Source organism: Chanos chanos, chromosome 5 (genome assembly GCF_902362185.1).
Source record: "Chanos chanos chromosome 5, fChaCha1.1, whole genome shotgun sequence".
Taxonomy (NCBI): Eukaryota; Metazoa; Chordata; class Actinopteri; order Gonorynchiformes; family Chanidae; genus Chanos; species Chanos chanos.
The window spans coordinates 28,195,367-28,339,545 of record NC_044499.1 but is presented as its reverse complement, the minus strand read 5'-3'; the positions used below and the strand labels follow the sequence as shown (position 1 = coordinate 28,339,545).

General features: G+C 41.9%; 2 protein-coding genes across 2 annotated transcripts; both read right to left on the bottom strand.

Moving 5' to 3' along the window:
- Positions 1-60,579: 60,579 nt before the first annotated feature.
- Positions 60,580-77,556, bottom strand: hs3st3b1b (heparan sulfate (glucosamine) 3-O-sulfotransferase 3B1b). Its single transcript, XM_030773853.1, has 2 exons — positions 76,655-77,556; positions 60,580-61,237 (listed from the first exon to the last, which is right to left on the bottom strand). The coding sequence occupies exons 1-2, from the start codon at positions 77,224-77,226 to the stop codon at positions 60,619-60,621; spliced, it is 1,191 nt and encodes a 396-aa protein (XP_030629713.1). The 5' UTR covers positions 77,227-77,556; the 3' UTR covers positions 60,580-60,618.
- Positions 77,557-81,988: 4,432 nt separating this feature from the next.
- On the bottom strand, positions 81,989-124,601 carry cox10 (cytochrome c oxidase assembly factor heme A:farnesyltransferase COX10). Its single transcript, XM_030774567.1, has 7 exons — positions 124,535-124,601; positions 123,861-124,003; positions 120,559-120,850; positions 118,883-119,007; positions 88,665-88,735; positions 84,197-84,429; positions 81,989-83,076 (listed from the first exon to the last, which is right to left on the bottom strand). The coding sequence occupies exons 1-7, from the start codon at positions 124,563-124,565 to the stop codon at positions 82,646-82,648; spliced, it is 1,326 nt and encodes a 441-aa protein (XP_030630427.1). The 5' UTR covers positions 124,566-124,601; the 3' UTR covers positions 81,989-82,645.
- Positions 124,602-144,179: the final 19,578 nt, after the last annotated feature.

Sequence of the window (144,179 nt, the reverse complement as noted above, 5' to 3'; positions counted from 1 at the left end):
GTGGTTGTGTGATTTGTGCATAGTGTTTTGACAAAATGAGCCCTGTTTTCAACATTGTGCTTAAGCAATCATAAAAAACTGTAAACTGTTCCTTGTTGCCGTTGGGTGTGAGTATTGCGGGCACATGAGGACTTCTGCTCTCCAGAAAAACACTTTAAAGAAGGCTGTTTGGATAATCCATAAAATTATAAAATATATAGCACTCCCGGGGAAACATAAGCCAGTGCCGCTTTCTCCGTCAGACCTGCGCTGACATTATAAAGAGGACAGGAGTCTGTTTTCATATGGAAATATGGGAAATTTGTCTCCAGTTTAATTTGGTCTTTGTCTATATTTGTTTTTGATGTCCAGGACATTGTATCATGTGCCTGATCAAATAGTTTGTCATTTAATAATTTTCATTAGATCAAATACAAAAGACAACAGCCACTGCAGTTAAAAACTGACTTCTCAGACTGGGAAAACACTGAGGATGAGGAATTATTGGTGAAAACTGGTTTTCAGCTCAGGAGATATGATGATATGTGTGTATCTGTCAACTTTTGGGTCAGGGCAGAGGACAATGCTTGAATGAATGAATGAATGAATGAATGAATGAATGAATGAATGAATGGATGGATGGATGGATGGATGGATGGATGGGTGGATGGATGGATAGATGAGTGAATGAACTGGTGCAGAGCTTACAAAAATAATCATTTTCAGCAATATGTAACAGTTTAGTAATGTACCAGCACAGTAAAATACCAGTATAGTTATGCACCACTTTGGTAATGTAACAGTATGGTAATAAAATTGTATAGTAATGTAACAGTAGGGTGATGTAACTGTATGGTAATGTAAGTTTAAAGCACATTAATGTGCCTCTAATTTATGACCAAATATTAATAATTTATTAGGCTCTCAAAAGAATTATTTTCTCCCTCTTCTGTTGTGTTTACTTTTCAAAGTTGCCATTAGAATCCCATTAAGCTACGAAAATACAACAATTTCTTTGTTTTCCCAGGATGAGAACTGAAATGAGCTATGTGAACAGAAAGTTCGTCTGTCTTGCTCTATCCCTATAAATCCTGCTGGGGTAAATTTGCATCCACTGTGAACTGAAATTATCCAAACACATCTGAGTTCATATACTGAAATGCAGAGGCCCTGAATCAGCCTTTAGGACAGGTCATTTTTTTTTCCTCTGTTGATTTTGAGGGAAAAACTTCATGCCTCAGTGTATGTTGATGTTGCTGGGTTTTCTGTCTCAGATGAGCACAGTTCAGGCAGTTTTCTCCCTCCCCATCACCACCACACACACAATCTCACCAAAAAAATTTGAGCTCTGAGTGGAATTTCATACCAGCTATTATTAGGAGTCTATTAATTCTGACAGGTAAAGATTAAAGACAAATTAAAAGTACGTGGTTTTGTGACTAACCCAGATTAAGTAGTAAACCTCCAAATAGAAGAGACCTATGGCTTTGTTTTGCTAGCAGAATGAAGCCATAGGGCTCTTCTATTATGAGGTTTACTACTTACTCTGAGTTAACTTATCTGAGTTAGTCACTAAACCATGTACTTGGAACACCCCCCTGGTCTACTGTAGTTTCACACACTCCTGCCTAGTGTAACAGATTTATAACTATAAGGGTTTAAGACAAAGCTGTGTGTCCTTTGTACTGGTTCATACATTTAAAAACTGGACAGTCAAAGGCATATTTATTTGACAGTACCATCAACATGTGATGACCTGTTTTAAAAAAACAAAAGCAAAAAAACCAAAAAACAAAAAAAAAAAAACAAAAGCAAACAGACAAACAAACAAAAAAAGCAACTAAGAAAAACAACGCCAACAATGCAGACATTTTGATCTGCTGTGATGCCGTACAGTCCACAGCAGTGGGCAGTTTGCCAGACACACATGGTTACAGGCCTTTGACTTATGGATCCCAAGGGACAACTTGCTACTGAAGGAATTTAACGTTAAAGTTAAGAGAAGCAGAAGACAGACACAGAGAGAAGAAACAGAAGAAGATTCTGTGTGTGTGTGCTTGTGTGTGTGTGTGTGTGTATGTGTGTTTTAGAGTGAAAGAATATCGGAATCTGAACTCTTGACACGGTCTGCTCATCCATCGGTCTGTTATTGCTCAGCTCGTCCATCTTTGCCCAGCGCCAGATGACAGCACTCAGATACAATCAGCCATTCAGTAAGACAGGATGATGGCTACGCCAGACAGAGACACGGTCAGTGCCTGTCTAGCATTTCACTCAACAGCTAAAGATTTCACACACCTCATGGAAAAGGGCTGCACTGAGTCTGAGATCACAGGAAATTTGCCAGAAAATCAGTAACATTACACTTTAGTGTTCATAAGAGGAGCCATTTCTGCTCTACAGTTACTACAGGGAACAGCTATGACATAAGACCCAGATAGACAATACACAGGCGAGGGAAAGGAAACAGTCCACAACAATAGAATAAGCCTCAGAAGTTCTTTTCTGAACCAGCAGCCCTGGAGCAAAGTTATTGTCTATAGCTACACCAAAATCACCACTGACATAATTATTATTCTATGTCAGTATCAATTAATACTCCCAACAGTCTTCCACAGCAGCCACACAACACAGAAAAAACTGACTGAGTAAAGTATAATTAAAATAATACTTTAGTTGAGAAAGGCATGATTAAAATAATACTATAACTGAATAAAGCATGATTAAAATATTTCTGTCTCTGAGTAAAGTATGATTAAAATATTACTGTCTCTGAGTAAAGCATGATTAAAATATTACTGTAACTGAGTAAAGTATGATTAAAATATTACTGTCTCTGAGTAAAGCATGATTAAAATATTACTGTAACTGAGTAAAGTATGATTAAAATATTACTGTCTCTGAGTAAAGCATGATTAAAATATTACTGTAACTGAGTAAAGTATGATTAAAATATTACTGTCTCTGAGTAAAGTGCGCTTAATGTATTACTGCAACTGAGTAAAGTGTGATCAAAATACTACTGTAATTGAGTAAAGCATGATTAAAATATTGCTGTAACTCAGTAAAGTATGATCAAAATATTACTGTCTCTGAATAAAGCATTATTAAAATATTGCTGTAACTGAGTAAAGTATGATTAAAATATTACTGTCTCTGAATAAAACATTATTAAAATATTACTGTAACTGAGTAAAGTATGATTAAAATGTTACTGTCTCTGAATAAAGCATGATTAAAATATTACTTTCTCTGAGTAAAGTTGCATGATGATTATTAGAAGTACAGTGAAGAATTTACTTTAGTGAGATAGAAAACTCTCACCTGAGGGTAGGGTAAAGTGGGGTTTTCCCTTAACATGTGTCCCAGGTATGAATGCATCAATCAAACCTTTCACATGTCATATTCTTCTCAAAATGTCCTTTCATTCTCTCTCTCTCTCTCTCTCTCTCTCTCTCCATTTGTGAATGATTGAATGATTAATCATTACATGTAGCACTGGTAGTTTCTGATTCTATTCCAACCCAGATCCTTTAAATGTGTCATGTTTTCTTTACTCCTTTGCCAGTATCTGATACAAAATTTTTATCAGTTGCTCTTGATTTAAGATGAGGATGAAAAATATTGTGCAGATGCTGACTCATAAATCTGTGGCAGAAATCAGAGGGTGGGGAGTATTCACATAAATCTCATTATGAACAGAAACATCCAGAACATGTCCAACCACCACCATACAGTCATAACATTTCATCCAGAACATGTCCAACCACCACACAGTCATGAAATCTCATCCAGAACATGTCCAACCACCACACAGTCATCACATCTCATCCAGAACATGTCCAACCAACACAGAGTCATCACATCTCATCCAGAACATGTCCAACCACCACACAGTCATCACATCTCATCCAGAACATGTCCAACCACCACACAGTCATCACATCTCCTCCAGAACATGTCCAACCACCACACAGTCATCACATCTCCTCCAGAACATGTCCAACCACCACATAGTCATCACATCTCATCCAGAACATGTCCAACCACTGCCACTCAGTCATAACATCTCATCCAGAACATGTCCAGCCACCACACAGTCATCATATCTCATCCAGAACATGTCCACATCCACGACTGCCACACAGTCGTCACATCTCATCCAGAACATGTCCAAACACCACCACACAGTCATCACATCTCATCCAGAACATGCCCACATCCACTACTGCCACACAATCGTGACATCTCATCCAGAACATGTCCAACCACCACACAGTCATCACATCTCATCCAGAACATGTCCGACCACCACACAGTCATCACATCTCATCCAGAACATGTCCAACCACCACACAGTCATCACATCTCATCCAGAACATGTCCAACCACCACACAGTCATCACATCTCATCCAGAACATGTCCAACCACCACACAGTCATCACATCTCATCCAGAACATGTCCAACCACCACACAGTCATCACATCTCAGCCAGAACATGTCCAACCACCACACAGTCATCACATCTCCTCCAGAACATGTCCAACCACCACATAGTCATCACATCTCATCCAGAACATGTCCAACCACTGCCACTCAGTCATAACATCTCATCCAGAACATGTCCAGCCACCACACAGTCATCATATCTCATCCAGAACATGTCCACATCCACGACTGCCACACAGTCGTCACATCTCATCCAGAACATGTCCAAACACCACCACACAGTCATCACATCTCATCCAGAACATGCCCACATCCACTACTGCCACACAATCGTGACATCTCATCCAGAACATGTCCAACCACCACACAGTCATCACATCTCCTCCAGAACATGTCCGACCACCACACAGTCATCACATCTCATCCAGAACATGTCCAACCACCACACAGTCATCACATCTCATCCAGAACATGTCCAACCACCACACAGTCATCACATCTCATCCAGAACATGTCCAACCACAACACAGTCATCACATCTCATCCAGAACATGTCCAACCACCACACAGTCATCACATCTCAGCCAGAACATGTCCAACCACCACACAGTCATCACATCTCCTCCAGAACATGTCCAACCACCACATAGTCATCACATCTCATCCAGAACATGTCCAACCACTGCCACTCAGTCATAACATCTCATCCAGAACATGTCCAGCCACCACACAGTCATCATATCTCATCCAGAACATGTCCACATCCACTACTGCCACACAGTCGTCACATCTCATCCAGAACATGTCCAAACACCACCACAGTCATCACATCTCATCCAGAACATGCCCACATCCACTACTGCCACACAATCGTGACATCTCATCCAGAACATGTCCAACCACCACACAGTCACCACATCTCATCCAGAACATGTCCAACCACCACATAGTCGTCACATCTCATCCAGAACATGTCCAACCACCACACAGTCATCACATCTCATCCAGAACATGTTCAACCACCACGCAGTCATCACATCTCATCCAGAACATGTCCAACCACCACCACGTAGTCATCACATCTCATCCAGAACATGTCCAACCACCACACAGTCATCACATCTCCTCCAGAACATGTCCAACCACCACATAGTCATCACATCTCATCCAGAACATGTCCACATCCACCACTGCCACACAGTCATCACATCTCAGCCAGAACATGTCTATAACCACCACACAGTCATCACATTGTAATGGTTGCCTAAAAGTCTACCTTTGTGTATGGCATGTCGTGATAAGAGAATGTTTTTGTTTTTTTAATTTTTATCACTTATTTTAAATGCTGTACGTTTCAGTTTCCTATTTTTAACAAGGCTTTTGGGGACAGACTTTTATGTGTGCAGCTTTATGTTTAAATGTGGAGGAACGGAGATGACATGTTACCTGTTGTCTGAGCACGCGAACAGGAGAGCTAGTCAGTGTTTGGAGGTCTCGGAGACGTGGAACTACCAGGAGTTTGACAAACAGTTGATCTACCTTTCTGGTTATAGATTATACTTTTAAGAAAAATCACTGGAATACTGCAAGATGAGGACCTTATTTTCTAAACGGGACGCTCTGGTGGGATTGCGTGGTTTTTTTTGCTTGTTTATAGTCCACAGCGTCTCATTATATTCAAGCCCAATATTGGAGGATTCTGTTTTCGTTTGGAACTTTATTCATGTAGGGGAATATACACTTGTTGTATGAACTGTGGGACTGGTTGGACTTTGGGTGTGGGTATTATCTTGTAACATCGTATTCTGCTCAATTTTTTTGTGTTAAGCGCTTGCTCCTTGTAGTGCTCGTCCAAATCGGACGCAATCTAATTTGATTCATATTAATATATGTAATCTGCACGGCAAGCAGAGTCTCTTATGTACTGTTTTACCAGGATCACGGTGAACAAAGGGAGAGATTTTCGGTTGCTGCTTATTGCTTCCAGTCATTTTTGTAGGCCCAGCGGGTAGCATCTGTAGGCAGCAGATATCAGATCCGCCCGTACCTTAATTTTGCGTTGTGCTGTTCTCCTGAAATTTTAAGTAAGGCGAATTGTTACAACATCTCATCCAGAACATGTCTATAACCACCACACAGTCATCACATCTCATCCAGAACATGTTCAACCACCACCACAGAGTCATCACATCTGACCACTCCCCACTGCCACAAGCCACAGACGCAACAGACAGAAAAGAAAGACAAAGAAAGAACAAAAATGGTAGGGTGGAGAATAGTTAAAATGTTTTTAAAGATTTCCAAACTCCAGTAAGCTTTACATATATGTCACACACAAGTGCGCGCACACACACACACACACGTGCACACACACACAAAAACACGTACACACTTACACACAAATTTAACAGTTCTGTGAAATGGAATGACAGAGTGATTGGTGTGATGGTGCAGTGAGAAAGCTTTACATGTTAGACTGGAAACTTAGCTTCAGGCCCTGCTCAGTTAATCAACTGATATTTTTTTCTTTTTTCTTTTTTTAAAGTGGTACATTAAGGTGAAGAAAAAAGAAAGGAATATGAAAAGTTAGAAGAAAAGGCTTTGATTTTCATTAAGGGCCTATCTTTACCCGTGGGAGGAGAGGAGAGGGATATGACTTTTAAGAGGAGGATATCCAGGAAACAAGAGCATCTGAAGGAGAATCACTTTCAAACAGGGTGGACTGAAACCTGGGATAACAGGGTGGACCCACACCTGTGATAACAGAGAGAGACAAACAGACAGGGACGGACAGACCTTCAGATAAACTTTGTTATACTGTTAGACCTTTCTTACCAGGGTTTTCGCTACTGATTAAAAAAAAGAATTAAAAAAAGAAAAAGTGTGTGTGTGCGTGCATATATGGACATGCACGTGCATGTGCGTGTGTGTGTGAGTGTGTGCCTGAGTGTGTTTGTGCATGTGGATGTGTGCATATGTGTGCAGTGTGTGTGTGTGTGTGTGTGTGTGTGATGTGTGTGTTGTGTGTATGTGTTTAGATAAGTACAGAACTTCACAGTGAGAACACTGTCACTGTGAGAGACAGAGAGACAGAGACAACTGTTATGACAGCTGTCATAATAATTTTTGCAACGTTACAGATCTCCAGATGGACACTTCTGCGTAAAGACGTTTCATCTCTTTCTTTCTGTCTCTGACTCTTTATCTATCTCTGACTCTTTCCCTTTCTCTTTCCCCTTGTCTCTCTCGCTCTCTTGTCCCTTCTTTCTTTTTCCCTTTCCTTCTGTTCAACCCCCCCCCTCACACACACACACATACACACACACACACACACACACACACACACACAGACACACACACACTGGACGCACTCGTCTCCTTACCTTTTATTGATACAGGAATCTCTCCTGTGTGTCCATTACAGCTGTAGTCGGTGGCCGAGGCCAGGTCTCTGTGAGCTAATGACATCTCCATCCTTCAGGGCATGCAGGGGCCAGACCTTCCTGTTCCTCTTATCTGGCTGATAAAGGCCACTGCTGCTGTGCCCTGGAACTGAGGCATGGAGAGAGATGACTGCAGGCTGCCACACTTCTCCTGTCTCCTCCCTTATCTCTCACTCAGCTCACTCCCAGGGCTAGACCTGAGCTCAAGGCCAGGCAGGTGGACTCACAAGCCCACACACACACACACATGCACATGCGTGCGCGCACACACACACACACACACACACACAGATGTAACAGTTCTGTGGAACAGAGTAGGAGAGTGATAGCAGGTGTGACAATGCAGTGAGACAGAATAGGAGAGCTGGGAGACCAGACCAGTGTGCTAACAGGCTGCAGCTCCTTGTGTTTGATCTCTGGCCCATAGGGGGGTAATTATCATTGAAAAGATCAGTATGTGATGTGTACTGATTACGTTACACACTTAAGGGCATAAAATACTGTGAGAGAGTCAGCTCATTACTAGGGGAAAGGAAACCTGTATCTAACCTTGCAACCTTGCAAACATAACTCAGAGAGAGAGAAAGAGAGAGAGAGAGAGAGAGAGAGAGAAGCAGGGAGTAATATATATCTATATATCTATATCTATATCTATACATATATCTGTATCTATATCTATATATATATACACACACATATATACATACATACATACACACACACACACACACACACACACACACACACACACACACACATATATATATATATATATATATATATGTGTGTGTGTGTGTGTGTGTGTGTGTGTGTGTGTGTGTGTGTACATACACACACACACAAATTAATATACACATATTCATATAGATGAATGTACATATACATTCAGTTGTAACAAAAGGCCATGGAGTAGAATTGTGCGGTTGACTTGAGATATATGGCCAATCTGAGTCTGCATGCTCTCAACTAATTTTCCCCAGACCTAACCCTAAACACAAGCATTTGGCCAAAAACCTCAAACTCAGCCTGGCTGCCTCTCTGTATGTGCAACGTTTTCTCACCCACAGTCAGATAGAGAGGTTTGACATTTCAGCCACAAGTTTTCCCTGTTCATACTCAACCTCTCTCTCTCTCTCTCTCTCTCTCTGACGAACACACACACACACACAAAGTCATACCTTATGGGGTTGGGTCTTGCTAAACCTATCAAACAGAGTTAAATACAAAAATGTGTCCATCTCAGTGAGACCTACTGTTGTTTTAACAAATGTTTACATTACTGTTGATCACATTACTGCCTGGCTGCTGCTCTAAAACACAGTGTTCCACAGAGCTGTTTAAAGTTATGGGACATGACAGCCTGACCAGCTATTGAAAATAGTGACGTTACACACAGTCTGTAGCATTTTAAACCTCTGTGTTTTCAGCTGAGCAATTCTGAGCAATGTAAATGAGCAAATTAAATTACTGACCCACCAGATCCTAAAACAGTGGTTCTTTACCTTTTTGGGTCTCAGACTCCTTTAAGAATTCCCTTTATTAAACTGCTTGTTCATTGTTCTCCACATCCTGAGCCTCTGTCACTCCAAAATCCCAAATGACAAGGCAACAGAAAGGAAATAAAAAAAAGACTTTTTTTCCCCTGTGCAGTTCACCTGTTCCTGAGGCTTTCTCAGGTGGCAAGATAAGATACCTCACAGCCACAGAGTTTTTTCTGTCTTTTTTCTTTTCTTTCTTTTGTCTGTTTTTTTCTGTTGTGGCATAAATGAATTAATTATTCTAATGCAAATGCCTCAGCACGACCATTCAGTGAGAAAAAATAATTTTGAAAGTAGAGAGGTTAGAGGAGTTGGAAAGTAATAATAATAATAATAATAATAATAATAATAATAATAATAATAATAATGTAATGTTCTGACTGTGTGTGTGTGATGTGTGAAGTCTGTGTGTGTGTGTGGACTGTGTAATGTGTGTGATGTGTGTGGACAGTGTGGACTATGTGGACAGTTTGATTTGATTGGACAGTTTGATGTGACTGGACAGTTTGATGTGACTGGACAGTTTGTGCATGGGCTGGTTGCTGCTGAGGGCTGTAGCATGCCTGACTCTCTTACCAGGAAGACTGACACTGTTTCACAAGTGAAGCAGACATTCATGGCTTAGTGTTTTCATTCAGAAACAAATCCAGTGCTCTCTACTGGCAATTATATGCTGGTGGTGTGGCTTACTAGTAGGTGATATGAGTTTATTCATAACATAAGAAGAGTAATGGGGCAAAATGAGAGAGGAGTATCATGTGAAATGAAGTGATTCATTTTCCTTTGCATTTGTAGCATGGACTTACATTTGTTATTGTCTGTGACAGAGTGTGAATTCATCATGAGACATCCAAATCTTAATTGAATTCATCCAGAGACATCAAATCATCATGAATTCATCATGAAACATCCAAATCTTAATTGAATTCATCCAGAGACATCCAAGTCCTCCTGAATTTATCATGAGACATCCAAATCTTAACTGAATTCATCCAACCACATCCAAATCTTAACTGAATTCATCCAGAGACATCCAAAGCTCTACTGAATTTACTGTTGTAAGCAATGTTGCCTTAACTCATTTAGAGTATTGAAATTTCTTAAGAGGCTTTTTCTCGGGTGTGTGAAGATTTTTTTGGTTGTCACATTATCTCCCTGCATAAAGGTGAAAGAGGTAGGGAGAGAGACAGAGAGAGATGGTGTATATGACACATTCCTACAGTCTGTCCTTAGTTTGCTGATCAGGTTAACATTTCTAACAGAACAAATAATTCAAGTGCGCAAAACCCCTTAAGCCACACACTGTGCTCCAAACTGCACACTGCACTAAGCCTAAATCCAGTGAAACTTTAACCAAATCTACATCACCACCTCCGTCCAAAGCCACACACAGCTGGAACACATAGAGGTGGGGTGGCTGAAACATGTATTAGCCACAGTTTAGATAAGAAGGTGTTTGGCTCAGTATAGAACCTCAAATATGTGGCGTGCGTTTGCCGGGAATGGTGGTGTTGGCTGCTGGCCCCTTCCCTGACCGCTGAGGCTGTCGAGGAAAGCAAGTCCCAGGGAGACTCTCCTATTCCTGCTAAAACTCAGACTGTTTACACAGCCAATAATAAAACAACGCCTTGACTGCATTAAACCTGGTGAGAGGGACACTGTTAGTGATATGAAAGGGAGTTTGATCAGCATGTGGCCACAGGGTGTGTTTGGGTCGCACTCTGGCTCTTACTCAAAACGCCTGCAGCAAGTCCAAACAATTTTCTCCCAAGTTACAGTGTTTTAAGGGTGGTATGGAAATGTAAGAGTGTTTAAATTTCATTTAACCCCAAAATAGGTGGCTTAATTCATTTTGAGCTCTATAGTTCTATAGGCCAGTTTGTGTCGTAAGACATTTAAAGATGATAAAAGCTGTGTCTGTCTCTCACTGGATTTAAGAGCAGTTTTGCAGTCCTGTAATTGGCACCTCTGACCTCAGGAGTCAAAAGCAGATTATGCCCATCTGTCTGCAGAGGCCAGACCAAATGTGTTAAGTGTATTACATGAGGCTATTACTCTATTACTGCAGTCTGCCAGGCCTACAATTCTCTATCTCTGGTTCTGTCTCATTGGGTTTGGGCTGGCTAAAGGCCAGTTTAATTGATCTGTCGGTGAAGTACTGCTGTCTTAGGTATGGTCAGAGGTTTTGATTAACTAATATCGTTTTCCTGTGTTTACTTTTATTTCAACACACAGCATTGACCACTGAACTGCAAATATTTTAACAAGTCTGTGACTGCAGTACAGGTTTTTATGTGAGGGGTTCAGGGGAGGGCTGCACAGTGAAATCTCACAGGAGGCAGATGGCACCACTGGTGACTGAAGGAGCCACACAATTTCACGGTGAATTATCTGCAGATGTGTCGCTGTAGCTAAAGCAAAGGGACAGTGACAGCAGTGATTGATGTCCCACTGTGAGGGCTTCCAAACAAATCACATGTCCTCTACGCCCTGGCCCAACCTGGCCGCCACAGTTTCCTTTCACTAACCTTATTCCACTAGTACATCTCCACCCTCACACACTCCACCCTTATTACATTCTACTCTTATTACACTCCATCCGTATTATACTCCACCCTTACACACTCCACCCTTACACACTCCACCCTTATACACTCCACCCTTACACACTCCACCCTTATACACTCCAGCCTCACACACTCCACCCTTATTACATTCTACTCTTATTACACTCCATCCGTATTACACTCCACCCTTACACACTCCACCCTTATACACTCCACCCTCACACACTCCACCCTTATTACATTACCTTACACACTCCACCCTTACACACTCCACCCTTATACACTCCACCCTTACACACTCCACCCTTATACACTCCACCCTCACACACTCCACCCTTATTACATTCTACTCTTATTACACTCCATCCGTATTACACTCCACCCTTACACACCCCACGCTTACACACTGCACTCTTATTACACTCCACCCTTACACACTCCACCCTTACACACTCCACCCTTATACACTCCCTACATATCCAACCCAAACAACCCAACAAGAAACTCAGGACTAGCAAACACCAAAGTTTTCTCTTTCATTGAGTGTGTGGAGCCAAGAGAACAGTGCTGTCAGTGAATGTGTGTAGTGAGAATGTGTATGTGATTCAGGGGATGAGAACTGGTTGATTTTGAAGATCAGGGGTTGTAGATCCCAGTAATGTAATAATTTACCAACAATGTAATAAAAATCTCCACCTAACTCCATCAAAAATGTCATTAAACCGGATAATGTCATAACTTCCCAATAATGTAATAAAATGCCTAAACCAATAATGTAATAATATATGTATCAATAATGTAATAAATTATTACATTAACAGGAGGTTATTACATTATTGGGTCAACCTTATTTTTGCAGAGCCCAATAATGTAATAATTTCCCAATATTGTAATAACTTGGCCAATGTTGTAGTAACATGCCACCAATAATGTGTTAATGTTTTGGGAATGCATTGTTTTTGTCATTATTTTCAAACAGGAAACTCTATAACCATGTGTAATAATGTAATGGTACTAATCATGTGTAATAAAATAATGGTTTTTAATTTTTTATTTGTGAATATTACACAGTGCTGCACTGCCAGTGGTCTATGGTAGATGAAAAGAGAGCTGAAAAGCTAAATACATTTTTATCTACTCCTGTATCTCTGTATGACAGTACATGTCTTACTACACATCCTTATTCTGTGTAGAGGATTATGTATAGAGTATTATGATGGAAAACCCAAGAAATCAGGTGGACATATCAGTGTATAGATGTGTATTGGACATAACAGAGTATAGATGTGGGATTGTGGGATGTGGGATTATAGATCTATCCAAGTCCTCTGATAAGCCCTAAGTTAAGTTCATTTTGTCTGATATAGGCCTACCCATCCCAGACACACTGTCTCTTGCACTTTTCACAGATCAAGTCCAAGTATTCTGCACCACACTGTAAAAGTCTAAGCTCATCCCTCTTGAATGAGGCAGTCTAATTGTCTCTGACTAGAAATGCCTCTGTCATTTCAAACCACATAATACTCCACACAGAATAAGGATGTATAGTAAGACATGTACTGTCATACGGAGATACAGGAGTAGATGAAAAAGACTGATTTATTTGGCTTTTCAGCTCTCTCATCCAATTATCCACACAATATCACCATTTATAGTCTACATTTATGTCTACAACAAAGTCAAATCAAAATTGTATTATCCATAAGTTAGGAGAAATAGATAAGTCTCTAGTTTAGTTTTAAAGGTATGAAGTGGGTTTGCCTCCCTAATTTCTGCAGGTAAACCATTCTAGAGGAAAGGAGAGCGGTAGGAAAACACTTGGTAGTCAGCGGACTTCATTTTAACTCTTGGAACAATTATACAATAATCAAGAATCTTGAGAGCGCAGGGTGTGAGTGGGGTTATAGGTTGTAATTAAGTCAGATAGGTAGACCGGCACAAGCCCATGCAGAATTTTATATGTCAATAAGACCACTTTGAAATCTGCCCTTGCATGAATTGGGAGCCAGTGAAGGGAAGCCAGGACAGGGCTAATGTGGTCAAACGTCTTTGTTCTGGTCAAGATTCTGGGAGCAGCATTCTGGACCAGCTGAAGACATTTGGTAATAGAGGCAGGCAGGCCAGAGTAGAGAACATTGCAGTAATCGAGGCAAGATGTGACAAATGCCTGAACAATGGTTTCTGCATCAGCCATACTGAGAAAGGGCCTAATTTTAGCGATAAAAGGCAATTTTGGTTGTGTTTTTGGTATGAGTGACTAGGGAGAGACCAGAGTCAAATTTTACACCAAAGTTTTCAGCTGAAGAGTTTTTGAGAGATGATGCAGTTGTCAAAAATTAGGGTAAGGTCACTAAAAAGATGCTTATGCGTAGAGGGACCAATGACCAGCATTTCAGTCTTGCCTGCATTAAGCATTAGGAAATTTGAAGACATCGAACCCGTAATAGCACAAAGACACACCTCAAGGTTAGCCAATTCAGAGCAGTCATTGATAGACAATCTGAGTATCGTCAGCATAACAACGGAAGTTAATGTTGTAACTACAAATAATGTTACCCAAAGGGAGCATGTAAATGGAGAACAGGAGAAGGCCAAGGACCGTTGAAGAAAAATCCAAGCAGCCCCCATAAACCATTGCATGACACCTGTGCAGTTATGGGTGAGTTAGCACTACTCTGCTGGGCCACGTCCATTTCTTAACAGTGGAGCTGGTATCCTGCTGACTGCGCCAAAAATAAAATGTCACACAATAGTGTTAGCTTCTTAATATACCAGCAACAAAAACCATCATATTATTACACGGGATTAGTACCATCATATTATTACACATAATTATAGCATTGCTTGTTAGAAAATAATGACTAACTTACAAAAACAATGCATTCCCAAAACATTAACACATTATTGATGGCATATTACTACATTATTGGCCGTTACTACAATATTAGGAAATTATTTCATTATTGGGTTCTACAGAAATATGGTTAACCCAATAATGTAATAACCTGTTTTACATTATTGGTTTAGACATTTTATTACATTATTGGGAAGTTATGACATTATCAGGTTTTATTACATTTTTGATGGAGTTAGGTGGAGATTTTTATTACATTATGGGGAAATTATAACATTATTGGATTCTACAGGGCTGGCTGCCTGACTGAACCAATGAGACGACTCTGCTGAGACATATCTGCCAGCACAAGCCTGTGCTAACAGCACTGCACTCAAAAGGTACCCTAGTGCTTTTGACAGCCCATAAATTAATGAATTAATCAATCAGTCACATTATTAATAGGATCTTAATTAGACTCGCTAGTCTGTAAGGAGCAGGCAGTGAAACTTAATGGTGTTAAAAAAGACATACAAAAGACTTAACTCAATAATTAAGAGACATTTACAAAGAGAGTAAGTCTAAAGCTTTGTTAATCAACTTAGTCAGAGCATTAGACAATTCATGTGAATTACTGAAATGACTAAACCCCAGCTTAATGTATGTTGACACTAATAATGAGATAATTCTGTTTGGTACGTGCCCAGTCCCTAAAGGAAACAGCATATTCATCCACTTCAGCCTTGCTACTGTACGCTTATTTCACCATTTATTTACTATGCCCATTTCCACTTAAATACACCACTGACTAACTAGCGGACTGCTCTTTATTATAGCTCGCATTATGGAAAGATGTTTCATGTGCAACATTTTAGCAGGACTGCGTTTCCTCAGTGTAAGTGTGTGTGTGTGTGTGTGTGTGCGTGTGTGTTTGTTTGTGTGTGTGTGTGTGTGTGTGTGTGTGTGTGTGTGTGAGGGGGTGGAGGGGTTCAAAGGCAGGGAGCTGCAGATGAAGGCTTTTCCATCAGGTTGATTCACCAAGTCTGTTCCCAAACAGCCAATCACAGCCTCCTGTTGTATGACTGGCGTGATTCATTGGCTGCTGAAAATAAGACTGAAGTTTGGTTTCTGGAGTCTTTGTCTTTCTCCACGCCTCCAAGCCATGCCAGAGCCGCATCCTGAATCTGGTGAGATGAAATTGTGGGAGAATTATTTCTGAAGGTTTTTCCATGAATCTCAGGAAGGAAGCTATGGCAACGACATAAACTCTACAGAAGTTTCTAGTCATCATTTCCGTTACACTCTGATAAGTCATTTGGTTAGACGGTTTTGGTGGATGTACATCTAGGAATTAGACATGTATGAATAATTTGATAAGACTGTTTCTGCCCAAAAAGAAAAAAGAGAACTTTCCACAAACCTGAGGGGTTCCATCTGCCATTTTCCCTATCCTTTGACAGGATCTGAAGGGAACACAGACCCCCAGCAGAAAGGAAGTCTGGAATCCCCCACATTCTGGGACCCACCTCTTCCCTTCCTTGCATGATGACTGACTGCCCCCCCCCCTCGCCCCCTAGCAGCCCTCACTCCCTAATCATGCCCCTCTCAGACCACATACACATCCAAAGCAAACCCAGGATACATGGTTAAACATGATGTCTAAAAATGCCATGTTTAAGTCATGAAAAACATACAGGTAGGATGTGTCCAAACATCAGTGATACAGCATCTCTGCAATGTTTTGAATACAGGTGGAGTCAAATCAGTGAATCATAAAAGAAAAAAAAATCTGAATTAATCTTTAATGTCCAACCCAGCAGGTCTGATTGGTCTCAGCATTTAATGGTCATATTTTATCTTGATGGACCCCTTGGGAGGAACAGTTGGTTCGGCTAGCGCTGTGTTGTTACAGCTTGCTTACTAATTGTCACATGCTTTTCTGAGTGCTAACATCAGTGTGGGTGTGATGCAAAAGCGGACTTGGCCCTGAGATCACTGGCACCTGGTCAATTGAAAGAGCCTGTGTGGAGTGTAGAGCCATAACCTTTAAAGACATACCACAGAAACACATCGGCTGCCTCTTTTAAAACCATTAACGGACTGCCATGGGTAAATACAGCTGGCTGCCAGCCTTGGCATCTAAGAGGGGATAAAGGGGGAGAAATTACATTACTGCACCCTTCCATCACCCCCCTCCAACTCTGTCCATACTCCTCTCAAAAGCTCTAGTCGGGGGTGGGGGGGGGGGGGGGGGGGGGGTTTGGTTATTGTGCGTTTGTGTACGTGTGTAAGAGAGACAAACAGAGAAGAAATGAGAAGGGTAAATACCAACTTTCAAAACACGATGAGAGAGAATTAAAGTATATAAAACATCCAACTCCACCACAAACCATAGTCAACAGGTAGACCACATCACAGCCACAAGTGAGAGGAGTCTTACGTGTGTGCGTGCTTGTACAGCCATCCTTGTTTGAGTTTTAGACCTTGGGAATGAGAACACTTTGGCAAAGTGAGGACATTTTGGCTGGTCCTCACATCTTCAAAGGGCTGTTTGAGGGTTAAGACTTGGTTTTACGGTTCGGGTTAGAATTAGGTTTAGGTTAGTGTTAGGGTAAGGGTTGGGGTTAGGCATTTAGTTGTGATGGTTAGGGAGATGTGTGCTAAGAGATTAAGAGAAAGGGGGCATGTGTCCATCTGCCTGTCAGTGTCTCCGTGTGTTCTCTCTGCATAGCAGGGAGGGGGTGACAGGGTGTGTGAAGGCATGTGTGACTGACTACACTCTGGTTCAGTATGTCTGTGTGCTTCGTGCTCCTTTAGCAGAACTGTTACTGGGTACTGCTTCAGTACTCATGGGGAACATGAATTGGACAGCACTGGCAGGTCTGTGTAGACACAACCACAGGCTGACAGTTACATTAATGCATAATGTTGGTGCTCATATCTTTGTGTGTGTGTGTGTGTGTGCGTGTGTGTGTGTGTGTGTGTGTGTGTGTGTGTATGTCCAGGTCTCCAAAGATGGCCCCCAAAATCCTGCAGGATCTGTATAGGAGGGGAAGTCACTGTCTTTGGCCAGGAAGAGTACACTGTCACCACAGCCCTCTCTGTGCCTGTTGTGAGCCTGGGAGCCCCAACTCAATCCGGGGCTCAGAAAGACTTTCTCCTCCTGCTTTGCATCATCGTTCTTTCTTCAATTACAAACCGTTTGCAACCTTATTTGACTCTCATCGCAGGAAATGATAAATCCAAAAGAAAAAAAAAAACAAAAAAGGAAAGAAACACAATGAAATGTCCAAAACAAAGATGCAAAACAGGGCTGATGTGAACAACTGTAAACGGCTGAGCTGCTGCATTTTTCCACTCAGTAGTGATGTCACCGACAGCTTTCAATAAACAGCCAATGAAATGGTGGAGTGATAGTGATACTGATCTTCTGGCCAGAACATGAAGGTTAGCAGTGTAAACACAAATGCAATCTTGACCACATTGAACGTGATAGATTACATTAGTAACACAATTTGACGCATTTCCTTTGAAAATGTTCCAGATTTCATGCCGTTACATATTTCATACGACACCTGTCAAAAACGACAAGGCATCTTGTCTTTGCAAACGGAAGTGATGTAGGCCACGTTTATTTGCATATAGAGCAGGGAAGTGAGATCTGATCACAAGTGGTCACACGGATTCTAAAGCCAGGTGTAAACGAGTGATATGTCGTTCATGAATGATTTGTTCATTTTGAACTAATCTTTTGTATGACTAGGGAGCAACAAGTCGTCTAAGTGAATGATTTGTTCATTTTTTCCCAAGGCCGCGCATACATGTCTTCCATTCACTTGTCACATGGCCATTGCACAGGCTCAGTGAATGACTGAGTTGTTCACAACAACAAGTCTTCAGGTCAGTGAGTCTCTCGTTCAGTTGTCACATGACTGGTGTGTATTCTCAGTGTGGGAACGACTGCTTCACGACTACAGGTCTTTGAGCCTGAGTCTTTTGCTCATTATTTACATGGTTACAGCAGTAATATGACCAATGCTATTATTACTGGTGAGGAGAGCTTGCTAACGTTAGCTGGTCAACCAGAACATTCCTGCAGTTAGCTAGCCGTGTGTAATGTAGATACTGAATGGATGTTTAATTTGTCTTTCTGTTAGAACGAGTTTATATACTATGGGTCTTCAGTGACCAAGTAGGTTAAAGTGAATAGCTATCATAGATTTGAATAGAATGATTTTTTATTGATAAGTGCAGCACTCTTGTACGGGCAACTGAAATGATTGTACATAGTGTTGTTGTCACAAATTGGGAGGGGGTGTACACTAGAGGTACAGTACAGTTGCACCTATCCCCACTAGGTTTGTGCATCTCCGAGACAACAGCCAGAGCAAGACCCAGATACAGAGAATAAAATGTTGCTTTTATTACAAGTAAAAAGTTATAAAATATACATATAAAATGTATAAAACATAATTACTAAAGATAAAACAATGGGCCGAAATGGTTGGGGCCTAAGGGCGTTGCCTCCGCGGCGTAAAATCATATAGAGCAAACCTCTAACAACGCTAAGTCAATCAATGACTGAAAACCGAATAAGTAAAACAAACAGAGCGTTGGCACAGCAATACATAACCAAATTGCAGTCAGTTCATGACCCGTGCGCAAAATCATAAGAAAAGAAAAGCCAACCCACACCACAGTGAACACACTATTAAATACTTTTATTCGACTGACTGCACTATACACAAAACGCAATGCAAACTAGAGGTATTTTACCCGCTGGATGAGCAGAACCGAATCTAAAACAGCCCAAGAAAACTATAAAACAGACGCCAAACAAGTAAAATTGAAAGACATCAAATAGGCAAAACCCTACTCTCGTTATCACCAACTGCAGTGTACAAACGTCCTTCGTTTAAAAGTTAGTCTTAGATAGCAATCGGTGTAGGATCCCTTCGTAAACGGAGGGAGCCTACTTACTCAGGGTCTTACTCGGGTGAGCGAGCCGGCGGCTGGCCGTGTTCCGTCTTCGTAGCGTGTTCGTTCCAGTCCGCAAGCTACTTCAGCTTCAGGTGCAGGACTGCAAGAACAAGCGCGTGTAAGTATCGGGTAACGTCGGTTTAAACCCACTCACGCCAGCAGTATAAGGAGTTCGTACGTTCCTTTGGTAACAGAATTGCAAACGTCGGGTAAAGCTGTTCATCACTGCAGGTGCCAGCCAGTGCGGAGTCGGAGGGAGAAGAGAGCGGGCGCTATCTTGGACCATCACCCTTTTTATAGCCTGGTCCCACCCGTCGCTAGGGTTACAAATTGTTTCGAATGGGCTGGAACAGGAGTAGGGAGTAGAGTGAGAGAGCGACAGCGAGGGTGAGAGAGAGAAAGCGAGAGAGAGAGCAATCCAAAAGGACCCAATCGAGCATCGGGGCCGCGCTTTTCCACTGACAAAATACTGGTGCCGGTGCCAAAAAGCTGGCACCGGCACGGCACCACAGAATTGCTGGTCCCAGGAGTTGGAACCGCTGACGTCAGAGGCTATGCAAATAAAAACCACGCGAGAACCAATCAGTTCAGCGTTTGATACGTGACGTTCTCTAGAGAGGCGGGAGTAACAAAAAACGTCTGACCAAGTAGCGGTAGGCTACAGGATATTTGTGGCATGAAAATATGTATATGATTAAAAGACATATGAGCAACAATTTGTGTCTACATCAATACGGGCTGTTGTTTACATGTTACATGAACGTAGTCGGACCCAGAGTGGTAGAAAAAGACACTCTCTCTCGGCTCTGGCTGGTGCAATTAAACCACTGCATGCAGACCTTCATTTAAACACTCGTTTTAACTTTTGAGCTAGGTGACAGGCTTACTATTTTCATGAATTTTGCCCCCAGAGCGAAAAGTTATGGGACGCTGTGTGGAAGCCTAGCGTAAAAGTAAATTAGCAAGCAGATGCGTTCTGTCCGACATTATTTTTTCCCCACGGAAATTACCCAGACTTTCGCTATGTAGCGTTCGGTTCCCAAACCAGTGGAAATGCGGGCCGGTTCTCAAAAGGCACCAAGAGAAGACCCAGCGGCATTCAACATTACAATAAAACATAAAACATCCCCCAGTTAGTCTTAAAACTGTCCGTTTTTGACATTCTTTGGATATTTTTACATATTTTCATTGTTTTCTTTTACCTCTAATTTCTTATACCTCGTGTTTATTTGATAAACCATGTTAAGAGTGAAAGGCAAAGTAAGAATTTCATTGTATGGGGAAACTTGCTTTGAATTTGACTTTTGAATTGAGGCAGCCAATCATTTCAACTGAATAGCTCAGTAGGATATGGTCCAAAAGGTTGCTTAAGAGCATAACAAAAGTGAACTTGTGTATTATACTTTACCAAGTGAAGCAAACCATGTTGCTTTTAGTGTTTGAGAACCTTGCTCTAGCAATTTCTGTCATCACTCAGAAGACAGCTAGTGTGGGATCATTTTGAGCAGTGGTGGCTTGGGGGGGGTACTTGTTTTGTTTGGTGGGAGGGTGGGGGGAGACCAAACTGAAGCATTTCATAGCTCAGCAAAAATAAAAAAAAAAATTAAAAAAATCTAAATACAACACAACACACTGTAATGTTGCCTCAACACTGGCCAGTAGTATTGCTTGAACATAAATTTTGCTCTCCTTTCCTTCTGGCCTGCAAATTTCTCAATGCTTAAAGTCAGTCATCTCAGTCACAGTCACCAGTCTCTTTTCCATTGACAGCATGGCCAATGCATTCAGCCTCTCCTGGGTCATGGTGTTTCTAAGAAAAGTTTTAATTCTTTTCAAGCTCTCACTCTCATTATGTCCAGGTAAGGCCAACTCAAAGGCTCCACAAAATTTTACAGTGTATTACTCCCAGTCTCAACGGAATCATTTTTACGTGAACCAAGGAATCTGCTAAATATAGTACCAAGAACAGGTGAGATTTTTTAGATTAACCGTAACATTTCCTTTGGACACACGCAGGTGTAAATGCATAGGCTTAATAGTGAAAGGCACTGGCGGAGCAAATTCAACGACTTCAAGCGGAATTTCCCTGAGCCACGTCCAGTATTTCCGTATCTGAACAGTTCGTCAACCCTCATCGACAATCACCGAACTAACACACCACCACGATTTACCGAGGTAACAAAATATATTGTCTGCTTCTCTTAAAAGGCCATTCGGAGCTTGTTTGTTACTAAGCATTTGCATGCCAGTTTGCCACACCGCGACTCGAAGCTGAGTTTGCCCACATCTCGTCCAGTGTTTTCACTTCGGGACAGCTCGTCAACCGTTATCCCTGACTTAATCACCAAATTAACACAACACCACAATTTAAAGAGCTATTTTTACTCAGCATGCGAAAAGCATGCTTTCCGACATCGATAAATTAGCAACACCGCTAACGCGCTCTACACACATAAGCAAAAACATACAGTATTTCTCTTAATGACACGATCGAGTTGCTCCGAGTTGAGCTAACATTACCCATGTTAACCTTCAATATGACAAGACTGCTGGCTACCCCGTTGATCCCTATACTATGTTAGGTATGACGAAAGCACGTCAGTGCAAGCCCTCCCGGAAAAAAATACACACTGAAAAAAAAATAAAATAAAATGTTACATCTACTTAATTTAATTGTGAAAAGTTTTTCCACGAAAATAAATCATGTAGGCTACATTCAAAGTTAAGTAATTTTGTTGATCTAACAAAATTAAGACAGGTTAAATGGATGTAATTTACTGCAGTAACTTCAATCTGATGAGATCAAGTTAGATGAACTTGATTTATTTGAGTAGGTAGCACTAATTGCATCCATGTTGTCCCAACTTCTTTTACAAGGCTTTATTTGACTTGTTGAAGTAACTTAATGTAACTTAACTCAGTGGTGCGACTTTGTTACTACAGCTGCCTGTGATCTAATTTGATTATGTGGATTTCAGAAATAAATGCAATCTAGCATTAACTCATAAATGCTACAACTGAACACTTAACTGAAACCATTTACAATACACTTGGTTAGGAAAGCACTTGACAACCAGTGTTGGCAACAAAAAAGTTGTATTTTCAAAAATCACAGAATAAATGGACACACACATTCAAATGGAAAACATTTTCTGTAAACATGGAATTTTAAACATTTTAAAGTTTAAAATGTCAGACTAAATCTCAGTCTGCTTCACATTAAATTAAACAAAGTACATTGCATGCCCTTCAATATTCCACAGAATAAAATGCAGATATATTTGGAAAGTGTCTCTCTTACATATTAATACATCAATATTCCACAATGTTACAAGCTTCTGAAGTGAAAAAAAAAAAATCACTTCCCCCTGATATTTGAGCTAAACTGAGAATGATGATGTTGGAATGACATAATATAAAACAGAAAAATTGCATGGTCATTGCCGTAGTGTTTCAGTGTGCCTATAACTAAAGTGACTGCCAGGAAATCCTGTTTTTTATTAGTGTTTGTACTTTTGCCAATAGTTTTTTGTCATCTATTTGTATAACAACCTTTTGAAGAGCTTCAAAAGTGCATCTGTGCTCTAATGGGTAGCTCAGGTTAAGTGTATATGTGAGACCAAGCAACATGGCTACTGCCAAAGGCATGCTGCGCAAGACACTAAGGACCTCCATCCCCTCTATGAAGATTCCAGTGTTTCCTGGGTTATCTCTGGGCTCCACACCCTCATGTGTAATGACAAAAATGGCCATGGCCATTTCTGCCATCTCCCCTGGAAAGTCCTCTTCACCAGTAGCCTGCGGCAAAAGATTGTTATTTTGTTTAATGTATGTGACCAATCAAATACAGCTTTTAGCAACACTTGGACAATTCAGTGGACTTGAATATTTAGTAAATATCACCAAATAATATAGCTCTCCTTATTTTCTACCAACTGACTATTTGAGACTCCCACAATTCTTCCCTTGATACAGGAAACTCTATTTCTACAAAGACCATTGCATGATTGCATCCTGGATTGCATGTTAGATTTTATGAAGAAAATGACATCCACTGTAACATGAAAATGGTTACATTATTGTGGTAACACAAAGGGAAACAGATGCATTAAATTAGAGAATTACTTAAAATAAATTTGGTGAACACACCTTGTATTCTTTCACAAGATGTTCTGAATCCTTGTTCAAGTAAACACAAAGACCACGGAGGACACATTCTCATTTGATATTAATGGTCTCATTCTAGGAAAGAGCAGTGCAAAGACAACATGAAACAAACATCAGGTCAAGCAAGTCAACAACTGGTTTCATCTCACAATATTCCAAATGCTTTTTACAAACACAAGATTCTGATATCAGGGCAGAACGATTTGAGCAGACGCATCTTTGGATTTTCATTTCAACTTCTCCAGTTTATAAGATTCAGTTAGATAAAAACCAACATAACCAGGGGTAATCCAGTAAAATCCTCCAGCAAACTTGCTGAACTTAATCAAAAACACCAGTGTTCTGTAATGTACAGCAACCAACTATGCACAATATCATGATCGGGATCAGCAATAACATCTTTGACTTTTTTTTTTACTTAATTTCAATTGGATAATTTCTCATGTTCTCAGTCACTGTTTCTTTAACCAAACACAAGGAAAATGTTAGTTTAGTTTTGCAACTGTTTCATAGCCATACCTGGGTCACGCATGCCAATGGGTCTTATTTTTCTTCTGCCAACACCACCTTTCTTAGCGTACACCCTTATCGGGTTGTCGGCAAGCAAATCCAGCCTTGAAAAGAACTAGGACTGCAGATGAATTATGGTTATTTGTTTGAACTTTGTCTCCACCTACAAGCACAAGCAAAGAAGGACAATTACACAAAATGTATTTTGATTCAATCTTTTTCAGTAATTAAAAACATGGGATGGTCCTATACTTAAGTTCCACTGACCTCATTCACTTGAAATAGAGCTGGCCACTTTAACTTCAAATCTGCAATCATAGGCGAGTCTTGAACAATCTTTCATCTTCTCAGAGCAAAAGTCTTGCCCATCATTTTTTTTGACATTCTCTTCATTGTGTCTTTTCTTCACTTCTGCAAGCAGAAGCACTCTCATCTGCTCCAGTGTCTCCATTGTTTCACCTGACGGGTAATTGGGGCAGTAATTGACTTCACCCCCTCTTGTTTTTTTAATTCTGTAGGCAGGACTGTGTTTGCCATCAGGTTTGTTTTTGAGGGCATTGACAGTAACCTCTGGAGCTTCAAGCTCCCGAAGTTGCCGCCTGAAGTTTCCACGCTTCCACTTTAGGCTCACCTTCCATCCATCATAACCATTGACTGTCCCTGGCTCTCTTAAACAATGATGGGCTTTTACAAGGGCTGAGGCAACATCAGCACAGTCAGAGGCATCAGGGTATATTTTATACTTTATGATCTCCTCTTTTAAGCCATCAAGGCTGGCACATTTAAATTTATGCCTAGGATTAAGCAATGTACTGTACGTACAATAGCAATCCTAACACGGGGGCACCAAAAGATGTAGGTGCAATAGGGTTAATAAATCAGTCTCATAAAAATCAGTCTCATATAAATCAGTCTCATAAAGTCATTAACCATTAATTTGGGTGTTCAATATTTTATAATTAAACAACTAAGATTAATGGAATAAGCTAGCAGTAACACTGTGCTACAGTCTTAGAGAGTATTGCAGTACTAATCTATTACAATTACACTACCAAAGCCATAACACTCATGAACAACCAGGCTGATAAAGGTAATTGGGAGTACTTTGATTGCAGAAGTTGGCATTCAGTGAATATTGCAGCAGAAACAGACAGGACAACAGTTTGTTTCAAAGATACTATTTATTAACATAATCAGTACTACTTGGCAAACTAATACTGATATGGTACAATTAATAATCAGCAGCAAATATAATGATTGAGGCGTAAATGGTAATATGTTGGTAATGAGGCTATGTACAAGTATTCAGTGTAAGACTGAATGCGTGTAAGAGCAGAGATGCGTGCATTTGTGTGTGTGTGTGTGTGTGTGTGTGTGTGTGTGTGTGTGTGTGTGAGTGAGAGAGAGAGAGAGCGTGTGTGTATGTGGGTGTGTGCCCAGCTGCGCACTGAAGAGAGAAGGAGGAGTGAGGGAGAGAGTTTGTGTGCAGGCGCACAGGCAAGGGGTATGTGTGGTATGAGGATGTAGTGCGCATGTGTGTGTGCTAGGCACCAACGACAGTGCGGATGGGCAACAAGAAGCACGTATGAGGTAGAGAAACAAAAGATCTCTAACTTGAGAGCTAGTCTCAAGTAAGCCCTAAACCCAACAACTCTATCCAACCCTTAACTCGCACTGTAATCCCAATGTTGGAGGTGCGCAATCAGACAAGGGAGTTAGAGAGAAGGAAAGAACCATGCAAGATCTATCCTTCATAAGTCGTAACCAAAAGAAAATAACAAGCGGCTAAAAACCGCATTGTGCATGGAATACAGTGTGTACATTTAAATCATAAAAGAATTCAAATAACAACACTTCCTTCACATTAATTACATACAACATTAAAACTACAGTGTGCCCAGATGCCAGCCTTACTTTGAAATGCTCATTGCGTGGTGACCGAAGATGTGTCTTTGTCGGCCTGATGAGCAGTACCAGGTCCAGGGAGAAGTTCTTTTCCTTGTCACTTGAAGATCTTCGGGGCTCCGTCGCTCGTCTGATGATCTTGAAGGGTTCTTGATTTAGTTCATCGACGTTTTAAGAAATAAAACTTTTCTTCAGTCAAATACTGCGTGCGTTACAATGTAATTAGCCGGTTGAAGTTAAAGTCACAACTGCATGAGAGAAAGTACATTAAACTTTGGCCGTACAGATATCTCGCTTCGTTGTTTCTTTGTTCTTTTCTTTGGCAGAGAAACGGTGTCTCTTTATCCAGGTAGGATTGCTCACCCGAGAGATCCAATATCAGGGAGTAACGGGGGAAAGTGAGCCGCTGCCAGAGAGAGTTCGTGAATTGGAGAGAGGGAGTTTGGATTTTTCCACAGTTTTATGGCGAAAATTGCGTCATCAGTGTATCTGGTAACTGGGTTCATTGCTGTATTCAATACTGTTACACTGAAAGCTGAGAGGATTCAGATTGCCCATGGGGTCAAGCAGGGAATTATGGGTAGTATGGTCTACGGGTGACCCCTACAGTACCATCCTTTAGGAAAGCAACATTTGCCTTTTCCAGCTCTGTATCATAAGAAAACCTTGGCACTGGGAAGAAACTAGGCCATCCTGTGGACCTTGAGGAAGTGGAGCCTGATGACGTGGTGGATTCAGGAAAACACAGTATATCTGTGTCACACTCAGATACTGATGGGGAGATGTTCAAAGAATGGAATGTGGTGCTTGCTTTGGAAGGAGGTAACAGGGACTCATCAGGCTCTCCAACTGCAACAGGACTCTCAGAGCTGGTGGTAGAAGTCAGGATTACTTTAAGGGTCTCCCTGTCCTGCACATCTTATGTTGGGAGCAAGTAGATGAGTTCATTCCTGAAATCAGCATCCATATATTGAAGCCGGAAGTCCCCATCTACTCTACACTGTTTCCTTACTTCGTCTGAAAGTTCACCTACAGACTACAGGGCATCCCATTGGGAATGACCAATTTGTCTGGTTGTCTGGTCCCAGAATCACCCTGAGCTTCACTGGAGCAGCCATTTTATAATGGGTGTGTCTGTGAACATGAAGTAGATGGTGTAATACAGCAAGGTGCAATGGAAAAATTGAAAAATGAAATTATTCACGACAATGTCAAAGTAGAACTTGAGCACTAAATTAGTGCTAGTCTAAAAAGTCAATCAGAATACAGAATGCCAAATCACCATGTTCAATTAAAATTGTTTCCCTAGTCGTGCATGTCCTTAGCTCAAAAGCTCAGAAATGCTCTCAGTACCACCCACATAATCTTTTCACTATGAAACACAATTCCTCCTGTACTATACAAATCTGAACAATTTGTTTGAAGTCAGGCAGTCCACCTGTAGATCTGTGGGTAACTATCATTCCCTCTCTGTACTGTACACCATTGCTTGATACACATTTAGTGAGGTGAACTTCAGTTACACCAGGGAATTTCTCAGATACCATGTTTCAAGTTTCAAGTTTATTTAGAGCCCAATATCACTGTTTACAGTCTCAAAGGGCTTTACAGGCCACAACAATCAAAATCAAAACAGGACGGCACCCCCTGACTTAATCCTCATGGTGGGCAAGAAAAAACTCCCCAAAAACCCCAAAGGGAAATGGGAAAATGGGAGAAATCTTGAGAAGGACCACAAAGAGAGGAGACCCCTCCTTGGCCAGACAGGTGTGCAATAGGTGCCGACCCAGTGGGCAGTTACAATTGCAAGTAAAATGGAGCATGAACAAAGGGGATGGCGATGCTGACAGGAGGCTGACAGGGGGATGAAAGATGATAACACCAGGATGGATCGGTCCACAGGGCAGGAGGAGTCAGGATCACTGGTATCTCAGGAGTAGCATGTGTAGCGAGTAGCATGTGTGGCTCGACAGAGAGAGAGAGAGAGAGAGAGAGAGAGAGAGACGTTATTAGATGTTCATTTCCACATAAAGGGAAAATATACATCGTGTGCCGAGTGCAGGCAGAGACTCCAGCAAGACTAGCTATTACAGCATAGCTAAAAGAGAAAGCTAGAAGGTAATACAGACATTATGGCACTCTGGGACACAAAGCGTCAGCAAACCTGAGTGAACATGTTAGAGTAGGGGGGCAGCATCCAAACATACCAGTTCACCAAACATTCTATGCCCGAGAACCCTCCAGATCTGCTCCTTTGCCTAGTAAAGAGCTGTTAGCAAAAGGCTTGGCTAAACAGGTACGTTTTCAGCCTTGACTTAAACATAGAGACTGTGTCTGAGTCTCGAACATTAATTGGGAGGCTGTTCCATAACTGTGGGGCTTTGTAAGAGAAGGCTTTGCCCCCTGCTGTAGCCATCACAACTCGAGGTACCAACAGATAGCCTGCACCTTTTGATCTAAGTAGGCTTGGTGGGTCATAAAAGACCAGGAGTTCGCGCAGGTACTGTGGCGCAAGACCATTTAGTGCTCTATAGGCTAATAGTAAGATTTTATAATCAATACGAGATTTGACTGGGAGCCAGTGCAGTGTGGATAGGATAGGAGTGATGTGGTCATATCTTTTGGTTCTAGTAAGAACTCTGGCTGCTGCATTCTGAACTAACTGTAGCTTATTTATACACCTATTAGAACATCCAGACAGTAAGGCATTACAATAGTTTAACCTAGAGGTAATGAAAGCATGAACCAATTTTTCAGCATCTTGAAATGACAATGCATTTCTTATCCTGTTAATATTTCTAAGATGAAAGAAGGCTATCCTGGTAATGTTATCTACATCTGAGCGATTTGCTCATTCAAAACTACAACAGGGACTGTCGAGACATTTGTTGTAGTCAAGCAAGAGTTTACAAGGGTAGACAGCAAATGATATGAAATCATAAGCTGATGCTTCTTTGCTAATGTCAGGGGCACATTTTAAAGCATCTGGAGTGTCTTACAACTTGCTTAAAAAAAACAATGCTTAGCCTCAAAACACATAGTCCAGACACCTACAAGAGGACCAAAGAACCTAATCTTTGCAGGGTAATGTGCCAAATGTGCCTTCTGTTTGGGCAGAAGTTTTACTCCTGGAAATAGATCTTGATAGATCTGTCTATGCTCTGAATTTTTTTTTCTCAAGATCGGCAATAGACTCATCAGTGTGTGTCTGAGCAAACACAAGCTCAACAATGTCCTTCAAGACCAGCACCACCTGCCATGCCATTTCTCCCTCAGGAACTATGTGCCCATTTATAAGTGGAAGTGATCTTAAGAGAGCCCAGTTTTCATGGGCATTCCCACCAATTGTTTTCTTGGTTGAAAATATCCGAGGGATTATGTTGGGCTTATTTGTCTGGTCTCCCCACTTATAAGGGAAATTCAGAATTGCATTATTGAGACATTGAAGAGAGAAATATTTCTCTATCAGCAATTCCAAACAACGGGCAAGCTCAACTGGCACAATGCCCTCAGACAGATCATGTCTATGTCTGGGGGAAAGCCAGTGCAAACACTGAAATGAGCAAGGTTTTTGGTGAAAATACACTGTCTCTTCACCCCACAACAGCTTTCACCTCTTTCTATTGCAGTTTTAACATGACACTCATGTTGTTCTATTGCCCTGACATTAAAAACAACTGACCTAACCTCCTTTGTCTGATTTTGTCTGATTTTGTTGCTGTACAAAATCAACAAATGTATTCGCTAGAAAAGCCCTCAATGAAACCTAGAGAGCTAGAATCTTTTTAACCCTTAATTTATCATCTATTCATCTATTTATCATCTATTTATCCTATTATAAGTATTATTGAGTATTATAATATCAACTATTTAGGGTTGTTAATTAAGAGTTAGGATGACTGATAACCATTTTCAGACAGTTTTAAAGATAAATGACTAACACATTCAGGTTCAATAAGGCCAGACTGCTTCTGGATCAGGGAAAAACCATCACACATGCTAAAAGCTCATCCCTTCACTCATCCCTACACTCATCTCTACACTCATCCCTTCATTCATCCCTACACTCATCCCTTCACTCATCCCTACGCTCATCCCTACACTCATCTCTATACTCATCTCTACACTCATCTCTACACTCATCCCTACACTCATCCCTTCACTCATCCCTTTACTCATCCCTACACTCATCCCGTCACTCATCTCTATACTCATCTCTACACTCATCTCTACACTCATCCCTTCACTCATCTCTACACTCATCCCTACACTCATCTCTTTACTCATCCCTTCACTCATCCCTACACTCATCCCTTCACTCATCTCTACACTCATCCCTTCACTCATCCCTTCATTCATCCCTACACTCATCCCTTCACTCATCCCTACACTCATCCCTTCACTCATCCCTACACTCATCCCTACACTCATCCCTTCACTCATCCCTTTACTCATCCCTACACTCATCCCTTCACTCATCTCTACACTCATCCCTTCACTCATCCCTTCACTCATCCCTACACTCATCCCTTCACTCATCCCTACACTCATCTCTACACTCATCCCTACACTCATCTGCGTTTCTTTGCTCCTCTCTGTCTCTGTCTCTGTCAGACTCCTCTTGTGCTGTGTTTTGGGGAGCTGTTTTTCTTTTCTTTGTCACCACATGGAGCCCCCAGGGAGCACAAACTCAAGTGTGGAGCAAGTGTGTGTGACTCCTTAGAATAGCAAGTGTTTTCATCACAACACTCCTCTTCGCTCTTTTCGCTGCCACCTTCTCTTCCACTGTCAAGAGCAGAAAACTCAAAGGGAATAAATAAGTAAGTAAGCATGGTCTTTTTTGGGTTTGCTCTGTTCCAGGTCAATAGTAGGTTTTTCCTTTAAAAAATAAAATATTTTTATCATCCTCTGAGGTCTTGGGCTTTGATACTCAGTTTGGTTGCCTGAGGGGACAGTAGTGATCTGTTGACCATGGCTTGGGGGCTAAAGCCTGTCAACAGATCTCTGAGGGACAGACTGTTGGTCAGCTGTGCTACTTGACACCTTTCACCTCCCCTCACCTCCTCATGCTGTCCTCCTCCTCCAGATGCTCTGCATTCAGCAATGGGTGAACCGTGCCGTGGAACTATCAACCTTGTGTAATTTTTTATACATAAACATCAAATGTAGAGCCGAGTATGATGTTATTGTTCAGACAAGGTGGATATTTTGTCTTTGGCATCCCAGTGAGGCTCAAAAGTAGGGGTCACATTCAGAATCCGACCTCCTGACACCCTCACAGGATGACTGTCAGAGTAGCCATAATCCTCGGGCCTGTGTGTCTTTCTTCGCTTTGTTTCCCAGATCATACGCAATTACAATTACAATTACAATTACAATTTACAATTAAAATTTAGCATTTAGCAGATGCTTTTAGCCAAAGCGACTTACAATCAGTGCATCAGTCGGATTCCTAATACCTCATAAGCATACATCGCTAAAAAGACTGAGCGTCAATTTACTCCTTCATATTGCGCCCTGGAATTCTTAGACAAACATAGATACAAGACAAGGTTTTTTTTTTTTTTTTTAAGGAAGGGGGGTTAGGCTTAGGGGGATAGGTGGGTTCTGAAGAGGTGGGTTTTCAGTTTCTTGCAGAAGATGGTGAGGGATTCTAATGATGAATCATCTATTGATTGGCCATTTGTCTTCCAAGCTGTTTGAGGTCTGAAGGGGGCACCAACTGAACTGGGGGAACTGGGATGTGTGTCTGTGTGTGTGTGCACGTGTGTGTGTGTGTGTGTGTGTGTGTGTGTTTGAGCCAGCGTTTAAGGGACAGTGTGGGTTTAAAAATCAGGGGTATGTAAACGTAGGGGTATAATAATCAAATGAGGATAAAAGTATTTTTGATTAATTGAGTGGATCTTGGACTCATTTGTGGATTCATTTGAGAGTGTGAGGGTGGAATTTCCCATCATGGTGTGTGATTGTCATTTAGAGTCATGACATGCAAAAACACATTCCATTTATAGAACAATCATGTCTATCACATGCAAATCAGCAAATGAATAAAACACTCCTCTCTACACACACACAAACACACACATGCATGCACACGCGCACACACACACACACACACACACACACACAAATGAGTGTCATCTGACTTGTTCTGCTCCCTTAATGTGTCAGAACGCCTCTGACATATTGTGGGGTGCTGTCAGATGGAAAAAAAAAACAAACAAACAAAAGACAGAAAATGAATCTCATCCTCTGTGAAATTACATTTCCATGGAAACAATAAAAAAGAAAATATACACACAAACACAGACAAATGGGGGGGGGATCTATAATTGTGGTACATCTCTGTGTGGAGACACGCTGGTGGTCACCAGAGCAGATGGAGGAAACATAGACACATATGTGCATATCCCCAGACAGTGAACCCATGGGCCACAGTCACACCATCACTCATTATAATTCCATTCAGTCCAAACCCACTGATTAGTAAAGGCCACGGCCTGTAGGACTCATTAAGGGGGACGGTGTTTTGACTCACACAGAAATCTTCCTCTGTAACAGTGTGTTTATGAGGGCTGAACCAGCAAAGGCCATGAGATCAGCTCTAGTGTGTCCACATTCACACTACTTCTGCATGCCCACACTGCTCACTCACACTACTACTGTACACACACGCTACTACTGAACATTCACACCACTACTGAACACTCACACTACTATTCACACTACCACTGAACACACTCACATTAGTACTGTACACACTCACACCACTACGGAACACCTAAACTACTACTATACATTCACACTACTACTGTTCATTTACACTACTGACACACACTCATGCTACCACTGAACACACTCACACTACTACTGTACTACTGTACATTCACACTGTTACTGCATATCCACAGTGCCGTTGCATACTCACACTACGTAGAAGCACTGAATATTAATGGGCTGTAAACACAAATGTGCTTGAAAGAAGAACAAAGAAGCAATTGTTTGTGTGTGTGTGTGTGTGTGTGTGTGTGTGTGTGTATATGTGTGAGCACCTGTTACTCCACATGACTGGGGCCAGTTTTCCACAGGGAGAAAAGTAATGGGTTTCCTGTAGAGCCTGGAAAGACCCTCTGGAACATCAAATCCTAAATGACAGCACAGTCTGTGTCGACATTCCCACGCACATTTTTAAAGGGTGTGGAAAAGTGTGTGTGGGGCTGGGTGTGTCTATGTGCACGCACTCACCTGGTTTGGGATGTTGGCTAAGGTTGAAGCCAAATTTGAGTCAAATATTTGTTTAGCTGTTGAAGCATTCTGTGGAGCTTTAATTGACTCACCTGTTGGATGACTGTACAGAGCCGGTGCCAGACTGTACTCCTAAAGGAATGAGGAAAATCTAACCTAATGTCTGCCTTCCTAAAATAAAACAGCCCTGCATTACCGACAGAGTCATAATAAGATGTACATCTCAGCACTCTCCTGCTCAGAGTCATTCACAGTATGTCTGCATTCCTTTCAAAGTCATTTAATTTTCATTTCATTTGTTACTTTATTCTATGATGGTCATCAACATCTGCTGCTGCCCCATCTCCTCAAAGACCAATTCTGCTCTCTTCTGTTGTTTTGTGAATTTTAATCTATTCAAAATGAGGCAAGACTCATAGAGTAATCTCTGTTATACTTCCTCAGCAATTCAGGAAATGATTCACAGAGTCATCTCTGTTACACATGCACAGTGATTCAGAAAATGATTCACAGAATCATCTCTGTTACACTCACTCTCTGATTCAGAAAGTGATTCACAGAGTCATCTCTGTTACACATGCTCATTGATTCAGGAAATGATTCACATACTCACCTCTGCTTCACATGCTCTGTGATTCAGGAAAAGACTCACGGAGTCATCTCTGTTATATTCACTCAGTGATTTTGAAAATGAGGCCTTTTTATTTCCTTACCCTGTATTATACCAACCCATCTGTTTGTTTATGTCTTTCTTCCCAGACTGGCCCTCTCTCTCTGTCTCTCTCTCTCTCTCTCTCTCACACTGTTTGGGCACTAAGGGATCTTAGCCTCAGCTCAATTATTCATGTATGTTCATGGTTGTGCTCTAATCCTAACTGACAGTGAAAGTCTGGCTAGATTTAGCCCCATGAAATTTTCATCGCTAAATGTAGGGCTCTCTCCTTTCGCCATCCTTCATCTCCCTCTCTCTTTCTCCTTTTCTCTCAGTGTGTGTCTTCTTGGGAAGAAGTGTGTATGGGCTGACTTGTTTCAATATTTCACCTCTCTCTCTCTCTCTCTCTCTCTCTCTCTCTCTCTCTCCATCCTTTTTCCCTCACACTTTGCTCTCACTGTTGGACAGAACCCACAGCCCTCAGGCAAAAAAGGCAACTTACTGTGGCACATTTAGTTACTCCTGAGCAAGCCAACATCGCTATCAGAGAGAGAGAGGGAGAAGGACAGAGAGAGCTCTCCACACAGAACACATGAGGTAGAGGTGTCACTTGTACCACGCTCTTGTGAAATGACATACAGCACCTGTTTTGTTCTGCTCCCCTTAGCGGCTCCTTCGAGGGCGGAGGTATCACAGGGGAGGCACCTCTCTTTCTCTGTGTGGATGCTGTGTCCCCCTGCCAAGTTCCAGTTTGGCCTTCACTGCTAAACCGCGCTGTGGTCTATAGTGGCTGCAGCACTGTTTTGGTCCAGGTATTTGATGCTCTTTAACAGTGACATTATGAAGCAGATATACAAGCAAACAACAGAGATTTCTGCATAAATATGTGTATAAAAGAATCAGTAAAACTGTTTGCCTCACAGAGTTCAGAAAATGCTTCAGTAAATCTTCTCATGACCTTTCTCCAAATGTAGACTTAAGCCATCAACCTGGGAGTTGATTTACATCCACTACATTCACCTCCACTATACTCACCTCCCAGTGCACTCACCTCCTACACATTCACCTCCCACTACACTCTCCACCTGCAAACTCACCTCCTGCACACTCACCTCCACAGCTCTTACCTCAACTAAACCCACATCATGCACATTCACCTCCACTACACTTACTTCCTGTAAAGCTGACTCCAAACCCAGACCCTAGTATCACGGTAACCGATTCATCATGAGCCACAACCATGCTGATCCTGGTCTGGAGAATGAGACACCAAAGACACATTGTCTTATTTATCAGTCTGTACCAGTTTATCAGTCTTTCCCAATCTATCAGTCTCTCCTGCTCAAACAACCATTAAGTTGCTCTCAGATGTTGTTGTTTTGTGAATAGCTAAAAGGTTTTCTGGTTTACTGTTTTTTATTGATTCATTGATTTTGAAGCCATGAGAATAATTCATACCCCAGGTCTCTGTCTTCCCCCAAGTTCTCTGCACTGCTTCACTGGGTGGTAAATCAAAACAAGCTGCTGTCATGTGTCTGTTTTTGAAAGGAAGAAAGTCCCTGGTGTCTGTTAGTAACCGGGGGAGAAGAGACGGCTACTGTAGCCTTTATAACCACCACCTTATCTCTGTGCATGCACAGTTAAGTGCAGAGGACAACTAGATTTTAATTGGCAGTCAGAGTAATTTTACTCCATGGCTCCTGTGAACAAACGTCCAGGGAACAGGGGAACAGGCAGAGATGGACAGATAACCTGGGTACAGTATTTCTAATTAAATGGACAGCCTACACATGCACTGCTTTTCTCTCTTTCCTCACCTCATCCTTCTCTTAATCTTCCTTTGTTTTATTTTTTTATTTTATTTTTTTTCCAAAATAGCCCCAGTCTCCCAGCAGATCCTCTGCGGTTGGTTGCTCAGTCTCCTCCTGGAATGCCATCTCAGTTCATGCAGGAATGACAATGTGGGCTGTAACAGATCCAATATGTCATGAACCTGTTAGAACACAAGTGTGACTAGCTGTGAAATGATGACATTTTTTGGGTTGTTATTGCTAATATAAAAGATTAGATATGAAATGGGTTTATACACCGATATAATATAATTGAAACATTAGAAGAGAATTAAAAGTAATAAAGCACCTGCTCCAAAATGATGAGTTCAACAAAGTGTTGCTTTTAAATACATTATTGTTCATTTTCTTGAGATTTTTCACAAATGCACATGGATGTTTCTGGAACAGCACTAAAATGAGAACAGCCTACGTGACTCTTCAAAAGAGAGATCTGTAAGGCTGTATGGAAACAGTGGAGAAATCATCTATTGCATCTCACAAAAAGGAAGAACTACACCCACTCTTGTTTTTTTAAATGGACATCGCAAAGCAAAACTTGCATAACTGATCTACAAAAACACCCCTTATCCAGTGTCACTATCATGACATCAGATCTTGCCCTTCCATGAGATCTGGCAGCTAGCGCCTTTAGATTACAGCGTTAATTTACAGATCATATGGGTCTGTTGCCACAGCGCAGGTCCTGTGCTGTTCCTGGGCCTGTCCACAGTCTCTGTGTGTTCAGCGTTCCGGTGGAAGTGTGCCGAAAGGTCTGGAAATTCTCAGGCATCAGTGTGTTGTTTGTTCCTTTTTTTAATGTTTTTCTTATAGTTTGGGTTCTAGTTTGACCAATATGATCAGTGCCTTAGACTACACACATGCACATTACAGCAGCACATTAAAATAAATTCAGGAAAACATAGAGAAAGAGCTATTGAATCAGTCTTCAGCTAATCTTGGATGCGAAGTGTGTGCGCACAGCCTGGTGGGACTCAGAGTTGCTCAGCTGCCGCATTTTGGAAAACAGGGCAATGACAGATGGCAGGCTCATTGATAAGCATCACACTGATAAAACTGTTAACATCTAGTTTAGACCAGAGAATATAGGCTTCACCCTTGTATCCAACCAGGGTTATACGCTGATGCCTTGGCCCCTCAGGAACTGGCCTGTAATGACACACATGCAGCTATTCTCTCTGCTAATGAACACACTTATGTCAGCTTCACCCCTTCACAGTGTACAGAACTAAACAAAACACGTGTATTTTTCAAAGGACTAAACTGCTGGTAATAAAACATCAGTTTGCGATATGCACTGCTTTGGGGTCTCCACACAACACCAAACATTCTGTTCTTTTAATCCCACCCTCTCTTTCCCAGTGTCAATCACACAGAAAAAAAACTGTATTTTATCATGACAAAAATACTCCCCATGGCAGTCCCTCCCTCTCTGTTTCAGCTGCTGAAACACTCACTCATTCATTTTCAATCTGCATTCTAGAGAGTACATCCACCTCACTTCTCAGCAAATCACAAATCATCCAGAACTTTGTTAGCCATCTTCTTACCCAGTGCCACACCAGAGAGCACATCAGTCTTGTACTTCTGACCAGAGATCACATTACTCCTGTACTTCAGATCCTCCACTAGCAAAGAATCCAGTTCAAACTCTTTCTCACCATTAATATAGTCTTCTTCAACCTCAGACTACTCACTGCTAATGCTAACCACCCATTACCATGACCACATTACTGACAGGGCTCTCTCCAGCTCTAATTTCTCCATCAGGATCTCTCTCCCCCAGCCAGTGCTCAGCCTCCCCTTGCACACAGGTCTTCGCAGGTCTCACTTTCTCCATAGTGCTTGCATGTATCTTAAAAAGCTCCACACAAAGAAGGGTATTAATATTCATCCATATTTGTTATGGGGGAGAGAGCTGCAGTCCATAAAAAGCAGTCACAGGCATCATTCTGAAGTCTATTCAGCAAATTGACTTTATTTTCACAGGAGGAGCTCTGAACACTTTTAAATTCTGTTCCAGGATTATACACCAGAAAGATCTGTTGTCTCTTAAACTCAACACATTTGGTTTCCCAAGCCAGATATGGCTCTGTTAGAGGACAGGTTGTCACTTATGGGACAGGTTGTTGGTTAGGGACAGGTTGTCTGTTAGAGAACAGCTTGTCTGTTAGAAGTCAGTTTTTTGTTAGGGACCAGATTGCTTGTTATGAGACAGGTTGTCTTAGAGGACAGGTTGTCTGTTATGGACAGGTTGTTTGTTAGAGGACAGATTTTCTGTTAGAGGACAGGTCTGTTAGGGGGGAGGTTGTCTATTAGAGGAGAGGTTGTCTGTCATGGGACAGGTGGTTTGTTAGAGAACAGGTTGTCTGTTAGAGGATAGGTTGTTTGTTAGGGGACTGATTGTTTGCTTGAAGACAAGTTGTTTGTTAGACGACAGATTATCTGTTATGGGACAGGTTGTTGGTTAAAGGACAGGTTGTCTGTTAGGGACAGGTTGTCTGTTAAAGGACAGGTTGTCTCTTAGGGACAGGTTGTCTGTTAGGGACAGATTGTCTGTTATGGGACAGGTTGTCTGTTAGGGACAGATTGTCTGTTATGGGACAGGTTGTCTTTGAAGAAGCTGTTGAGTCTGTGAAATCCAATCACTTGTAAACACTGCAGAGTGTTGTTATATGAGCACATCCAGCACATCTGATTTTAAGAGCATTTTTACAGAAGGACCGGTTTTACGGGGATGCCCAACACTGTGTTCTCTGACACCCATGAAATCAGCAACCCCTTCTCTCTTGTTCTCTCCTTCAGCTTTCTCAGACACATTTAAGGGTGATTAGTTTTCCAACAGAAGAATCAACTCTCCAAGGTGTCTCAGGATTCCACTGCTGTTGTGCTGGCAATGCTTTCATGTCTTTTTCGGGCCCAATATTTGTTGTTTTAATAATTATTATCTGTCAGAACATGTGTATATGCCAGCTACAATCATAAGGAAAGCTACAGTGGAAATATTTATTACAAGTGATGATGACAACACCAGATGATAGACATGAAGTGTCAGGATCAACCTAAAGTTTTCATCTCTGCAGAACACAGTGGATGTGTGCCACACCACAGTAAAGGAAAAAATCATATGAAATGAGAACCACAACAATGGGTCCACCAGTGTTACCTCTCACCTCTGATCAGTGGAACATACCAGCCAGTGTTACTCTGATCCAGTTAAAACAAAATTTCTCTCTATTTCCTTTCCTTTATCAGTGTCCTCTTTTATTCTCAGCATGAAACAATGAAACAGTGTCTGTGTGGGTGAATCATCTGAAATAGCTGTTTGAATCATCAGTAAAGCACATGTTACATTAATGTGGTCTTGAGGTTTATGTAATGACACATGATAGAACCTGTCATGGTTGGGTATTGTCCTTTCACATTTGCTATCACAGTAAGGCAATGCTGAGCTGAAAATGCAATTTTGCCATTCTCCAGTCTGGTTTCATTTTGATAGGTAGAAGAAGTAAAGGTAAAATCAGTGATGTTCTATGACCCTGAGCAATATATTCATCCCAGTCGGTCATTTCGGGCGTCTCAGTGGCACACCGTCACATTGTGTCTCTGGTGTGGGGCCGGGTGGGGGGGGCTGCAGGTCTGGGTCCCTCATTTGCAGGTAATAATTTTCTGCTTGACAATCTCAGCACACAGATTCTAGTGCCTTATTAAAGAAGATGGTGACATCCCCCTAGACACAAGACAGTCTATGAATAAATTTATTACTCTAAAGCACTGACCTAAAACTGTATAAGTGACATTCAAATGTCCGTGTGGGGCAACCCGGTGATATCATAGGTGTATGTGTGTAAATGAGAGAGACAGACAGGCACACAGGGTGATAGATGGCTGGGGTTATACAGGGAAAAAATGCTCTGTTTAAAGTCCAACTCTTCACCATTTCTATGAGAATAACTTTTTTCCACTGTGAGCACAAGGCAAGTGAATTTCCAGCAGTGTGCACATGTCAGGAGGAAGGAAGAACCCGGTTCCAGTACTAAACCACCTCAAACAGACCCCAGGGCCAGCCCTCTGAGCGCTGGGACTGAATCTGCTCTTCCTGCACTGGGAATGAGCCAAGTCTGACACAACTCAGACTGGCCTTGTCTATAATACTTTTCAGACTTGGGGGGTTGAGTGTGTGTGCATGTGTGTGTGTGTGTGTGTGTGTGTGTGCGTGTGTGTGTGTGTGTGTGTGTGTATGTGTGCGTGCACGTGTGTCTTTCACTTTTACTAGTTTTCCAATCCCAAACTCGCATACACTCTCAGACAACAGTGAGTAAACCAGTGCAAGTAAGTACTTGGAGTTATGATGTTAAAATCCTGTGGCAGATTGGACTTTAGTTAACATTAGTGAGGAGAGACAAAACCAACAGAGTGCCTTTCTCCAGAGAGCCAGTGAGGCTTAACTTCCTCTTTTCCTTTTTGCTACTTTTTAATTATTGTTATGAAGTCACAATGTAGTGACAGGAAAGGAAGCATTAGACAGACATGAAGCCTCCTGCAAAGTCCAAATGAAATTACAAATGATAATAATGATAATAATATTAGTAACAGATGTCTGGATGTCTGAAATAGAAGCAACCCCCCAACCCATCAACACACAGAGATGTACACACACACACGCACACATACACATAGCAGGAGATATCTAGTAGATTGTGTTGTATCAATATGAATGTCAGAGGACCTCTTAGCAGTGACCAGACGGTTTAATATCCATAATTACACAGTGAATCAGCTCTCCCTCTGTCACACACACACACACACACTCACCAGTGCAGGGATCCCTCCCTCATCTGCATTATTGATGGTCATCAGTCAGCATGCTCAATGCACGCGTAAGCAGCTCAACAGGGAGTCCCCTCGCGATCAAAACACACACACACACACACACACACACACACACACGGACACAGACACGGACACACGCACAGTCACTTGTAAACACACAGCATGTATGTCCAATGTGCAGAGCTGTTCGCTGGGCCTTTTGTTCAGCTGTCTTCACCAGCAGAGACCTGGGATATTTCCATTTCCTATTCACATACAATCCCCCTGGAAAGACACAGCACTTTAATCCAATAAAAGGATTGTAACATACACACACAAACATATATGCTGATCCCATACTGAGGATGGCCACAGTAGGATGAGCCAAGAGTCTCTCTGAAGGTCAGCTCTGATCCTGTCTCACACAGGGGGCTCGTGTGTGTTTGTGTTTGTGTGTGTGTGTTTCTTAAGACTGAAGCAGACTGAATGTGTGTGTGTGTGTGTGTGTGTGTGTCTCTGTATGTCTGTGTGTGAGAGTGTGTGTTTTCTTTGTTCCATTGTCATCACCTGCCTCTGTCTGTGCTTCCATTTCTCTCTGTTTGCCTGATCCAAAGGCTTCCACACCATTCAAAACACACATGCAAGATCTAGAGAGCATTTTTCCTGTAACTTAAGTGTATTCTGTCAGCATCATTCCAGTATCTTCTGCTCACCTGCGCCAACAGGTCCACTCCACTATGACACATTTAAAATGACAAAAAATACAGACACTTTTCCCATTCTAAATGTAACCAGTCTTATGTAAATGCAAATCTCTGTGATCACACACACACACACACACACACACACCGTGAACAGTGAGCAGTGAATTTGTCACTTATACACAGGTCACTGCTGAACCAACCCCAGACCTGCTGTTAGATGACCTTGGTGTTCCTAAAATAGTTTAGTCAAGGACACACTCAGTGTACTGATTAAAATAACACACACTCCTACAAATCACACATACACATACACACACACACACCACACCACACTCTCTAACCTATCAACACTCAAACCAGTGCCTTGCAGTGATGTGTCAATGCCAAGGCTATGTTTCCACAGCTTAAACAAGATTGATGGCCTGAGACTGAAGACAGGACAAGACACTGGGTCTTTAAAAAAAAAAATGACGTTACAAACCTGAGAGAAAAAGGCAAGCAGGAACCTGTAACTAGCTGAAGACAGGGTGTAATTTAATGTAAGAGAGTAGACAACAGAATGCTTGACACTGTGTGTATGTGTGTGTTAATTAAACCCATTAACCTTGGCTCAATCAGTCATTATCTGGGCTAACCTACTGGACAATCTTTTCAGATGTGGTGTGTAATCTGTCTTTAAGCCTGTGGCAACAAGACCACGTCCTCAGAGTGTCTGACATTGACTGACCTGGCAATTACACTGACGTCGCTGAGCAGACAGATTAGAGACAGATAGAGAGATGTACACTGACAGAGATGTTGTTGGCTCGGTGCTAACAGAGTCTGACCTGAGATCAGAATATAGTCCATGTAGCACAAAACTTTTTTTCAGAGAGCTTAGCTCAAAAAGTGACCATAAGGTACTGTTTAGCTCTTTTCAGATTCATCCTATAATGGTGGATACCTGATACTAGTGAATTCTTAAATGGTCAAACACCAGAGATTTCTCTCTCTATCTCTATCTCTGTCTTTGTCTCCCTCTCTCTCTCTCTCTCTCCCTCTCTCTCTCTCTCTCTCTCTCTCTCACTCTCTCTCTCTTGCTGGAAATGGTAATGTAATGTAATGCAGTTTGTTGTGGAAATGGTGTGAGAGAAGACACTGACCCTCTGATAATTTGCAAGCTATCCAACTTCTCATTGTCTCTGTGTTCTCTGAGGATGGTATGGATCAGGGATCTAAATGATTCATATCATCCCTCTGGTCCTGACAGCACTGTTCCCCTGTCACAAAGCTGTTTGGATTTCGGCAGTGTGAGTGCGGTAATGGTGCGGAAGGAGTGTCAGATCAGAAACACTGCATACGAATGTGGCGCACCGAGAGAGGAGAGGAGAGGAGAGGAGAGAGAAAACAGGGTCAGAGGGAAGGGAATTCACGTGTGAAAGACTGTCAGGTGTCTGCACTCGTCCTACCCTGTCACCCCACCCCCAACCATGCCCTTTCCCAAAACAATGGCCACTATACCCACAACAGCCCAGGGGTGTCAATAATGACAGCACCCCTCAGTCAAGAAAAAGCAATTACCTTAGCGAGGTTTCAAGCCAAGGCCTAACTGTGGTTGGGGAGATGAACAAACCTCCTCCACAGTGTTCTGGCCATGTGCCTGTATGTGTGCAAAGCGGCGAGGAGTGTTTTGTCTCCAGTCACCTGTGTTCAGGTTAATCAGACTGATGGTCTGTATGGGTGGTGCTGACGTATGGCTGCCTAGGACGTGTGCCAGTTCCCCGAGACCAGGTGCGCATTCACTGTAAGACCATATCCTCAACAAACCACTCATCAACATGACTCTTATCTTTCCCTCTTTTAGTGTCTTCCAGCACAACCACTTGAGGTGAGTGGTTATTCACTTCCAGACATGTCGGTGTTAGTGGTAAGATTGTTGAGAGACAAACACATGATCCATGATGATGCTGTCTGGGAAACTGGCACATTCTCCCTCTCCCTCTGTCATGACTGGCTCCCAGTCTGACATTATGTGTATATCTCATTTTTATGAACCATCTAATGAAAACTATTTCGTCTGCAAACCTGGCTATTGTGTAACTATGTGTAGTTTGACTGCATTTTTGAATTTCACGGCAGAACTTACTGGCTCTAGTACCAAGAGTGAAGATTGACTGTACAGCAGTCACCATAACTATCTGTACAACACTGTTAGGAGACTTAGTACACTGGCTGAAAAATCTCGAATGAAGAAGAATCGGTTTCAGATTGTGAGTCAGTCCACCACTGAATGACAGTATTAATGCATAGATCTTGTCAGGCCTTAAACTGCTCACTGTCAAAATATCCCCATGTCAAAACATGCATCATTAGCAGCATCCGTGTTTTAACACAAAGCACTAACACTAATGTCAAAGCATTACAGCTTGGAAAAAATAAGAAGTAAAAAAGGGAGAACAAATGAAACTTAAACACAACAAATAACCTTACTCCTAACCCCACAGGATAAAAACTACCAACAGAGACTTTAAAACAGCTTTCTTCGTTTCATATTACACAGAAAGCGTTTATCACTGACATGGCAGCTTTTTTTTACTTGAACACAGGCGTTTACTGACAGAATTGACGTATATGAGACAAAATAATACATTTTCTTGTACTGTCGAGTCATTTGATCAGTATTTTACTGTAATGTTCTCAGTAATGTTCTCAGAGACAGAGTGATATTTCAGGAGGAGGATGTGAGAAGTGACAAAATCAACTGGATTTCTCAGGTACCAGCCACTCAGTCTGCTTCAGTCTTATAGAGCACACACACACACACACATTCAGTCTGCTTCAGTCTTATAGAGCACACACACACACACACACACACGCACATTCAGTCTGCTTCAGTCTTATAGAGCACACACACACACACACACACACATTCAGTCTGCTTCAGTCTTATAGAGCACACACACACACACACACGCACGCACATTCAGTCTGCTTCAGTCGTATAGAGCAGGCGCACACACACACACACACACACGCACGCACATTCAGTCTGCTTCAGTCTTATAGAGCAGGCGCACACACACACACACACACACACACACACACACACGCACACACATTCAGTCTGCTTCAGTCTTATAGAGCGTGCACACACACACACACACACACACACACACACACACACACATTCAGTCCGCTTCAGTCTTATAGAGCATACACACACACACACACACACACACACACACACACACATTCAGTCTGCTTCAGTCTTATAGAGCACACACACACACACACAGGCACACGCACATACATTCAGTCTTCTTCAGTCTTAAAAAACACACAGGCACACGCACACACACACGCACACACACACATTCAGTCTGTTTCAGTCTTATAGAGTATACACACACACACACACACACACACACATTATAGAGCATACAGTATATAGAGCACACACACACATTTAGTCTGCGTCAGTCTTAAAGAGCACACACGCATTCAAATTCTGCCCTTCATAAACACAGATAAACTGATAAACTCAGGAACTGTGGACACTGACGTAGACATTGATCAACTGGTTTCCAGTTTGTTCCTGTGCGACTCTGCTGCTGCTCTACGAATGAACTGCCTAATTTAAATACCAACACCTAATTTGATACCAATCAAATCTCCGACTAAGGTACGTGAAACACTCACTATGGCAAATACTCAGCTTGTTCAGTATGTTGAGTGCAGGATGTTTAGCCATTCTTCCTCCATCATTAATAACAGCTCTGTTTGTGCTAAATGTACATTAGTTAGCTCCCTGACAGAGAAGATTGTAGCATTAGAGATGCGCATCCAGATGCTAGAGAGGCTTAGTGAGAGTGAGAATAGCCTAGTTCCTATGAGGGAAAATCTGGATGGCTCAGGAAGAGTTAGCAACTCCCCAACTCCAGCACTAGTGCCCTCACAGTGGGGCGAATGGGTGAGGACTCGGTGGCATAAGCGCAAAGCCAAAGGTAACGCTAAGGCTAGCCCACGAGAGAAACACCCCTCCCTGCTTCACGTGTCAAACAGGTTTGCCCTCAGTGAAACTCCTGCTGAGAAACCTGAAAGAGCTCTGGTTATGGGAGATTCCATTGTACGGCACGTGAAACTAGCTAGACCTTTAGGGGCACCAGCAGCCTTAGTTAGCTGTATACCGGGAGCCAGGGCACTGGACATAGCAAGTAATCTTAAAATGTTAAGTAAGCATAGGTTTTCAAAGATAGTTTTTCATGTAGGAGCTAACGATATACGCCTTTGTCAATCAGAGATTACTAAAAGTAATATCGTAGAGGTGTGTGAATTAGTGAAGGCGATGTCCGATGCAGTAATATGCTCTGGCCCCATCCCAATCCGGCAAGGCGATGTAGCTTACAGCAGGTTATGGTCGCTGAACTGCTGGATGTCCAGGTGGTGCTCTGACAATAATGTGGGCTTTATAGACAACTGGAATAGGTTTGAGGGCAAGGCTGGCCTTTTAGGGCAGGAAGGTGCTGCTCTCATTTCTTGTAACATAGTGCATAGTCTCAGAACAGTTAATCTGTGACAATCCAGAGCCAATGCCAGGGAGCAGACAAGCAGGCAAAACCAACCGTCTGCTAGCTGCACAGTCGTCACCCAGGTTAAACTGTATTGAGACTGTGTCTGTTCCCTGACCTATACGAAAATGTGGAACCACTCAGAGAATTTGTTTTAGTAACCTAATTAACATAGATTTAAATCATACTGAATGTACCGTATGTAGCCACAAAAATAAGTCTACCCAGTCTATTACACTAATTATTATTTATAGACCCCCCAGGCCGTACTCTGAATTCCTCTGTGAATTTGCAGATTTCATCTCAAACCTCGTTATTTCTTTAGACAAAGCTGTAATTGTCGGAGACTTTAACATTCATTTTGATAACCCAGAAGATCCTCTGAGAACAGCGTTCGTGTCCATTCTAGATTCAATAGGGATTAATCAGATGGTCATAGGACCCACTCATAATGGTGGCCACACCCTTGATCTTATACTAACACTCAGATTAAATGTAGGAAGTATAGTCACATTTCCACAATCTGAAGCCATCTCAGATCATTATCTTATCTCATTCAAAATGCTTCTTAGTAATAATATATGCACCCTGTCACGCTATCGTAATAAACGTATATTTACGTCAACAGCTACGCAGAACTTTATCAATAATTTTCCAGAGTTATCAACTTTGACTGGATCACTGTCACACCCCACAGAACTTGATCAGGCAACTGAATCCTTAGAGTCAGCGTTCCGCAACACCTTAGATAATGTGGCCCCAATAATCAGAGAGAAAAAACCAGCTCCGTGGTATAATGAGCACACACACACCTTAAAACTTACCTCTCAAAAATTAGAATGTAAATGGCGGCAAACTAAATTGGTAGTATTCCAGTTAGCATGGAAGGAGAGCCTCCTGAGCTATAGAAAAACTCTTAGTGCCGCTAGATCAATGTATCTTTCCACCCTAATAGAAGACAACAAAAATAATCCTAGAGTTTTATTAAATATTGTATCGAAACTAACTGGGAATAAGAGCACCTCGGAAACAGGCACACCATCAATATACAGTGGCGACGCCTTCATGAATTTTTTCAATAGCAAAATTGGAAATATCAGGAAAACAATTCAGACTATAAAACCAGATAATTTGATAACTAACACTGTAGATAACAATATAACTATATCAGATCAGCGATTAGAATGTTTTACTCCCCTTCAAGCGACCGCATTAACCTCACTAATTTCTTCATCAAAATCACCAGTGTATTAGATCCCTTACCTACACGTTTCCTCAAACAGGTACTACCAGTAGTCATCCAACCTCTTCTAAAAATAGTCAATTCCTCCCACTGCGTGAAAAGAGGTGTATTCGGCCTGGAATACATCTGTATATTCCCGGATACTCCACAGATTATCGGCTGTATCCGGCAGTTTGCAGCTCTGTTACGCGGCATGGAATACTCCTGAATATGTACCGTGTTTTGGGGTCTGCCTACAGCCCTTAGTTGCCATGGTGAATAATCCCTTGGGGTGCTTGGAAGGGAACATTTGCACTTCACACCTTGGACCACCAGGTATCCTGCAATTGGTCAAAAGTCTTTCTTTGGATTGGTGGAGCAATGTCTTGCCCCTCCTCTAAAACCCTTCCCCATTGGTCCATTGTGGGTCCCCAAACATGAATTCATATGGTTTATATAATAATAATAATAATAATTATTATTATTATTATTATTATTAATATTATTATTATTGGTGGTGGTGTTGTTTTATGTTCATAGGTAGATTGTATAGATAGTCTGGCAAACAAAAATGAATTACACAAATTTTATTATAAATAAAGCAAATACAGTATAATATAAGGCATATAAATTGACAATTTTATATATATATATCTCTATATATATATATATATCTCAATGTACAATATATAACAGAATAGAATACATTAGAACAGAATATACTGTAATATCATAGTATATAATACAAATGCTTTTGGGAGCATAAATGAAACTCTAAATGTTGAGCATTCCCAAGAACAACCCAGCTTCCGTGGTCTCTATTCTGTAGCACCCCACACAGTGCAGACAACTCTGTGCTAGGCGGGAGGACCCACGCTGGCCTTCCATCCAAGATGGCGGCGTCCTCTTCAGAAATTCTATCTACTGATGCGGTCCTCCATATGGCAGCCTCTTCCTCAGTTTAAAGAACACTAGCTCTGGCCTTGAGCAGATGCAAAACACAATGAAAAGAGAAATTAGATCACTGAAAATAGCAAAGGGAGAAAAAGTCTAAGAACTACTAGGGAAATGATGTTTTGACTTACTCTTCTCCTCCTTTGCCTCGTTCGAGTGGCGATCCTGCCCCCCTCTTTGTTCTCTGGATTCACCCGGTAACTCTTTCGAATAGTCTCAGTAGGTCTTTCAGGATGCTAGAGAGAAAAAAAACGGAGGAGAAAGGAAGATTGATTAAAAGTTCGTTTAGAATTCCAAGCACTGCTATGAAACAATCGCGACGATATAGTCTACCAACAAAACACGCTGTCCTACCTTGTCCGTGGATCATATCTGTGCGTGTTGTTTTCAGCATTATGCATTATCCGCACAGCTTCCTGTAGAAGCAAAATTAATACAAGAGTTAAATTCAACCACATTAAGGGATAAAGCAGATAAAGAAATGTGAACGTATCAGAATGCGCGGCAGTCAAAGACGAAAGCCAGAAGGCTACAGAAATAAACTTACCGAAACAGAGTTATTTCCCACTCGTCTTCTTTTCTCGGGCAGACTCCTCTTGCGCCTCTTTGATGGGACTCCATCCTGTCCAACCGCCGAATAACATTCTCCATGAACGTTTACTGCTGTTCAGACATCTTCTTAAAAATGCATTTAACGGGGACACCAGTTGTTTGTTTTCGTTTGGACTCGCCGTTGGAAAAATTGGATATTCCCGGCGCACGCTGTTCGTTCGAAAACTTAAGTGTTCTTTTGCAAGCCATCTCCAAAATGCACACTATCGACAGAATACGGAGTAAAACTTCTGTAATCCTTCAGTGACTCGCTTCTCCTTACCTTACCACAGGTAACCCCTTCCCCAAAGCAAATTTCGCGCTGCAGTTGCACACAATGCTATTGGTTCCTGTCACCCTACACCATGCACGCACAGAAAACTGATTGGACAGGACTCAACCTTAGGTTCTAAGTGGGTGGTTTGAAAACGGGGCGCGTCCTCATACTGAGGAGAAACATTCCGAACAAACAAGCGAGAATCAACAACAAAAACTCCTATGCCCTGTAAACTTTTTTTTTTTTTTTTAAAGTCCTGTATCCTTTGTCCCGCATCCCTCATACTGAGATAATGTCCCGCATTTTCGCTGGTCGTTTGGTTTTTAACTGTCAGAAATAAAAAATATATGGATCCATTATTTTACCCGCCCGCACATGAGCATAGTTTCTAATCTATTTAATAGCGCTATGTCAAAAGCAGTAAAAATGCAACATAGGCGAGTTTATTTAAAAGCCTTGCTTTCACCAAATGGCTGAGAGGAGAGCGTTGAGGGCGGTCATCAAGAGTCTGTGGCGACCGTCAATCAAACTGTGCAGCTGTGGGGCCGACGAATTTCTTTGCTACGTCACAGAAACCAAACTTAGTGAAACTTTACAGATATGAAGATAAACGCTGTCAGCCGACGTCATGGTCAAAAAGTTCTTTTATCCCTTCTGACCATGCTTCTCATCCAATAGAGATTTTGGCTTGATATAAAGATTTGCATTGAAATTGTTTTATTTTATGTAATATTTTATTTTGAGCCTTATTTATTCTTATAGTTGAATTTGGTCAGGGGTTTAACTTGAAAGACTTGAGCTGTATGATGCCTGCTGCTTTGCTTAAGTACAGTTGCCTTTGATGGGCCTGTAATGGCCAATGCATGTTGGATGTCTATCAATACAAGTGTATACAAGTGTTTCTTATACAGTTAGACTGACATTATATCTAAGTTTTACATCATCTCTCAGCATTAGTAACATGTCCCTCATTGTCCCACACAAACTTACTACTTGTCCCCCATTTGGTCTGTTTGCATCTGGTCACCCTGTATCTTTGACCCCAAGTAAAGGACAGTTGCATAACCATCAAATATGTAATTAATGAACCTCTCATTTAGACTTTTTTTAAATTATGTTTTCAGTGTGTTTTTGTATGCTCCATTTGAAGTGTCCATTGTAATTTAGCTGCACGACAGAGCAATGACATTAAAGGCTACATGGGCCTACCACTGCTGTATTATACACCATGCAACACCAAAGAAGTTTGTGAGGTTATCAAAATATCAGCTAAATATTACATATAGGCTAACTGATAGAAAGTTACAGCGAGGAAGGGGGGCAGGCTTCTATACCCAGTCCCCCCTAGACCATTGACTGTTATTAGCATTTGAAAGGCCAAGCCATCAGCTAACGACTGTGGTCACGCGGATGCCTGAAAACTGCCGTCTAACAGCTGTATTCAGACATTTGCGGGAGTTTTCAGGTCCGCGTGACAAAGTTCTGCGGGCATCCGAATACCTCCGGAAAACAGCAGGTTTAGCGGAAGTTTACTTTGTCCGGATATTTCCCGAATACACCACTTTTCACGCAGTGTCCCTTAGCACTGGCTATGTACCTAAATCCTTTAAACTAGCAGTTATCAAACCCCTAATTAAAAAACCTGACCTTGATCCCTGTTCGTTGTCCAACTACAGGCCAATATCTAACCTCCCCTTTTTCTCCAAGATCCCAGGAAAGGCTGTAGCACAGCAGTTCTGCTCATACTTACATAGGAATAACATTCATGAAATGTATCAGTCAGGATTTAGGCCTCATCATAGCACAGAGACAGCACTGGTTAAAGTTGCAAATGACCTATTACTGGCCTCTGATCAGGGTTGTGTCTCCTTGCTTGTGTTGCTTGACCTCAGTGCAGCCTTTGACACCATCGATCATACTTTTCTCCTTGATAGACTAGAAAATATTGTTGGAGTTAAGGGAACGGCCCTCTTATGGCTTAGGTCCTACTTGACTGATCGTTATCAGTTTGTTGATGTGAATGGTGACTTCTCTACACATACTGAGGTAAAGTTTGGAGTTCCGCAAGGTTCTGTTTTAGGCCCACTGCTTTTTTCTTTATATATGCTACCTCTAGGTAATATTATTCGTAAACACGGTATTAGCTTCCACTGCTATGCTGATGACACACAGTTGTATGTCTCAGCGAAGCCAGACAAGAGACACCAGCTTAACAAAATTGAGGAATGTGTAAAGGATATTAGGCACTGGATGCTTACTAACTTCCTCTCACTTAACTCTGAAAAGACTAGCAGCTAGGAGTAAGCTTTCCGATCACACAGTAACTCTGGATGGCCTTTCCCTTTCATCATGTGCAGCAGTAAAAGACCTTGGTGTAATTATTGACTCCAGTCTTTCTTTTGAAGCTCATGTAGATAACATTACCAGGATAGCCTTCTTTCATCTTAGAAATATTAACAGGATAAGAAATGCATTGTCATTTCAAGATGCTGAAAAATTGGTTCATGCTTTCATTACCTCTAGGTGATGAATATAATGATGTCCACATTGTTATCTAGTAAATGACAATAAAACTTGAAACTTATCCACACTGCACTGGCTCCCAGTCAAATCTCGTATTGATTATAAAATCTTACTATTAACCTATAGAGCACTGAATGGTTTTGCGCCACAGTACCTGCGCGAACTCCTGGTCTTTTATGATCTGCCACACCTACTTAGATCAAAAGGTGCAGGCCATTTTTTTGTACCTCGAGTTGTGACAGCTACAGCAGGGGGCAGAGCCTTGTCTTACAGAGCCCCACAGTTATGGAACTGCCTCCCAATTAATGTTCGAGACTCAGACACAGTCTCTATGTTTAAGTCAAGGCTGAAAACTTACCTGTTTAACCAAGCCCCCCCCCTCCCCCCCCCCAACACCACCACTCTAACATGTTCACTCAGGTTTGTTGACGGTGGAGTGGGTGGCCCTTTGAGACTGTAAACAGTGATACTGGGCCCTAAATAAACTTGAAACTTGATGTCAGTGCTTCCTCAGTCCACAGCCAGCTGTGGAGGGGAGTGGTTGTTTTCAGAGAGGGCTCTACCAGTTTTACTCATGTAATTTAGTACATCTACGTGAGCCTCAAGAGTGGATACCATTAACAAAAAACAAAAAAAAAAAGAAAGGAAAAATCTAAGGGAGTTGTGCATACTTACAGGTCACACGGTTGATACTGCTAAATGTCTACAATTGCCATTTATGCACTTTCTGTGGTGGAAAATGTAAACAACCCTAGAAAACTAAGGCAATATTCCCATTTTATTTCTGAAATTTTGCAGAAAACGGCTGCATTTCCCCCCTGCCCAGAAAAAAAAGACAAATTTCTTGTTTTTGAATTTGGAATTCAGAAATGAAAAACAAATTAATGCAAAGTAAACTGTCTTGATGCCAAACACGTCTTGCCACGCAAAAGCTGAAAGTACAAATTTCCATTCAGTTATGAACTTCAATCATTTCTGCATCTCTTTGTAATCTTTGTAAAGAATTAAAGAGAAAATAGAAATTTCCCTGTGTCTGAATTCAGTTCAGTATCTTGGGTTGAAAGTTTAACCTCTCATTTGTTTCTTTTGGACAAAGAAACAAGTCAAAACTCTTTTCAAAGAAATATTTGAAAATACTGCCACATGTAGTTTTAAGGTGAATCAATGTGTAGATGGCCTCCTGAGATGCCTGTCCCCAGGGATGATGGATGAGGGATGATGGATGTGATGTGAGTGTATATGATAATGCGCAGTACCTCTATATACAGCAGAAACACACAGGGCCCGAACTGGTGGATTTTCGGCCTTGTTTTGAATGTTTGGCCCTGGTTTTGCCCTGCTGGGTGTCAGATGCAGCCCTCTTGTTTACAAGGAAACCATATGTCTGACAGATCCGCACCTCATTCTCCAGGGGGCTCTGTGCTCCCTGTTGGAGACAGGATTCACCCCTGGGGCCTGGCATTCTCCTTCTCAGGCCACCAGCTCTGAGGCTTGGGTAGAACACCTCCCCACAGGATATCTCCTCCCAGAGCCAGCCATGTTTTCAACTGGCTCCATCTCCTCAGAGTTTCACACTTTATACTCAGAATGGAAAAAAAAACTGCACCTCTGACATTCCTGGCAACAGTCACCTTGGTATTGGGGGGAACAAAAACTGAGGCTTTTTGTTTTGTATTTCATAGCTCCCCAGCAATAAATAGAGGTGTGTGGAGTGAGAATGTTGCTGTTTTTGGAGAACAGTTTCAGGTCAGTATGAGTTGATTAATGAGGGTGCAGAAACCTTAAATAACTGTAAATGTCAGAGTTTATGAGGTGATCTGGAGTGATTCAGAGACTTCAGTGCTTTCCAGTGTGATTTAATAAATCCACAATGTTTTTCAAACATATCACATAACACAGCAATGCATGTACACAAGTCTGTAACTCGTACTGGACTGTGGGATATATGGGGCTTTATGCAAAAGCCTTGCTCCGTTTGAAAAGATATTCTTTTATTCATCATTTCACACAAGCCCTTAGGCTCTTCCCTGCTTTAGTCTAGCTGAGCTGCTGAGACCAACTACTCAGAGGAAAATAACCAGGGTGCCAACTGTAATCAGAAACATAGTCCTCCACGGCTTTCCAGTCAGGGACTATCCTGGAGACGTGGACATTCTTTATTTAGCATTAATCTAACCACAGTGGGACCAGTAAGCAGCCTTGTTCTTTCTGAAGGCCATCACAGTGGGCTGAGTGCAGAGCATTGGGAGAGACAATGGCCTGGATTGGGGAGCAGAGGGAAACCATATAATGTTATATACAACAGCCTTGTTTACTTGCCTTACTCATGGTATCAAAGGGAACAGGAAGACAAGAGACATTAGAACCAACAGCATGAACTTCTCTGTCTTAGATCTGAACCAGAAATCTCCAGACAACTTCCCAACAACCTCCCAGTAACCTCCAAAAACCTCCCAACAACATCCCTTTAAGACCAACTTTACAGTGGCTGAGAGCGATTAGCTTTGAATTTTATAATCAACACGAAACCTAACAGGTAGTCAATGTGGATGGGATAATATTGGAGTAATATTTTCACACTTCCTGGTTCTTGCAAGAACCATATGAGTTCGCAACAGCAGGTACGCACACATACAGTAGTCTATTGCGCATCAGTACTGGCAGAGATGTATGCTACAGCGTAACAGTGTGTTGCTGAACTAGAGCATCAATCCCTTTTTCAAATGTGTGAAAATGAAATGCAATTAGTTACACACTTGACTACATTTGAGAAATATAGACATAATTCGCTTTGCAAAACAGTTGGCTAATACCAGCTAAAATTAGTAGCCATCCCTCAATCCAGTTGTTTAGCCTTTTGGCTCGCTAGCTAGTCGTGACGTGTGATAGCATAGCATCCTATTTTTCATTCATTCATTTTCTAAGCTGCTTATCCTAATGAGGGTCACAGGGGGGTGCTGGAGCCTATCCCAGCACTTACTGGGCAAAAGGCAGGGAGACACCCTGGACAGGCTGCCTCTCCTAATGAGGGTCACAGGGGGGTGCTGGACCCTATCCCAGCACTTACTGGGCAAAAGGCAGGGAGACACCCTGGACAGGCTGCCTCTCCATCACAAGACAGACACACAGACAACTGCATTCAAGCACACATTCACACCTATAGCATCCTATAGCATGCCTGCCCACTGCTCCTAGCTCATTGTGTGTGTGTGCTCACTGGTGTTGGGATGGGTTAAATGCAGAGGCTCCATTTCACTGCTCACTGCTTAGTATGCGTATGACAAATAAAGTCAGTTTGTTTGTTTGTTTTGGTGTTTGGAGGAGTAAAAAGGTAAAAAAGTGCAAAAAAAGAATGGCAAGCATAACTTTGGGAGTTTGTGCATGTTACAAAGCTATGTAGCATTACATAGTATTGAATAAAGTTGGCAAATGCTATATTTCTCCTGTGTAAACACGCAGCAGCTACAAACAAAACAGCAGACATAAGTTATATGTTGTGGTTAAATTCATGAATTCTTAAGGAGATGAAAAGAAGGTAAAAGGTGTGTAGTCCCACCTGCAGTGGCAGTTTTAGTTTTTATGGAGCCCTGGGCAAACATGTCTGTGAAACTATATAGTCACAGTATTATAAATGAATTGTGGTTTATTTGGTAGCATTTTGTAGTGTGACCGATTTTACAAATTTCATTAGTACTGTACAAAGTTAGAGATGTGCTATTTGATAGATTCCCCTGCTCCGCCTACCTCAGGCTTCCACTGGGGAGACCTGAGGTCAACACACCCCTGTCCCCCTCCCCATATCGTACTTCTGAGTGGGAGACCTCCCCAGGCAGTAGCCTGCCTAGCTCACAAACTAGAATCAGGGCGCCTAGTCTCACAAGATTAACCGACCCACTCGGTGACATAATATTGATGTGACATGCAAATGAGTGATAGAAAACAGACCTGGCAAATGTCACCATTCCGAATTTTTTTGTGCGGACACCCCATGCTGCCCCCTGCAAGATGCTGCCCTGGGCAGCTGCCCAAGTCACCCATTCCTAAATCCACCACTGCCCACCTGATATAAGGAAAAACATTAAATACACACTAATAACTGGCTCTCTCACCAGATGACCACAACCCAGTAGACTCATTGTGTCAGTATTTAGAGCAAATAAATAACTGGGTGAGCCAAAATTTCCTACAACTAAATAATCATTGTGTTTGGCAACAAAGAGAAGAGAATTAGTATTAGTACACATCTCCATTCTCGAGCCCTAAGAACCAGAGAGCAAGTCCGAAATCGTGGTGTTTTAATAGACTCAGATCTCACCTTCACCAGCCATATCAACAGCTGCAGCTCATTCAAAATGTGGCTGCTGGAGTTTTATCCAGGACCAAGAGAACCAAGTACATTGCTCCAATCCTAAAATCTTTACACTGGCTTCCAGTTAGTTACAGGATACGTTTTAAAATGTTGCTACTAGTCTATAAATCACTAAATGGTTTAGGCTCCGAATATATCTCTGATATATTTAAAGAATATAAACTGAGTAGGGTGCTTAGATCCATGGACTCAGGTCAGCTAGTAGAGCCCAGAGACCAAACTAAACATGGTGAAGCAGAATTTAGTCAATATGCTGCATACAATTGGAACAAACTACCAGAAGATCTTAGATGTGCCCCAATTGTAGCAATTTTAAATCCAGGTTAAAAACATTTCCCTTCTCATGTGCCTATGACTGAGCCCTAAAAATTGCTCTGTACTCTTAATGCACTTTAGTTCTGTAAGTAGACCTCTAGTCAATTTGCACTTTCTTTTAATTGTCTTTTAATTACATTCTTTGACTACATCCTTTTATTTTATTTTATTTTATTTTATTAAATTTTATGTTGTTTTATATACTTTGTACTTTCTTTTAATTATATTTTATTATTTTTTATATATATATTTTTATCTTTTATTGTCTCCCCCCCTCTTTTTAAAGCACTTTGTCTTTATTTTTCCATTGGATGTCCTTCTGCTTTTATTTATGGAAAGCACATTGAATTGCCCTTGTGTATGAAATGTGCTAAATAAATAAACTTTGCCTTGCCATGCCTAACAAGCCTCCATATACCACACTGATCTTATACTGCCGGACACATGCTGTCTTAGACCGCAAAACAAACTGTTTTAGCATTTTACACTGCTATCTATGAACCAAGAAAGCCCTCCAGTTTGGGAAACTGGTTTGATTCTTCCCCATCTGCAGATAGTCCACATGGAGTTGTGTGTGTTAGTCTTTGTATCCGTGACGGATGTTTTTCCATCACACCTCAATTCCAGGTGAAAGCTGCTTCTCGCTGGTTGTTGTTTTGGACTGGGTTGACCAGAAATGAACGGGAGCTTTGTCATTGGGAAATGTCACTCTGGCTGCTGGTAAACAAGCTCGTGCAGAACTGCATCTGAGTTTACATTTAGGTACACAGATCAAACACACACACACACACACACACACACACAGATCTCACATTGTCACACACAAACACAAATCTCTTTTCCTGTGGGTTGGCTACAAGGGCCACAGTCAGAGCTCACAGCCACCAACACTGGCCTCCCACAGTAACACCCCCCTCCACACACACACACACACACACACACACACACACACACACACACACACACACTCACACACACACAAATGCACACAAACTCACATACACACACAAAGCACACATAAAGCACTGAGAAGTTGCAGTGAATAATTTAATTAATTCATTCTGTAAATTTTTGGAAGAAAAAAACATAATGGATGTATTGTTTTTTACAGCCAAGGAACGAGGAAGTGAAGACTCATGAATTACCTGGTAGACATGAGTTTGTGTGTGAGATGCGGACATTTTTAGTCTCACATAGTAATTTCCGTGCCCCTCTATTTACTTTTCCACCATATTTCTTTATGTCTGTGTCTTGTCTGCCATATTTCTGTGCAAATCCCATACCAACTGCAATGGTAGAATTTCCACACTTTGATTTCTTTGTTTGTGTTCAGAGGTGAGTCTTCAGTTCTGAAGTTACAAATGTATTTCTGTTTGCTTTGTGTAAAGACAGTATGAAGTGAGACAATACACTGCAGTTTTGGTAAAATATATATATATATATATTTTTTATTTATTTCTTCATACAAAGAAATAGTATGAATGTTCATTATTCAATTCTCTAGAAACATCTGTTCCATTTTTTTGCACGTTCAAAGTGTAAAATTAATTCGTTTGACGCATTTCACAAAATACTTGATTGTGATTCTGGTTTGTTTGTGCACACAGCCCAGCCTGCCTATTTACCATGCCAAACTCTGGATCAGACAAAACATCTCGGACATTTGAATATCTTCAGAGGGTTGAATAAAACTCAACCATAAACAAATGCATCAGTATAGACTTCTGGACTATGAGTGGCTTCTGCCAAAACAGGATGCAGTCACAGTGACTCTGGGCAGAAGCAGAAATGAACATTCTCACATATATGTATGCAGGTCACGCTACACACACCTGAATGAAAATCATCCAGTTTACCTGCATATGTAATAGACCCCACCCACCCACACACCCACCCATACATACACACACACACACACACACACACACACACACACACACACACACACACACACACACACACACACACAGACACACGTACACTCAAAAACAAAGAGAAGCAAATTGCACCAATCAGAGAGGAGCAGAGACTGGCTTAAATAAATTCTCCAAAATTGAACACAAGCTTTCTGACACTGCACAAACTGTTCAACCCAATGTGACTGCATTTCAAACAGTTGAAAATGTAAGCAACTTGACTACTGTGAAAGTGGAACATTTCATTTTGCTTTTGTCAAACAGTGGTAGACTTACTGAAATGAATGTTGAGAAAAATTTGCCCGTCTCTGACTTGTATGAGACCTTAGACTTGTATACATTTCCGCTGCTGCTTTGGAGCAGCTGGTGTATGCAGTGATCTCCTCCCCAAACGATAAGAACAGGGCTTTTACCCAGCACACAACTGTTTCAGAGGCACAACGTTACAACGTTAGTGTTTTTTTTTTTTCTTTTGTGTCAAAAACAATGAGGTCAGTGAGCCATTTCAGACCACACAGTATATAATCCTTATACTATATCTGTAACCCTTCAACCAAACCAGTGGGACAAACATTTTTCTCAGATTTCATGGGCGTGAAAAGAAAGTATACAGCATATTAACTGAAAGAGCACATCCAGGGAGGGGATGACACGGTGGGAAGGGATCAGAGCTACAGTAACATGTTTTTTCTGCCCTCTCACAGATGGACATCACCTGGGCAGGGACACTTATCACAGACAGAGAGCCCCACAACTTCTTCTCCCTCTTGCATATTCAGAATTCAAGTAGAAAGTCAAACAAAAGAAGCCAAAAGAAGCTACGCAAAAAGAAAAATAAAAAAAAATACCTTACTCTGAAATTTGGCAGTGAGTAGTAAGCTGAGATCCCAGGAGATGAGGAGCAACGAGAGACATGTTTTGACAGAGTGAATGTGACAAACTTCACCACACTTCATATGTGCCAACCTGTCTTTACTAGACATTCTGTCTTTTTGCATGCCAACCTGTGTTTACTCTGCCCGATCTCTTAAAAAAAAAAAACATTCTGTCTTTTCTTTGATCTGTTAATCTTTGAGATGGGACCAGTACCTGACTGTGCTGAGACAATGTCTAAATGCTTTTTTTTCTATAGTTTGGTTGTTGGACAGACTGAGGTTTGGGCCAAGTATTCTGATCATTCAGATGAGTGACTGAGCTGAGCGGTGGCCTGACCTGCTTTCTGCTCATAAGAACGGAACATCTCGCATGGCTCCTTTCCTCTGAGAAATTATAAGACCTTACTTGACCTCTGAACCTCAGTGATGGGCAGAGAGTTTGGCCGTAACCAGCTTGTATTGTAATGTAGAGACACAGCCACAGGAGCAAGGATCAGTGTGTGTGAATGCGGTCTGTGTGATTAGCATAATGTCACGACACGCTGGCCATGTGCTGTCTGAAACGTGGCTTGGTCATTGATGGATTGGCCATTCCTTAGAGCAGTCTGTCAGAGACAGGATGCTGAATGTCGCTCCAAACATGGATGGCACCAGGAGGGGAAATTAGGCATGCTGATCTACCTGTTACTGAGTGGGGGAGACATGGGATCAGCTCCCTCACACATCAGCTCCTTCAACACATCTGTCAGGCTGATATGCAGACTGATGGGATAACGTGACTCTAAACACACAGGTCTCCCAAAGAATGACTACTGCATCTCACAATTCTTTCATACACTTCAAAAACATGAGACCAGTATTACAATGGGTACAACGGAAAATTATTTCAACACCAAGGGGGAAAAAGTAAATGACTATGCGAAAAAAAGAGTGAATGAATGAAAAATAATGCATGCAATTGGTCTGCTCGATACCCGTAAAACAGTACTTTTTCAGTTTGTCCAACCTTATTCTACTTCAGTTATTGTTAATTATTTTACAGCTGGAAGCACCTTTTATTTCAAAAGACTTTTCAGGACAATGAGCATTGGATAGGAAAAGAGAAGAGAGAAAAAGCAAAGCAAGAACATGGAATGTCTAAAACAAAAAAACAAACAAAACACCCAACATAGGCCCAATGTTATGTACAAATATGATTAGGCATCTTAGTGAATTAATTGCTTAGAAAATAAAATAAATTATTATAAAATAGATTTCTGTACATTTTACACACACACAAATATATATATATATATATATATATATATATATATATATATATAGAGCAATATCTCCATATCTTTTGCCACTGAAATACAGTAAAAAAGTTTTAACAATGTTTCCTCTTTTGCTTTTAATCCCAACCAAAGTTGTGTCCTGTCATCTGGTAGAATTTCATGTTGAAGGGCCTGTAGAAGTCCCGCAACCTCTGCACCACCTCAGGGTCGATGTTGGGGTGGGTCCGCCCCTTCGTTTTGCCCAGGCAGTGGGGTTTGCTGCTGCCCTCGGCCTTCTTCAGGCAGGGGAAGCCCTTGGTCTGGTTGAAGTAGAAGTGTTTGTCTGTGATGATCCTCTTGAGCCCCAGAAAGTCTTGCACACGGCCCAGCTCTCCGGCCGGGTCAATGATCAGACGTTCCCCACTCACAAACAGAATCTGGGCCATGGGAAAGAACTGGAGCCAGTTGTCCAAGTGTTTGGCGTAGATACCAATTTGGACAGCACTCCACGAGGTGTCGATTAGACCCGTGGTCCTGTTCTTGAAGGTCAGGCTCTCAAAAGTGGGAATGTCTGGTTTCTTGGACAGCGTCTGGGTGTAGTCGGAAATGGCTCGAGTGACAGGGTCCCGCACCACCACGATCAGTTTGGTGTCTCGGGACATGGCGTAGATCCGCGCCGGGGCCTCTCGTGTCACAAAGTAGCTGGGGGTTTTCTCCATGGTGATCTGACCCTCCAAAGTTTTCGGCATCAGGTCCCTGAGGTGAAGAGAGAGATGACAGAGGTCAAGATGGAGGAGTAATGAAAACAAAACACTGCATAATGTAATTAAACAGATGGTAATTAAGCAAGCTGCCCAATCAATGAGCTCACACCCGGCCCCTCTTTAAGGTTAAGACCAAATACCTACAAACAGAAAAAATGCCACTAAGATTAAAGGAACATCCAAATATCTTAATAAAGCATCTGATGTTGTTATCCGTACTTGTTCCAGCTCTGAAGTGTAAATAGTTCCATAAAACATATTTTTATTTTTTGAACTGGATACAAACCACAGAAACTGCTCATTCACAAAGCAGCTGGGCCCAAAAATTCATATCACTACACTATAGGAGAGCCGATGGATCCAGTCCAACTCCAGATGGACCTATTTACAGTGTCACCTCAGCTGGAATTAAAATGTAGTGAAGGTAGAGAAGTCTAATTTGCCTTTTAATGCAATTAAGCTAATGCACTGAGCGCTGCTCCTCATAGAGCTGTGCAGGGCAGTGTATAAACCAGCTGAAAGCTGAGCTGACGTAGACTAGGAGCACACACTGCAGTTTACAGGGCAGGGCCAGGTAGCAGTTAGACACGAAGGATATATTATATGCAGGCCTATGATCAAGGGGCATCTGAGAACAACTCCTTTTGAATGAAGAGCAAACATGTCCTTCAGCCAATCCAGGATCAGGTTTCACAAACAGTGCCCTGTCACAGAGAGAGGATTTTGGGAGGTGATAAGAGGTACTTTGACAGGCATGGGGACGCAGATATGGTTTCACCGGTTGGCAGTCAGTCCTACACTGTCTTCTCAGTTCTAGCTCAACAGACATGCTAGCTTTAGAATGGGAATGGAAGCTAAGACACCAGCTCTGAATCTTAACTCCCTGGAGACTCCATTATTTCAACCATTGTGCAGTCTGATATGTACCTGTGAACCAAACTCCAAAATGACCAAGCAATAGAGAGAAAAATCTGAGTTGTCAGTGAGGATCTGGACTCCTCTATGCTCTGGGGTGTAGAGGTGTCATAAGGGTTTCAGGGCTGGAACATGAAAGTATGTTCAGATGTCAGAGAAGAGAGAGTGATCTCTCTCAGGCTATCAGTGTATACAAACAGACAAAGGTTTCAGTGTTCTGTTGGCTCACCTGTATCAAAACTGCCTGTTAGTACTTGGGCTAAGTTACCGTGTCATTGTAAAAAGCTCCATCAGCAGCTGGTGTAATCTCACTATTGTCATTTAGTTTGTTTACATTCTGTTGGAGACAAAGGAAATTTTCCTTTCAAGAGCTCACGGATAATGCACCATGTTTTAATTCCAACACTTCAGTGGATCACAGTTCCATTTTCATTTTTTTTCTTTTCAAATACTTGCTCTTTTGAGCAGATAGTGATGAAGAGCCAGGCAGCATTGGTTTAGAGCAGTGTATCTCCCAGACAGAGCTCATTTGTTTTAGCCTGAAAACCCAACCAACAGGTTCAGGTGAGATAAAACAGTTGTGAGCATTCAGTAAGTCATAAAACACTCTTTACCTATAGAGCTGTCAGGGGTAAAGTGAGGCAGCTAATATCATGGCACAGAGAAAGGCATTGGCAGACTGTTGTGGCAAAAGTGCTCCTCTCTTTTAAGAGGAAACCACTGATCTAATTATGATCATTATCTCCATGATTGCCAGTTTCTCTGAAGAAGACTGAGGAGTCGATGGAAGATCTCAAAGACAGAGAAAATACAGTGTGACCAAATGTAAACAGATTAACCTCACACTTTCTTGTTTGACTGCACCACACATTTCACCTCAGGCTGTGCTGATGTTGGGAAGTGAAATGCATCACACACACACACACACACACACACACACACACACACACACACACACACTCTGTGTGTCCTCTCTAAAAAAAAGAAAAGAAAAAAAGCAAAGAGCTACCTTAGTTTTTCATTCAGTCTTGAGGAAACAAGTTGAGGAAACAAAAATACCCCCAGAACACTAACTTTGAATATATTCAAACACATACACTCATATACTGTGCACATTGCACATTCACTGTAACAACCATATGATAAGGAAAATATTGCAGTGCAAAAAATATATAAAATCCATAAAAATAAAACAGTGAGAGTCTGAAGTCCTCCAAATTCTGGTCACTAGCTCTGGTTGTGTTTTGGTGTCTCACAGGCTTACCATGGCGTTGTTATAATGCTGAACTCTGACCTGTGAGGGTGTGAAGGAAACACTGCTCATCAAAAAAAGTGGGAAAACTATTGAAACAGTTACACATTCACAGCAAAAACCCTCATAAATGCCTATCCTGGTTTTTATCTACCTTCTTTCTTCTCCTAGGGAAGGCACAGAGAGTCTAAAGGGAGAGGAGATGAGCAGGGAGGGTAAGCAGGCTGGTTCTGGGAGGAATAATGGCCATGGTGGCCTGTTTGATTTATGAGGTGGATCTCTTAAGGCATTCCATCAGAAAACAGTCCTCCACCCCCCCCCTCCCCTACCCCATCCCCTCCCCGAACCTTTTGAAAGTGGGGCATTGTCGGCCAGTGATCAGAGAGAACAGAGCCAGAAGAGCGTGGGGGGAGAGGGTAGAGGCCTGCTAAGGCTGCTCTTTTTGGGATAAGTGCAGTACTTCTCCATTCTCTATCTCTCTTAAGCCGTTTTCACATATGCACCACGGACTATAACCGCAGAATCAGACTCGCATTATGTCCGAAGTTGCCCTTGTAGCACACAGCAGTAGATAGTCCTAGTCAGACGTGTTCACACTTACTCGAAATACTCCGTTTGCTTTAGGCAGGGGGTGGTGCCTGGGTAGAGCGAGCAGGAGGTAGGACATGACGCAAAAAGTACTCTGCGAAAATCACGGTGTTTTGTTTACAACATGTCGGAAAAGGTGGACGAGGCTACCGACTTTTGTCTGATGATTTCGGCATTGGCCCTTACCAACAGAGGTTCCCAGAATCTCGTTTTCGCTCCAGTTAGACATTTTCGTTGGCGTCTTCATGTAAATGACCCTTCTTTTTCACCCTCGGATGTTTGTATTCTTCCAGTTTTGCATCAGTTGCATGTTAGAAACGCCATCAACACGCCCACTTGCTCGCTGTGCATACTCCGGAGTGTAATCGACTCTATTCACACATGGAACCAAACGAAGAGAAAACGGAGTTTGTACTAGGGGGCTGGTAGAATAAAGTCCGTTTAGAAACCGAGTCAACTAGGCAGGAGTGAGGGGAAGTTCTAGAGGGCTCTCCAGTCAAACGTGTGGCTAAAGTGACACACACACACAGAAACACACACACACACACACACATATAAGGACACATGCCTATTTGTATATGTTTTGTATTTGTGTATGTACCTGTGTGTATGCTGTCAGAAGGGTGGGTGTTTGTGCAGTGTTTTTAAGCTGTGTTTTTAAGCTGGTTTTTCTGGGGTGGGGTGGGGGTTGCACCAGGGGACGTAGAGAAGCAGCTGTGTGTGTCTCTGTAATGTTTCTTTACTGTTTGTCAGTCTGTCTCCAGCTCCTATGCAGCCAAGCATAGGAGGCTTTTGCAATGCCAGGAAGAGAGATAAGACAGGCTGCAGTCTTCCCTCTTCACGTGACAAAAAAACAGATCCTCGGGCTTACCAGATCAACAGCTTCCTCTGGCACAGACAAACAACAAAGAGAGAAAAACAGAGAGAGAGAAAGAGAGATTCTCAGTTTTTTTTTTAGCTCCAGAGTTCTCTGATTTATAGATATGAGGTTGTTTCAATGAAATGAGACAATGTTTCTTAATGGCTCACATTGACACACAGTTCAGCTGGTTTGTCTGGCGGAGTGATTTTGCATGACAAGGCCTCATACGCAACATTGTTATGGTCTTTTCCATATGTGGAAAACACACAAGAGTGTAATGTCATACTGGTCAGGCATGCCAACAAACCATGACACCACCTATTTGTTCTGGGACTGGAAGTTACATCATGTACACTGATCATCTGTGTGTGAGTGTGTGTATGAGTGTGTGTGTGCATGCATGCTTCCTACATTGTGTCGGTTGGTGTTTTCTTTTTTTTTTTTTTTTCCTCTCATCTCCTTTTCCACAAGAGAAAAAAAATCTGCCCTATATGTAGTCAAGTTCAGCTATGAGGAATTCCACCCATTTTCATAGCAAGTGCTGTGTTCTGAAAATATGACAGTAGTGTCTGTGAGTGTGTGTGTGTGTCAGAGAGAGAGAGAGAGAAATGGCTTTTCTACACCTCCCTATGTGAGGTGTGGAATAGCCTTCATAATTCAGGATTACGTACATGTCAGTACTGAATCAGTAGTGAATCCCTGTGTGAGGTGTGGGGAGGTTTTCTCTGGTTTGTGGGCAGTGTATGATCAGGTGAGTGGAGTGGTGTGGGCTTTCTGGGCAGTACTCTCCTGCTCAACACATTAATAATAAATTTCTCTGGAGTAACATGGCTCCTGATCTGCTCCTGGCCATCCCCCTCCTGCATATCCACCCTACTGTCACAACAGAGTTGTAATCTAACACACCTGGTTGTCATTTTCAGATGCTCCACTGGACGCTGATTAGATGACCCAGGTGTGTCTGCATCTGAGATAAATACAACAAGCCTCATCAACAGTTAGCCTCAAACATTTCTCGCTCTCTCTCTCTCTCTGACACACACACACACACTACTGTCATATTTTCAGAACACAGCACTTGCTATGAAAATGGGTGGAATTCCTCATAGCTGAACTTGACTACATATAGGGCAGATTTTTTTTTCTTAGAGAAAAAATACTCCATGTGTGGAGTGTTTCTTCCTCCCCAGCCCCACATTGGGTTACAGTCATTGGGCTGTGCCAGCTGAATGGAATTACTGGCAGAGAGAGACACGACCAGGGCGTCCCAGAACAGTCCATGTGCTCTAAATAAAACATGGAGCATGAGGTGATGGAGATGTGATGGTGAGGAGAAATAAAGTGCACTTTTTCCCCTCTCTCTCAAGCCTTACACACTCTGCTCTCCCACTGGTTTTCTGCTGCCACGGAGTCAGTCTCAACAAGCCAATCATGCAGATTAAAAAAGGTGTAAAAAAAAATTAAATAAATAAGTAAATTAAAAAAGGTCCATTTTTCCTGCTCTAATGCCAAAGGAAATGGCCTTCCTAATAACGCAGAGCATCTCGCTGTGGCAATACAGAGAGTCAAATTTCAACTCTCTACAGACAGGCAGGGGTCATGTGTGCAGAAATAATCTGATTTGATCTTTTGACATACCTATGCAAATGTATATATTTCTTTTCCTAGTAAAGATTCCATATTGAGCATGGCTGTCTCGGTAAATCTGGTCCTGATCTTTAGCCCTGTGTTTGCCTGTGTCTGCTAATCCACCCTGATTGATGTGTTTGCTTTGGGTGTTTGTTGAGGGTGTTAACAGACTCTTTAGACTATATACACATTCCAATGGTGTCATGACACAAGTGTGAAGAAGGAAAAGAGGCTTTAGAGCAACTTTAAAGGGAAGGACACTTCTGTGGAGCAGTAAAGAAACAATGTAATGTTTCAGACAAAGCTGGTGCTTATCCCCAGAGCAGATCAATGAAAATATATACCACACATCCCTTACAATACATACACATGCAGAAAGACACAGAAAGACAGAAAGACAGACAGACAGACAGATAGAGAGATAGATGTTTTACATTAAATAAATAAAAGAAACAGAAATAGACACAAAAAAGGATACAGAAATTTTCTTCCATGAAAGTCTTACAACATTGCTTCAGTTCCATGCTTCCCACAGAGAGAGAGACAGAGAGATAGATTCATTGTGTAACACAGTCTAATCATTTACACAGTCACTGTGTAACACAGTCTAATGATTTATGCAGTCAGTGTGTAACACAGACTAATGACTTACACAGTCACTGTGTAACACAGACTAATGATTTACACAGTCACTGTGTAACACAGACTAATGATTTACACAGTCACTGTGTATCACAGTCTAATGATTTACACAGTCACTGTGTATCAGTCTAATCTTTTACACAGCCACTGTGTAACACAGACTAATGATTTAAAAATTCCTCAGGACAAGCATTCTCTTTTCCAAATGTGTAATTAGTTAAATTGCATGGAGAGAGTGTCAACAGTGACAATTAAACCAGGCATTTAAAACAGAGAGAATTATAGCAGTTCTGTCCTCCTTCTGTCCTGGAAGTTTTGGACCGTAGCCTAGATATAACTGCCTATCATATGTCAGGGAGCATCAAAAACAGGATAATTACAATGATGTGTAACACACTCTCTGACCACTCCTCTGTCCTGGTAGACATCCCCACATACATCTGAGGTGGGCTTCTAATTTCAGCTTTTCTCTTACTTTAATGAGATACAAATGCATGGCCAAGTGTGACGATGAATGTTTTTGCTTTTCTCCTAGTCTGTGTCTCTTTCACTCTATGGACCAGGTTCCAAAGGCCTCACAGTTCTGTGCGAATCAAGATCTTTGGAGACTGAGCCAAGAACACAAACGGTTGTGAAATAGAAAATGTGCATTTGAAAAGACATTTGGAAAATGGGCTGTGCCAATAAGACAGAGAGAGAGAGAGAGAGAGAAAAACGACGCAACCCTGCTGTGGTTGGTTTGTTTTTTCTAAAATCTTAAACTGACATAAAGGAGTAGAAGTTTCCAGAACTTTCCAAGTCTGCAATCGATCTGCAATCTCCTTCACAAATTATTCTGATAGACAGCAAGTCACAAAAACATACCATGCATACACGCGCACACAGGCGCACACACACGCATCCACACACACACGCATGCACCCACACACACATGCACCCACACACACATGCACCCACACACACACACACACACACACTATAGACATGTTCATGTAAAATCCACAGCCTGTCTGAAGGGAGACATCAGTGAATAGAAATTTAAGGAGGTAAATAATTATATTCAAAACCATTCACTGTCAAACAGCCCTTCAGGAACAGTGCCTGAGAGTGTGTGAAATATTTCAAATGCTGTTATTTTGATCCCAAAGAGAATGAATGAAATCGCATCTGAAAAGAAAGAAAGAGCAAGAGAGAATGACAAAAGGATGACAGAGCCTGGGCCCCCAGTGAAACCCATGCCTGACTGGAACTGGAACACTGAGTGTGTGTGTGTCTGTGTGTGTGTGTGCTCTTGTAATTGCCTGCTTTTTTTCCTCACAGGGGTTAACAGAAATCCCTGCTTTCCATCCTCCAATTTCCTTCACAAACAGAAACCTTTCACAGAAGAAAAGGGGAAAAAAGTGTGCATGTGTATATATACACATACACACACATATACATACATACCTACAATCATATATATATATGTGTGTGTGTGTGTGTGTGTGTGTGTGTGTGTGTGTGTGTGTGTGTATATATATATATATATATATATATATATATATATATATATATGGGGTCAGTGTTTCATGCACCATACACACAACTGTAAGCAGTGCCCCCCAGTCTCAGGTTAAAGTACCAGAAATTGTGTATTATTTCCTTAGAGTGAATGAGCAATAACTGAGTAAGAGAGGGTGAGTTCTGCTTTGACATGTGTTCCCACATCCACATCATCACCATGTCTCAAAAAGATTCATGGGCTCAGAGTGTGAATCTGCAGACCAGGGACTGAGCAGGAAAGAAAGGACATGAAAGACTTGTTCTCATCTTTTTCTTCTTTTGTCTTTCCCTGTTCTCTGTCAGGAAGAAAATAATGCAAAACAAAAGAAAAAAGAATGTCTTCAACAACTGTGACTATTTTTCCTCAGGCTGTCTATTAGTGTGTGTGTGTGTGTGTGTGTGTGTTGTGTGTGTGTGAGAGAGAAAGAGAGAGAGAGAGATCCTGTTACGCTCAGTCATCCTTTCTCCTAAACTCCAGTGGGAGATTCCTGCATGGTGCAGTCCTGTTCTTTTTCAGACTGCTCCTGACCATGCGATGATGTGCTGTAACAGAGGGACCATCGCTGCGCTCCGCTAACTCTTCCCTCTCCCCAGGACACCTCCTTTCACAATTAGTTGCTTAGTAATTTGGGGATGAAAGACCCTTTCTCCAGCCTGTGCCAGCCACAGTGTCTTCCTGCTCTGTCCACCCCTTTGGGGAGGCTATGCCAGCTTAGGCAGGAGGAAACTGGGCCTCCCGCCCCCTCTGTGCAAACCAAGAGCCCCCACAGGGAGGAGGCCTCAGATGGGCACTCAGGCCTGAGATGTCCCCCAGTCCTGAGACACCCCCTCGTCCTGATGGGAGAACCAGAGCAGGACATGTCAGCCTACTCTTATCTGTTAGTACACACAGAGAGGCAATGCCAGAGAGTCTGAGACATTACATATGCCAGACAGTCTGAGAGTTTGTGTATGAGAGATTTTGAGAGATTACATATGTAAGAGATTTTGAGAAATAATTGATGTATGTATGGTATGTCAAGGTGTCTGTGTATGTGTCTGTAACTGTGTGTGTGTGTGTGTGTGTGTGTGTGTGTGTGTGTGTGTGTGTGCGTAACAGAGTGTAATACAGATGAGCAGACGGACTGGAGTAGAGGGACACTTGTACTGCTCACCAGGTGTAACATCCCTGTGAGCCTGCTTAGCATTTTGCACCACAGTTGAAACATGTAGTTCACAAAATATAAAAGAATTTTATAGTCCTATAGATCCATAGCGCTCAGTCCTTGGTTTGAATGCTTTCGATGCGATAGTTATGGTCATGAGCGAAGTGGTCATGGACGTAACTGTTGACTGAAGACATGGACTCATATGAGCTGTTACGTAAGGGCTATAAACTATTTAACGGAATATTACTTTTTTATTGAACAAATAGCACCTTTGTGCACCTCGTGCATAGGGCAGCTGATTTGAAGGCCACAAAGATGATGCTGAAGTGCTGACCTTGTCTGAAACATGGTGGGGCAGAGAGAGAAAGAGGGAGAGCAAGAGTGAGTGAGAGAGAGAGAGAGAGATTCAAAAGTAGAAATAGAAGGTAGCCATACGTAAAGAAGGGGTGTTGAATATTTTGGGGATGGCTTACCCGGAGGAGGGGCAGGAAGGGAACGAGGGTAGACCTGAAAAGAAGGAGAAAGGCCATTCGTTGGGAGTCTGCTGAGCAGTTTAACCAACACTAAAGCAGCGTTTAGAGAAAGGCCTTTGAGTTCTATCTGCAACCTGTGCTCCTGTTCTCTATAGAGCATGACAACCTGATGACTACCACAGGACTGTCTCACCGGGGAGGGGCTTAGCTCCCACAGAGCACGGCCGGTTCATTCCTACACAAAACTGACCAGTTTCAGAAAACGTAAAACATCCACTGATCTCTCTTAATGTGTAGCAAAACACAAAGGAGTCAAAAATCAGAAGGCAGATCAGTTTTTTGTGTTCATTCTGATGGACAATAGAGAAAAAGGCTCTGTAAGCTAGGACTATCTCAACCTTCCTGAAACTAACAGTTACTCCTCACAAAAGAAAATGTAAGTCATTATCATTAAATCATCATAAATCACTGGCAATGATGCCAGCCAAACTCCAAAGCACTGCACAGTGTACATCATCATGGTAACAGAAATCATGCAAACTGAGTCTGATAGGCTTCATCTGCTCTGCAGATGGTCTTTCCAAAGACAATGCTGCTGAACAGACAACATGCTGATCGCTGGTCAGTGACCCCAAAACCCCCACATTACACATTACTCCAACCAGCCCAAACTAATCAATACAGCAAATTCCCAGTGGCTCTAATTCCTAACATTGTAAGAGAGAGAGGGTGAGAGAGAGAGTGTGTGTGCAACACATCTTCACTATATATTGGTATAGATAACATAATCAAATTCCTCTGCTGCCTCTTATAAATATGTCAGTTCAAATCTAATCAACACACGAACCATATTATAGCACAGGCCTTCCACTTTTCTTCCACCTGAACACTGCGACATATTACACACTAACACTCATATCAGAGCACTGTGACATATTACACACTGACACTCATATCAGAGCACTGTAACATATTACACACTAACACTCATACCAGAGCACTGTGACATAATACACAGTGGGGGGCGGGGGGCTGACTGGCATGTTTGGGTTACCAACGTGGCAGCTGGAACACTGCCCACCATGTGTGCAGATATGAAGAGCAGGGCTACATGCAGACAAACGTGTATGTCTCAGTGACAGATATGAAGAGCAGGGCTACATGCAGACAAACGTGTATGTCTCAGTGACAGATATGAAGAGCAGGGCTACATGCAGACAAACGTGTATGTCTCAGTGACAGATATGAAGAGCAGGGCTACATGCAGACAAACGTGTATGTCTCAGTGACAGATATGAAGAGCAGAGCTACATGCAGACAAACGTGTATGTCTCAGTGACAGATATGAAGAGCAGGGCTACATGCAGACAAACGTGTATGTCTCAGTGACAGATATGAAGAGCTGCTCAGAGCACACCAGCACACCAGCCATCCTGAGTATCAGACTTCTACAAGCATCTCAAGACCGATAGCAGAACAGGATTTTCCTTGAAACAGGCCTTCCCTCTCCCCTTACGGAACAATGTTTGGCTTGTCCTGTGGTGGGCTGGCTGTCCCAAATGCATTAATCACCAGTCCAGGAGTTCAAACTAACTGACTCAACGGTAGTGGCATTGACTCTGTCCTGTTGACATAACCCAGACCTGTTCTGACCTTTGATTTGCTTTTGGACTTAATGCACCTCTGACTTTACAAAACTGCAATCAATTTTTTTTTAAAGAGATGAAAGTGAAAGCAAACTGAAGATTAATTACACAACTGCAACATCACTGACTGAAATCTAACGAAGGATTAACATTACTAAATTAACATTACTGAATTACAGGGTAAACTCTGAGAGAATTCCCCACACAAGGCAATGAGACTTTTCCTCATTAAACAGAAAGAGAGATCTCTCCTCAGGAACAGAAAATGAGTCAGCCACTTTTAGTGGCTGGAACAAACAGGCAGACTAGAAATGAAGTGTAATAATCAGAGTTATATCTGCAGAGAGTCACTTTACTCTGAGAAAAAGACCATTTGGACATCCATCAAGACTATGTCATACCCACAGCACAGTCCCCGTCTGGAGCCTCGGGCTGGGTGGAGCCTTTTTAAAGTACTCAAGACTATTTATTAAATCATTAAATAAGAAGAGACTGTAAACTCTAAGGTGTAATGACAGCATTCAAGACCGCCAAGACTTTGAAACTAGAAACCATGGAAACAGAACCACCGCGCCCTCGTCACGCTTAACACCTTCGCTTGAAAATTAAGCATGCAGAGGGAAAAAAATCCTTATTAGTAGTTCAGGCAAATACTCCACACCCGTCAAATGTTACAGTCTACGCCAAAGCCTCTTATTAGTCAGTGCATTAGTTTCAGTTTTAAAAGCAAATGCAGAGAGAAATATGAAAAAAAAAAATCCCATGTTGTTTTAAGACAAGGCCAGTGTGGTGAGTGGAAGCACACACGTTGAGCAGAAAAAGTGAGTAATGAGACAAGGATGAAGTTAGTCCACCGCTATTTTGGAACAGTCTTCCCTGTTACAAGTCACAGAACAGTCCTGTACATGGAGGAAACCTTTTCACAAAAATAAAAAGAAACATGCACACACACACACATCTCAGTCAAAGCTTGTGTCGAACAGAGATAAGAAAGGATCTGCTCTCACAAACACAGCCTCACCTAATCTTTCTTTCTCTCTTTGTCTCTGTCTAAAAGTAAGCTGACTTGCATTGCATTACACAGTCACTGGTCAACACAGGTCAGCTATGTGACTTGTTTTCCTATCCTTTCATTTAAATGAAATGAATTAATGAACTGAATCAATATCCACTGAATTCTGACACAGTGAATGAGAAAAACTGAAACCAGTGTTAAATGGGGACCACTATAAGGCTGTCAGAGGTCAGGGGAATGATATCATCTCTCTGGTCTGCGAGTTTTTTCTTTTCAAAGACAGGCTGTTCAGAGGGAAAACAGACTGACCCGCCATATTTCAGTAACACACACTCATCTCAGAGCTGTGTGTTTCACCGTCATTCTCAAGGAAGTTATGTCCATTCAGGAAAATAAGGAAAGTTGAAAAAGTTGAGAGAGAGAGAGACAGAGAGAGGGAGAGAGAGAGAGAGATTTAAAAGTATACACAGAGGGTAGCCAGTGTTAAATGGCTTGGCATTTTCAGTGTAAACCAGTTGCTTTTGTGCTTCCATAAACATCAACACAGAAACTCCAAAACTTTGAGGAAAACAAAAAGAGAGAAAGAAATCTACATTGTTGAATTCACGCCTTAATCAGTTTCTTGCAAAGACTTGGAAAAAAAAACAGAGAGAAAGAGAGCTCAGAGACAGGTAGATTGAAGCAAAAAGTACCTCAAGTCCTAACAGAAAAATGTAACCTTATGCACTGGGAGATAACAGTTAGAGGAGTTAGCCAGTGGGCTAACTTTTGAGGTCTTCCCACATTTCACAAATTCCTGTGCTAACTGTGCTATTTGGCTGAAATTGCTGGAATAAATAATGACATTTTACAATGCGTGTATCATATTTGCAAAATGTTTGCTAAATAAGACAATCTTTGCGCATTGCCCTCTGCCCCTAGTACAAAACTACATGTAGGACATTAGTCCATCCAGCTGGTCTCTGATGGAGAGATGTACTCTTATCTACTACAACGTTAAATGTTCCTCTGTAACTGCTGAAGCCCCTTGAAAGGACCTGCTGAGGCGATTTGAACTCTGAAGGGCAGAGAACGCTACGTTTAATTGTCCACAAATATCGACTTGCGGTCACATAGGATCTCAAATGCTCATTTGTCCCATAAAACCGCACTTTGTAACAATTAGCACTGTTATCGCTATCGTGTGAAACGATAAGGAGGGATAGGATTTGAAGGAGAAACACGGGCCTACAAACACCCCGAAGCACATTAAGTAAATCACCAGCCCTGGAACACTTTCAAGCGTTCGAAGACATCAGCACGGCCCATGGCAATGCTTATTTTATGTCCATGCGTACTGGCAGCTGCTCGCAGGATCTCTTTACACACGTAAAACGTACAGGACTGCCCACTCTAAGAGGCATTTAGCCATTTAGTGGAGATAGCTATATAAAGACCTTACAGCCACAAAACACGTAGATATTGGTTTTGCTACTATGATAACCGTTATACCACGGTGACATGACGACGACCTCAGGGTAACAATAAAGTAATACAGAACTCTCGTATTTCCCAAATGCTTGTCATTTGAAATAATTTTCAGGCGTTGTTCCCAGTTCTTCAATTTTAAATATAGATTTTTTTTGTACAGCGCAAACCACAAGCATAATTCTCTTTTCAATCGACCACTGAGCATTCACATTCATATCGCTTTTCTTTCAATCCGTTACGCTTTTGAAAGGGTTTTTTTTTTTTTCAAATGTTGCGCATTTTCAAGGGACTGAACTTTCACTAGACATTTGTGCAAATCCGTTTATTCAGACAGGCGTGCAGTGCGGGGTTGTTTTTTATCATCTTGTCAGAAGGCTTTTAGTTCTGCTCAGCGTCCGGGGTCAGCGGCGAGAGACCGCTGCGATAAATCCAAATTTCTCCCTTTGTCTTTTAATATCAGCAAGCTTTTGATTCCTTGACGCACAAAACCATAGAAATGTCAGAGCAGTGATCATCGCCCACTCTCAGTCCACGGTGTAACTTGCACCTATAATAATAGCGTTGGTCTGTGGAAGAGAAACTGTAATCTCTATTAAATAATTTGCTATGTCGGTTTATTCTCACCAACGAGTTTATGTAGATGTCTTCTCACTTTCTTTCTTTTTTTTTTTCAAGAGACGCTGACAATCCTTTTGGCTACCGAACTTCAAACTTTCTCCGTGTTAAATACCTTACAAAAGCCCCAAAATCTTAGGAAAGCTAATTAGGAACACTTGGCACGGATGAGTTCATAAACTCTTTGTGAGTCTTGTTCCAAATGGAATCTAATGCTATTGTCTTGTAAATCTCGTGAACTGAATTATCCTGTTGCGTATAGAGTCAAAACAAACAAACAAAAAATTAAATATGAGATTCTTATACGTTTTTGTTTCCGCTTCTATGCAGAGAAAGTGAATTACTTTTTACCCCTAAAAAGAATGAAATATTTTAAATATCATTTGGATTTTCAAAACGAAATCTAAGGGAAAAGGATTTTCACACAAACCCTGAAGAATTATATGCAGATATTGATGACTGACAAATATTACAAACTAATATCTGCAATAAAGCAAAACGCTGAAAGACATGAAAGTGGATACTTTTAGAAACATTTGTAGAATACAGATTTGTGGTATTTCGTTTTGTATTTGCTTATTGACCACATCAAAATTAAATACATTTTGGTAAAAAGGCTTAAGGTCGTAACCCACTCACTAAATGCAAAATTTTGAAGCCGGAATGTAGTTTCCAGGTAACTAATATATCATATATTGAACATGTATTCAAATTTTCTGTCTGTAGAATTTGATCGACTTACGAATTTAAAAGGGTGAGTTACGGAAATCCGTCGGCCTGCAATGATCTGGTACGTCCGACAGAGACCACCACACAACATCGAAACTTGCCTCTATGTGGACCTGAGGAGCGTGATCTGCTCTCTCAAAGTGTATTATAATCATAATATATCCTCAACCCTTAAACTTTAAATCAGAGGAACACATCAAACTGCAGCACGTTTGTCATGACTGTACAGCATCTCGAGTCCGAGCACGGGACTATAGGTGGCAAAGACTCAAAACGAAAAGAGGAACACATACATATACTGTACATAGCCTATATATATATCAACGACGACAACAACTCCTAATACATTCGAAGTCATGTAAGTCAAACTCAAACGCGAAACACGAACTTTCGTAATAGAACCCACAATGTCTCTCTCACTCGTAAATCAGCTACCTGAAAATAACGTGAAATAACACAAACGCGTGCTCGTTTGAACCAGAATTTCGCACACAAACCACTTCAACCTATTTTAATCATGAAATTAAACTTAAAGTGCGTATATAATTTCAATGTTTTTATGTAACACCAATGTAAAGCATGTTTATATTACTGAAACAATGATTAATCATTTCCCGATCTAACTGAAACGTCCTCTCGGTACGTTTGTCAAATTCATTCAAGTTTCTTCAAAACTTGATTGTTCTACATTAAATAACTAAGCAAGTAAGACAGTATTTTAACACCATGGGCATATTAATTTCATGTTCAAGAAAGCCCTCAATTTGTTTCCGCACTTGTCCTCCCTATAACACAAACACAACCGTCTTGGTAATTTAACGCATACTTTTATGAACACCAAATGTTTTCTTGTTGAAACAACAACATAACTTGTTTTTCCTACCTATACCACTCCAGTCCGTTATTGTAGTTTCGGTCGAAGAAGTGCGGCTCCGCTCCCACGGCCCTGATGTCGGGATGTATCCGGAGAAACTCGAGCAGAGCCCGCGTTCCTCCTTTCTTCACTCCGATGATAATCGCCTGGGGCAGCTTCTTGCTGCCAGAGCCGTTGATGAAACTTGACAGCGCGTTGGGCTCGGGAGACCTCGGTTCTCCCGGCTCGTCGTCCCACTCCTCGGCTCTGTTAATTTCTACTTCGTTATTGCCTACGCTTACAGATGCCGTCCTGACGGCAGGTTCATCGTAATCAGATTCCAAGTCTACCCAACTTTGCGGTCTGGGGAGAAGCTTGGATATAAGCTCCGTTCGGCCACTTTCTGTCCTTCTGCCGTGGGATTCTGGGTCCTTGATCCCGTGACTGTCCACGACCAAACTCGGCATTGTGGCACAGTAGCCCACACAGGAGTATACCATGTAGACCCAGAGCAAGAGCATGATGCTGAGCAGTGCGAGTTTCTTTTTCACGGGACTGAGTGAGAACGCACACAAATTGTGACAAACCAGGCTATATTCCATAAGCCCCGCGAATGCATAACGTATTCCAGTGGAACATGTTGGCGAAACTTGTTCTCTCACTCACTCTCTCTAGATCGTGCATCAAAAATCCTCAACCACAGATGTAAGCGTCATATGTCCTTACGGAAATAAATACATATAAACAAGAATAAACTACACAAACGTGTTGAAAAAAGTGTAGATTAGCTCAAAATTAGCTCAGAACCGGATAATTTCCGAGCATAACTGTTGAGAGGAGGGAGACTGTTGCAAGTAGGCTCAGCGGTGCACTTCAGCGCTACTCCGAAATACAGCGTTCGGTCGCTCCAGTCGCATCCCTTTCATCCACTGACCGAGAGTATGCGTATCGGTAAACCTTTGCAAAGTATTAGCCCTTATAGGGAGCTACTGTGGCAGCGGTGAGTATGACTGACACCAACCCGAGCGTACCGAAACATTTCATGCGTAGTGTTTGCTGATTTGTTGATGGTGACCATCCAATCAGAGGAAACTATGGGCGGGCTAACAAATGAGACGTGTTTTTTTTTCCCCCCTGAGCTGATTAAACGCCCTTATTGGATAGGGAAACATTACACCGAAATTCTTCCATGGGCTATGTCGGGGATTTCTTTGTGTTACTGGTATTTTTTGTACTTGGAAATCTGACAAAAATTTTAACACAATGTCTGTTTAACTCCATTAGTCGTCGGGCAAAATAAAATGAATAAAAGCGTATAAAGGTACATTTGATTAATCATTTTATAAGAGAAACTATCAGCGTAGCCTATTCATTCGTTTTCCTTTTATGTATATACGTATATATCCACATACATATGAATATAGCCTAGGGTTTAAATAACCACAATCTCAATCCACAACCAATGACGTTTTCACACTATGACAACACAGTCCAATCATCGTCTATACATTGTCTCGTACTTTACGAGTCGACAGAAAATGAACAAAATGTAGTTTATTCACACACACACACACACAAATTAAACTCATTTTACACGAGAAACTACCGAAATAAACATTAAAATATTTTGTGCTACAGGGTATGTAAGCTATTTTTCTACAACATTTTTGTCAGTATTAAAATACTATTCGTCGTAATTGGAAAGACGAGTTATTTGCTATTTAGGTTTCTTATCGATTTTATTGTTTATCTGGTGCTACCGGTAATACAATACATTAATAACATATTTTACTCACTTTTCTTCCATGAACTTTACAATGACACGCTTTACACTGGACTAGTAAATGTGTGATGAGACGTAAATTTATTTATTTATTTATTTATACAGTGGCGGCCACATGAAGACCGTCGGTAACTGTGTGACATGGAAAAAAATAATTAAGTTCAGTCCGAGTGGCGTTGTTCCAAAGCATAATCACAAAAGTAGACAGCAAGTAACCAGGTGATGAACAATGGCAAAGTTTTGAAAGTTCACACAGTTGAGGGAATTCGGCAATCTCATTATTATATTAATCAGCCAAACAAGAGACCGAATGTATACCAACAAAACACTATTACCACAAATACTACTACAAACAACAACAATAAATACATAAATAAATAAATAACAGCAACAACAACAATAATAAAAATAACTGTTATTATTATTATTATTATTATTGCTGTTGTTGTTATTATTATTATTATAACAACAACAATAATAACATTATAATAATAGTAGGTTATTTACAATTGATTTATTCCGGGTAATTCCAGAAAAAAAGGTTGAATTCGGTCTTTGCATGTTGTGAACGATCTATTGCAGATAGTTGAAAGGTGTATCCAGAACGTAATTTGACCATCATGGTCGACGGCTGACGACTATGTTACGCTCGTCGCTCGTCTCCTTTTAACTTTATTGTTAAGAGAATAAAGGAGCCACAAACACTGTGAACATACAGGCCCTGAGTTTTACTTGCGAACCATTTGTATTTGTGAAGGAAAATAAATTTGTGTGTTCAAACCGGGAACATGGTTTATTGTACGCTAGCCTACTTTTAAAACACTGTAGGTCTTATCTAACCGTGTCACCTGATCCCGGCTGCACACTAATTTATGTTCATGGATCACGAGGATTGCTGAAGTGAGAACCGGCAAAGGGAAAAGTGGAAACTAGGGGTAAAATTCAAGTGGTGAAGAGTCGCACTGCAAAAAGCAGCAATATTTTGTATCGCACAGTAACGGTGTTTTAAGTGTTGCATGCTTTTTTTAGTTATAAGGACACACTGTAAGCTAACTGCTTACGACCAAGGCTGCTAAAAAAACGCATAAATTACTTTACCCAATGCAACATCGTCTCTGATGGGGAGATTAGCTTTTAGGTAATGGTATATAATTGGGGGTTTAAAATATTCCATTGAGTGTACACTTGAAGAATTCTAATTAAGGCTAAATTAAAATAGTTCAAAACATTGCAACTATTTTAGAAAATGTCAGGTTAGCTTATAGGACGGGGTAATGCAAAGATGCTATATGCTGAATTGATTTCATTCTGAAGTCCCCCCCCGGCACGGTTTTATGTCCGAGAAAAAGCCCGGTCGTCTCTTTTTCATCACTAAGCGACCTTCCTAATGGATATGAAATTATTTCCTTCTAAGTAAGAAAAGCACTTCCCATCAAATGGCTATAGACGTCATATATTGTCTATCATTCGAGAACCTGAATCTAAAAGAAAAAGAAAAGTGTTTTTTTGTTTGTTTGTTTCGTAAACGTGCGACTACAGATAAGAATGACGCTAAATGTGACATGAAAACCGCGAAGCTTATGCTATGGTAGTTTAATTTAAAATAAAAGTTAGACTAACACTGGTATGGTTTATGTTTAAATTGTACCTGCATTCTCTCAGATCAGTTTTCAGCGATAGAGAACCGCTACTCAGTCTCCTCAATCCTGCAAACGGTAGCCAGCAGACAGAAACACTTTAATAAACGTTAGTATGGTTGTTAAATATACCCCCCAACCCCAAACACACACACATACACTCATGCACACTACTGTTTTCATATAAAGAAAGTAGATGAAGAAAGAATGACTGTAAAATATTAGTGAAACATTTATTTATTATTCTCACGTTTACAGGGACAAGGAAATGTGTCACAAAGTTAAAATTAACTAAAATACCTGTGTGCATGTCAGGAGCCTGTCATCCTGGTTTCCTCTAAAGCAGGAGAAACAACCTCAGTTCACACTGGTCCAGTTTCATTGGGTTCAAGCCTAAAGACCTACACTTCCCATAATTAAAACATCTGCAATGAATCAAATCTGTGTAATAATGATACTGCTACAATGGAATAATAATGGAAGGCAGCAGTGAGAGTTAACACTAAAGCTCCACTCCACCCACAGAAATATAGGGGATTCCATGGTGTGGATTTGGGAAGGGAACCTGTCACGTGTGTGAAGGTGTCCACTGCCTGGGACAGAAGTTGTAAAATCAGCAGGCAGTTTCTCCATGTCCCAGAGCCTGCTGTGGACATTCAATCCACGCACATACGGCTGGAACAGCTGGGCCTCTCTCATTCCTACACTCCTTCTTTCCCACCCTTTTCTCATTTCAGATATGAAACACACATCCACAACTAGCCACATCCAGACCCCTTCCTTATACAAGGACAGCCTCATGTCACTCCATATGGGTTAAGGACCTGTTCCTCTTCAGAGCAAGAAGACGCGGGGGCAATGGGGAGCAGGGCCGGCCTAATGGCAGTGCTGATGGAGGTGGAACCACGGGGAGACAGAGAGAGGAAACTGCGGAAGAGGGATCATGTGTTGTTACAGGACAGGTGCAGAGGTCAATGCTTAGGAGATTGCGCCAGCGATATGGAAGACAAATATGCCCAGCATAGCCAGACACTGTTACAGGCTGCATCTGGAGCTTAGAGAACAGAGAAACACATGCCCACAAACAGGCTACAGTTAATCCAGAATGCCACAATTTTAAAATGCACAAACAAGACAGGGAATTGTGGCAGCTAGGACATGGAATGGGAATGGTCTTTTAGTGTAATCTTGAGATGATGGTATCCTTTGGAAAAAGCCAAGTGGTACATGTAAAAGACCAAAACACTGACTGAAGTATGGAAATCATATGTATTTTTGGTGGCATTTAGATATGAGAGTGAAGGCCACACTCATTGGAGGGAAATGTCTCTTTACTGTACCAAACACCTCCTTTACTCATCAGTTGAGTTGACTCTCTCTAAACTAGTGTTTTAACTGTACTATACTAGTTCTAGTTCTTAACTAACCATACTAGTTCTTGACTATACTATGAACTAGTACTGTTTTAAGTACGCTAGTTCACAGTACTAAGAGGTAATTCTATGGCCCAAATCTGCAGATAATTTACTTCACAAGAGAGCATCAATATTTTAGATATAACCAAACTAAGCCCCTTTTGCTTACAGCTGTTACTGAATGTTTATCTTGCCAGGGCTGTTGTGAGAATGGCATATTTATTGTCTTTTATGGCCTGTTGCCATCCCTGTGTGAATGACAGGAAACTTTTACACATGTTCTATAGGTTTAATATGCCAGACATAAAAAACGCATATTTTTTCATCACTTAGCTGAAGAATGAACAAAGCTCTGAACCACCACAAATGGCAGCCCAAGGAGTCAGAGAACACAACACACACACACACACACACACACAGAGAAAAATACACACACAGAGACTGATCAGATGACACTTTATTATACAAGAACAGGAGTTGTTCTGTGTCTTACACAGGTCTATTGTTTTTTGTTTGTTTGTTCTTTTACAGTGAGGTCAGATTATACAGTGTGACAGGAGAGAGGGCTTGTGGTTAAGTTTCTCCCTGGTGGCTGGTTTGGCAGATTTGGTACGTCATGTCTGTTCCTGTCAGGACAGAGAAGTGTGCTGCGGCATTACACAGCTGTGTATAATTCAAATCAATACAACATATTTAGTATGAGTGGTTCACAGATCTACAACTGGAATTGACATTATCAACAAAGCTGAATTACCTGAATGGTCTATTTACACTGAAGAGACTCCGCTCTTGTTTGTAGGGTGTGATGGACTGGACCTCTACACACTCAGACCAATGCTTACTGAATAAAAGTAAAGTCTTCTGTCCCTTAGCACAACCCAACTTCAACATGGGACCCCAGGCTGGGAGGAGGGGCTGTATAAATAAATATATAATATGTACACAGGACCTGTATTGATTTGTTTAGAAGACACCTGAGGAGGGTTTCTCGCCCTCTTTACAGATTCTCATCCTCCAGTTCAGTCTTGTACTTTTCTCTTTTCATCTGCTCCTAGCAGAACCCAGAGCCACTGTAAGTGACTGGAGATGTGTGTGCATTCCATTCCTTATGAAACAGATAATGTTTGATGCAAGTGAGTCTACATACTGCCTTGTGTGTGTGTGCGCGTGTGTGTGTGTATCCTGGCTAGCTCTGGAGGCTCAAGGGTGCGGCTGCTGGGGGCACAGTGCTGTTCTCCTGACTGGTCCTGGACTTTTTACAGGTCAAAGCCAGGAGCAGTAACATGGGCAGGTGCCACAGGCTGCAGAAGAAGAGCTTTCGGGCATTCTGGCGGTTACCGTGGCGATAGAAGCAGAGGGCCAGGTAGCTGATGTACAGGTTGATGGGGAGGGAAATGAGGGGGAAAGTCCAGGTGGTGACGTCCAGCGCTGGGCCCAGGCCGGGCAGAGCGATCAGAGCCAGACTGTGCCGCAGAGCAACCCGTTTACACAGTGCAGGGTGTGTGACCGACATCATTCTATAACCGCCCCGTGAGTAGTCTTCCCGCAGGTTCCAGCTCAGAGCGTTGAAATGTGGGAACTGCCAGGAGTACAGGAACCCCCCCAGCAAGAGAGCACCTGTTACAGAGAGAGAGAGAGAGAGAGAGAGAGGCATGAGGATCTTTAGAGTTGTAGAAGACAGAGATGACAAAGATGAGAAAACCAAAACGTGAGGAGGCATACAGTCTTGGTGAGTGAATGGAAGGGACATGTTATGATTCGTTAAGATACATGGTCTACTGTCACTCTAATGCAGGCAGTACAAAACACACTGTCTCCATTGTGTTTCGGGTAAACACACTTTGGGTAATAATCCTTTGAGGAAACACACGGAAACACCACGCAATAAAACTGTGGACTGCTAATCTCAGATTCCTCTCCCTGTAAGATGACAATTACTACTCCTGTAACGGTCAGAGCATGTGCACACACACACACCACATCATAGCACAAATAAACCCTTAGCACAGGTTATTAGTGTACACGCTCGCTCTCTTTCTGCCGCTGACAGAAACACACTCTGCGTGCCAGAGCCTTCATTCAGAGAGATACAGGGCCCCTGTAACTGACAGTGAGTTTCCTCAGACCAAAGCAAAACTCAGGTTTTCTTAGATTCCGGGCAGTTTTGTGGGACATTCTGGAGACAAGCCAGTAACACACTTGCTTAAGCACACACTAAAATCGACAGAAACAAACAGTGCTTTGTCCTATGGAGAGTGAAAATGAAAGAATAGAAAGAAGAGTGGACCTGGCCTTCAGAAAGCTTTACCACAACACTCAATGTTCACCAAAACATTCAAACGTGTTACTTTACCCTCACCAACACATGTATTGCTGACCTTTGACCTGGTGATAGGGAGGGGAGTCAGTTAAGCTGACAAAGCGTGACAGTATCTCAAAGTGATATCCTTAGAGAAACAATGAATCATACATAAAGCCAGGACACACACACACACACACACACAGTCTGGATGAAAAAAAAAAAAAAAGGTCTCTATGGAAGAAGCAGAGGGGTCTGATCCTAGAGTAAACATCCTATCAGGTCCCTTATGTCTAATGACAACACATGCTTTGGCTTTGAGTTTGGGCACAAATATGACACATCATGTCACCAGGCAGTAATGAGAAAGTCTTCGTGTTTGTGTGAGAGAGTGTGTGTGTCTGTCTCTGAGTGTGTGTGTGTGAGAAAGTGTCATACCGGGGTCGAGTGTACCCGTGGCTGCGGTCCAGCCCATGATGGGGGGAATTGCCCCCACCACTGCGCCCACCCAGGTGTTGGTGATGCTGAGACGTTTAAGGGGTGTGTAGCAGCAGGTGTACAGGAAGATGTTCAGGGCCCCCAGGAAACCTGTCAAAGGGTTTACTGCAAAGGTCAACAGAGTGACCCCAGGAATCCCGCAGGCCAGTGCAAACGACACCGCGTGGAGAGGGCTGGACGAAGATAGGAGGAGAGGAGAGAGAGGAGGGAGACAGAGAGAGAAACAAAAAATCATTTTCATACCGTGAAGCAACTATTACATTTTATCAGCTCTGATTTTAGAACACCGTATTCATGAGGACAGTCAAGGACAACCTATTTAGTCTGCTGTTATAACAAACAAACAAACAGAAGCCAAAGAAACAGAATGTTCAATATGATGTTGTCTGTAGCGTTAGGATCAGAGGTTCTGGTGTGATGCATACCTCCAGCAGTAAGACACTATTCTGCTGACATAGTCTAATTACTACCCCCACATACAGCATACAGCTGAGGAGTAACACAGCTTTCCACGGCTCCCTTTCATCTGTCTGCTTTTGCTCTGATTTACTGGTGATTATACTCCGTATAACACACAGTGATCTTTACTGGCGGCTTTCCTGAGGTTAAGGGGAGGGAAACATGAGGCAGTGAAACAGAGTAGGAACCTGTGTGAATATGATGAGCAAACTGATCAACAACCTGCTTAAATTGGCCTACGCTGCAGAAATGTCTACCTGTAGCACCCGATGGATCCTGGTGGAAGTTATGTAGCTAAACTTCACTTTAACAGTGACAGAGTGGTTATGTCTGATGACTGACTGTTTTAAACTTTCTTCAGACTACACACAAATCCACTGTTACCATCTACAGGTCTTTTTTAGTGCTTACATTAGACATTCTCAAGAGATGAATCCAGTTAATAAATTACATCACAACATTAACCCATCTGAGAGTTTATTTTAATTATTAAATTATTAATCCAGTCGATCAATTTCATCATAACGTTAACCCATCTGAGAAATTATTTGAAAATGGCCATCTCCAGATAAGAGCAAGCACAACAAAAACAGCTTCAATAACCACTGAGGAAGAGGAAGAAGATGAAAAAGAAGAAGTAGTCTTGTCACTGTGAAACATGGCAGTGACTGTACAGAGAAATGCTCAAAGTAAAACAAAGTGGTGTGGACGTGATGGACCTTCTTAAACACACTTAGAGAACAGCTCTTAAATAAAACAGTGGTCTTGAGCACACTTAATTGCTCTCCACTCCGTTTCTCTCTCCATTTGGTAACAGTGGATTTGTGTGTAGTCTGAAGAAAGTTTAAAACAGTAAGTCATCAGACATAACCACTCTGTCACTGTTAAAGTGGAGTTTAGTTACATAACTTCCATCAGGTTCCTTTGGGTGCTACATTGACGCTCAGTCTTATTGCGATGTCTGCTTATGATGCACTGATTGTAAGTCGCTTTGGCTAAAAGCGTAAATTGTAAATTGTAGATGCCAGGACTGATTAACATGGAAGCAGAGAGGGGCCAAGGTGTGCCAGCATTCCCTGCCTTTGGCTCCCAGCCCCACGTTTCTACACCTGTTCTGTGAAAGGTGATCTGTGTGCCGGCGTGCTCTACCTGTCCGTCCTCATCTAGCTTTCTCTGGAGAGTTTGGGTGGTGGATAACCTTTCTATTGGTGCTCAGCGATCTGCAACTATCACACATCGCTTACGGCAGCCCGAAAAGAATATAAAATGACTGTGTCTCTCACACACACACACACACACACACAGTGGAAAAGTCTGATGGTTAAGCTGTCTTTATTTGGACACATATGCAAGACAGCCGAAGCTGGAGTCATATTGGGTCTGTCAGTGGACAAAGTGTCATACCGGATCTGTCAATATGTGTGTGACACAGGCGCTCTGTAGAACACAGAGAACCGCGACAACGCCAGCACCTTAAAAGGCTAGTTCCTGTGAGCCAGTGCAGTTCTGTGGTATGGAGATAGTGATTCGATTAAAGTCAAAGTATCCCGTGAGCAGAGAGGGGGCAGTGCCAGAGCAGTTGGTGCCATGCACAGGGGAAATGCTTCTGCCTTTAACTACACACACACACACACACACACACACACACACAACCAAGGCCACTTAGACAATTAGGTCCCAAATGACAAAGACGGGCAAAAACGGACAGACCGAAGGGCAGAGAGAGAGGGTGTGGCAGGATCAGGGTTGAGGAGGATGAAGGGGAGGAAGAGTGGAAACACATAGGATTTCAGAGACAAACACCCTATCTGTATGTGCAGACATGGCTCCATCAAGGTCAACATATGATCAAGCCAAGTCTAATATCTTAAAAGTTGTGTTTTGTCACTGGCCTTGAGTTTACTCATTTTTCCATCAACAGGTGACCTTGAGACTCAATATGATCACCGAAGAGTAACTGCAATTCCCCTTAGCCTGTCAAGACTGCAGGACAGGTCTTATGTATACACCACAAGACAACTCGAGTTAACAAAGCTAACAAACACACGGACACAGAGAAGGATGAAAAACATCACAAGGATGGATCTTCTTCAGGTGAGCTGTGTTTACCCCAGAAACAAGCACATGTTGGAACACACACGAACACCCTACCGTAATCAGTCTTTTGTTTTTTTGTCTCAGAATAATGCACATGTATGAGCCGAACAGAAAAGGCAGAATAAGACGTGTTTGTAGAGAACAGCAGCTGTGTGAGAGGATGAATGAAATAACAATAAAGTTCCCCCACAACCAAAGACACTTAGGTCCCAAATGAGGAGGACGGGCAAAAACAGACAGATTGAAGAGTAGAGAGAGAGGGTGTGGCAGGATCAGGGTTGGGGAAGATGATGGGGAGGTAGGGAGAGAGGGCATGACAGTAGACTCACAGACATACTGGGTCCGTCTGTGGACTTGAAGTCCCTCTCTCTCTAGGGCCACTTTGCTACACCATAAGGGTTTTGTGCTGTTAATAAAAGGGGATCAGACCAGAGTTTAGCAGTTAAACTAATCAAAACAGCCCAAACTAAACACCAAGATAACCCTTCTAATGTAGTCACTCCACAAGTGCTCGAATGCCCCACTCCACATTGCACAAGAGCTGTCTTCTCCTCACACTCCACCAGCAAGCCGTAAACACTCATTGCCTCTGCCGGAATGGTCACGTCTCTGGGACAAGACTTCACTAACTGCTTTGTTGGTGCAGATTCCGGTCCGAATCTATTAATGGATAGTGGGTTTATTTAGGATGGCTTTAGCCTCACTGACAGCACATCCCCACAGTGCATAAATGCGCGTGCGCACACACACACACACCCCAACGCGGCAAAGAATGCTGTACACCCTTCAGCTAACTCCACACCCTGAGCTGAAACTGAAACTTAATTAGAAGTGAAATGGTATGAAAATTTAATATCACGACTACAGTGACCAAAATTATCACGACTATCAGTGTAATCGCAGGCATGGGGGGAGGAAGAGGATGGGGGTCAAAGTCACTATTATTATTATTATTATTATTATTATTATTATTATTATTATTGTTGTTGTCGTCGTCATTGTTGTTTTTAATATTTTTAGGCCTGTTAAAAGAAGGCAACAGATTAGCCTACATCTATTCTGTCCGTTGGAATGAATTAACATACATTGGTCTACTAGGTCTTTCATAGATGACATTACTGTCTCAGGCTACAAAAATGCTCTAAAATGAAGTGCAGATACGTGTTTTTAAACGCAAAAGCTACCTGGTCCAGCAATCCCATGCATGGCTCCAGTAGCTTAAGTGAGCTTGTAAGGAAGATGTGAATTTCCAGGTGAGGATGGGGAAGGATGTGTTATGGATGCGTTATTCATCACAAATCAAGCGCAAAGGGAAGAGTCAAGTCTGCTTGTGCATGTTGTTTTCTAAAAGTCTTGGTATAATATAGGCTGTAGGTAATTTGTAGGTAATTTCAGAATATCATGATAAGGACAAATTAAATAGTAGTGTTTTCCAGTGTTCAGTTCTCCACTGTCACTGCCTTCCGCCATGTTTTCACTGACACAAAACAAAGCCACGTTGCATGCTGCGCCTGTGCGTCTGCATCTGGGAGACTGTTGCTAACTTTGGTTGATGCTGGACAGTATTTAACGTGAGTTTTTCAAAGCGTGGTAATCAATCAATTTTAAACATAATTAAAATTTGAGACGGTTATACTAACCCTTGGAAATTTTACCATGGTTTACCGTGAAACCAGTGACTGTTTCATCTCTAAATTTAATATGTGGTAACAAAGAGGTGTTTTGATTCATAAGTTCCTGATAAGGCAAAGAACACTGACACAGAAAGAGGGACAGACAAGGCAAGTAACTGTTCTCTGTTGTGTGTAAGTCACAGACAGTGAGGTGTGTGAGAGTGAAAGAGTGAACTTACCTTATCTGTCCTCGAACCAGTGGACGGTTTTTTGTACGATTCATGTTTGAGTCAAAGGGCACCTCGAAGTACTGCGGAGAAATGACCAGAAAGACTGTCAGCATACTGAATGTCCTCACAACACACATAAATCACACACACACAAACAAACTAACATACACACACACTCTAACACAATCCATTCATATGAACTTGGAACTGCTGAATCAGCCCAATAATATGGCTGTGAAAAGACCCAGGAATTTTGTGACTGACACATTCTGTGTCTAACAGCGTACTCCTCTCATCCTCCACTGATCATGACCACTGACCAACACAGACTGGACACATGCCAGAGAATGGAGTGAACAGGGAAAGAGAGAAGAGAGGCCAGTGAAGGATCACAAACAAGGGCCCTCACTCTGGGCTTCTCTCTGGAACTGTGGATGTGACATAGAGCCATGGAATATAAACATGAAGAGCCCATAAGAGTGTGTGTGTCTGCGTGTCTGTGCATGTGTGTGTAAGGGATGAAAAGGTTAGCGGTTTTACGATAAACCACAGTAAAATTCCTGATGGTTAGTATTACCGTTTCAAATTTTAATTATCGTTAAAAACGTGGATGATTACCACGGTGATCAACCACTTTGAAAAACTCACATAAAATACTGTCCAGCATAAACCAAAGTCACCAACAGTCTCCCAGATGCAGGCGCGCAGGCGCAGCATGCAACGTGGCTTTGTTTTATGTCAGTGAAAACATGGCAGAAGGCAGTGATAGCGCTCCGATTTTTCAGGTTTCGACATCCACACTAAACCGGGTAAATCTGAAAACTCTTTTATGTAAAAACGTTTCTCCCTACACACTATCGTTTTCATACCGTTTTCCAAATGTTCTACGTCCACACCAGAATTGACTGTATTTCGCCCATCATGTTTGTTTTGATGTCTGGAGCACAAACTTTCACCAGTGTCATGGCAATCATACGTCATCGTTTCTGAAACTCTCCGTTTTCCCTGTCCACATTACGCTTTGCACCTCAGAGAGCGTTTCTGAAAAGTACCATTTTCGGTGGCGTTTTCTGTTTAGGCTGTGTCCACACAACAACGGAATATTTTGAAAACGACGTTTTTCCTTTGCGTTTTCAAAAACTTTCGCATCCATACGACAACGTTTTGAGAGCTAGTGTACACTACAGTACTCTAGTGTGGACGGAAGGGCTAAACGGAGAAATAATGATGATTTCAAATTTACCCGGATTAGTGTGGACAGGGAGGATACCATGTGTTCACATTACATGCTTTCTATTACTAAGACTTCTTTACGTAGATTATTATAACTTTGCGCTTGACTTGCGATGAATAATGCATCCTTAGCCTTCCTCACTCAGAAATTCACGTCCTCCTTACAAGCTCATTTAAGCAACTGGAGCCATGCATGGGATTGCTGGACCAGGTAGCTTAACTTTTTCATTTATAAACACGTATCTGCACTTCATTTTAGAGTGTTTTTGTAGCCTGAGAAAGTAATGTCATCTATAAAAGACCAAGTAGACTATTGTACGTTGATTCATTTCAACGGACAGAATAGATGTAGGCTAGCCTATTGCCTTCTTTTGATGTGGGTATTTAGCAACAATAACAGTAATAGGCCTATTATTTCAATGTTTATGCAAACAAAAAGTACATTGTGCTGCTAATTTTTTGTGGTTTTTAATATAAAACGTGATGAAATGATTTCAGTTTGTGTATCAGTACTTTTGAACATTTTCAGCACATTTTAACAATTGCACAACAATACTGATAAGCATGATAATTTTGGTCACTATAATCGTGATATTAAATTTTCATATCGTTTCATCTCTAGTGTATGTGTGTGTGTGTGCGTGTGTGTGTTTAGCAGGGGAAAGTTATGAGAAAACCAACTTATTTTTTGTTTTATGGTCTTCTCCAGGGGAGGCCACTTAAACGCCACCCCTGGGAACCTACAATGTGTGGCTAAAACACAAACATATGGTGCTTAGAGCCAGGACTCATTCAGTGTGTGTGTGTGTGTGTGTGTGTGTGTGAGACTAATGAAAAAAGCAGATCATGGTTTCCTTCCACCACAGAAAATCAAGTCCCCTTCCTCCTCAAATATGGCAGGGTTAAAAGCAGTAATACACTGATAAGATCCACTGTCCATGTGACATCTAAGCAGTCTGCAGCTTTAGCAAGCACCCAGCTTTTAGTTAAACATCTCACACACATCAGTTTCATTTGGTCATACCAATGGGTTACACCACCAGACAGGTACACAGTATATCTGTGTTGGCCAGTGTGCCATACCTAATGTTACAGTAGAGTGAAATTCATTCATGTTAATCAAACAAATGAATGAATTAAGATTGTGAAAGCAGTGTCAGTAGCTTCTCTCTCAGAACTGACACTTCTTCATTCTGTCTCTGCCTCTGGTGGCAGTACACTCATGCTTATCATCCAAAGCCATTGAGGCTGTGGGGAGGGGAGAAGGGTGAGCTGGAGAGAGCGTGCTGACAGTAAAAAACTGACCGATAGGCGTGCAGATATTATCAGCTGATATGAGCCAATTGCAGATAAATCGGTATTGGCGTTTATAACAGCAGAGAAATGACAATTAAAAAATGAGACGGAAGATGGATCCTTCAACCATGTTATGACAGTTGTGTCAGCCATGCCTGGTTTTTCTAGCAGTAATGTGAAAGCTGGTACAGTCAGTCAAACATCAAAATAACGTTTAACACTACGGTAGTTGAGTGGAGTAGACTATGCTTGTAGGCTTATTTATGAAACAGCGAGGCAGTTCTAACGAGTAAACAAACAACGCTCCTGTCATTTCTCCCTCGTCACTTCTAAAACTTCTCTGGCAACATCGCTTACAGCAGCTTGCAACACTGTCCACTGCTAAATCAGGTTGCAGACAAAGCTAGCTAATGCCATATTTATCAATGGAAGACCGCTAATGTTGATGAGCGACAACACTGTAACGTTTAACTTATTCTGCCTAAATGAAGCAATGGTAAATATATCTGCGACTCCTATGTCTGTAGTTACAGTTGGTGCATTGGAAATGATTAAACCAGAGGGGACACGTAAATAAACATGAGCCGAACAGGTATTTAACATGGCTCGGTAGCCGAACAAAGTTACCTATCTTCTCTTTCAAACATGTAGTGTGAAATCCCGATCACTGTATCAGTTTACTGCATTATTTATCAGAACTTTAATATATTTTGTTGTACTTTTGTTCAAAGTTTACTTTTAAACTGCATTATGTCATGTTATCTTGATGAGGACTCTTAAATAACTACACATAACAAATGTTAGGGAAAATCTTTGTTTTTGTCATGTGTTTCTGGGGGGAAAAAAAAAGAGAAAGAAAGAATATTGGCCGATATATCATTATCGGATTTTTAAATCATCAAATATCGAAATCAGTATTGGTCTGAAAAATCCTATATTGGTTGGGCGCTAGTAAAAAGTCTGAGTGGTGAGGCTGTGGGGAGGAGAGAAGGGTGGAGTAGGAGAGGGCATGCTGACAGTAAAAAGTCTGAGTGGTGAGCCTGTGGACTCTAAGACAGAGCGTGATGCTGCACGGGACATGGCCGCTCATAGCGGCAGGCCAGGGAGCCACAGCATTACAGCTGTGGTGTTAATTCTATTAACTTGGGTCACAAAACACGTCACAAGGAACTCAGCCACGTCAAGGACCTTAAACACAAGTCCAGAGCCTGCCTTTAGAACCAACCACATAACAGACAGAGCTAGCCCTAAGAACACTGTTCTTGATTAACACAAGGTCTCTGTCTTGGTAGGGATAGAGAGAATGAATTAGTCGACACAGCGAGCTCCTACACCTTTGGTATGTGAACATATCCATCCTAAAGGCATTTACTAAAGGTGTGTAACAGCATGTAATAGAGCTGATTACTAGGACAGTCTGTGGTGCTGTAAATGGACCGGAAAACACAGACTGGCATCCTTTACACCACTCCCATTAGATTCTGTTGTTTTGGTCAGAGCATCTCCGCTCAATCGCGTTATGTCATTTCAGTGCGTCTGTTCTCATCCATTTCTCTCTCGTTCTTGGCCTTTTAAGTCAGTGAATCATCTGGTTCTGATAAGCACCTCTACAGACCCCGGACATCCTACACTGATGCCAGTCAAAGTATCCCGTGAGCAGAGAGGGGGCAGTGCCAGAGCAGTTGGTGCCATGCACAGGGGAAATGCTTCTGCCTTTAACTACACACACACACACACACACACACACACACACAACCAAGGCCACTTAGACAATTAGGTCCCAAATGACAAAGACGGGCAAAAACGGACAGACCGAAGGGCAGAGAGAGAGGGTGTGGCAGGATCAGGGTTGAGGAGGATGAAGGGGAGGAAGAGTGGAAACACATAGGATTTCAGAGACAAACACCCTATCTGTATGTGCAGACATGGCTCCATCAAGGTCAACATATGATCAAGCCAAGTCTAATATCTTAAAAGTTGTGTTTTGTCACTGGCCTTGAGTTTACTCATTTTTCCATCAACAGGTGACCTTGAGACTCAATATGATCACCGAAGAGTAACTGCAATTCCCCTTAGCCTGTCAAGACTGCAGGACAGGTCTTATGTATACACCACAAGACAACTCGAGTTAACAAAGCTAACAAACACACGGACACAGAGAAGGATGAGAAACATCACAAGGATGGATCTTCTTCATGTGAGTTGTGTTTACCCCAGAAATAAGCACATGTTGGAACACACACAAACACCCCATCGTAATCAGTCTTTTGGTTTTTTGTCTCAGAATAATGCACATGTATGAGCCGAACAGAAAAGGCAGAATAAGACATGTGTTTGTAGAGAACAGCAGCTGTGTGAGAGGATGAATGAAATAATAAAAGTTCCCCCACAACAGTAACACTTTAATACCAGCTGCTCCACCACCTCCTAAAACACATTTCATTCATCACATATAGGAGATCCAACTTTTTAACTGAACCAAGTGTTTACAGTGTCTTAAGTCCCTCTGTGCTGAGGAGAGTGCAGGTGCAGAGATGTGTGTGTGTCCTGGATGAGAGGACAGGTCGTCATGGTGAAGAGGTCAGGACAGATCCACAGGGTACAGCAGGAGCAGAATCTAACCTATGTGACCAATGCCCTCACTTCTCAAACCTGTCATCCAAATTTTATATTCAGTCTTCCACACTGCTAATCTACCTATGAAAACATGACACTTTCACTCACACACACACACACACACACACACACACACACACACACACACACACACACACACACACACAGGCACAGGCACAGGCACAGGGTCGTAACCCTGCGTGTAAGAGTCTTCTCATTTAAAACAGACAGGCGGCTTTAGGATGAGCCAGCTGGAGGTGTAGTGGGAGAGCTCAGATCCTGCAGGATTTATAGCATCTATGTAAAAACTCAAAGTGACAAACAACCTAATTATTTGAATGGGTTATTAATTGCTTTCAGAACTTCCAATGCGCTGCTTCTAAATGAGGTCCACATTGACCTGTTGCTAAGACGACCACTTCATGCAGCAGTAGCGGTGGAATGGACGTATCCAGGCCTATGCAACACTGTTCACACAACATTTTCACAGCTTCTCCCTGCAGTGTTTGCCAGGGGCCACACTCCACTAGCCCTTCTCCACTGTGTGTGCGCGTGTGTGTATGTGTGAGGGAGTGTGTGTGTGTATGTGTGAGAGTGTGTGTGCATCTGGTCCCTCTCCATTTTTCAAGCCCTGCTCTGTTGTGTAGTCCTCTGGCACTGGGTCAGCTGGCACTGTGATTGGGCTGATTAATGAGCTGTGTACAGGACAGTGAAGTGCTAAACCCTCCTCATGCTAATCAACCAATTAATGCTGTACTATTCAAGTCAACTGCCGTCCTGCAGCTAATCAGAGCACCCAGCTCTGAGCCTCTGAACACACACACACACGCACACGCACACATGCACACATGCACGCTTACACACACAGACACGACACCAGACCACACAGACACACACACACACACACGCACACACAGGGCCTGTTTAACTCCAGCACACAGCAGATGCCCCAATGTCACAGTGAAGAGAGGGAAAATGAAGAGGAGGAGAAAGAGGGAGAAGAGACAAAGCTGTTGAACTTTTTAAAATTTGTTCTTAATGACGTGGGTTCTTGCTCACGTCATGACTGTCATTGATTTTTGTCCTCCTGGTGATGGAGTCTCCTCTGTTTCACATTCATTCCAAAACAGTGAAAGTTCTACTAATCCGAAACCCTTTCCTGGAACATCTTGGTTCTGATCCATCATCAATGTTTGCAGATGTTTTTGCTGAATTACCCTGGTTGCTGAGACAACATTAAAAAATGTTTTAAAAACCTATGAGGCCACGGGAAGATGGATGACTGATGCCGGTGTTCGGTTAGTGTTTGGAGACCTTAACCTAAAGCAGAGTGATTTTGTGGGGTGATTTACTGTGTATGAGGTTAAGGAGTCCACCATTCTCGCCCTAGATTTCATAGCCAGTCACCTCCTCCACTGGTTGCAGCACACTGTCACAACTCATGGTGGGTCCAAAGGTTAGTGCCCCCTATAGAGGGGGGAGGGCTTGAGTTATAATGGCTTCAAATCAGAAGACGTCTCAGGCAGAGTCAAACTCAACCACTGCTGGGCTGTGTGAATGTCAGTGCTGAATCACATGTTCACACAAAAACAAGTCCAGTTTTCAAATATAGCTGCAAGCAGCAATGAGGGGGTCAAGCATGCTGAAGTAATTGTTGAATTGTTGTGCAGACCTCAGGATCAAAAAAAGGCATGAATTGAAATAACAATCATGATAACAATCATAACAATCATGATATAAAGAGTAATGAGGAATGTTTTTTTGTTTTTGTTTTTTAGTGTAGCGCCCCCAAGTGGTAAAATGGGGCATTTTTTTCTGGACTCCCTTTGGGTGGAGTCTTGAGTCAGTGCACCAAGATTGGAGTTGATACGTCAAGGCACTGATGAAATATGACCTAACTTCCTGTTTGGCGACTTTGCCACCGATTTCGATTGGCTGTGACGGAGGAATGTTTTCGAAAATCAAATATCCTTTGGCTAACTTTTCTGAGGCTTGGTCTGAACATAGTCTGTGCCAAATTTGGGGAAGATTGGACAAAGTTTGTCTGAGGAGCAGCGAAAAACCACTTTTTGATAAGATCCAATATGGCGGAAAATCCAATATGGCAGATAATGACCTCATAAGTGCATTTGACTTGCCTTGAACCAAGGAATCCTATGGTACCATTTTTGAAAATCTGACATACGGTTCCAAAGTTATGTGCATAAATCTACTTCAAATTTGACTGATTGCTGGCGCTAGAGGGTTCGAGATGCAGACATATGACTTGGTGAGGAGAATCAGGGGACTGTCCCCAATCAGTGTGCCAAATTTCACAACTTTTTACCATATGGTTCTAGGGGCTGCCATAGCCTCAAATGGCAGAAGGAGAAGAAAAAGAAAAAGATGAAGATGCAGAAAAGGTAGAAACATGATGGGTGCCTACGCAGCTTGGCCACCAATAATAAGAAGGTATAATCACAATTAATAATAAAAAGTGTGTGTGTGGTTGGTGTACAGTGTATGTGTGTATAGTGTATAGTGTGTGTATGTGTGGTTGGTGTATGGTGTATGGTTTGTGCTTGTTTGTGGGTTTGTGTATGTGTGGTTGGTGTATAGTATATGGGGTGTAATGAGAGTGTGTGTACGCTGTACAATCTGCTCATCCCAGGTATCTTGGCAGTGTCCATGTGAACAAACTCTCCATTGAGAGTACCTGCACTGATCAGGGTGCAGTAAAGTCCCTCACACAGAAACACACACGGCCAACAGGCAATGCTGGCAGAGTAAACGCATCAGCTAGACTAACAGGATCAGCTGCAGGCTCATCTGACATGTGTCTGACTCTGATAAACTCTGACTCTTTTCCATGGTAACAGTCCAAGCAGACTCAGAAAAGAAACACTGACACTGAGTAGAAGCTTAGGCCTGTGTCCGCAACTAAATCACCACATTCAGTAAAAACAGAGAAATCTCTAAATGGTCTTGTTCAGTAAAGATTGAGAAATCTGCAGAGGGGAAGGGGAAGAAAGGACCAATTCTAATTCTAATTGAGTTGAGCAGCCTAAGTTCCAGATGGTTAGGGATCCACTTTTAATGATGTTTTTTTTTTTTTCAAAGTTTTTTTTCAAACATTTTGCATCAAGTTGGAGATATCTGTGGTTGTCAATCAAGCTGGAATGCAACACCAGAAAATAAAATAAGATGAAATTACAGGCTGACATTATTAGTAGGAAAACATTTTCCACTGAACGAGAGCGCAGAGCTTTATCAGCCAATGATTTTAGTGAACAAGTGATTATTTTCTGTGTTACGGAAGACATGAGCTGTCTGTGTGTTTCTGAGAACGGGTGATCATCTTCTCTGCATGACTTGGTGCTGAGTAGCATGTTTTGGAGGGTGGAAAGCGCTGAGTGGTGGATTATGTGAACTGTTTGGTTGATGGTAAGTAAGCATCTGGGACCTTGTTTATGCAAGACTGTATGTGTTTATGTTACATGTGTATACTCCGCCCAGCTGTGTGTGACAGACAGAGGCTGGGCAGAAAGCTTGTCTGCTGGTGTTCCAGCACTGCTGCTGTCACATGTCCGGTTCGTTAGAGCACCGCCTACGTGGCCAGGTGTGACAGACCTCCACTGGACCTGTCTAATGGGCTTTCCCCCATCCATCACCTCAGTCCCCCCATATACCATCACCCAGACAGAGCAAGAATGTGTGTGTGCTGAACTCGTCAACCTCCATGGCCAACAGTCCTAAACACTTGTCCATCTTGACACACTCATTTATCAAATCTTCTAAACAAGTCCGGATGAAGACGGAGGGGAAGCAAACACTACCAGCCAGCTTTCACAAGGCCTGTTACAAAACCAAACTCCCAGCCCTAAGGCTCACATCAGTTAGCCCTTTCACTAGAGGAGACTCCAATCCTGCAAGTATGTTCTAAAACATACTCTCTTTTTTCCTTACTTTTAGATGATGTAGCTTTTTTAAAGAGCATTCTCTGCTCTCAAATAACCCTATTTTAGCGAGAAAAAATAATAAATAAAAATAATGAAATAAAATATTACACGCGTTTCGTATCTGGCTGAGTCTAGACAAGAGACAAAGGCACTGTCTCATTCAAAGCTATATATTTTCATTTCATGTTTGCATGAAATGCAATGGAGAATGACAATAAAGCAGACACGAGCCTCAACATCTGTGTGAGCTGCCTCCCCGTGAACCCAGGAGGGTGTCTGGGTCTCTTATCATAAGCTGCTGTTGAAATCCACTCTTTAAAAAAGAGGGGTCTGTAGATGTTGGAGAAGTGTTTGTGTGTGTGAGAAGAGAATTGTGGAGTGTGTGTGTGTGCGTGTGTGTGTGTGAGACAGCCAGTGTGAGAAGGTCAGCTCTTTTCATTCTGTTACTCTGACAGATAGACAGGGCTGGTGAACCAAAACTCCTTATCTGACTAGTATCAAACCATATTATTTAAAACCTGCAGCTTGCATACAAGGCGCACACACACACACACACACACACACACACACACACACACACACACACACACACACAGGTATATCAACAGTAAGTTTAAAAACAACAATAAAAAAAACTCTTTTCAGGGTCTACTCTTTGTTATTTTCTTCTTCATCTTTATCTTGAGGGTGCAGTAAGCATAAGGACGTGTTGGGACATGGGTCATGATTTGTCAGTGCCCTCTCTCTGAAAACAAACATCTGCCATAGCAGCACAGAATCAGCCATGTGTTTGCCTTATTTAATCAGGCCCTCCTTTCACAGGCCCGCTCCCTCTCCTGGGCCACACGCTCTGTAAACCAGACAGGTGATAACACGCACACAGGACAAGCAGGAAAACAAAAGTCTGAATAGGTTAAGCACACAGATGAACACCTTCCAGGCAGCTGGCACCAACATGCAAGCTGGGATACACGAACAGGACATACTGGGCCATCCAGGAAAAACTTGACCAAAGCACAAAGTCTGGTTCAACTCATCTTCAACCAAAGCATCTTCTCACAGCCTGTGCAAAATCAGGGCTGCTCTATCTTGCAAGAAAAGTTATTTCTCATGAACATTTGGGAGAAGGCCTAATTGTAGGTGCGTTTGACAATATAACAGTAGTTTCCCTGTAATCACTTACAAATGGCAAATGACTCCGGTTCTAACTGACTGAAACAAGAAACAGGACTGGAACTCCCTTCAACCATCACAAGAGATCAAGTTCAATCAATCTGATCACTGTCCACCATGAATACAGTCACTAGTTATCACAAGAGATCAAGTTCAATCAATCTGATCACTGTTGTAAGATTATAGTAACATCTGAACAGACATGGTTCAGAATAAGAGAACTGTTTAACCTGATGGTCTTCTTATCGTAGTTACAAAGAAAGCTTCGCACCTCTGGTGCCACGTTACAGTTGGAGCCAAGAGCAACTGATTGAGGCAAAATTCAACTGGTAATATTCACATTTGGATGATGCTGTCTCAAATGGACGGGGACAGGGGATCGCGTTTTCATATTCCAGAACCGCGACATGAGAACGTGGACGTTTGTATCGCGGTTTTGGTCTCGGTTTCAGAACCGTTACACGAATACAGACACTAATTATCACAAGAGATCAAGTTCAATCTCTGATCTCTGTCCTCCATGAATAGTGTCACTAATTATGACGTAGACTCCACTTGTGGGTTTTCAAATACACGGATGCTACAGGGGCGTGGACTTAATAGAAGACCATGAAACAGTGAGTTTATTTTCTGTGAGAAGAGCTATGGAATGAGTTGAAGATTCTAGTGATGTTTCACAGCAAACCACATAAAACATTTAAGTGCTTCCATCTGAAGTGTGTGTGTGTGTGTGTGTGTGTGTGTGTGTGTGTGTGTGTGTGTGTGTATAAGTAAAAGCACAAGTGAAAAATGGCCAGGGTGAATAATTCATGGTGAGCAGAGCCATCTCCACAAACAGACAGAGGCCTGACAACGTGAAAAGAGTTTCTGTTGTCTGCTGTCCTCCCTTGCTCCATGCCCTAAACCCCAGAGAGATCTCTCTGTCTCTCTCTGTCTGTCTCACTCTCTGTCCTCTGCCCTCCCACCATCCCTGTCTCTCTTCCATTTGTAAAAACCAGTGTCTGCCAGTTAGCTCCTTGGTGAGATCAAAGTAACGTTCGCTGGTTTAAACGGAGCAAAACGATCCCTGTCAAAAGACTGAGGCTCCTCCGAGGACCTGAGACAACGCTGTGACTCCGCGTGGTCAGAAGCAGTAATGCAGTGAAGGCTGTGAGAGATGGACTCCTGCTCCTGGCTGGAGATGACAAGTGTGCACCATGTCACATAGGAATACTGGCTTCAGTGCTTAACCTTACACACACTCCCAGTGCTGTATACATCTCTACAGAGCACATATGACTTTTTTTTTTTTACAATATGAAGTGTGCTGTGTTACAGAGTTCATTTTAACACTCTCACAGTGTTTATTTAACACTACAGCAGTGACCCTCACACCTACAGTGTGGTAATATTACATACATGAGAGCTATTTTGGCACGTTTGCCATGCACTTCACACCACCCTGAGTCGCCGGAGACGCATTTGCCTGGAAAACTACTGCTGCTCCTTTAAGAGAAAGGCAAAGTCTCTCCTCTCCTAAACCAGGCCTTAATCCCTCTGATGGAGTCAGTGCCTCAGTGAAGCACAGACTCTGAAGATCAGAGAGAAGACACTGGCACAGAACATAGACAGGCAGCACAGAATGAGCACTGAGAAGCCATCTGGCCAACGTCTCTGACTGGATCGTCACATAATGGGGGTCTATTATGTGGAGATGTTGGTCTGAAACCTTAGCCAGACGATTTGTCCCTGCTGTCTCTCTACGCTTTACAGATACAGTCACATTAGAGCAGAGCAGGAAAGGCAAAATTGAAAATGAACTTTTTTTGTTGTTGCATTTTAAGGTTAATTGTTCCGTGGAAGTGCATTGAACCTAGAGACTTCTTCAGAGCCCTGATAAAGATTGTGACAAAGGAAAGACGGGTGTGTGTGCATGCATGTGTGCACCAGTTTGTTTTTGTTTGTAATGCTATCCATTGGCAGGAGTTTGAGAGAAATGTATCACAAGACTGAAAAACTGCAGGTCTGAGCTCATAATGTAAAAGGTGTCGACTCAGAATGCACGAGGACAGGCTGGTCCTGGCCCTTTACAGTTTTCAGTCACACAGGCTGTACTGGGTAACAGTGAGACAGGCAGCTGGGTAACAGTCACATAGGCTGTGTTGGGTAATAGTGAGACAGGTGCCTACGTAACAGTAAAACAGGCTGCCGGGTAACAGTCACATAGGCTGCGTTGGGTAATAGTGAGACAGGTAGCCGGGTAATTGTCACGCCCAGGTTAAGATGAGACCTGCTGAACTGCCTCCTCTTCTGAAACACCCCATAGTTCCACTATCCCAGTACATCCATCAACCACACAGACAGTAGTCAGTAATTACACCATTCAAAGGCCTGTCGGCCTGCCAAAGCCTCCATCAGCTCTGGACAAAACACTGAATTCCTCTGGACCACCTGTACACAGACAAGTGAGATGGAGCCTCATCACACACAGGTGAGAGGAGAACACATGGACTGATCCACACAGAGCTATTCAGTCAAGTGAATGATAGAGTGTACGTGGTGAAATACATAGGCAATTAGGTACCACATGCTCCAATTTTGTCCGTTCTATAGAAACATTCCAAACTAAACTGCAATTTAACTCTGGACAGGTTCCTGGATCTACTGACAGGACCGCTTGGCAAACAAAGAGTTTGCTCATTTTAAAATGAGCAGTGGAGCCAAAGTCTTTCTGGAGAGACCTTTTTCAGGTAATGAGGGAAGATTTTGTCTACAGGTACTGCCCTCCATATACAGCCTATCTGTACAATCAGTCTCTGATTTGAGGAAATTACAATTAATGGAATACTTATCTAATCCAAACATGGCTAACGAGAGACCCATCTGACCGGATACCAGACTTCATCAGAAAGAGGCACTGCTTTAATAAATAAATAAATAAACGAACGCACACACATGCACACACTCACAAACACACATAAACATGGCACAGGATTCGATGTTGAGAGCTGGCCAAGTGCAACACTACACAACTTCAATCAGCCCTTGGAGAGCAGATGACAAACACTGAACATAACCTGTGTTTAAAGGTGTGGCTTACACTGGACAACAAAAATGACTCAGCCTCTCACAAAGTGTCACTCGCCCCTGCTTTTAACGAGCAGGTGACATTCGTCAGAAAGAGTTTGCTTTAAAAGGCCAGAAAGTGGGACCCAAGAGTAGACACAGTGAAATGTGTCATTAAGATACAGCAAAGGTAGGCCTGCGACAGCGTTGGGCTGCATACTGAAAGGGGCTGAAGAAATTCCTCAGTCCAACATCCCCTCCATGTCATATGGGCCATTCCCCTATCACAGTTACCTGGGCCATACAAGAGAGACAGTTCAGATACGAAACCACATTTGGAAACTCCACCAAAACAAAATATCTATGAAGAAGTGACATAATACTGCCATGATGAGGAAAGCAGGGTGCTTAAGACAAATTTAAAAAACCCAGAATAACCTGCTAAAGATGATGAGGCTGGATGTCATGAGGTCAACTACAAACACAGAGCCAGGCGTAAACAGATAGTCACATGGCCGTGTGTATACAACAGCTGCATACACAGTCTATGTATCTGCACCACGTGAACAAGACTCTTAGCATAGAACATATAAAACCAAGACCAAGATAAACTAAGAGATGAAATGCCTGAGACAAACCCAGACGACGATTTTAAGGAAAAGCTGGATGATTTCCATTTTTGGTCTAAATAGGACTTTGAAAAAATGCTGAGGAAGAACAGGTGGGGAGAACCTTTGGAGGACTCCTGTAATACTAAGACTGTAGCAAAAGTAACTTGTGTAGAAGGAAACAAATGGACCATGTTTAACTGAACACATCACACTGGCAAGTCAATACCTCACCACACTCATTACAGTAATATCACAGTGGATCAGTGAATAATGTTTGAGTTTTAGTTAAAACTTAAGCTGAATCAAACTTTCAAATTTGGCTATTCAATATATTGAGATGAAAATAATTCCAGTTCAAGCAATTCAGAGTATTATGCTCTAACAGAAACACCATTTTATGACTTAAATTTTAAAAATCTAAAAACTTTCTAAAAACACATTTGGAAACCATCCATGTGAAGCCATGGCCTAAAACAATCAGACGCATAAACTCGCTGTCTTTAACTGCCTTTGTTCTTTATAAGGGCTCTCGTTAAAAAAAAAAAGAGAGAAAAGGCCTGGAGCTTGTGTGGGGCCAGAGAATGGAGACGATCCAGCGGGGTCGGTGAGAACACATAGAGCCGTGTGAACCCCAAACACAACTTTGTAGGCTGGGCCTAAATGCAACTCTGCAGGCTGGGCCTCAGAGAAACCGAATGGCCCCAAGCCCACAGGACATTTCTGGTCCACTCTGACCTCCATTTTGTTTTTCAGTGGCAGTGTCCTTTCCCGCACACACAGCTCTCGTGGGTTAAAATTAGCATTCAGCGTTGCCTAGCGGGCACGCTACTAACAGAGCAGCTTTTGTGAATTAGTTACGCATCTCAGCAGTAAATAGAGTGTTCCTACTGCTGTTGGCTGTTACCTTCACACGGAGACGAAGGGGGGAGAGAACAAACAAAAGGAGCTTCAGTAAACATCTACCTTTACTTGGCTCGTATCAGGGAAGTTTCTTTTCAAAATGGTCAACTTTCAAGAATTAACAGACTTATTTTAAAATGTATAACCGCCCATATATTTTTACTGCTAACACTGAACGACGTGAAAAAAAAAAAAAAAACATGAGCTTCATCACCTGACCATTAGACAAAGGCCTGTAAGCAATGATTTTCCCACAAATGGAAAATGAAGGTGTGAAGGAGCATGTGAATACCAGCTAAGTGAACATGTCTGTATAAGAAGGGCTTCAAGGTCTGGGCTGCGTTGGGGAGGTAATCTTATCACAGTGAGAGGTGCCTGAGCTCTCAAGAAAAACATACATACTTTAGGGGAATTAACTCCTGAGAACTGGCTGAAAAAAATCTGTACGCATTGGAAGTTTCAACTGTTTTTAAAAGCGAGTGATAAAAACTGACATTGCTGCACTCCCAGTTGGCAAGCACAGCTGAAAAGTTAGAATGAAGAGAGGAAGGATTCAGACCAGAGCAATACCTGGAGAAATACACAGATATACAGAAATAAATACAAGGGCAAACAAAAAGGCTACAGCTGGAGAAATCATTTAAAAATACAATGTGGAAAGCTAGATGTCATTCTGTCTTAGCTAAGCCAAATTCACTAAAATCACCTTAGCTAAAGCCTTTGCTATATATTCTAATCTATATGGTTTGTTATTCATTACTATCATGCAATCAAAATGATAAACTGTTTTGTCTACAAATATTGTGGTTAACGTGTATATCCTCAGCTAGGTAAACAAATAAAAGTATTTTGTATGCCAGAAACCCTAAACAAAAAAAAAATATCCGTAAGTGAAAAAGAACCAACGCAGTTACGGTACAGTTCTGTCTCCTGGTCACTGAAATATCTGCTTTATAGACCTGGCAACTGGAAATCACTCTTCACAGTATTCAACACACTGATTCAATACAGTGATCACTGAGAAAGGGAAAGCCTTGCCAGACTAAATGCAGATATCAAAACACAGAGAAAATATAGAGAAAAAGAAAAACAGAAACCAAAAACACTTATATACAGCTTATGTACAACAATGAATTAAATACATATATAAATGGCTTGCATCTATTAATTGTCATTTCCAGTTATATCAGGTTTAATTCTCCATAGGATAAGTCTGTGGTCCCTGGGTTTAATTTTACTGATGCCTCTGTGAGCTCGCTGTGTTTTAGTCACTGGGAGGGATTTAGCAGTCCAGCAGAATACACCCCTGAGAAACACTGGCTGGATGCCTGGGCCTCAGATTGTCATCTCTCAGAGGACCACAGCACTGGAACAATGGCACAACCCTGAAATGATGCGGTGTGAATTTTTCACCATAATTTCTATGTCATTTCTTATCAATGACACACCTTTCTTTCCTCAGACAAATATTAGCCTACAGATTATGCTTCATAAATCTATCCATCATGTACATAGACACTTATATTCTGGAAATACAGATAATAGCAAAACACAGACAGAGTGTGTTGCTTTTTGGAAGGAGTCGTCTGCTAAAAGGCAGCCTATTAATACTGTTAGACATTCATGACCTTTGGCCTATGAGGTGCAGAATGCATTAGTCCTATAGACCAGCCCCTCCTATCAGTGTCAAGAGCCTGTGGTCCATTATCCCGCCGCACTCGGCTATCTAGTACTAAAGGAGTCCAGCGCCAGCTCAAATGAGTCTCTTGAGTGTTTGCTCACTGTATATTAAAGACTTGACTGAGAAGACTGACTGAAGGTGGAAAGCTTCAATATCTGACCTAAAAGCGTTGGTTAACTTGAGAACAGATGGAACCCTATGGAGTCTGCCAATACTAGCAAATACAGAACAGCTTCATTATCAGGTTCATATAATACATTCTCATATATTTAAATTTCACTCTCATTGTGGACAGCATTTTATCCATTTGTCAATAGAAACCAGTGGAAATAGGAAAATGGTAGGGCTGCCCCCTGAAAGTCAACAAGTCGAATCATCTGTCAGAGACCCATCAGTCGACTGAGATTCTTCGAGTCCAGCAGTGTATTTATTTATTTTATGTCAGTCAGTGTGCATTACAGATAGAAGCTTACAAAAATGCACAGGGATGACATTTCAATGAGGAATTATAAATAAGGGGAATCAAATATATTTTTATATTCTACCAGGGCTTGCTGGTGCACTTGCTAAAAAAGTCCATGTGACAACATGCTCTGGTGCTTAACTGATGAGTGAAGCTGAAACCTGAGATGGAGTGGTTGGCAAACTAGGCTAGCTATAACCATGTCTCAGAAGAAGTCTAAAGTTTGACGGCGTTTTGAACTTTTGAAGGACGACCCTGACAAAGTTACATGCAAACTCTGCATGCAAGAATTCACTTATCATTCAACAACATCAAACTCAGCAACCCATTTGAAATGGGTAAGTTGCGCAGCTGGGTGCCAATTCTGCAATTATCTGGGCAGATTTACTATACATATAATGCAGGCAATAAGTCCATTTACAAGGCTAATTTAAAATACATGTTACATATATCTCAGCATTTTTTGCGCATATGTGAACACTCCAAACGAACTCAGACCCCTCTGAAACTAACCAAACTGAGACCCCCTTGGGAGGTGGTCTCAGTTCAGTTCGCTTCAAGTCCACTTTGCGGTTCGCTTAACCTGTGCATTGTGATCACGAAGTGATCCAGGTTCGCTTCGCCTTTTGTCATTGTATTTTAGCCCCTAGGCTTGCCATAGACAGATCACATGCTATTGCATTGGGACACTTGAAAAAAACCAAATAGACGGAACCATGGCAGCTGGTATGGAAGCCCTAAGATGCATTCAGTTTACATTTTAATTTTGATTCCGTTTTCTCAAGATCTCGAGTTGTTTATGTCATTATCACAAATTTTCTTTCTTCACAAACAAAAGGCATGAACCTCAACAAAATTTATATGACAAAGACAGTGCCTTCACTCTGTCACAATTACAATAAAAGAATGGTTCACCATGTGTAGAGGTGTGCTAAGAGTATCCCACATGTCCGCATGCCTTGTTCCTGCTGAGACTTAAGCAGTGAATCAGAAGAATCAGAATCAGAATGTGGCTTATTGCCAAGCGGGTTTACCCCTACACGGAATTTTTCTTGGTGTGTTGGTACACCAAATACAACATACAAATACAAATACTATACAAGTACAACACTAAAGTACAGTGACTAGTAACAGTAGTGCAACACAAACAAAACAAAACAAATGGAAGTGGTCACAGGTGACAGATTCGCCAGATGCTTTCTCCTGACTCATCTTGTTGGTCAGAGACGGGTGAGATCACAGATCTCTGTCACGACCTGCGTATTGGGCAGATAGAGGTCGGCAGCGGTGCCCCCCATTGCTGACGGCTGCTTTTTTAAAAGGCTTACTGTAAACAGGGAGCAGTCATGAAAGCCGGGAGAGACATCCCGCCTGCGAGGGTGCTGTCGCCAGGAGAGAACACCTCTCACAACAGACAACTACGACACACGCCTCCACAGTCTGAGGCTTTGTTCCCCTGACAACATCTGTCTTTTTATAATCTACCTGTACATTGGAGACAACTGAGTGGAATGACATGGCATTGATATTCAAAATGTGGTTTTGGGGAGAAAAACACACAAAAACACACACACGCACACACAAACATGGTTGTCAAGAGCCCAGCCATGATGCAACCAAAGAAAAAACAGATAGTCATGTGACAGAATCCTCTGAACGTCACACAAACACTGCTGGGAATCACAACGTATGGAAACACAGGAGAGCTCTCCCGCAGCAGACCACGGGTCTTCACACAGTGAAAGGTGTATCTAAAATAGAGGGATAGGCACATTTAGAATAGTTTTTACAGTAAATTAGATGAGACGACTCCAGAGTCTGAGAAAGAAACACCTGAGGATAATCCTTTACAGGAGCAGTCTGGTCTTCTCAGTTTACTGTCTTTGGAACCTCCACTGACCCCTACCCTTCCAATTAGGGGTTGACCGATTATCAGCCTGGCCAATTATCGGAGCCAATATTCAGCATTTTCCCAATTATCAGTATCAGTATTTTTTTATCCAATTGCCGATAAAAGAAATTAATTTTAAAAAGTGCTACTTTAGCTCTGATGCAGCTGCCTCTCTCTGTCTGTAGTCGCCACTCTGTCTGTAGTCTGTCTGTGGTCTAGAGCAATGTCCCACCCACAGCACTATCTGATAGGTTATTACTTGTGACATGTAACCAATCAACACCAAAGGCTACTGTGCCACACACGTGCACAGAGGAAGGCATTTGCAGACTGCAGCAGATATTGCCGAAATCGCAATGAACATCTTAATCTTGTACACTGAAGTTGCAGAAACCCCAGTTACACAGAAAATGGCCGCATAATGCACTTTGTTGCAGTGATATACAGTTAACTATAACAAGATAATAGTTTATTTATGTCACTAAAGCTATATCTTTGAGTAACATTGGTGCCACTGCAACTGGAACTTATTTTAGCGACCGTAACATTACTCGCCTGTATGACTTGGTGTTTTTACATGTTATAGGTAGTTGATGGTCATAATAACGTAAATTATTGTTGAGTCTTGTAGAGTTAACTTGAATGCGATAGTGAACGTCAACAAGCTCATTTGTTGATCCATAATTTAGCCAGCTGACTAGCAAAAAAAATGATAGGCTCAAACGTTAATTCTTGCACGTCACTTACCAGGGCCAGTCATACTCTCAGGCCCTGTTTCCACCTTGCATTAAGATCCGATTTTCGTGATCCGATCACAAGTGGACAGCGTACACATGCGTCTGTTTACACCTGGCTTTAGAATCCGTATCCACATACGTCTCGAGTTACCACTTGAGATCGGATCTCACTTCCCCGCTCTATATGCAAATGAACACGTACAACATTTCCACTTGCAGGGACAAAATGCGTTGTTGTTTTTAACCAGTGTGAGGCAGCACCGCATTTTTCTGTGCGTGGTCCACCACAAATTAAAAGAAGAAGAAGAATTGCGCAGAGCACTTAGCAAGCGGGTAAATCGAAACAGTACAGACTGGGTCCTTGGTGTGTTCCAGGCAAGATGTTTGGTGCGTATATAATGTCCCTGTTATTTATCCCTGTTGTATTGCACTGCACTGTGATGTTGCTGTCGTGAGAATGAGTTCGTACTTCCACCTAAGCGTAGGACATCAGTTGGGTGGGCGGTCCTTCAATGTGGTCGAGTACGCATTCACGTTTACACTGCTATAAGAATGTGGTCATATGCGGTCCAGACCACCTCCGAATGTGGTCTGAGTGATCAGATCTCGATGCATCCTCAAAGCGCATTGGATGCGTTTACACCTGTACTTTTGAGCTGTCCACTTGTGATCGGATCACAAGAATCGGATCTTAATGCAAGGTGTAAACAGGGCCTGAGTCTCAACCCATGACTACTAGTTACTGAAGTGTGTCCTGAAGCTGTCTCTGACTCTGTTTCTTGTAGAGAGCTGCAGGATATTGTTAGAGACTTCAGACATAATGGAACTGCATCTAAGGCCTGTGTTAATCCATACATGGACTGCATAGATGGTGTAGAGTTGTCAGAGTCGAACAGTCATTTCTGTTTATTTATTTATTTAAATTTTTAGTTAACTTTATAACAAATGCTGCTGGGAGCTCCCTGTACTTTTTGTTTTAAGATAATGTTGAAAAGTTCTCTTTTAAGTAAACATATGCTTAAAGGCATTTCAATGAAGCTTTAAGTTGGAGTTTGTGTTATTCTAACTTTTGACACCAAGATTTTCATTTTTACTGCAAATGTATATCGGTTCTGAATATCGGTTATCGGTCTCCTTGATCACTGATAATCGGTATCGGCCCTGAAAAAAACCACATCAGTCAACCCCTACCCCCAATCCACTAACTGATCAGCAGCGATTTACTCAGAGAGAACCATCTTGGGCAAAAATATATATGAAACATTGGGCTGATATTGTCCAGGCATGACGCAGGCCAGTTTACCCATACTGATGGAAAAGGAACGCCACCATTGGTAACTGTACATTTTCATACACATTAAGAATATACGTTATATTTTATTCACTCATATGTCTAAAAACAAAATGCTTTTCCTGGAGTGTTGGTAGAAGGAACATGCTTCCCACATCCGTTTTATTTAGGCTATTTATTTATTTATCGTGTACAAACACACACACATACATTAATACATATGTAGTCTCTCTCTCTCTCTCTCTAAATACACACACACACACACACACACACATTAATACATATGTATTATACATAGACAGACAGTTCTGTGCCACCCCTCCCTCTCTCCTGTGAAGACACTGATGCTCATCACTGCAGTACCAAAGACAGTGAGCATATGGTGCCTCAGCTGTTATATTCTCTCATGTACATTTTGACACAGACTGGCACCCTGTGGATAATCCAGGCTTTCCAGTTTTAAGGAAATTAACTATTAAACACATCCCACTCCAGAGCAACACCTAACCTTGCCTCAGGTGCCTGCCTGCAGAGCAGAACCAGATTACTCACAGATTAAAGGCCCATCATTTCATGCCTTGCCCAAACAGGTTAACGTAGATACAGGAGTGAAGCCTCAGCTCTGATGCACGCTGTCAGAGGTCACTTTCCTCCATTGTTTTAGAGAATGAATGGAAAATAATCTCCTACTGTGAGCATTTGTGGATATGAAGCATCGCTCTGGTGTTAATACCTACCTCAGGCATGCTTGTCTGCCTTAATGCAGGCGAATAACACACTCGACTGGTGCTTAGCTATTAAAACAGACACAAACACACACACACAAAAACAAACAAAACAAAACAAAACAAACAAACAAAAAAGAAACAGACACAGACACAACACATTTCCACACTTTTTTTTACATATTTAAAATGGAAATAATAGCACTTTCTCTTGTGATGACAATTTAAGAAATCAGTCAGTGACGCCCCTGACCAAAAGCAAAACTCTTAAACATCTTTTGAGAACACTGTCTCTCCTTTTTTCTTCCTCTTGGGGGCAATGCAAGTTGATTTCCTCATAGAAACAAAAGGAATCAACAAACTATTTTGTTTGTTTCGTTGCTGTACCAGCAAAATGTGAAAACCTACAGGAGATGTTCAAGCTGTTAGGGTCCAGTGGTGACAGAGACAGAATGGACAGAGATGTTGTCATGGCGATGGAATTTCCATATTGTTTGAAAGTGTATCCTGTGTCACTGCATCTCACCACAGAACAGATAAAACTCTGGCACACACCATTCTCCCAGTCTCCGACCAAAGGGGTGAAGTTGTTGGAAGGGGTGGGGGCTCTGGTTACCACTAATGGTCCTTCCAGAGGTGTCCACCATGCGGAATTCCCCGTGGGAGGCATGGGGCGGGTAGTGTATCCTGGGTGTTGATAGGTTAGTCTTTGGGCAGTACAAGTGCCCAGTTGGAGAGAAGGGATCATGAAGCAGCCTGTGAGAGGCATGTTGTAGATTGATGAAGCACCCTTCTACATTGCGTATTAAATTACTATGAACGATGCGTCATGTCTACAAAAGCTCATGAATGTTACTTTAGCCCCTACACCAATGTATTATACCTTACCTCATCACTCTCAGCTGCTCTGCAATAAATATTTCAGTATTTCAGGCATTGTAAGAGAGGCAATCTCCCCATACCATTCTGTTCTGCAGAAACCATCGTCTTACGAGGACAATCCAGTTTGCAAAACAAGACAGAGAGTAATAGTCAATTTTAATGACCGTCACAAAAACATAAACACACATAGCATCTTTATCCTGGATCAGTTCCCCTTGCTACACCATGCATGCAAATATGGATTTTAAAAATGCATGGGCTCTATGGGGAAATGAAGCCCTCTCACTCCTCAGTGACAGCCAAAGATTAAGGGAAAGAGATGCCTGCAGTGACAGAGAGAAAAGCCACTTGGGAAGCTGAAAGAGTCCTTTTCTCATGTCTACAGGAATCTGCCCCCCAAGAGAAAACACTCTCTCTACAGTTTGGTTACAAATAAGGGTGTGCGAGACTGACAGGTAGGTCCTGAGAGAGGTTGATTTTCAGTCTGGCCAGATGAGTTCGATATTCTCTGAAATGGGATTTGGGAGAGAACTGGCATTAAAATTTCATGCCAAATGACATTATAGAGTCTTGATTCTTGTCACGATAGAAAACACAAATTACATTAAAACACAAGCACTCAAAGACAAAAAGGTTAAGCTAAAGCTATATTACTCACTGCAGGCACATTAAACCTCCTGAACCTGGATCCAAACTGGATCTCTGTTTTACCTTGCCATAAATTACTTCAAAGACTAAAATGGTTCTTCTTAAAGTCACGCTCTTAAATTTGCATCAGAATAGTGCTGAACTATTCACCGTATGGGTTTAAGATATCTTATCCCAGCAGGTAATTTCCAGGCCAACTTAAAATCCCATTTCAGCTGGAAAAGCTCCAACATTAACCCTGAATGTTTGTATAAATATGATTAATGGGATGATGAATGTAACTTTAAAACATTGCTTATGTTCTACTCTGAAGTAGAAAAGATCTAGAAAGAAAAAAAACAAAAAACAAAAACAACTCCAGTGGCCTACAGAAGGTCAAACACCTTTAGATCCAGAAGAGAAAAAAAAGAATCTTAACATATGGAGCATGCTAAGAGTGGGAGACATTAGGAGCTCCTTAACAAGGCCCTGTTGTATCCTCCCGTGCATTAGCACATATGTGCAAGTTATTCTCAACACTGTATAAAGGACGGGGATATAAGACCATCCAGCCTCCAATTCACTATCACAAAATCATCCAACAAACATGAATAACTCTGAATAACAGAGTAAATAACTATGCTTGTTTGAACCACATTCAGTGAACAGGGCATAAACAGATGGCAGGTCTTGGTGATGCCAATGTGCCTGTTCACAGCTCACTCAACACTTGTTTGTTTAAGGTTTCTGAAAGCTTTTAGAACATTTGTCAGGCTCTTAAAAAGAAAGCCCACTGCTGACTGCTCAGATGTGTCAAGCCAGAGGCCAAGGCTAGGAGGGTAAATAATGCATGCTTCCAAAGGAGAGAGAGAGAGAGAGAGAAGCAGGCAGGCACAAAGGGCTGGCATTAGGGCATTAGAGATCCCTTGGTTCAACCTGTGTGTGTCATCCTCAGACATCCCACCATGACAGACAGCCTGACACAAAAGACGGTGGTGTCTGACAGTAACTACAGGGGGAGATGACACAGAACATGAGATGATGTGTGATGTGGGGATGTCACGGGCATGAGGAGACAGGAAGAGGGCTAAGAATGGGGCTTGAGAAGACAGGCACAGGTGGCCAGACTTCACAGTGGCTCAGTGGTTAGCACTGTTGCATCACAGCAAAAAGGTCCTGGGTTCGAATCCCGGTCGTCCCAGGCCCCAACCGTCCCAGGTCTTTTCTCCGTGGAGTTTGCATGGGGTTACCCGGGTGCTCCGGTTCCCTCCCACCATCAATGACATGTATGTTAAGGTTAATATTCCTGTCAGTGCCCTTGACCGAAGCACTGGCAAAAGAACTGGAGTTAGGCCCCAGGTGCTGTCAACTGCTCCTAGTGTATATATAGGATGGGTCAGATGCAGAGAACGAATAAATTACTTCCTCTTCTTCTTCCTCACTGGGGCATAAAGAGACAGGTAGAGGGCTAAGAATGGGGCATGAAGAGACAGGCAGAGGGGTTAGAATGGGGCTGGTGCCCTGCTTGGCTATAACTCAGATCACACTATCGACTTTTGCCGTGTCCCTTCACCAGACGTTTCAGACACAGCTTGAAACAGTCTTCGGGCACAATTATCCAATTAGGCAGGAATTGGGGAGAAAGTGTCGACTGGGCAGTGGAACACCCACCAAGCCGCTGTCATGACAGGACCATTCATGGGAGCAGCCTAATATCAGTGGCACCATGACCCTGTCACTCCTGCTGTCTGGGGTTATCCTTTTAACACAGGCCCAAAAAAACTCTATATCCACACCAAATGACCTGTTTCCACACCAAACCACCTGTACCTATACTCACACCAAACCACCTGTACCTATACTCACACCAAACGACCCGTATCTATACTCACACCAAACGACCCGTATCTATATCCACACCAAACCACCTGTACCTATACTCACACCAAACGACCCGTATCTATATCCACACCAAACCACCTGTACCTATACTCACACCAAACGACCCGTATCTATATCCACACCAAACCACCTGTACCTATACTCACACCAAACCACCTGTATCTATATCCACACCAAACCACCTGTACCTATACTCACACCAAACCACCTGTATCTATATCCACACCAAACCACCTGTATCTATATCCACACCAAACCACCTGTACCTATACTCACACCAAGCCACCTGTATCTATATCCACACCAAACCACCTGTATCTATATCCACACCAAACCACCTGTACCTATACTCACACCAAGCCACCTGTATCTATATCCACACCAAACCACCTGTATCTATATCCACACCAAACCACCTGTACCTATACTCACACCAAACCACCTGTATCTATATCCACACCAAACCACCTGTATCTATATCCACACCAAACCACCTGTACCTATACTCACACCAAACGACCCGTATCTATATCCACACCAAACGACCTGTATCTATATCCACACCAAACCGCCTGTATCTATATCCACAGCAGTTTTCCACAGTATTTCCACAGGAGAGGAACCCAGAGTCATGTGTGCTGTATACCCAGTTCAGTTCTTCAGCCGAGTCTCCAGTGGTCACACAGACAATGTGAACATTTAAGTGGCCTGCCACTGTCAGGGGGCTGGATTCTTACACCATCCCCAGACAGTTTCTAAATGAAGAAAAACAACAGTGAAAAAAAGAGGGAAACCACCTCATTTCCTTGTGTTTACAGCGCTCTACCTAAGGGCACAGAGTCAGCCTCAATTCTGACAGCACTGCTGCTGTCTTGGCTTCACCTTCCCACACTGGAGTTTAGCAGTCAAGGTAATCCAATAACAGAAGAGCGAAGGAAAAACAGGAATGTGGCCTCTCTCTCTCTCTCTCTAACACACACAGAAACACACACACACACACACACACACACATCTCTGACGCTTGATGTGGCTTAAACAGGAAGCAATTGTTTGAATGATCCACCTTTGATTTGCTGTTTGTCGTGGGTTTGCTCAAGAGCATCTCCTTTGATCTCACTCAACCAAATGGAGGTTACAGCAGTAAAGAAAAGCCTTCCAAAAAAAAAAAAAGGGGGGGGGGGGGTGTTGGCAACACATCTGAAGTTCTCACTCCTCTTCTTGCCCCCCCCCCCCCCCCCCCCCCCCAACTTGTATTATGAAAACCACAAACGACAAGTAAAGCTCAGCACTCCTCTATACCCAGGTAAGGGTGTGTCTTCTTTAAAAAGCTGGAAAGTTCACAAACAATCTTGACAGGTTCAAAGTTGAAGCAGAGAAGTTCAGAGAGTTGCCATGGCGACCGCATGGCAGGTGATTGTATCACTCAGTGCCTGGTGTGTCTTTGCGTGTGTAATTACAGTACACTACAATGACATTCCTCATCAGATAACAGCACAAACAAAACACAGGGCCTGTACAGACAGCAGAGTAAGCATGGCCGTCAGCCCCTTATTACCACTCTTTTCATCTTTCCCAAAACAACACTGGCCTTTTCATTACACTCCTAAAACACATTAACACTTCACCAGTGTCCATTTAGATTTTGACTTAGTTTTCAGAAAAACAATTCTTGATTAACATAATTGAACCACGATACAATGAATTCTGCCAGGATCGGTTCCCTTTACCCCTGCCAACTATGACCTTCTGAGATTTGGAAGCAATCAAATATCTGAGTGTGTGGACACACATGCGCACACACACACACACACACACACACACACACACACACCACATATATAACACACACACAGCTCAGTAACCAGAGGAGGACTTTTGAGAGTTGAGGAGTAGACAGCGTCTCCTTCTGCTCTGTCACGTGTGGAATGAGGAACTGGTGCAGATGCCAACCTCTGGCCACAAGAAAGTCAACCCTCCCAGGATTACAACGTGAACCCAGCGTTTTCAAATTTACGCACCTCAAAGAGAGTTTTTGAAAAGTATTGTTTTCAGTGGCAGAAAGCGCTGTTTTAGTGTGGATGGAAGGGCTAAACGGAGAAATAATTATGCGTTTTCAAATTTGCCCGGGTTAGTGTGGACAGGGCAAGCACAGCCACAAGCATCATGTGAAAGAACGGGACGAGTTGAACCAAACAAAAAAGGGGACGATTCCAAGAAGCAGATAACTTTGTCAGGTGCATTGCAAAGACGCGAGAAACTTCTCAGTGATAGTGTGAAAGCAACAAAAATAACAGAAAAGGTTCTCGAATTCAGTTGCTGGTGCATGATTATTTATTACTTTAATAGTGAATAACACTATACATATATATATATATATATATATATATATATATATATATATATATACACATACATATATATATACACACACACACACATACACACACAAACACACACACACACACATATATATAGTGTTATTCATTATTAAAATAATAAATAATCATGCACCAGCAACTGAATTCAGTCCAGTGCCTACAAATCTGACACACACACACATAAGGTCAAAACTGAGCAAACCACAACCATTTAGTACGGAGAGACGGTAACTGTATCATTTAATAACAAGCTGGTATGCTACGCAGTTAAACTGTCATGTGTCTGTTTTATGCTTTTTGGGGCTCAGAATCTGCTTCATTCTGTCTTCTCTTTTCTCTGTTTACACTCCACACTTCATTCTGTCTTCTCTTTTCTCTTTTTACACTCCACACTCTTCATTCTGTCTTCTCTTTTCTCTGTTTACACTCTACACTCTTCATTCTGTCTTCTCTTTTCTCTGTTTACACTCTACACTCTTCATTCTGTCTTCTCTTTTCTCTGTTTACACTCTACACTCTTCATTCTGTCTTCTCTTTTCTCTGTTTACACTCCACACTCTTCATTCTGTCTTCTCTTTTCTCTGTTTACACTCTACACTCTTCATTCTGTCTTCTCTTTTCTCTTTTTACACTCTACACTCTTCATTCTGTCTTCTCTTTTCTCTGTTTACACTCTCCCATCCGCTGGTCATCGATGCACATGCATTGCTGCTGTTCCTGCTCAATTAAGACCTCAAAGAGGATCAAACATCAAACAAATACATTAACAAGAGGATCATCTGTCATCCTCAACTTTCAGTCTTCTCATCATCTTTTGAATCAGATCAGTGCCTCCCCCAGACACAACATGCACAGCTGAACAATACCAAAGAAAGAGAGAGAGACAGAGAGGGAGGGAGAGGGAGAGAGATAAGTTTTTGGCCGTTGAAGAACAGTCAATGGTCGTATGAGGCCCAGTTGTTCCAGTTTCAACTACACTGCTATTCCCAGACACTTAAACATAACTCACAAAAACAGCTCTTATACGTAATCAGGGATGAATAAATTATTTCCAGTTTTTTCCTTGCAACATACGAAGTGATGCGTGTTCTTGTTTCTCTGTGCCTAACAACGCATGGCATTGGTGATCATTTAACATGGCTCTCTGTTTGCCAGTTGGCTTCACCGTGTCCTAGCGCATTTGCCTGGCCTGTGAGCTCAGACCTGCAGAGACAGCACAGTGCTGGGTACTGGTCTGAATCAGCATCCATGTCACAGTGCAGAGTCACAGCTGGACACACATGACCAAGGCATCAGATCAGAGCTTGTCTTTTAAGGAAGGACATGTTCCACCTCAGCTGCTGGGCACCTGTCTTCACTCTTTCAGCACAGAGAGAGCCATTAAAAAACTGTTTCAACTCTCTGTTGTTTTTCTCAGAGATCCAGAGGATTGCTGTCATAGCTGAGTGGGGTACATACTTAGGTGTGTTACTGCATGAACTTGCGTAAAAAAAAATCCCAGAATGACTGACGTTACACATGTGCAACCCGTAAGGAAAATATTTGCTTGTTACCATCTGAAGGATGGATGTCATCCAAACAACCAGCATGAAAGTCTGCCGACGCATGGAAGAGGCTAAGGCATTGAAGCCAGTGAGAGGTTAATTGACAGTTAGGCTGGCTGTGCTGAAAAGGCACTTGGGCTGGGGGGCAATGGACCAGGCTGATGACATGAGGCTGTCACAGGAGGTACTGCCCCAAGGCCCTGAGGCCTGAACCCAACAGGCTTAATCACTACCTTTCCCAAATTACAGACCTCAGCCCAGTCTTAATGGAGCTCAAACTAAGGCAGGGAGGGCCACCGACCATTACCATAATACTCTTAAGTCACAGACGACATTCCTACACGGAACGACAGAGCTCAGCACGTAGGACAGCCCTGTTTTAACCCCAGCACTCCACAACTCCCTCACCTCCTGCTTCTATTTTTAGCTGGGCAGGAGCAGTCAGTCAAAAACAAACAAACAAAAAAAAAAAACTACTCTTGTGTTTGGAGAGCTACATAGCAGGAGAGGAAAGGGCTGAACAACTAATAAGGAGCAGACCTGGCTCCATTAAGGGTTTATCCTTCTGTTTTGTTTTGTTTTTTTTCCCCCTGTATAAGACCTGTGAGGTACCTTATACAAGACCTGGTCAAATGTTTGCATTCATGTAGTGCAAAAAAACAAACAAACAAACAAACACACAAAAAACACTAAAACTTTGAAGTTGCGTCAATGCTAAAAATAAGATGTCATCCATTTCACAGAAAAAAAAATTCCAAAACAACACAGACACTGACACACTGCCAACACGCTATTACTGTGGTTATGGTGCTTTTTAGCATGGTGGTTAACCATCAGGGAGATGTCGAGAACTGTGTTTTTCTAAAGTTTCCACAGCCATTTTTCTCTCTGTAATTGCCCTCAAATGACTCTGTCAAACAATGCCGATATGGAAAAACAAAGGTCTCGAAATTCTAATCTAGCCCTGCCACAACTATTGACTCCTGAGATTCCGACACTTCCTTAATGGTGTCACTGGGTTGTGTATGGTGTCAGCAATCAGGTTCTCGTAAGTGTAGCAAACCACTTACAAAACCCTGAGGCTTGGGTTCATGGACTAAACTAAGCAAGGCTGGGGACTGAAAAGGTATAAACCATCAAAAACTCTCTTTGTCCAAGAATAGGCCTCGTGTCAGACAGGAAAATCATTTCCATAACAACATAAATAGCATTTAGTATAACAAAAATCAACAGACAGGCTGAATTATTGCATTGCCTCAGATGAAAGAATATTGTATAATATTTAATGACTCACCTGGTTGATGGAGTTTGCTGTACATGAGGCAAGACCTGTTCCAATAGAGGCCAACAAGAAGCACACAGGGTCAAAGGGCACTGGAGCCATTGCGTATCCAGCCGCTGCTGTGGTAACCACCAGTGCTGTGGTCAGTAAAAAAACAATTAATAAAAAAAAACACCTTATAGAAACCTATGCTGAGTGATAAAGAACTGGGCCAACCCTACCTATCAGCAAAAAGATCATAGATACACTGACTGGCCTACAGCTTTTTTTCTACATCCCTCTAGTCCTTTTATCCATTTTGTACATAACTTATGCAATACATTTTTTGGCCAGTAGAATATATTGAATATGCTTTTAAATAGAACACACTGCTGTCTGTATGATTGTGTTGCTTTTATTACTACATGGAAGAAAAGACTATTCATAAGCACAGACTTTTAAATTCACAGTCAAAATAACACAGTTTTTAAAGACGGCTGATGGTGTCACAGCAACACAAACATTTTAGGTGAGAAATATATGTAATGGTAATAGAAAGAAAAGAATTTCATATTTGGGATGGTGAGTTTTCACTTCGAGGTGGCTGACAGTGTTTCGGGCAGCCGTTAATATTCCAGAATTCCAGCCATATAGTATAAATGTATGTCCCTTTGCATTCAAAGGCCGTCAAATTAAATAAGCTGAAAACAGGCTAAATGAAGCAATTAGGTCTAAAATAAAAAACACTGAAAATAATATATACGTGCACCACCACTTGGTTTTTTAAAAAACTGGCCGAGGGATGTCTGCTTTGACTTTTCGGAGTCGTGCTAATATGTGGAGCCGAGTGAGCAAAAACACAGGGCTGTTGCTATGGAGTGTGCATAGCGCACTATAGGCTTTTGATCTCGCACAGCACTTAGTCACATGACCAAACACTTGGTGAATCTCTCAGTGTCATAACAGCGGAGGGAAAACCAAACTTGCATAATGTAAGTTTATATTTAAGTTGTCTTAACAACATATTTATAGATCACACAATATTAGTCTATTTAATATGCTATGAATGAATTTATTTATTTGGTATCTTTCCCACCAGACATTTTGGCTGTTGGTATTTTTATCTGCCGGACAACTACACGCGATGCCGGCTAACGTAAACCCTGGTTTCAGGACAATCCTGGGATGGTTCTGAATGAAGTTAGTGTTGCGCTGAGCATGATGGGAAGGTTTTCTACATATAACTGACCCAGACACTACACCTCTGCTTGCTCTATACTCTACCCATCATTCACTCCACTGTTTCTTTTATTCAGGTAGTTAGTAGTCATCATAACACCAGACACAGGAAACTTACAAAATCTCCATAACACTATCATTTTTAAATGGAATTTAAATTGGAATTTTCTCCATAAAGCTTACCACAGGTAAGTCATTTTGTACATCAAAGCAGAGTCGATCAAGAGAAAAAACCTGAATGATATACCATTTCTGCTCCAACCACACTGAATTAGTCTACTTCTCATCACTGCCAACATACTGAAATTAGCTATGTCTAATCTATAACTGTCTCCAGTCACTCCATAACGTACCCGTTGGGTTTGATTTTGTTGATTGTGTTTCTTTTATAAAGGTCTGTGTTTATTCTATACTTTGAATTTGTTGGCTGTGTTTCATTTACAGTGGTCTATATTCGCTCCATAATGTACCTGTGAGTTTGATTTTGGAGAGACGGGCATAGATCCCAGGCAGATCTCCATAATCCACGCGGAGCTCCTTCCACTGCCGCGCCTCCATGCGGGCCTCCCTGGCAGCCTCAGGCTCGTTCTGAAGGTCTGCTGCCCCGCCTGCTGGGATCAGGGCACTGGGCACAGGTTTGATGGCTGGGATCTGGTGGACCTGCTGGACCTCAGAGTCATCTCGATCCTCAAGCATGGAGGTGACACGCTCCTGCTTCGGTCTCGCCCTCTGCAGAAGCTCACCACCATGTTTCATCACATACTGCAGGAGAAACCCACACCATTAAACAGCTGTAATCATAAGTCAATAATAACACCATTACACATCAGTAATCATAAGTCAATAATAACACCACGACACAGCTGTAATCACATGCCAATAATAACAGCATTACACATCAGTAATCACATGTCAACAATAACACCATAACATGTCAGTAATCACATGTCAATAATAACAGCATTACACATTAGTAATCACAAGTCAATAATAACACCATTACACAGCTGTAATCGCATGCCAATAATAACACCATTACACATCAGTAATCGCATGTCAATAATAACACCATAACACGTCAGTAATCACATGTCAGTAATAACACCATTACACGTAAGTACTCACACGCCAATAGTAACACCATTACACATCAGTAGTAACACATCAGTAATAACAACATTACACGTCAGTAATCACACACCAATAATACCACCATTATACAAGAGTAATCACGCATCAATATTAACACCATTACACATGATTGATCCCATGTCAATATTAACACCGTATCACAGGAGCAATCACATGACAACATTAACACAATTACACAGGACTAATCAGACATCAGTGTTAAAACCATTACACAGGACTAATCCCATGTCAACATTAACACCATTACAGAGCAATCACATGTCAATACTAACACCATTTCACAGGAGTAATCACACATTAATATTAAAACCATTTCACAGGAGTAATCACACATTAATATTAAAACCATTACACAGGAGTAATCAAATATCAATATTAACATCAATACACAGGGCTAATCCCATGTCACTATTAACAGAGGCATTTTCCCCTTTACTACCATACCTGCACAGAGTAACAGAATGTAAAGGGGGCCATGGTTGGAGCTTTAATTTGTTTTTGATCAGCGCTCGTTCGGTCTTTGAGTGGGGTAACCAGGGGTAACGTAGCACGCGAGACAAAGTATCGGAGAACGGAAGAGTGAGAAAAAAACTAAAGGTGAAGACTAAGCAGAAGAGATCAATCAAAAATAAGAACAGTTAAGATTAGGTTTAGGGATTCATTCTTAATATCTGAATAGTCAAAGTGAAATCGCCTTCTGTTCTCTTGTCTGCCGTTTGTCCATGCGTATTTCCTGTGTTGGTTGAGTTTCGTGGACTGCTGGCTACCGCTGTTACTTGGTTAGCTACCTGGGCTACAGAACGTTACCTCAAGTAGGCTAATTGTAGCGAAACCGGTGTCATAAGCCCCTTTTACACATGCCCTGCAACCCTAAAATAATCCAGATTCTAACCGGAGGGGCTGTATGTGTGAACAAAAATGTCTGAATCAGTCGACTCGGATTCTGAACGGACTTTATTCTACCAGCCCCCGAGTACAAACTCCGTTCATTTGGGTCCATGTGTGAATAGAGCGGTTTATATTCCTGAGTATGCACATTGAGCAAGGGGGCTTGTTGATGCCATTTCTAACATGTGACTGGCGTGAAACCAGAAGAATACAAACATCCCAGGGTGAAGAAGAAGGGTCATTTACATGAGGACGCCAACGAAAATGCCTTAATGGAGAGACGACGAGATTCGGGAACTTCTGTTGGTAAAGGCCGACAGCGAAATTGTCAGACAAAATTCGGTAGCCTCGTCTGCTTTTTTCAATTTGTTGTAAACAAAACACTGCGATTTTCGCAGAGTACTTTTTACGTCATGTCCTGCCTCCTGCACGCTCTACCCAGGCACCACCCCCTGCCTAAAGCAAACGGAGTATTTCGAGTATGTATGAAAGCGTCTGACTCTGACTATCTGCTGCTGTGTGCTGCATGTGTGAAAGGGCAACTTCGGACATAATGCGAACCTGATTCTGCGGTTATAGTCCGTAGCGCATATGTGAAAACGGCTATACAGAATTTGGTGACAGAAGCCGAGGAAGAAGCGACGGGGGCTTATGTCGGCAGTGGTTAAAGTGAATTTGCACCATGTTTGCCTGTCCCGAGCGAGGGACTGAGCGGCCGACTGAAACATCATTTGAAGGAGCGGTCGGAGTCCATCCTGTGACAACCAAAGACGACGGCACTTTTGTTGTTGTTCTCTTGCCCTTCCATCCACAGACATCTACCAGTGATTCCTCTCTACTAGTCATAGAGACTCTCGAGGTACTGGGTTCCAATTTTTGTTTTTTTGTTTTTTTTTAATTTACTACACACCTGCCTGTCCTTGGATATTCTGTGGACCACAGACTGATACATACTAGACAGACTCACTTACGAGAAGTATAATTTATTGTGACAGTCAATTGTATCCTGTAATTACTACCGCTGATTAGACGATGTTATACTTTGTTTTACTGTATTAGTTGTTTGAAAGAGTGAATGAGAGAGTGAGTGGGCATTAGGCTGTTTCTGTTTATTGTTGTAAATGTAAATGTATTTCCGTGCTTTATCTAAGTAATGCCATTTTAATATTCAGTGTGGCTTCACTATTGAAGCAATGATATTTAATATTATTTATTGATTTAGTTACTTATTTATTTAGCTGCTATTTAACAATTTTAATAGATATTCTTGAATTTTCACCGACAGGCCTTTTGGTTTTGGGTTAGTGTCCTATCTGGGAAGTGAGTGATATCTCTCCATGACACATACAGAGACACAGTATTAGTGGTGCTTTTATCTGCCCACACACACACACTCAGACACTTTTGATACCGGAACAACACTCCCGCTACAAGAGGCAGTGGCGTACTACTGCTGTGCTTTGTAAGTGATGTGATTCTCAGACTTAGCCTACTTCAACAAGACGGACTGACCTCGAACAAGTGCCTTTCCTAAAACTTAAGTGCACGACAACAGTGCACTAAACCACTCAGCACTGGTCCTTCAATAACATCAATATAACTCAATACCCAACTTGGAATTACACGTTAACTAAGTGTTCCCTCTTAGTTATCCCTCAGCCCGTTCAAACTCATATTCATAAATCCAGTCAGACCTGGCATTGTATGAACACAGGCAGAGTGAGAGACTTACCTGCCGTCTAAGGAAGCACAGGTGTTGGAACGTAATCCATTCTGCTGGGTTGCTGCGGCAGAGCTGAATGAGGCTACGTGAACTCGGGTGACCTTTGGATAAGTTCGCTGTGAGCTTCTGACTCAAACTCACCCCAATCAGACCTAAATCAACCATTATGGAAAATCAGTTGATATAGTGCTGTGATTTAAAATGGAATTTATCGTTTTTATGCTGTGCATACATGGCAAGACACCACCATGCCATTAAGAATGCCCTAGGGCACATAAAATACACTGTCAGACGAAGGAGGGGTAGACCAGTACTTAAACACCTCAACAGTATAGCCTAAAAGTATTTCAGTTCACTAATTTACAGCCAGGTGGGCTATCAAACCAAGCTGCAACATCTTAGCTACACAGTTGTTGTACTAGAGCACATTCACGACACGTTTGTTCAAGTCAGAAAATAAACATACCAAGCCCTGAAACAGTTAAACAATGATTTTTTCGAGGGAGAGATCATATCCGTGGAGGATAGTTATGCCAGCCGGCAAAGTTGTATGCTAGCAACTACAAGTGGTGTTAACTTTGCAAGCTTCTTCGCTAATTGTCAAACGGCTTGTTTATTTTATCATTTAAAGTGAAAAGCAAGGTAAGCGTCTGTAATTAAAAGAGGTCCGCATTCTCATTTACCTGTCAGCCTGTTACATGGTGTTTTAAACATGATCTTCAAGAGTATAACCGGCTCCTGTAACGTCCTCTTCACATGCAGCAAGCCGCCATTTTGACCTCGCTTTCGTAAGGCAAGTGTTTCCGGTCATGCTTCCCATTGCGTAGTCCCGGCTGGATCATTGTACAGGCATTCTCTTCTGTAAAAACACACGTCACCTTGTATAAATTATACTACATTATACTATTCATCGTGGGATAGAAATCAGAAGAAGCTAGTCAAAGGCCGTATGCGTTTGTATGTTTTCCTAAGAGACGGTTTAATTTAACTTAATTATCTGCACTAAAAATAATTATTAAAGGCTCGCCTTTCGATTTGGAAGGCAGTCAACTGCTACTTGCAGCTGCCTTTAAATAACCACCTCATGTGCTTCCGCGTCGTTCTGACTATGTGCGTGCATAACGAGCACACGGCTGTACCTTTCGTTATGTACTGTTACCTAAGGTTTATGAAACACTTGGAATGGAACGCTCTCATTGAATAAGTTACACAAAGTTCCGTGTACTCCATAAAGTAGATGGATTTACCAAGGACAAGCTTCCAGCACAATTACGTCTGGGCAGGCAGCAGTAAAACAGACCTGCTGGACATGAAGGGGTTATGTCTGCGTGTAGGCACTGTCTCCAGATCAGTGGGCTGCCATGTGTGCTCTGTAGTCATAGTATAACTGACAGTAGGACTTTATTAACATACAGTGTGTCCTCATTGCAGGGCCGAAGTTTTTTTGTTTATTTGTTTTTTTTAACGTTTACAAATCTCTCATGTGTTTCTACACAAACCTACCAGGTAACATGAATAAAAATCAAGATTTTTCTTGCTTTTTTTTCTCTCTCTCTCTCTCTTCTCTGTTGTTGCCACTGCCCAAATAGAGTTACATTACGTTGTACTACTGAACCTGTATCTGGAAAAACTGGGCCACCAGACAATTTCTGTTGCTTGCCAATAAATCTGAGTCGTGGATGGGATTCGTTTAGCTTTAAATTGCCTTCTAATTCAAGGGCTGGCCTTTTGCCTTTTGCCTTGCTGCCCTTGCATGTCCTCTGTGCAGCCCCACCGCCTGGAATGTTATTTATGTTTATGATCATCCTGATGGCTGGGACCATGAGTGGCTCTTGTCTGATTAATTTTCCTTGTTCCTGCTGTGACTTTGCTGTCCGTGCAGAATTTTACCCATGAGCACTGTGTGCGTGCACTGAAAAACCAGACCCAAAGACATAATAGCTGCATTTGGAGAGGCAATATAGAATTCAAGTAAGAGAGTGCCAGAAGAAACCAGCTTAAAAGTCTTTGAAATACACCTCAAGGAACAAAACGTTATAATTAGTTTGAATGCAGGCAGCCTGAAACACACAGCAAAACCATGTACTTTTCACAAAGGGTGGTTGGAATATCAGACAGATTTAAATAAGTCCAAATGAGGTTACTCAATCAAAACCGATACCTACTTTAGCAAACATGGAAAATAGCTCTTAAAATTTGCCTTTTATTGAAAAAAATAGAGGTATTAGTAATCCCTGAACTTTGGTAAATAAAAACACAAACTTTCATAAGATGTCTTACACAGATTACAGGGAGTGACTAGGTATACTTTCATGCTGAGTCAGTCTGGAGACAATCTTATGTGATTTGGGAAAATGTTGGTGGTGCAGTGGGTAGTGCTGTCGGCTCACAGCCAGAAGGTCACAGGTTCAATTCATGGCCAGGAGGCCAGGGTCCTTTCTGTGTGGAGTTTGCATATTCTCCCTGTGTTTCCTTTCTGGTTTCCTCCTGCAGTCCAAAAACATGCAGGTCAGGCGAACTACAGATACTAAATTCCCCCTAGGTGTGAATGTGTGTGTCTGCCCTGCGATAGACTGTTTCCCCACCTCTTGCCCAATGACTTTGCTCCAGCAAACCCCACGACCCTAATTAGGATAAGCAACTTAGATAATGAGGGAGAACATCTGTGGAGCTCATGCTGCAATGTTCTCAGACAGAGGAAGAGAAAGAGAGAGAAGTGAATAATTAGGTCGATATCAGAATGACTGAGTTCGTGAAAAGTCATGTTCTGACAATGACACATAAAAATCTAAAAATAATTTAAAATAATGGTTTCAATTATTGAAATGTATGTCTTGTGATCTTTTATTGTCCTTTGGATGGAACAAACAAAACAAACATCTGTTCCAGTACTTCATGTTTTTGACACTGAGTAGATGAATTTCTCTCTATGGAGGTCAGTTTGTATACCTCTTTTGTGCATATGTGAAATATGGCTCCCGTTCTCTGGTTTTGATAGTAACTCCTGTGCAGAAATGCTCAGGTCCTTCTGTCAGCGAATACCATACATGCAGGTTTGCAGCTTTGTGCTGCTGGATGGTTTGGTCTGATAAAACAGGCAGACCACTTCAAGTCAAGCAACCCATTTCCCTGATTCATCTCATTCATTGTAACCTCCTCCTTTCCTGGCAGATTACACAGTCTAATCTAGGCTCTCCATCAAGATTGAGGCCAGATGAATGTCAACAATACATAGTGAATCAAAATAGTTTCAGCTCAGAGGGCAGGTCCTACCGCAATGCTGCACTATTACAGTGTTTCAGCCAAGATTAGATTTTGACTTTGACCAAGGCAGTCTTTTGTAATGAGTTTTGATTTGTGTGACAAAGAGATTTTATTATGTTGTTACTCTGAGGGCTTTTTTGTTATAGTTGTTCCTTATTCATGGTCCAATCAAAGGGAAATCAGCAGGGCTTGAAATCTCATGGGTTGGTCTTACTTATGCCTGTGTGCAGAATATAACTGCAGAATTATTCTGTTTGAGATGTGTGTGAACTGTGTATGCCTGTGTATGTGTGTGTGTGTGTGTGTTTGTGCATGCCTCTATATTTGTATATGTATATGTGTGAAGCAGGGTTTCCATTAGCTGATAATTACCGTTTTTTGCCAGGTAAAATTTATAAAAAACAAAACAAACGATAAAAAAAAACAACAAAAAAAAAACAATAAATTAAAAACTTGCTGGTCAAAATGTACAGGTTACAGATGTTTCGTAATAGCCTACATTTTAGCGACTAATGTTGAGGTGTTGCTCAATCGTTACTGTTCATTTTGCTTAATCGTTACTGTTCATTAAATAGTCAAACTGATCTGGAGTTGTTGTCATTCTTTCGTCAGCCTAGGTGTACATTATATTTGTGTTTGTAACATCTATCTTTTGAGACATGACCGGTAACTTTCAAATTTGTCCAGTAAAATTCATTCTTTCCAGACACTGGACTGGCAAAAAAAAATTCTAGCAGAAACCCTAGTGTGAAGTGTATGTGGATATGTGATGGTGGGTTTGAAATTCACTTAAAGTGTGGAATTGTGGATGTTTTTGCAGGATACATGTGCATGTGAGTATGTGTGTTTCTGTATGTATGTAAGTGCATGTGTGCAATGCAGTGCATTTGTGTGTGTGTGTGTGTGTGCGTGCATGCATGGTGAGGTGTTTAAGTGTGTAGTGCAGGTGTGTGACAGCAGAAATGGAGAACCTCAGATCCCACACCTATTCACTAAAGAACACCCCAAAACCAATATGCCATTTAGAGATCCAATATTTATCATTCATTTTACCGCGACCCATCAATAACTGAGACGCCCATGTCAGAACAGGGCCCAGGGGCCAGACCTGGCATGGCCTGACTGAGGGAACTGGAACCTGGGTAATCTCATTAAACCATGCACATAATTGTGGCCCTCTACCATGGCCACTGTAATTCAGCTAATCAGATTCTCCTAAAGAATAACAACATTTATGAGTCTGCTGACTATGTAGCGCCATTGGAGACAGCAAACAGAGAGCCAGGGAGAGGGCAAAATTAGATAAGGAAGCCATCCTGTAAATTTATGCAAGATTTCTCCGATGGCAAAGATTTTGGTTTCATAAATAAGCATTATTTGAGTTTTTGAGGTATGTCCACCAAAAGTAAACTCTACAGTTTTACAATTTTCAGCGAAAGACTTGAAGCATGGTCTTTCACACTTTTCAAAATCACAAGATAAGATAGATATTAGATACTCTGTCATAACCTGGTCGTCAAGCGCTCAGTTACTGACAAAGAGAAGAAGGTGAAAAAGAATGCCGTGACCGTCTGCTCTTCCAAGGGAGGGAATTGTTCTCCAGCCTTGAGAGTGAAGAGTAATGGGTCCCATTGTCAGATGAAAAGGGCCAGATAATTGAATGATATGCCTCACAGAGCAAAGACAGAGAGTGAGCGGATATTGTAAAGCCAGACATGCCAGCACATCCCTCTTCTCCAACAGGTTGGTGGTGTGGCCCAACTTGTGGACCAGATGGGCTCATTGTGTCACTCTGTGGGGGTCCCAGAACAATGCCATGAATTAGGAGGATCTGCTCAGCACACGGTGTCTCTGCTCAAGGATAGAGAACCATGGTGGTCTCAATTTGCAGGTCTTTCATCATGGCATTGAAGAGGACCTTGACAAACACTATAAACATCCTTTCTGGACTGTAAACAACCTTTTTGTCAAGAGAAGGGACAAATGCAGAAGAGTTCAGCTCAGACCTAGCCTGCAAAAATGGTATGGAGATAAACACAGTGGTGAAAGTGGATGAATGTCTGATGTGTACGTGAAAGGAAAACTCAGGCATAGTCTGACTGGAGAGGCTGGATCTGATGTTAGAGGTAAACAGTGTTGAACACTGCGTCTTTTACATGGGCTTTGGGAAAATATTTGCCGAGGTGATACGAAATAAGAACATTCAGTGCTGATGGTTAAGGTGTGCAGTACTTTCACATTTTCACAAGCTGTGAATCATTACAAATACTGAGAGAATAAATTATAAACAAATCTAACCACCTTCACAAATAACACCAGTAACCTTCAAATTGTAGACAGTCCAAGAAAATAAAATGTCAATAAAGCTGATGTCATAAAGTTAGAGTTCTGAGGGCTGTACTACAAAGGGAGTTTAACATACTCAGATTTAACTTGGGGTTATCAAGGAAAGTCAGAGTTGACAAACTCTGATTGCCTGAATTGGTGTTAAACGTTACTACAACGGTGATTAAGATGTTGGTTAGTTGATTTGATGTTAACTTAATCGGAGTTTGTGCGTGTTCGTACAAAAGGGGCATGTTCAGCAACGTGGGCAGAGTTTTTGCATGATGGTTCGTGCCATATTTCCCCCCTGAAGAATACACGTTGATAACGTCAGGATATGAGGAGTTTAAAGAAATGTTAATAGCTAAATGTAACACCGTGGCAGCCAACAAAGCCAAAGAAGGCAGAGTAAATTTGTAAGAATAGAGTAACTTCGTGTTCTTTTGTATGTTCTATATTTTGTCTCACAGACTATTCTTTTATTTGTAATATGATTTGAGATGTAAGGACATGTAAAATAGTTTATGTAGATATGTGAAAACAATAAGGAGAATTCAATTATAGCTTACACATGGGCTACATCTCCGAAATTGACCCGTTACTCACTGTTAATGAATTAAGATTTACTCCCTAAAGCACCGACGCTGTAGGGCTACCTGTATGAATGTAATGCTATTGTGTTAAGAATAAATTTATTCTAACAATCATTTCAGCTGCAGCCCCAGTGGAAAGCACACCTGGCAATAAGTTAGAATATTTTTATTTTGCATTCTATCAAGTGGTGTGTATTAACTTTCTTATCATTAATACTGAGTACAGATGTGGTGTGTAGCCTACACTTATAATAGCCTATTCACGTGTTCACAGCAAACAGAAAAAAGGCAGAGATAGTGAAAACTTGAAGGCCACCTCCTGCTACATTCAGTGTCACGAATCTCGAAAGAGGCTGGATGCACACGCAGATCAATTTCTCACTTTATTTAAAGTAAACAAGAATTTTACTTACAACCTCGAGAACAGAACCTTAGCAGAACAAGAAAATGAACGTGACCTGGAGGAAATATATGCAAACAATGCCAACACAAAGACACAGGGGAAACCAAGGAGTACTTATATCAAACAAAACGAGATCTAACTACTAAACACAGGTGAGACCAATGATAGAACAAAAGACTAAACAGGACCGAACCAAAAAGCTGACAGAACGGGGGGGGCGAAGACAAGAGAAAACAGTGAAAACAGAACCCAGACCCAACACTAGAGGGAGAACAGAGGGACCAGGGCGTGACACACAGGGGGAGGAGTTGGCAATGGTGAACAATAGAGGAAGGCCCATAATGGAGGGAGTCGAGGGGGCAGTCAGTTCTGACCCTGGTGGCAGCTCAGTGTGCACCCTTCATGTACAGGGTAACATCATATCAGTTGTTTTGACTGCCCAGTTTAAAATAACTTTATGTAGTTCACATGCCTGTCTTATGTACAGTTTAGGGGAATACTATTGATCTGCTCCAGCCATCAGCATGCCCCTCATCTGATTCTTAGGTAGAGCTAAGTGTGGAAATAACTGAAGAGTTCTGTGGATTTATCAATGCTGATATGTTGATACAGCTTAACAGCTTTTCTCTTTATTTATTTATTTTTTTCAGAAGGACTTGGGTCAGGAGACAATGTCAGCCATGTCTGACACACACATCCAGGTTGACCCATTTCATCGCTTGTATTTTCATGTCTATTTAACACTGACTAACATAAGCTAATACTAGGCTATGTATGGCAAATTGTCATGAGCTGATATTTCCAGTCATACATGTATTGAATGAGAATGAACCTTCAAGAGAACAAAGCTTTGGTCAGTTGGCAATCACATTATTGTGTTTCAGGAGGAGCTAAATCAACCACTCTCCCCACCCATGGCTACCTCCTCTCAGGCCTCTCAGAGAACCCAAAGGCAAACTTTTCCTTTGCTATTGAAAGGATTATTCATACTGACCATATATAGCACTAATGATGTTGAATCCTGCATGACATGTTTGTTCTCTCAATGTGTTTTGCTGTGCAGGCTGGATCTGACAATGTGCAGTTTCTCTATAAGTGTATGCTTGGGCTCAACTGCCAGAAAAAAATGCTACAAAAAAACCCTTAAACAAAAAAAACCCCTTAAACTGGAAATAGAAAAACTGGAACATGACAAAAAAGGTTTTGCTTTACATTGACCATCCTCTGGGCGGCACGGTGGCGCAGTGGGTAGCGCTGTTGCCTCACAGCAAGAAGGTTTCGGGTTTGGTTCCTGGCCGGGTGCTCAGGGTCCTTTCTGTGTGGAGTTTGCATGTTCTCCCCGTGTCTGTGTGGGTTTCCTCTGGGAGCTCCGGTTTCCTCCCACAGTCCAAAGACATGCAGGTTAGGTGAATTGGAGACACTAAATTGCCCTTAGGTATGAATGTGTGTGTGAGTGTGTTTGTTCTGTGTGTCTGCCCTGCGATGGACTGGCGACCTGTCCAGGGTGTTTCCCCACCTTTTGCCCTATGTGCGCTGGGATAGGCTCCAGCACCCCCCGCGACCCTAATCAGGATAAGCGGCTTAGATAATGAGTGAGTGAGTGACCATCCTCTGATCAATATGTCTCTATCATCTGTAACTTTTTTCCTTTTAATTTTTAGGAAAGGGAGAATGCCACTAAATAAATACACAAATCAAAAAAGAATAATTTCATGTGTCTTTATATTGGTTGAAAAATTTATTTGTTATGGCCTGTCTGATGGGTCTTCCTATTGGGTGAGCCAATGGCACTGGGTCCACTAGGTCTTGTAGCATCAGCAGCTGGCATAGTGCTCCTTCTTTTCCGATAGTGGCAATGTTATGGAGCACCAAACATGCTGCCACCACCACACATGCAGACTCTGGACACACCCGTAAGCCTTACAGGCAAGCAAAGCATACTTTGATGACCCCAAATGTCATCTCTATCCTTACTCTTGTCTTAATGTGGGGCATGCTACATTTTATTTGTGCCCTTGTCTGTGGGTCAGGACAGGGGGTTATCAGGTAACACAGGCACAGGTAGTCTCTGTTCCCCAAGAAGCAGGCCATCAAAATACCCTTTGAACAATAGAAAGATGTTGTCATAATATAACATGTGAAATATAGGGTGGTGATGTTCAAATCTCTGACCAAGAGTGGATTCCTGAAAAACACATGAATCACGCACCGACCCAGGCCACTTAGCCTCCAGACTAGTCACCATTAAATGGTGATCACATGTCATCTGACAAAGGATTTCTGGCCATTTTAATATACAATCATTGTAAGAAAATCACCGCATAATTAGTATTTAATTGTCTTGAATATAAGTAGAAGTTTTAAGGAGAAAAATAATGTAGGTTAGCCTGGATGTCAGATCAAATACAACATGAACATTGATGCTATGAAATGACTTCCTATTCACATAATCCTCCTCATTTTGTCCCACGGGCGCTCTAATGGGGACATGCATACAGTCAGTCGCACAAATCACCATCGGGATTCCCATGGAAAAAATGTGTTCTGTATATAGGCCTAGCCTATGCATACTAAAAATAGACCAAGTATTTTTAGATTGCAAATTATCTGTGTAGGGGTCGTCAGGCCGTAGAACATATTACCCATAATTCCCTGCTTGACCACATGGGTAGTCTGTACCCATCTTCTCAGGTTTCACTGTAACGGTATTGGTTACAGCAATGGAGCAGATACAGTGATGACGCAATTTTCGCCATAAAACCGCGGAAAATTCCAAACTCTTTTCCACCTCTTTCCAGCTTCAATTCTGCAACTCCCTGGCAGCGGCTCGCTCTAGTAGCAGCTCGCTAGCAACGGATGTCTCTTTTCTCCGCCGAAGAAAAGGACAGCGTAACAAAGAAGCGAGACATTTGTTCAACCAAAGTTTAATTTACTTTCTCTCGCGCAGTTGCAACTTTAACTTCTACCGGCTAGTTACACTGTAACGCACAGTATTCGACGGAAGAAAAGGCGACCGGATCCCTTTTTATTTCTTTAAACGTCGATTAACTAAACCAAGAACCCTTCAAGATCATCGTACGAGCCATCGAGCCCCGAAGATCTTCAAGTGACAAGGAAAGGAACTTCTCTCTGGACCTGCGAATCGCCCTGCTCATCAAACACCAAAGACGCATCTTCGGTCGCCACGCAATGAGCTATTCCAAGTAAGGCTGGCATCTGGGCATACTTTAGTATTAAGATTACATGCAGTTAACGTGAAGGAAGTGTTGTTATTTGAATTCTTTTATGATTTAAATGTACACACTGTATTTCATGTACGATGCGGTTTTTAGCCGTTTGCTATTTCCTTTTGGTCACAACTAATGAAGGATAGATCTGGCATGCGTTCTCTCTCTTTCATATCTCTAACTCTCTTCGCTGCATCACACACACCTCAACATTGGGATTTCGGGCGTAGTTTAGGGTTGAACTGTGGTTTGGGTTTAGGGCCTAGTCAAGACTAAATCTTGATCCTTTGTCCCTCTCCCGTGCACGCGCTCTTGCTACCCATCCTCCTCTTCGTTGGGGCGGAGCAAGAACGCTCACACACGACACTCCGCCACCATGCCTATTCCTAGCTGTGCGCCTGCGCGCAGTTTCTCTCCCTCGCTCCTCCTCCTCTCTCCTGTGCACATGCGCACAGCTTCTCTCTAAAGAACTCCTCCCTCTCTCTTCAGTGCGCAGCTGGGCACACGCCCACATACATGCACGCTCTCTCTCTCTCTCTCTCTCTCTCACACACACTCACACACACACACACTCACTCATCTCTGGTCTAACACTCATTCAGTCCTACACTGAATACCTGTACATAGACTCATCACTATTTTGTTACCATGTACCCTTTGATCATTCTATTTGCTGCTGATTATTGATTGTACCATATCAGTATTAGTTTGCCAAGTAGTAGTGATTGTGTTAATAAATAGTATCATTGAAATAAACTGTTGTCCTGTCTGTTTCTGCCATAGTATTCATTGAATGCCAACCTCTGCCATCAAAGCACTCCCAATTACCTTCACCAACCTGGTTGTTCATGAGTGTTATGGATTTAGTAGTGTAATTGTAATACATTAGTACTGCAATACTCTCTAAGACTGTAGCACAGTGTTACAGCTAGCTTACCCCATTAATCTTGGTTGTTTAATTAATAAAATATTGAACACCCAAAGTAATAGTTAATAAATTTTATGAGACTGATTTATTAATCCTATCACACCTACATCTTTTGGTGTCCCTGTGTTAGGACTGCAATTGCACCTACACCTGCGATCGCACAAAAAGCCTCTTTGATCTTTACAACACTTAAATGGCCAGGGAACACAACAAATGCATCTCGCAGTTTAGTTACAGCAAGTACCACCTTGCGAACTGCACAGTATTCTCATTAGGGAGAAGAGTTTGACGATGACTAAACACCCTCGCCTTGCGGAGTGAGCCTCTCACAATCCATGCACCAATGTCGATTGGGCCTTCCAGATGTGCCGGTATTTTTCTCGACAAAATTGTGGGCATAGGGTAACATCGAGTTAACCATGAAGTCAACCGGCTTGGAGCAGTTTAGAGATTCACATAAATTACTATGACAGCATACCTCGGGTTACACTTACCCACCTTTGTAGTATGGGTTAATCGGGAAGTTACATTCGAAGTTACCTGGATAAGCCAGTTACCTCGCTTCGGAGTGCAGCCCTCTGCAACTTTATTTCACATTATAAATCATTATCATTGATTGGTTCCTGAGGTGGGCAGGGTCAGTATCACATGTAAATAATGTATTTAACTGGTTGTTCAGGAAATATATAACGTGAATTTAAATGTTTCTAAGTGATAAAAAAACACATGTTCATTCACAGTTAACTGTCAATGTTATTTGGGGAAAATCACAAATACACCTTTCAACAGCAGGTGTAATACACAGGTGAGTTGACAGTCATGTGCTTTCCACCCTTTTGAAAAATGGACATGAAATGCACATTGACTAAATGTTAACAAATATGATTATTGCGAGGGATGGACAACATTCCTTTACTTAGACTATTCCCAACCTCATGCATGTTGTTTGTCAATTTACCAGAGACACTAGAGGGTATTTTATGAGCTTTACTGAGGCTAAATAAATGGGATAGGAAAACAATATTAGTGAGTTCAGACTCATATCCAGCTGTGTTGTTATCTCTACTATAAACCAGTGTCCACTTCTGACTGTAAAGATTTAAAAACACCCTCATGTGATCTCCCCAGTGCATGACTATACCACCAAAAAATCCTAAAATCCTAATTCAACTGTCACATTATTAAAGAGACCTTGATGTAAGAAGGATTTGATTAAACTGGTTAAGAGCTGTGTTCTATGTAATATGCAGATTTATGAAAATAAGTGTGAACTGTTCATTGACCTGAAATGCTTTTGCCTATTCAGTCACACTAAAGAAAGCCTTAAGCCTGTTTCAGCACCTAAATTCAATAACTGTTTATTTACATATTTTATTGTTTTTCTTTTAGTTTGCATATATTATAGCTACACACACAAGTTAAAATTCTTACATTTTCAGGCAGATATGTTTTTCACACACAATACATAGACATTATGCTATTCATGTATGAGACCGAGTAATACTAGAATCTCAAGTCCTAGTGTCCAACCCTAATCCTACCCTAGTGGGAGGAAACGTGGTTACACAGACCAGTGTTTTGGACCGTGACTATTGTCTTCACTTCTCTCAGTCTCTCTTACATTGGTGTGTGGTGCTCAAAAAAACCAGAGCTGTTAATGGAATCCAGGGCATGTGTGAATTCACCCTTTGTGTGTTAATGTAAACACAGTGCTCTGGCACTCAGTGGTGTAAAGGCGACATGGTGAAATGATCAAGAGGGCCCCATGTTGTGTAAGCAGAGCCCTGAAGGGCCATTAATAGACACTGATAAGTGAGGCCCGGGGGCCCTCTCTGTCCTCAGCTTCTGGCCTTTTGAAGCAAGTCAAAGTCATTCTTTATTATTGTTTACATGTCCAGCACAGGGGGCAGAGCTAAGCACTCACCATTAAAAGCACCCAACTGCTCCCATAAACCAGCAATCCCAGTAACTATGGATGCCAAAGCCTGTCATCACCCCAGTTCACCCATCACTGATTTACAAGCAGCATCCCCTGAAACTGGGAGCCAGCTCTAATCCTGCGTGGATGCCCTCTTCAACAGCCAGAGAGTCAGTTTAAAGACAGTAAAGACAGACAGTGTCACAAATCTCCCAGTATAAACAGATGCAGGGGCCACTCTGTTTATAATTGATTTTCAGGGGCAGCGTTTTCCTGTCAGAGTTTGTCTAACAAGCTCCCCAATGGCAGCCTGGTGCTCGTCAACTCTGGGTATGGCCCTCCCACTCCACACAGATGGCACCATTCAGGAATACTGGGATCAGCTGACAGGGAGGGATTGTTTGAAGGGATTGCCTTGGAGTGTCATCTTTGGAGGGAAGAAAAGAAAGTGTCCAGCAAGCTTTCACCCTCTGGATCTCACCTGCTGAAACCTTGAAGTTGAGAAAGCACATGATCTCACAGGCAGCTGAGGAAATCGGTCTATTAGTGGATTACACACAGAGGATCTGCAGGTATCCCTAAGTCTTAGTGACTGTCTGCTGTGTTTATGTCTGAGCTCATTCTTTCATGGCAGGCCTGTGAGGGTAATCCTATAATTGGCCATGGATCATCAATCTTAGAGAGCAACCCTCTTTCACACTGTCAGAGTCCCCTTCAATTTGTGTGTGGACAGTTGGGACCAATGATAGGGTTTGCAGGAAAACGGGGTGTGGGTGGAGCTTTGAGTGGAGGCCTGTGGTCTTCATGAGACCACACAATAGGGAGCTCGTTCATCTGGTCTATGTCACAGGTCTGGTCTCGGTGTCAGAGTTATGTGACACTCTGCAAAATCTTGGCAGACGGACCCAGGAACACAATCATACACATCAAGCTATTCTCCCCTCCCGATTACACAAACAGTTGAAGTGCGGTTTGCATGAAAATTGAAAATGTCTTTGAGAAATTCCATTGTACGAAAAATGACTTGCCATCTGTCTTCAATCCCCTCTACATTTTCAGGTTCCACTTGAGTATTTCCTCTTAGATTTATTGACTGTTTGAGGGTGAGGTTGTGTTTTTCTTCAGTTTGGTTTATTTGGTTGTTTCGGATTCAGGACTCAAAGCTATCTAAGAAAGGGCTGGAGAACATTTCATACACTGTTTGATGAAGTGACACCTTCCATATATTCAGTGCAGCGAGAAGACCCCATAATCAAAAACCTATTCCCCATTTAGTTCAGGGAGAGACCCCAAGAACTTTCCTGCAGAATATGTTAGGTTTACCTGAACTCTATGTCCACGGTTTGGATGCAGCAGAATGAACTGGAAGAATCACAGATTAGTCAGTGGGAGACAGAGGGCTTCTTCCCAACAAGTTTCTGGGGTCAGGTGATGTATCTACATTTCTTTTTCTGCAGACACATGGTCTGTCTTCTCTATTCCTTCAATGTGGCTTTCCCATCAGTCTCTTCTAGTTATTTATCACCCTGAGCTAGTCCAAGTTGGCCTCTTCTTTTTGACCAGCAGGCTGTCAACATTTCGGGGGACAAGGAACAATGGTCAAAAGCTGAGTCACGTCTCCCACATGGAGGGTGAAGAAGAAGAGACAAGGCCACAGAGCTCCATCCAGCCCTTCTGCTGAGGGCAGTGAAATTCAGGAAAAGCGGTCCGTGTCCAATTCTCCTCAGTGTCCGAGAGTAACTGTGTCATTCTGATCATAAATTTCTGGTCTGGCAGTGGCTGGAAGCCCAGATGGGAACATACTCTCTTTGCTTGTGCTTGCCTCTATATCATAAATTCTAAACCATCTCTACAGGATCTGAGGTCTGTTGTACATCTTGTAGTAGGAGGGAACGAGTGGGGCCAAAGATATTGCAAGACTGCAATCCTACTGAAAGAGTCAATTTGCAAAATGGGATTGCATCTATATTGCTGTTGCCTAACTGAAGACCATTTGATTTTTTTTTTTTTTTTTTGAGTCTGGCTCTGTCTAGCAGAGATTTCCTCACTGAAGTTTTTTATTGTTCAGAAACAGGGAAATGGTATCAGCGGAGAAAGAGTTATCAAGGCAAGTGTATTCCTTATTCGATTACAGACACAAGGACTGACCTGTGCTTCTTTTTTTTTTTTTTTTTAGGCCCTCCACCACCACCCCTCTTCGGAGGACAACTTTATTTATTTATTTTAAACAAGTGCAAATTCAGTACGTTCAGTGAAGTCGCTCCACAACCCACCCACCCCCCCACCCACCCTTCCTTCTCCCTCCCTCCCTCCCTCCCTCCCTCCCAATTCCTAGATAGACAGACAGACAGACGGACAGACAGGACAAACCTACAGATAGAGGAATGATGGGACATAACAACAACAAGCAAAAGGACAGACAGGCACATAAAAACACAAGCATGACAAGACATGACAAGACTAAGTTGGCAGACGGACAGACAAACAGACTAACAGACTGACATCACTGGCCATAATGGGACATGACAAAACCAAGCAGGTGGACGGACAGACAGACAGAGAGACTGACATAACAAGACAAGACAAGACCAAGTATTGCATACAATGGGTTGTGTGGAAGTAATAGGGAAGTATATGTGTGGATGTGGGAGGTACGAGATCCGAGTGCAAGATGATGAAGGGGAGGAAGTAAGATTTCGTAGGCGGATTGTAGTGTGTGTGTGTGTGTGTGTGTGTGTGTGTGTGTTTGTGTGTGTGTTGGTGGAGTTAATAGGGAAGTCTAGTGAACTCATAAAAGAACCCCAAATGTTTTCAAAGTGTGAGATTTGATGCTGGGATGAAATTTGTTCCATGGATATATAATCTTTGAGGAGGTTTAACCATTGTGTGATGCTTAATGTATTCCTAGTTTTCCAGTTTAGGAGGATTGTTTTCTTGGCGATAGTTAAGGCGATGAGTATAGTTTTTGGGTTCTGGATTGGTGGTTTAATTACTGAGAGATCTCCGAGTAGACAGAGGGATGGTGATAGTGGAATGCTACAGCTCATTACAAGAGAAATTTTGTCAATGACTTGTTGCCAGAAATGTTCAGTTGGAGGGCATAGCTAGGTTGAGTGGAGATAATTATCTGGGATGTTTAGTGAGCAGTGTGAGCATGTGTCATGGTCTGTGAGTCCCATTTTATACATCCTGTGCTGAGTGATGCGTGCTCTGTGTAGTACCTTGTACTGTATTAGTTGTAGGTTGGTATTTTTTGTCATTGTGAAGGTGTTTCTGCAGATTTGGGTCCAGAATTCAGTATTAGATGTAAGTGATAGGTCTTTTTCCCATGCTTTAATTGGAATGGAGATTGTTGAGTCTGTGGTGGATATTAGTTTGTATAATTTTGAAAGAATCGTCTTCTGACTGGTTATTATTTTGATTTCTTCTACAAGTGGGGGAGGTAGTAAGTTGTTATTTGATAAACTGATTTTGGATTTTAAAATAGACTTTAATTGAAGGTATTGAAGATATTGTTCTTTCCCTATGTTGTAGTTTTGGACCAGATGTTGGAAAGTGATGAATGTGTTATTATGGAAAAGATGGTGAAGGTGCGTGATACCCCTTTGTTTCCATGTGTTGAAGATAAGTGGTGTCTTGTTGAGTAGAAAGTCAGGGTTGTGCCAAATTGGAGTGTATTTACAGGGTTTCATTTCAGATTTGAAGATTTTGTTAATTTTCCACCAGGCTGTCAGAGTTGTTGAAATTACTGTGTTATTAAAGCAGTTATGGTGTTTTATCTTGTTGCTGAGAAACGGGAGGTCAGATATTGATATTTCTTTACATTCTGATTGTTCTATTTCTAACCATGAGTTGTTCTGCCGGTTTGGGTAAATCCAATTGGTGATATATTGTAGCTGATTTGCCAGATAGTAATTTTGGAAGTTTGGGGCTTCTAATCCTCCTTGAGTTTTGTGTTTCTGTAATGTGGCCAGTTTGATTCGCGGTGTTTTATTTTTCCAGTAGAATTTGCTTGTTATGGAGTTTAATGAGTTGAACCATTTAGTGGTGGGCTGGGTTGGAAACATTGTGAAAAGGTAATTGATTTTTGGTAATATGATCATTTTTACAGTCGCTATTCTGCCAATTAATGAGATAGGTAAATTTATCCAGCGGTTTAAGTCGTCTTCTACTGTTTTTATTAATGGGGTGAAGTTTAGGTGGAACAACTCTGACAGTCTGGTGGAGATGTTAATTCCCAGATACTTAATGTTTCCAGTAGGGATGGGAAGAGGTGGGTTTTGAGCTGCAGCATTCCAATCATCACCACATACAGGTAGAATTGTTGATTTGGTCCAATTTATAGCGTAGTCTGAGAGTTCGGAGAATGAGTTAATAACCTTGATGGCTTCTTGTAGTGAGTTAGATGGTTCCTGTAAATAAAGCAATACATCATCTGCATAAAGACTAATCTTGTGGCGAGTGTGGAGGGTTTGGATTCCTTTAATGTTGTTGTTTTGACGTATTGCAGCAGCGAGAGGTTCGATGAATAAGGCAAAAAGCGATGGAGAGAGTGGGCATCCTTGTCTGGTTCCCCTGTGCAGTGTGAAGCTCTGTGATGTTAAACCATTAGTAACAACTGTGGCCATTGGTGAACTGTACAGAATTTTTATCCACTGGAGGAATGACTCTCCGAAACCAAGTCTGTGTAGTGTTGCAATTAAGAATTTCCAGTTTACTCTATCAAAAGCTTTTTCTGCGTCTAATGATACTATTATTGTTTTCAATTTGTTTTGTTTTGATACATTAATTAAATTAAGTAATCTGCGCGTGTTGTTTGAAGAGTGTCGTCCTTTAATGAAGCCAGTTTGATCTGAGTGGATTAATGATGGGATTACCGTTTCAATTCAGGTGGCTAGTGCTTTGCTGATGATTTTGATATCTGTGTTGATGAGCGATAGGGGGCGGTAGCTGGAACAGAGAGTTGGGTCTTTTTCAGGTTTAAGTAGTACTGAGATGAGGGCAGTGTTCATGTGAGGTGGGATTGCTGAGTTTTGAGTACCATTCTGTGCAACAGTGGTGAGATTGTATTCCAAAAATGTTTATAAAATTCGGCAGGAAAGCCGTCAGGTCCTGGAGCTTTATTGTTTGGCATCTTATTGACTGCTTTGTGGAGTTCATTAGGTGTTATTGGTGTGTCCAGTTCATCTGCTTGTTCCTTATTAAGTTGGGGAAGTTCTATATTACTGAGGAAGGTGTTAATATCTATTAAATTGGGTTCTTTGTCGGGTGTATATAATTTGTTGTAGAATTCTGTGAATGCGTCATTAATGTCTTGGGGTGACTGCATAGTGTTTCCTATGGAATTCTTTATAGCTGGTATGAATGTTTTTTCTTTATTTTGTTTGAGTTGATTTACCAGATATTTTCCTGATTTGTTATTATGTTCAAAATGATCATGTCTGAGTCTTTGTATCAGGAATTGGGTTTTTTTGTTTATGATATGGTTGAGCTGTGATTTAGTTTCTGTCAGTTCCTTCTGAATTTGCTCTGTGGGGTTTTTAGCATGTGTGTCAGTCAGTGCTTTAATTTTTTGCTCAAGAATATTTTCATGTTCTCGTTCCTTTTTTTTCTTGTATGATGAGTATGATATAATTCTTCCTCTCAATACTGCTTTTGCTGTTTCCCAAAGTAGGGTAGATGAGATTTCCAGAGAGTCATTAGTTTCCATGAAGGATGCCCACTCTTTTATGAAAAATGTATTAAAGTCAGGATCTTTAAGCAAGGAAGTGTTAAATCTCCATCTGGATATAGGTTGTTTGACTTGTTTGGTGATTAGATTAAATGATACAGGAGCATGATCGCTGATTATGATGGGATGAATTTTGGGATCTGCTATGTCGGATATAATCGATTTACTGGTGAGAAAAAAGTCAATACGAGAGAAAGACTGATGAGGTGGGGAAAAATGTGAGTATTCTTTGAGTAATGGGTTTTTCAGTCGCCAACTATCACCAAGACCAAAGTCATTCATGTATTGTTTTAATATTTCAGTAGAGTGCCAGTTTCTGGAATTAGCTGTTGTAGAAGATCTGTCCAAATTGGGATTAATAACTGTATTAAAGTCACCTCCAATTATGACTGTAGAATCTGATAAGTTAGATAGTGAGTCGAAAAATGTGTGGAAGAAAGCAGGGTCATCAGTGTTGGGTCCATATATATTAGCAATAGTGTAGCTGTTGTTGTTAATAGTGGCGTTGATGATAACATATCGTCCTTCAGGGTCAGTGACAGTGGTATTATGGATTAATTGAACTTTTTTGTTTATTAAAATTGAGACGCCTCTTTTCTTGGAGTTGTAAGTTGATGAGTATACTTGGGTAAATTCTGGAGTTTTCAATTTCTGATCTTCGGATTCTGTTATGTGAGTTTCTTGTAAAAGGCATATGTCTGCTTGTAATTTAATCAGATGGTTTATAATTTTAGTTTTCTTTGCTTGCGAACTAATCCCACGGATGTTCCACGTTACGAATTTGAGTGAAATCACTGACATGTGTAAGGATCAATTTTACAGCAATGTGATGAGAGTGGGAATTTGAGAGTGTTATGTAGTGGGTATGAATGTAAAAATATGTGCTGAATGTATGGTGTATCAACATTAGTTTGTGGTGTGTTTCAATGATATTTTGAGATGATATATAAAAAATAGTAAAAGTAGAAATGTTCCCTTTCTCCCACGTTTTCCAGGCTAGTTGTGACAGACAGACATGGACAGACAAGAGACAAATACAAATCATATGCATATGAGGAGAATCTAAGAAAATCAGAGAAGAAGAGAGAGCGAGACAAAGAGAAAAAGAGAGACAGAGACAGACAAATAGTGACAGGGTCAACAGTGACTGTGACATTTTTTTTTTTTTTTAGTAGACAGCAGGGTGTAAGTTTTAGTACTATTTTGGTGCTGATGTATGAACTGTAGGGCTATGTATTTGGATGACTAAAGCCAAGTGGTGATGTTGCGATCTTGATAGAGTTGCCCGTCGATGTACAGCTTGTCCACAGATAACGTTGCTCGTCTTCCCTTCTCCCGAAATTGCTTCAAGATCGGGAGAAGCTTTTTTCTTCTTTCTTGTATTTCTCTAGGGAATTGGTCGTTGAGGCTGTAACTTGTCCCTTTCAGTTCCTTTCCTTTGCTTTTAACGAGTTCTTTTTGTTTGTAATGTTCGAATTTTGCGACGATGGCTCTTGGTCTTTCATTGCTGGTGTGTTTTGCGCCGAGGCGGTGAACTCTGTGAAACGTTATGTTGTTCACTGTATCTGGTGATAGTTTCAGGGCTGACTGCATGAATTGTTTGATGGCGGCTTCTGGATTGTCTGGTGATCGTTCTGGAATTCCGGAAAAAATCAGATTGTCGCGCATGCTGCGGCACTGGAGATCCAAGACTGTGTCTTTCATTGCTTTATTTTCGTTCACAAGGTTAGTAATTTGAGTGTCTAGAATTTTGACGGTTCCTTTTAGTTCGTTGTTTTCTTTTTGTAGCGTTTCAATTTGTAATTGAGAAAATTCGAGACTGGATTTCAGCTCTTTGATGTCTGCGTGTAATAATTCCAATATTGAGAGTCTATTGTTGATGGATTGGAGTGCACTGACCTCCATTGTGGTTGTTTCTTCCTCCGTCTCGGTAGACCAG

Excerpts from the sequence above, each read along its gene's own strand:
- hs3st3b1b (XM_030773853.1), bottom strand. The coding sequence starts at position 77,226 with ATGGAATATAGCCTGGTTTGTCACAATTTGTGTGCGTTCTCACTCAGT. Across the intron at positions 61,238-76,654 it reads AACGGACTGGAGTGGTATAG|GGACCTGATGCCGAAAACTT; the intron begins GTAGGAAAAACA and ends TCTTCACCTCAG.
- cox10 (XM_030774567.1), bottom strand. The coding sequence starts at position 124,565 with ATGTTTAAAACACCATGTAACAGGCTGACAG. Across the intron at positions 120,851-123,860 it reads TGTGCTTCCTTAGACGGCAG|TATGTGATGAAACATGGTGG; the intron begins GTAAGTCTCTCA and ends TTTCTCCTGCAG. Across the intron at positions 119,008-120,558 it reads CTCCAAAATCAAACTCACAG|CACTGGTGGTTACCACAGCA; the intron begins GTACATTATGGA and ends TACTGACCACAG.